The sequence below is a fragment of the Mustela lutreola genome, chromosome 12 (assembly GCF_030435805.1).
Source record: "Mustela lutreola isolate mMusLut2 chromosome 12, mMusLut2.pri, whole genome shotgun sequence".
Classification (NCBI taxonomy): domain Eukaryota; kingdom Metazoa; phylum Chordata; class Mammalia; order Carnivora; family Mustelidae; genus Mustela; species Mustela lutreola.
The window spans coordinates 73233330-73349080 of NC_081301.1; the positions used below are offsets into that span (position 1 = coordinate 73233330).

The window sequence follows — 115751 nt, forward strand, 5'->3', positions numbered from 1 at the left end:
AAAAAAAATAAGCATGATAAATAGAAACAGGAAATAAGATGATAAAAATAAGCCCAATGAACTCATAATCAAAGTGACTCTAAATGCAAAAAATGTGTCTGTTTAAGAGCAGGTTCTCAGATAGGATTTCAAAGAACAGGTGCAGAAAATCCAGCTATATGTTGTTTTCTTTTTTTAAATATATGGCATTTTCCATAAAATGAATCTATAACGGTTCAAAAGGTCAAAAGAAAACTAATGACAAGGATCAAAGAGGATGTACCAGGCAAATACTAAGAAGAGGTGTGGGGAAGAAGGGGAGGAAAGGAGGGGGGAGGAGGGGGACGGGAGAAGGAAAGAGGGAAGATGAAGGGGGGAAATGGGGGTGGGGAGAAGGCAGAAAGAAGCCAGCATAGCAGTGTTAGACAGAGACTTTAAGACTAAAAAATAAATACATAAATAAATAAATAATCATTATTACAGATTAACAGAGCCATTATATAATGATAAAAGGAACAATACATGGGGTATCTGGGTGGCTCAGTGGGTTAAAGCCTCTGCCTTCGGCTCAGGTCATGATCTCAGGGTCCTGGGATCGAGCCCCGCATTGGGCTCTCTGCTCAGCGGGGAGCCTGCTTCCCCCTCTCTCTCTCTGCCTGCCTTTCTGCCTACTTGTGATCTCTGTCTGTCAAATAAATAAATAAAATCTTTGAAGGAAAAAAAAAAAAGGAACAATACACCAGGAAAATATACTAGCTTTAAATCTGTATACCCCTAACCCTAGAGCCACAAAACATATTAAGTAAATAGTTTTGAGGAAATCTTGACTGAAATTCAAACTACATTTGATTCTTCTTTGTTTACTAGAATATCTTCCACTATTAGTTTCTAACTACTAACTTGTTCGTTGAAAAAATTTTGGTAACTATGGTGTCCTAAACTAGGAATTCACATTGCAGAAAAAATGTCCCTGTCCCCTTGGAGCTAACATTCCAGTAGGTAAAATATATTTATTTCTAAATAAGTTTTGAAAACACGTGGCTTATATGGAAGAAATTACACTGAAATCTAAAGTAATATGTAAGACATAAACTACTTATTCAGTCAGATTTCTCAATGCCTAAATGGCTGCCTGATAAGAAATTAGATAGTTAAGAGATTTGTTGATGTCTTAAGTCTCCACTTTGTTCAGTGGGTTTCATGTATCTTTTCACATACTTCTCACTTTTTTTTTAAATAAATTGCACTTGTTTACTTTGTTTAATTTTTATTTTTTTAGAGACAGAGAAGAAGGGGAGAGGGAAAATCTTAAGCAGGCTCCACACCTAGCATGGAGCCTGACATGGGGCTCGATCTCACAACCCTAAGATCATGACCCAAGCTGAAACCAAGTGTCAAGCACTCAACAAACTAAGCCACCCAAGCACCCCTCATTTTTCATTTTTTTAAAAGATTTTACTTATTTTACAGAAAGAGACACAATGAGAGTGGTAACACAAGCAGGGGGAGTGGGAGAGGGAGAAGCAGATTCTGCACTGAACAGGGAGCCCAACATGGGTCTTGATCCCAGGACCCTGGGATCATGACCTGGGCCAAAGGTAAACGCTTAATGACTGAGCCACCCAGGTGTCCCTCGTTTCTCACTTTTATTGAACATAATTTTAGAGCTGACACCCCACAGGATGAAATAATAAATGACAGTAAGGATTACTTAATTTTGTACAAAGTTTTAATAAGATGTTAGTGGCAAAATACACATGTGGCCAATTAATAATGGTTATAAAAATAATGATTTCATAATCATTGGCTTGTTCCATGAGAAATATACTGAAAATGACCACAGTTTCATGATTTAGGAAGTATAAATAGCAGCACAGCAATGTACTCACTTTTTCATCATTTGTTTTATTCTTCCAATGTGAAAAGCATAGGTTCACTTAATGGTTCTTCTTTGGGCAAATGTGTCTCCGTTGAGTCATATATTAAAATGGCATAAGGGTGCAAATACTTAAATCTTCATAAGGAAAATTTCTTTTCATTAACTGCCAGAGTATACATACAATATCCCAAAAGAACAGATTATAACAACATTTTTTTTAGATATGGTCAAAATGTAGTTGGCACAAGCTAGCATAAAATATGTAGTCAAGTGGCAGGTGATAGTTAATTCACATCCCAAAATAATTACATAAACTATTTGTATTGATGGTGATAAGATGGTACTTACAATTTCTGATATGTATCTGTAAATGACATGCAGTTTTAGCCAATACAAACATCATCAATTAGAATGAAAAACGTCTTGAGATGACACTGGTCCCCCCAGAAAGTCAACCTGATACAAAAAGGTTTCCATACATTTAAACAGCTTACCTCACACAGAAATAAAAGTTTCAAATTAACCTCATATCTTGAAGCCCATTTTGTGGTAAGGAAGATGATACATCATTTCTGGACTATCTTTGAACTCATCATGGTCATTGCTAAAAATTTATGGTTTCCTCATCAAAGGAGAGGGTCACAGAATTGTGAGATCCACCTGCGAATCCTATGTCCCCAGAAAGTTCAGCATTTGATTGGACAAAGTTCTCCTCAGGTTTAATTTTCTGATGATCATGCCCTTGAAATAACTCGACCTGCTTTGCTCATTTCAGCCAACCAAATTCACCCAGAACTCTCCATGCATGTGTCATTCAACTTTCCAACAATCCTGAGGGGGAGGGAAATGCCAAACCTGACTTTACCTGGTGCTTGTCCTACCTTCCTAGAAACGTTGAGTTGCCACGGTCTGCAAGGAATCTCTTGTGGGATGGATGGACTGTTGAGCCCAGGGCCTGCCAGAATGTGCCAGAAGATTCCAGCGTAAACGGGAGTCCCCCACAAGCCTGCCCTGAGAGGTGTAAGAGAACCAAACTGCCCCACAGGAAGAAGACCTCACGAAAACCTGCCTATCCCAGTCTCCCATGCTACAAGAAAGGGAAAGGAGAGATCTCCCTGTGAGGATTCATACCCACCTGGCCCTCGCTAGGGTTTCAGGATCAAGTCCTGGTGCTTAGATAGTCCTAAGGCACCTAAGCAGAGAAGTTCGTTTAAAGTACTGGTAGAAAGCATCATTAGAATAAAGAGACTGGGTGGCACAGTGGGTGGAACATGGCACTCTTGGTTTCACCAACCACTCTTGGTTGGTGATCTCGGGATCCTGGGTTCAAGCCTCTGCAGAGGGCTCCATGCTCTGCATGGGGTGGGCTTGAGATCCTCCTTCCCCTTTGCCCGCCCCCCCAATAAATAAATAGAATCTTTTAAAAATAATAATAATATAGAGATACTGAGAGGTTTTTCAGAATTGCTGAAAGATCCCAGTCCTCAGATCATGACGCCTAATGAAACCCAAATATATGGGAGGTACATTATAGTGAAAATAAAGAACGTCAGAGATGAAAAGAATTGTTTAAAACAGCCAGAGAAGGAAGATAGATTATCTACAGAGAAACGGCAGTTAAGTCTGACCTCCCAAATCTTGATATCCATCCGCTGGAGGTCCCGCGACAGCGACCTGGATGACAGAAAATAACCCGCAGGCGGGAACTCTAGCTCCAGCAAGTTCTTTTCAAGCAATGGTGGAGTCCGGGTGGTGAGTATGTGCGTGTTGACTCTAAAATCCTTTGAGCTTTGCACGCGGTGCTCTTGACCTCTACTCATCACGGACTCTCTTTCTTTTTTCCTCCCCTGCACAAACACAACCAATGACGTTGCAGATGCCCTGGGACCCGAGGTTGGAGCTCTGCGGCTAGGGACCCCGACCTTTCGGGCCAGCAACAGCCAAGTGGGGCCGGGGCATGGATCCTGTGAGAGGTGCCCGGGAGAGAAGCAGGGGTGCAGGCGGGAGGGGCCCTGTGCCTGCCACCGAGAAGCCCCCCGGGGAGTCCCCCAGGCCCGCCCGCAGGCACTGCCCAGATCAGGTGAGGCTATCTGGAAAAATTTCCCGCAGCTATGTGGCTTCAAGAAACTCCCATGGTCATGAGAGCGCAGGTCCTCCCGGGACTGGTTGAACGCGGTGTTTAGTACGGTGGTGCGTGGGGAGTGATCGGGGACATAGTCGAGGGCACGGCTGTGTGAGGCCAGCTGGTAAGCCACGGGGCTCTGCTGCACCACCTCGGCCCCTGAGAGGTGGCAGAAGGACTGTAACAACCTCCCTACAGGCTCTCTAGGCAAACACATGATTCAGATGTTTGGGGCCCCCAACTCTTAATATCACCAGCGTTGCATTTGGTCACGGAAACCCTTACAGCATGTTGGAAAAATAACGCTATGAGCGTGTCATTAAATCAAGGCCCAGTGCTTGGAGAGACTTGTTAAACTTGAAAATTTTAAAAAAAAAAAAAAAAAAATGTTGGAAATGGAAACAATTTCATGTGGGAATATCAGAGACAAGGACATCATTGCTTTACATCGCTTAAGAAACCTCAAGTATTTGTTGTTAAGCGATCTTCCTGGAATAAGAGAAAAAGAAAACCTTATCCAAGACTTTAAGACAACACTGCCTTCTCTGGGACCAAAATTGGACTTGAAATAGAATAATAATATTCAATAAGTGTCTTATTTCAATATAAAGAGTCATTTGAAAAAAATTCTTTCAGCTTTGCTATATGTTTGGAAATCTTCATAATAAGTTACTGGAAGACCGCTTTTCTTTTCTTTTCTTTTTTTTAGGAGTTAATTTATTTATTTGAGGAAACAGAGAGAGAGCTATTTATTTGTTTATTTATTTGAGAGATAGAGCAAGAGTGAACAAGCAGGGGGAGCAGCAGAGAGAGAGGGGGAGAAGCAGGCTCCCCACTGAGCAGGAAGCCCCAGGTGGGGCTCCATCCAAGGACTCTAAGATCATAACCTGAGCACAAGGCAGAGGTTTAACCCACTGATCCACCCAGCCGCCCTCGGAAGACTGCTTTTCAAGACAGAAAGGCAATAAGGAGATTTTTAGATAAACTAAAACATTGCAAAGAACAAACCTAAGATAGAAAAAATTCGATGTTAAAAAAAAAAAAGGTGAGCAAAGATACTGGAGTAGAAAATAGGTAGGCAAATCTAAACAAATTCACTGTTTAAAACAATGATAATCTAGTTCATGGCAGAGAACATTCTGGAGATAAAATACAACTGTAATAGTGTTCATGGGGAAGGGAGTATAAGCTTCCCAAGGTCCTTCTATTTTATGAGAGAACAATAAGACACTTAAAGATAGAACACCACTCCCAAACAAAAAGAGAATCAGAAAAAAAGTTTAAAGACAAGCCACCAGACTAAACCCAAAGGATGTCAAGAAAGAAACTTTTAAATTTTTTTTTGTTAAGGTTAATCTATTTTTTAGTAATATTTACACCCAGCATGGGGCTTGAACTCCCAACCCTCAGATCAAAAGTCACACTTTCTTCTGAATAAGCCACCAGTCACACCAAGAAAGAAGAATTTTTTTTTTTAAGATTTTATTTATTTATTTGACAGACAGAGATCACAAGTAGGCAGAGAGGCAGGCAGAGAGAGGAGGAAGCAGGCTCCCTGCTGAGCAGAGAGCCTGATGCTGTGGGGGCTCGATCCTAGGACGCTGAGATCATGACCTGAGCCAAAGCAGAGGCTTTAACCCACTGAGCCACCCAGGTGCCCCGAAAGAAGAATTTTTTTTAAAGGAAAGGGAGGACAAAAAAAAAAGGAGAGAGACAAAAATAAAGTCTATAATAAAGCTACGTGAACTAAGCAAAATCAATGAAAGCAAAACTCAATTTTTTAAAAAAAGCAGAAGCCAAGGTATATAGTTTTGTAAGTTACACATAACTAAATCAAAATATAACATAATAAAAAAGGGAAAATATATAAGTATATACCAACAAAACAAAAGCTCAAGTAGCTATAAGAACAGAAAAATGGTCACTAAGGCAGTATAATTTCTCTAGCTGAGAGTAAATGAGGAATTGAACATCTTCCCCAAACTTTGAAGCTCCCAGGTCAACAGTAACAGCTCTTCACACATGGTAACCTCATTTTCCAGGCTCACTCTCCATAACCCCTCAGCTTTCTGTCTCCATTTCCGGTCCGTGGAAGCCACACCTGGAATGCTCTCAAACTCTGATCCTGCATTCTGAATTCTCTCAGTTTTTCCATCTCTAACCACAACAACCTTACTCTCTGGCTTCCTCCCTTTCTCCAAAAACACCAGCACAAACCTACTCTACTGCTCCAAACCCTCAAAACTCAACCTTTCTCATCTCATCTTGGCGATGGGGATGTCTGATGCGCCCGTCTCAACCTCTGAACCAATTGCAAAATAAGAGTAAAGCAGAATGGAAGTGCTTCACCTTTATAAAGGACAAAGTCACCTTTCTCAAATTCTTACATTTAAGATCTTTTCTGAATACAATTGTCAAAGACGTATGACATGATTTTGCCTCTGTAACTCTCTTTTAAGAATGGCCAACAGTTTGTCTATCTCCCAGTGCAGTTCACATGATTAGTGATTACCTGAACGTTGGACTGGACTTTTTGCTCCAAATACACTGACCTGAAACAAAGGGCAGATTCTGACCTGTTAGAACAAAGGAAAAAAGAAGGCTAAAGGAAAAAGTAAGAAAGAGCCAAAGAGAGTAAGAACAAAACAGAAATCACTGACTTTTTTTTTTCTTATAAATATATAATATATTTTTATTCCCAGGGGGTACAGGTCTGTGAATCGCCAGGTTTACACTTATCAGCACTCACCATACCACATACCCTCCCCAGTGTCCATAATCCCACCCCCTTCGCCCAACCCCCCTCCGCCCAGCAACCCTCAGTTTGTTTTGTGAGATTAAGAGTCACTTATGGTTTGTCTCCCTCCCAATCCCATCTTGTTTCATTGATTCTTCTCCTACCCACTTAAGCCCCCATGTTGCATCACCACTTCCTCATATCAGGGAGATCATATGATAGTTGTCTTTCTCTGCTTGACTTATTTCACTAAGCATGGGCCTGGTTAATACTTGGATGGGAGAACTCACTGACTTTTTAACCCACATTGACCCTGGAAATGTTAACATATTATTGGAGTGGGACGTTTACTAAAACCTGTCAGAGGAAAGGAAAAAATCAACGAATCCAAAATAACACAAATTCCTTTCTATTTTATTCCAGAGGTGGAGGGCAGAATTACTGATTTATACTGAATTTCTATTTTTTTCCCCTCAGAAACACTTCAGCCAAATGAAAAAGGTCTTGACTCTTTCCTAGAAGTCCAGGATCCTAGGTCCAAAGAGCTTTTTTTCAACCACAGGTGCTAATTAGCTTTCTAGCTGGAAAGAGAAGGCATAAACAAGAAAAATGCTAAGTGAAAGGAGAGATTAAAACACTGGCTCAAGAAATACAAGAGATATCACCAGACCAAGAGTGAATATCCCAGGAATTGTGGCCAAGAGAAAAGTTAAACAAGATGGGCTGATAATATTACCGAAGCGTTCACTTCAATGCCGAAAGATAAGCGAAGGCAAAGAAACAACCAGCTCCCACTTAAGCCAATCTGAACTGTTAACCAGAAACACAAGGAGAATCTGATGAAAGATGAGCAAAATGTTGCACAAAACCTACATTGGCAGAAGGGGCTGGAGGAGGCCATGGGGAGGCTCTCCGTGACCTTGTTGCAAAGGAAGAATGATGCTGTGAGAGTGAGTCAGGTGCCAGTAGGAGAGAACAGGAGCAGTCCTATCTCTGCTAAGTCAGCTGTGGAGATAGCACAGGAGACTCCTGGAATGCAAGCTGGTGAGTCAAGGGGAATAGAATGCATACTGTCTCCACTCTGCAGCCGCATCAAAGGCTCCAAGGATTAGAAACACTGCCCAACCCATTGCGCAAGCCATCCTGGAAACCCAGAATCTAATCCAGTTGGTGAGTTTATTCAAGCCAGTGTGTGTGTGTGTGTGTGTGTGTGGTGTTGGTACCAAAAAATCTTAAATGACTTTTTGCCTGGGATGCAAAACAGAAGAAGGGTCTTTATGCAACACCCTCATCAACATTCACCAATGGTAATAAAGCAATTCTATAACTCTAATTCCTTAACATAGAATTACGATTGCCAAAAATCAAATCATACTCCCAGACTCCCTTCTATTTAGATAAAACGAAGTCTTGGTTATCTAGACTATTTGAGAAGTGGCCGGTTTGTGCACTTCGGTTTCCAGCCCAGAAATGGAAAGGTAGGTACACTGCTCCCTCTACTGGCTTTGCCCCTGCAGTTAAAGGTGAACTTAATAATTCAGTCTTAACAGCTAGAGTCCTCTCCCCAAAGACCAAGAAATAGAAGAACGGTACAAGTTTCTTAGACCTTAATCAAAGGTTTACAGAACCTTTAGCAATTATCATATTAAAGAGTTAATAGAAACAGGATTTAAACCCTTAATAATAATTTCTGTTCATTTATTTTTCCTGATATTTGCCGAAACTACTGAAATTTTCTGATGACTCTGTCCCGGAGAGTTAAAGACTAGAAAGGGAAATTGAGGAAGATGTTTAAGAAAGATGTTTCTTTAGAAAGAAAGAAAGAAAGATGTTTCTTAAACATCTAAATGTTTTGAAGTCACCCTCCCATGTATTTATTTCCTGTTCTCTCCTATCAATATATGTGAAGTCTTTGCCATCCCATTCTTCCATCCCTGAAATATGCAGACACATTTAGTGTCCTTATATCTGTTTTCTCTGAACTTCCGGAAAAGAATCTAGAGGTGTAGAAGTTTTTTAAGTGTAAGTTTAAACCCTGGGGTATTCCCTAGTTCTTGAAAAGGAATGGGAATAATGGCAGTGGTCTATACCAGCAACTGAACACCCCTTTCAAGAGCCAATTGTTATTCAGTTGGCTTAATGGCTCTGTTTCCTCCTCATCTATTACCAAGCAGATGATCCGAAGTTGACATTGGAGAGTTTATCTTCTCTCTTCCAAGGTCCCAGTTGTACCCTGAACCTATCTATTCAACAAAACTCACTCATTAGGTCATCTGGTATATATTTACTGAGCACCTACAATCTGTCAGGCAATGTCCTAGGTACTGCAGATTTAGCTGTAAACATACAGTCTCTGACAATTTCACGGAAAAGAGAGAAGTTAATTTACTGAGTTCCCATTCATTCTCCTTGCATCTCAATGAGTTTCTTCGTGTCCATACATACTAGGCCAAATTCCAACTCCACAAAATCTTCTCTGACCAACTTGACTGATGGGTCTCATACCAACTCTGATTTTCTGAAATATTCTGTCATTAACCACTCTACATATTTCCCATTGAGACATGTGTTGCTCATTGTCTGTTATTGCCTCGAGTTCACATTTAAAGATTTCACTTTCATCTGACTGTTCACAATTGTCTCTATTTTCTTTTCAACTAAATTAAAAGTTCTCTGAAGCAAGAAACAAGTAGGCTGATATTATAGAATTATAGAAATCTTAAAAGGTATAAACTTAAGTCAATTTAACAAGTCGCCTTTCTTGAAAAGAATATTAGATTAAATACGGTTTATCAGCAAAGTTTTACAAACTCCAGAAATTGAGTAAGTCATTAATCCTAACTAGATTGTCTTACATTAAGATGTTAATTGTAATCCCCAGGGCAACTTATAAGGAAATAACAAAAAATAGAGGAAAAGAAAGAAGAGTAAGAGAATTTAAATAGTATCTATTTAACACAAAAGAAGGTAGTGATGGAGACATAGAGGATCAAAAAGGACACAAGACATATAGGAAACAAATAATAAAATGACAGGCATAAATTCTCCCTTACCAGTAACTGTATTAAATGCAAATGGATTAAACACTCCAAACAAAAGGCAGACATTGGGCAGAATAGATTTTTTAAATGATCCAACCCTATAATATCTACATCGCATATACTTTAAATTCCAAAAACACAATAGGTGAAAAGTTTTCAAAAGTGTAAAATAATATACCATGCGAACAGTAATCAAAAGAGCTGGAGTCCTATACTATACGTAATATATATAATATATCTGATATATTATATATCTGATATTATAATATCAGATAAAACTAATTTTAAGACAAAGAAGATTTTATGTTGATAAAAGGGTCAATCCATCAGGAAGACATAACATTTATATGCTTCTAATAACAGAATCCCCAAATATATGAAGCAAAAATTTATAGAATTGAGGAAATAGATAATTCAGCAATAATAATTGTAGATTTCAATAACCCCTTTTCAATAATGGACAGAACAATTAGACAAAAGATCAAAAAGGAAATTAAAGACTTGGAAAAAACACTGTAAACCAACTAGACCTAACAAACACTGATAGAACACTCCATCCAACAGCAGCACAGAAAGTGAGGAATAAAGGGAAGATCTTCATCAACCTAATAAAGGCTATGTACTAAAATCCCACAGCTCACCATCATACTTAATAAAGAAAGGCTGAATACTTTTCTCCTATGATCAAAAACAAGACAAGAATGTCTGCTCTAGTCACATCTAGTCATGTTGTTGGAGGTTCTAACCAGAGAGAATAGTGAAGAAAATTAAATAAAAGCATCCAGATTGGAAAGGAAGTAAAACTATCTCTATTCACAGATGACATAATCTTATATATATAAAATCTTAAATCATCCTTTAACAAAAATATTGAACTAATAATTGAGTCAGCAAGTTTGCAGAATAAAAGATCAATTTGAAAAAAAAATCAATTGTATTTCTATACACTATCCATAAACCACACAAAAATGAAATTTTTAAAAATTCAATTTATAATAGCATCAGGGGGAATAAAATACTTGGGAATTAATTTAATAAAAGAAAGGAAAGAATATACAATGAAAACTACAAAATATCATTTAAAGAATTAAAGACCTAAATTAATTGAAACACATCCTAGGCACCTGCCTGCCTGCCTCTGAGTGAGCTATTTTTAAGAAGCACCCACTCTCCAGGAGAAGAGTCAAGATGGCAGAGGAGTAGCAGACTGAGATGACATCAGGTTGCAGGAATTCGTCTAGATAGTTATCAAACCATTCCAAACACCTACAAATCCAACAGGAGATTGAAGAGAAGAAGAACAGCAATTCTAGAAACAGAAAACTGACCACTTTCTGGAAGGTAAGATGTGCAGAGAAGTAAATCCAAAGTGACAGGAAGATAGACCATGGGGGAGGGGCAGCTCCTAGCACATGGCAGAGCAACGGAGCACAAAATCAGAACTTTTAGAGTCTGCTCCACTGAGGGATGTCTCTCCAGGGGTTAAGTGGGGGTGGAGCTCTTGAGGGGACAGTGTGGTCTCAGGTCCCATGGAGTCACAAAAGGATCGGGGGTATCTGAGTGTGGCAGAGGTCGCAGGTATCAGGGCAGGGAAGCTGGCTACAGAGATGGAGCCGAGGAATGAGCTCTCAGCTTGGAGTTACCTTAAATTGGCACAATCAGGCCACTGCTCTTTGAGCAAGGACTCCACAAATGGCAGATCCGGGGAGACCAACCTTCATCCACCAGAAGAGCAGAGTGGCAGGATCTGCTGTGTTTGGAGACTCCAAATGGGGCTGTGTGCCAGAGACAGAAATGCTTGGTCACAGGCCAGGTGAGCTCAGAGCACGGCCAGAGGCCAGGGAAATGGGAGTGATTGAGCACTTTTCTCCAAGGGCACACTGAGGAGGTGTGGGCCTGAGCTCATGGCTCCTCTGGGCTGGATATTGGGAGGCCATCATTTTCATTCCCATTCTCCAGAGCCTTATGGAAAGCATTCAGGGAACAAAAGCTATCAAGAGCAAACCTGAGCAGATTACTTAGCCTGGCCCCCGGCAAGGGTGGTGCAATTCCGCATTGGGCAAAGACATTTGAGACAACAGGCCCCTCCCCCCAGAAGATCAGCAAGAACATCCCACTAAGACCAAGCTCAATGATCAAAGAAAACAGTGGAATTTCAGAGAAGGGAAAAGCGAAGCATGGAATTCATGGCTTTCTCCCCATGATTCCTTAGTCTTGCAAAGTTAATTAAATTTTTTTTTATTTTATTTTTTTCTTATTCTAATTTTTTTAACTTCTTTCCTCTTTTAATGTTTTTTAACTAGTTTATCTTAACAATAACTTTCTATTTTAAAAAATCTTTTTAAACTTTCATTATTATAGTCATACTCTATCCTCCATTGCATCTAACTTTATTTTTTGAATACATATACAGTTTTTTTTTTCCCTAAAAAATTTTGGGATACAGTTTCTTCTAATCAAAATATACCCTAAATCTAGCACAGGGCTTTGTTCTAATCTCCAGCCTGAGCAAATTCTCTCCACATTTTTTTTTCTTTCTTTTTCCAACCAACTTATCTTATCGATTCCTTTTTTAGAATTTTTTAAAATTTTCATCTTTACAATCATATTCCATCCCTTCATTGTGTTTACCCTTATTTTTATCTATATATGTTTTCTTTCTCTAAAATTTTGGGAGGTAGTTTTTCTTCTAAGAGACCAAAATACACCCAAAATCAAGTGGGTGGCTCTGTTCTAATGTCTTTTTACCCCCCTTTTTTCTCCCCCCAATTTGGGGTCTCTTTTGATTTGGTTAGCATACATTTTTCTGGGATCTTTGCCATGCTTTTAGTATGTTATTCTCTCATTCATATATTCTTTTTTTTTTAACATTTTATTTATTCACCAGAGAGAGAGTAGCAGAGAGGCAGGCAGAGAGAGGAGGAAGCAGGCTCCCCACTGAGCAGAGAGCCAGATGCAGGGCTCGATCCCAGGACCCTGAGATCATGACCTGAACTGAAGGCAGAGGCTTAGCCCGCCGAGTCTCCCAAGCGACCCTCATTCATATATTCTTATCTGGATAATTTGACAAGGTGGAAAAACTCACCACAAAACAAAGAACAAGAGGCAGTACTGAAGGCTAGGGACTTAATCAATACAGACATTGGTAATATGTTAGAACCAGAGTTAAGAATGACGATTTTCAAGGTGCTAGCTGGGCTTGAAAAAGGAATGGAAGATATTTGAGGAAATCTGTCTGGAGAAATATAAACTCTTTCTAGAGAAATAAAAGAACTAAAATCTAACCAAGCTAAAATTTAAAAAGCTATTAATGAGGTGCAATCAAAAAGGGAGGCTCTTGCGGCTAGAATGAATGAGGCAGAAGAGAGAATTAGTGATATAGCAGACCAAATGATGGAGAATAAAGAAGCTGAGCAAAAGAGAGACAAACAACTACTGGACCATGAGAGGAAAATTTGAGAGATAAGTGATACCATAAGATGAAACAATATTAGAATAATTGGAATTCTAGAAGAAGAAGAAAGAGGGAGGGGGCAGAAGGTATATTGGAGTGAATTATAGTAGAGAATTTCCCTAATATGGCAAAGGGAACAAACATCAAAATCCAGGAGGCACAGAGAATCTCCCTCAAAATCAATAAGAATAGTTCCACACCCTGTCATCTAATAGTAAAACTTACAAGTCTTCGTGACAAAGAGAAAATCCTGAAAGCAGCCCAGGACAAGAAGTCTGTAACATAGAATGGTAAAAATATTAGATTGGCAGCAGACTTATCCAGAGAGACTTGGCAGGCCAGAAAGAACTGGCATGATATATCCAAAGCACTAAATGGATAATATATGCACCCAAAAATATTATATCCAGCTAGGCTATTATTGAAAATAGAAGGAGAGATAAAAAGCTTCCAGGACAAACAAAAACTAAAAGAATTTGCAAACACCAAACCAGCCCTAGAGGAAATATTGAAAGGGAGCCTCTAAGCAAAGAGACAGCCTAATAGTAGTAGACCAGAAAGGAACAGAGTCAATATACAGTAACAGGCACCTTACAGGCAATACAGTGGCACTAAATTCATCTCTCTCAATAGTTGCCCTGAATGTCAATGGGCTAAATGCTCCAATCAAAAGACACAGGGTATCAGAATGGATAAAAAACAAAACCCACGAGCACCTGGGTGGCTCAGTGTGTTGAGGCCTTTGCCTTCGGCTTAGGTCATGATCCCAGGGTCCTTGGATAGAGCCCCGTGTTGGGCTCTCTGTTCGGGTGGGGAGCCTGCTTCCCTTCCTCTCTCTCTGTCTGCCTCTCTGCCTACTTGTGATCTCTGTCTGTCAAATAAATAAATAAAATCTTTTTAAAAAAACCATCAATATGCTGTCTACAAGAAACTCATTTTAGACCCAAAGACACCCCAGATTCAAAATGAGGGGCTGGAAAACAATTTGCCATGCTAATGGACATCAAAAGAAAGCTGGGATGGCAATTCTTATGTCAGACAAATTAGATTTTAAGCCAAAGACTATAATAAGAGATGAGAAAGGACACTATATCATACTCAAAGGGTCTGTCCAACAAGAAGAGCTAACAATTTTAATTATCTATGCCCCTAACATGGGAGCAGCCAACTATATAAGCCAATTAATAATAAAATCCAAGAAACATACTGACAGTAATACAATAATAGTAGAGGACTTTAACACCCCCCTCACTGAAATGGAAAGATCATCCAAGCAAATGATCAACAAGGAAATAAAGGCCTTAAACGACACACTGGACCAGATGGACATCACAGATATATTCAGAACATTCCCTCCCAGAGCAACAGAATACACATTCTTCTCTAGGGCACATGGAACATTCTCCAGAATAGATCGCATCCTTGGTCAAAATTGGGTCTCAACCAGTACCAAAATATGGGATCATTCCTTGCATATTTTCAGACCACAATGCTCTGAAGCTAGAACCCAATCACAAAGGAAAGTTGGAAAGAATTCAAATACATGGAACCTAAAGAGCATCCTACTGAAACACATCCTATTTTTATGGGTTGGAAGACTTAATATTGCCAAGATGGCAATCCTTCCCTAACAGATCTACAGACTCAACATAATCTCTTTCATAATCCCAGCTACCATGTTTTGCAGACACTAACAACCTGATGATACTTAGACTCATATGGAAATGCAAAGGACACAAAACAGTCAAAATAATCTTGAGAAGGAACAAATGCTTTTCAATTTCAAAACTTCCTACAAGACCATAGCAATCAAAACAACGTGGTATTGGCATAAAGCTAAATATATAGATTGATAGAATAAATAAACCTATAAGTCTGGCTTATACATTAGAAATAAACCTATATACCTATGGCCAAGTGATTTTTGACAAGAGTGCCAATACAATTCACTAGGGAAAGAATAGTTTCATTAGGATCCTGGACACCTGGATATTCACACACACAAAAATAAAACTGGACCTCCTACCACACAATATACAGAAATCAACTGAAAATGGACAATAACCTGAAGAGCTAAATCCATAAAACTCTTAGAAGAAAATCTAAGGGTAACTCTTCATGACCTCAGATTTGGCAACGGATTCTTAGATATGACTCCAAGGACATGAACAAAAAAAGAAAAGATTTATAAATTGGACGTCACCAAAATTAAAATCTTTTGTCCATCAAAGACAATATCAGGAAAGTGAAAGACAACCTACAGAATGGGATAAAATATGTGTAAATCATATATCAAATAAAAGTCTAGAATGTGCAATAAAGTAACTCCTACAACTCAACAATAAAAGGACAAACAACCTAAGTTAATAATGGGCAAAGGGCTTGAACAGATATGGTCCCAAAGGAGATAGACAATTAACCAACATGCACATGAAAAGATGCCAACATCATTAGGAAATGAGGAAATGCAAATTGAAATCACAACGAGATACCACTTCACTCCCACTAGGATGGCTGTAATCAGAAAGATAGAGGATAACAAGTGTTGGCAATGATGTGGAGAAATTGGGAGCAGCATGCATTGCTAGTGGGTAAATAACATGGTGCTGCCACTTTGAAAAGTGCCAAAGCAGTTCCCCAAAAGGTAAAAATGGAGTTGCCATGTGACCCAGCATTCCACTCCTAGGTATGTACTTACAAAAAAATCAAAACATAAGTCCACACAAAAACTATACACAAATGCTTATAGGAGCATTATTTATAACAGCTAAAAAGTAGAAATAATCCAGAAGTCCATCAACAGATAAATTGATCAACAAAACATACAATGAAATAAATATGTTTGGAATAAGAAGGAATGAGCTATTGATATATGCCACAGCATGAAGGAACCTTGAAAACAGTATGCTACGTAAAAGAAGCCAGATATTATAGGTCACATGTTTTATGATGACATGTCTATGAAATCTTTTCTTTTTGCAGAAACAGACAAAGTTCCAACTTTGTTCTTTTTCAAGATTATTTTGGCTATCTTGGGGTCCTTTACATTTCCATGTGAGTTTTAGGATCATCAGCTTGTCCATTCTGCAAATTGAATAGGTTTTATAGAAATGAATGCCATTTTGCTAACAGGCAAATCTATAGAGACAGAAAGTAGATTTATGGCTATCAGGGACTCAGAGAATTGTCAGAGGGGAATAGAAAATGACTGCTAATGGGCATAGGATTTCCTGTTGGGGTGGTGAAAATATTCTCAAATTAGATAATGGTAATGGTAATGGTTGCACGACTCTGTAAGTGTGCTTAAAAACCACTAAATTGTAGACTTTAAATGGGTGAATTTTATGGTATATGAATTATATTTCAATAAAGCTGTCATTTTTAAAATCCCATTCTGGAAAATTGGGATGGTATAGTTATATTCATTTTTCTTTTTAGCTCACCCAATCTATAGGAACATGCTTTGAACACAGAGGTATATATATATGTACGTTTACATTGAGCCTGGTGATAATCCCATCCATGCCGGGTAGGGGAGGGCGGTAAGAAATGCTCCATACCTTGATGACCTATGACATGACATGACATGATTGTTCAGAAGGCAACACTTGTGCACAGTGGGTAAAAGGAATTCTGAAGTCAGAAATATCTAGGTGTAAATCCAACTTCTATGGCTTAATATTATGATCCTGAGGGAATGACTTAACCTCTGTGAGCTTTGGTTTCCTCATCTGCAAAGACAGCATTAATAATTGTAACCATCTTTGTAGGCTGAGATGCTGAGATGCAGCACGATGTATAAAACACCTCCATGGCCAGTAAAAAGTGCTTATTATTCATTCATTCATTGAGCTGCTTAGCATCCAACACACACTGATTTTAATTCTCTGCCTCCGAAGGACAGAAGTAGAAGGAAGCCCTGTAAACGAAGCAATACAGTGGAGTCCTCTGGTGTTCTAAAGACATCCAAAAGGCACAAGAGGGATTCCCTGGGGCTGAAAGACACTACAGGGGCAGGGGGCAGGGGCGCGGGCAGGAAGGGGAGGCAGGGCAGGGATACAGGGCATCAGGGAAAGTTTTATGGAAGAAGTTCCACTAGAACACAGTGCTTATGTAACTTTAAAAAAAAAAAGAAATACATTCCTGGGATTGACGGAAATAAGATACTCCAAATGGAGGGAGTGATGAGGGGAAACCATCATTTGTTTAGGGAGCTGTGATCAGCTCAGCACAATAGGAACACACCTGAGGTGATGCACAGAAAAGTCTAGAGGAACAGGAGCCAAATCACAGAAAGCATTGTTTTCCCCTTTCCCTGGGCCAGACTGAATCACCTGGCATATGGGAATCTTCCACCCCACTCCAGCAAAGGCATTTTCTTTGGTTGGTTTTGTTTCTAAAGGCCACAGAGCAAAACTGGGGAAGGACTGAACCTTTGAGACCTTTTGAATAGTTCCAAAGTATCCTAGTAATTTTAATGTTGACAAGGCCAATCATTCATTGGTGAGCTATAACTGAGCACCCAGAGGCTACAGGACAGTAACTAGGAGTGACCCGTGTTCTTAATAAATGCAGTTACTCTTTGCATGAGCCCAGTTTCCCTGGCATGCTCCCAGCATGCACTGTTCTCACACTGGGCACCAGAAGGGCTAAACCAAGATGGCAGCTCCCAGAGGAATACCCTCAATTACCCACAAGTATCTGAGCATAAACTCTCATCATAGGTGATTATGGCCACGGGTTAATCTAGTGGTTCCTCCTAATTAATAGCCTGGAGTGTTGAAGAAGCCAGCAGTGACCACAACACTCTGAGTTTTTGGAATAGCCCAGCTGGCTGAGTGTCAGCCTTCCGTTAGACCAAACCTTGGTGTGTTGTTTAACCACATCACCCTTTCCTGGAATCTAGCCCTTTGGCTGACACTCTTCTGTGGAGACAGAGTGTCCCTTTTGTGGCTCCGAAATACCATTTAGGCTTTTTTTCCTGCCTCAGCATTCCCATTTCTCATTCTTTCAGCTTCTTCCAACCCATTCTTCTCTTCTCTTGGACATATGCTCAGGCTTTCCTCACTCGTTTCTTCAGATTATATTCTCCCAAGTTCTCTTATTTTTTTCTTCTCCTTCAAAAGACCTGACGTCCATTTCTTTTCCCTGTTCCTTGATTTCTCAATTTCTCTCTCTTCCCCTTGGCCCTCCTCCCTCTTCTCCCACTCCCTTTCTTTTGCTTTTTAATTGGCCTCAGATGAAAACAAAAACATTAATCATATTGTGTGTTTCATGACTTGCTCAGGAGGTTCTTTTGTTTGGCTCATTTTTTTTCTAATTACTTGTTTTTATGTAATAAGCACCAAAGAATCTACTAATCATTGAAACAAAAAGGGGAATCACAACAATATCCTACAGGAAACGATTTTGTAACCCACTACCCCACCCCCTGGCTACCCCAACCAAGGTAGCTACCATGCAGAATCCAGGGCATTGTTTCTTCCTTTCTTTTTATACTGATGCATTGTATCTATGTGTAGTGTTAAAAAAAAAAATTCATTCTAGGTTTTTAAGTTTATGAAAGATTAGTTTTTCTACTTTTTTAAGTTGATGAAAAGATGAGTGCTTTTTCTTTGTTTTAGTTTATTTTAAAGACATTTTTATCTTGAAATAAGTTTGAACTTACAGAATTGCTTCAAGGAGCATACACAAATTTCATATAGACTTGCTAATATATAGTTTATATCTCTCCATGGAGAGAGGGTTAAAATTTTTTAAATCATTTGAAAATAGGTTTCCTATATCTTGCCTCTTTACCCCCTTAATACATTACTGTATATTTCCTAAGTACAGGATATTCTCTTACATAACCACAAATGAGGAAAGTCAACATTGATACCACACTTATACACTTGTATCTTACCAACATTTTAAAGTTTTGTCCATTGTCCCAATATTAACATTTATAGCAATTTTTTCAGTACGGAGTCTGGTTCAGAATCACACCTTGTGTTCAGTTATTGTTTCTCTTTAGTCCTCTTGAATCGGAAAGTTTCTTGGGCTTCTCGTGACATTAATGTACACCTGGGATTTTATTAATGTCCCTCAATTTGGATTCTTCTAATGTTCCCTTTTGATTGCATTCAGGTTATTCATTTTTGGTAGATGCCATCGAAGTGATGCTATGTGTCATGTCTTAGTAAATCAGAGCCAGAGGCCCCCCCATTGGTGATATTTGCTTTGATCCCTTGGTTACATTCCTGCCTGGCATCTCCAGACAGTATGTTTATATATGTTTGAGGGAAATTATTTTTCACTTAATGTTACATTGCTAAGATTTATCTGGACTGTTGCATGTGACCCCCATCTTGTCTCTTTCCCACACCCACCCACAGACACACACACACACACCTATCTACACGCACACACACAACACACACATACACATACATTTTCTTCCTGTCTTTCATTTTCCAGCCACATTCTTGCTCAGAATCAGTTTGGGAGTTATACAACTCCTAGCTGAAGTCATAACCTTCTTTTGTTCAGTTACTTATAGACTAAATCTCTAAAGATTGGCATAAAGGTGCCAAAAATATGTGTCATTATGAAAATAGGTGGCTTAGCAAAGAAGCAGACACCAAAAAGAGCAAAAACGGATCCTTCAAAGAAAAGGGGGAGGAGGGTGCTGGATACCTTCACCTTTCACTCATCGACCAACCAATCTATTGACATTTATTAAATGAGTAACTATTGTTTCCCCAGCCCCATTCCTGAGTAGATGGGAGCATATAAAACCGGAAGGGGCCTAGAAACCCAATGCTCCCCTCTATCAGCAATGCACCTGGGGACACCTCTCTCGTGCTTTCAAGGCACAGCTCAAATATGACCTCCTTATGCTACCCTACTTAGGTACCCAATTGACACTTCCTATTTTGCAAGCAGTGTTAACATGCTTTCCTCACAGTAGCTCTGGAAGGTAGGTTTCATTTCTCCAATGAGTACTGAGACTCAATGTTTACAATGACTTGGAAACTCTCACACAGCTGTATCAGAGTCAGAATATGTGCCCAAACCTGACTTCAAAGTTGATTCGTCTTTTCACTGTTCCACAGTGAGTCCTAGGAGAGTCAGTACTTTTTCCATAAAATTCTGGTAACATCTTCCTTAAGCTCAAATACCATGGTTATTACTCTGTATCACAGTTATCTTCACACCCCCCCCATGTGATGGATTTTTGAGCTACTCAAGCATAAGAATAAAGTCATGCTTATTTTTGAGTCCCCAGAATTCAGCAGAGTAACTGCAAATACAGTCTTCATTATTCAGATTCCATATTTGAGAATTTGCTGACATTCACTCGTCATCCCAAAATCAATATTAAGTGCATTTTTGTGGACATGCGCATGCGCAGAGGATGAAAATCTGTGGGATTCGCCCCATGTGCCCATTCCAAGCTGAGGTCCAAAGGCACTTCCTTGCCTTCTTGTTGCAGCTCTCAGATTGTAAATGAGCGTCCTTCTATGGTCTAAATAGTGCCACTTTTTTTTTTTTTAACAATTTTGTACCTTTTTTTAGTGGCTTCACTGTTTAAAATGATCCACAAGCATAGAACTGAAGTGCTGCCCAATATTCCTAACCCCGAGAAGGTTGGGATGGGTCTTCCAGAGAAAATATGTGTGTTAGATAAGCTTCCTTCAGGCATGAGTTATAGTACTGTTGGCTGTGAGTTCATTGTTATTACGTCAATGGTATGTATTAAATAAGGTGTCCTTACACAAAAACATATATAAAACAAGTTATGTATTGATTGGTTTACAAAAACATTGTGCCCAAAGACTGGTAGGAGCCTGACCCTGTATTTTCCCCTAGAAGCAATGGTTTGGTACTGCTAGTTCATTCTTTGTGGTGACTTTGTAGAACATGATGACTGTGACTAATAAGAATCAACTGTAGTAGGTTGTAAATAAGTGTATTTTTAAAAGGAAGTAAAGGAGACATCCATTGGAGAAATGACACGAACAGATGAAAAGCTGCTTCGTGAACCCACCTGAAACCAAAATGATATAATGAGAGAATTTTGTATTGATATAGTAAAGAAGTGTCAGATTGTGTAGTATAGGCAAAAAATTGATTATTATATAATAAGGAGAACACACAAAAGGGAAGGGGTAATACATGTAAATTTCCAGTGAATGAGAAGAAAATGTTCTGTGACCATTTCTTTTCCAAAAGCGTTTCTGGTTGCCCTGAATTTAACACTCCATAGTTAATAGCTTTTCCCTTTGTACCTCATTGAGCACATTAAAAATCTGTATGTTTTATATCTGCAAAAATATAATGGCATCACATTTTTTAAAACACAAAAGTTTTTAATAGCTCACTATAATTCTTCCAATTTTTTTATTATTAAATATTTTCTTACTAAATAACACAGCATGATTGGGTCCACTTTTAAAGAAAAGTGCACTGCAATATTTATCTTGAAACTCTTTATAAAGCAAAGGAAGAAGAATTCGTTTGATCTTTATACTGACTTTATAGAGCAGATTCTACACTGTGGAATGATGGGAAAGGGCCTGACCTGCCAATTTCTTATCCATATGATTGTGGTAAAAGCAGACATAACATTATGGCTCAAACAGAACAAAGATGAGCTTACAAAATACATGGTATAAATAATTCCAAAGCTTTGGGACACAGATCTCTTTTTTCAAGACACGAATCTCATGTAACCATAATCATGATTGGTCGTGGGGAATTTTAAAAACAGAGTCTTCCCTAAGCCCTCCAGACTTAGTTATACCACAGCTAAATCAGGTGATTCCAACACATGATTCACATCCCACAAAAAATGAAATGTTTACAAAAATAAGACTCCCAAAGGACAAAGTAGCCTTTTCTCAAATCCATTCAAATTTTTAAGCCAATCTTCCTATGTTTTGTTTGACATAACTACCATGTTTCCTATTCTAAAATAAGAGGTTGATACACATACAGGGGTCTGACACAGTTTAAATACAACTTTGTCTTAGTACATGGAGGTCAGGAACCAAGTCTATTGGTATAGTGATCTATACATACATGTATTTTTTTTAAGATTTTATTTATTTATTTGACGGAGAGAGATCACAAGTAGGCAGACAGGCAGGCAGAGAGAGAGAGGAGGAAGCAGGCTCCCTGCTGAGCAGAGAGCCCGATGCGGGGCTCGATCCCAGGACCCTGAGATCATGACCTGAGCCGAAGGCAGCGACTTAACCCATTGAGCCACCCAGGCGCCCCCGCATGTATTTTTTATTATCGAAATCTTCAACCACATAAAAACGGTAGGAGGAATAGTATAACCAACTGCCATGTTCATGGGCCGTCCCATGTATCATGCAACTCTATTCTTAAACACAAAGAAAAAATTATAGAGCATCCTACTTTGTTCCGTCTGCACCTGCAGCAAACAATAACAGCACCACCAACACTGAATGCTTTGCAGAATATGAGCTGTTTCACTTGCAAACACATTGAGTTTCAACCTGAAATGCCCAGTGGAGTGGCTGCATAGACTAGTTTTCCTAAATCCCTTGTATAATAAAAATTTATGAATATAAAAATCTGATTTCCAAAATAGAAATTTTTTATTTTTATAAAATTATGCATTTTCATGTTATAAAATTGGCAAATACAATCACATAAATGAACATGTGGTTGGATATTTTATGATAGTATTAAATAATTATTCATTCTTTGGTGTGATAATTGTGTTATGATTAAGTCAGATTATTTATTTTTAGGCACTCATAATAAGGCATTTAAGGGAGAAATGTTATAATATCTATAACTTGCTTTCAAGTGGTTCAGCTTGTGTGTGTGTGTGTGTGTGTGTGTGTGTGTGAGTAGATCCAGAACTGACCAACTTTTTCTGTAAAGGACAAGGTAATAAATGTTTTAGACTTTGCAGACCAAGAAACAAAATCAAGGACATTTTGTAGATTAACTCTGTAGCCAGTTAATATGTTGCTACTTTTAAAAAAAAAAAAATGTTATTTATTTATTTGAGAAAGAGAGAACACAAGTGGGGGAGGTGGGAGGGGGAAGACAGAAGGAGAAGCAGACTCCCCACTGAGCAGGGAGCCTGATGCGGGCCTCTATCCCAGGACCCTGGGATCGTGACCTGAGCAGAAGGCATTCACATAACTGACTAAGCCACCCAGGTGCCCCCAAAATGTTGCTACTTAAAAACATAAAAAACTGGGGCGCCCTTCAGTGGGTTAAGCCTCTGTCTTCAGCTCAGGTCATGATCTCAGGGTCGTGGAATCGAGCCCCGCATCTGGTTCTCTGCTCAGCAGGGAGCCTGCTTCCCCCTCTCTCCCTGCCTTTCTGCCTACTTGTGATCTCTCTCTGTCTGTCAAATAAATAAATAAAATCTTTCAAAAATAAATAAATAAAAATAAAAAACTTTAACTCAGGATTGTACAAAACAGGTGATGAATCGGATTTGACCATGGCCATAGTTCACCAGCTCAGTATAACAGAGAGATACATTGATAAGAGAGGATAAATAGGTAGGTAGGTAGGTAGATAGATATTAGGCAAATGTAGGAATCGATTAACATTTGTTGACTTTTAGTAGAGAGTACATGGATATTCACTGTGTTAGTCTTTCAAGTTTCCTTTATGTTTGAGTATTTTTATACTAAAAAGTTGGGGGAAATGCAAATACATAAAAATATAACGAAAATAAATACCAGCCATCATACAAACACCTAGATATCAACACCATCAATAATATCTTGGTCAAGTGGCTTTTATTTTTAATTCCTGGAGTGTGTAGAGAATTTTTTCCCAAAAATAATGAGATCTTATATAGTGTTTTATAGCTTGCCATTTCATTTCACATTTTTTCATGAGCATCTTCATGTGTTGTCATCGTATTAATGGATTCATAATATCCTAATGAACTAGTTTTTTAGACATCTTAATTATTTTCCAATTTTTGAACATCTATTTCCAACTCTTCATCCACATAAGGAAGAATTTCTTAATGTGGTTTTAATCTACTAATGTATTTCTTCCTTAAGAAAAGACTTTCAGTTGGGGTGCCTGGGTGGCTCAGTGGGTTAAAGCCTCTGCCTTCGGCTTGGGTCATGATCCCAAGGTCCTGGGATCGAGCCCCGCATCGGGCTCTCTGCTCAGCAGGAAGCCTGCTTCCTCCTCTCTCTCTCTGCCAGCTTCTCTGCCTACTTGTGATCTCTGTCTGTCAAATAAATGAATAAAGTCTTTAAAAGAAAAAACAAAAAAAGAAAAGACTTTTGGTAATCATGAATGCAAATAAAGCAATGTTATTGTGCATGTGTGTTTCTTTTGTGGGGGAGAAGAAGAGGAAGTGATTAAAAACTGACAGTTAATATTGCTGGGGAAAAAAACATCTCTTCAAATCCTTGTAAATTCGTCACCATAAGAGGATAAATTGGTAGGTGCCTGGCTGGCCTAGTTGGCAGAACACAAGACTCTTGATCTCAGAGTCATGAGTTTGAGCCCCACGTTGGGAGTGGAGCCTACTTATTTTAAAAAGAAAAAAAAAAAAAGGATAAATTGAGTAAGGTGAATAAGAAAAATGGGGATTTTTTTTTATTTTGGTAAAATATACATAACATAAACTTTACCATTTAACCATTTCTAAGTATACAATTCAATTGGTATAAGTCCACCAGGGGTTGTGCAACCATCACCACCATCTATCTCCAGAATCTTATCATCTTCCCAAACAGAAATTGTCCCCATTAAGGAATGCCCAACCCCCCCCCCGTTACCCCTCTCTCCAGCCTCACTCAACCTCGATTTTACTTACTGTCTATATGAACTTGCCTATTTTAGGTACCTCATTATAAGTGGAATTACATTTGTCCTTTTGTATTTTGCTTATCTCATTGGTATAATGTTTTTGAGCTGCATCCACAGTGTAGCCTCAGAATTTCATGCCTTCTAAGGCTCCCTATCCTTCATTCCACTGTATGGATATACCACACTATGCTTATCCATTCATATCTCGGTGAACACTTGAGCTGTTTCATCTATTGCAAGCAGTGCTGCTATGAACATGGGTGTAGACCTCTCTGTTTCTATCTCTGCTCTCAGCTATTTTAGGTACGTACCTAGGAGTGGAATGACGGGATCATATACAGCAAGTGAATGTTCGTCTAACTTCACAAGTAACCACCAAATGGTTTTTCAAACACAAGATTTGACCATAGACGTTGGGAACTAAGGATTATTTTTCTTCTCACGGTTTCTTTGATGACTGGCTGGCCCACAAGGTCAATCCTGATCTGGCCCTGGTACCTGTCACCCTCAGCTCCTACCTGATGCCTCCCCTCACTTTATTCAAGACTCACAGACTGCTTGTTGATCTCTGATTCCTCGGGCACCCTCCCTGTGCCCAGAACATTTTCCGCAGATACACGCAGGGTCCATGCCTCCCTTCCTCTGGCGTCTCCTCCAGTGTCAGCTCCTTGGAGAGGCCTCCTACCCTGAGCACCCTACGTAAAGTAACTGTGCCCCGTCACTCTCTATCCTAACTTCCTACTGCTCATCATTACTTAACCTAGAGAATGTTTCTATGCCTTTGTTGGTCTCCCCAGTAGAATGCAAGCTTCAGGAGGGCAGGAAATGTGTCTACAATATTCACCGCTGTGACCCCTGTGTTATATACTTAGTTAACCATTCTATTAAATATGTGTTGAATGATGGAATGAGTGAATACCAGACTGGAGCCCATGAATGAATACTTGAGACTTGGCCTTGATCTGCCAGAAAGACAGAGATCTTTTTTTTTTTTTTTAAGATTTTATTTTATTGATTTATTTGACAGAGAGAGAGAGAGATCATAAGCATGCAGAGAGGCAGGAAGAGAGAGAGGGAAAAACAGGCTCCCTGCCAAGCAGAAAGGCCAATGTGGGGCTCAATCCCAGGACCCTGAGATCATAACCTGAGCCAAAGGCAGAGGCTTAACCCACTGAGCCATCCCGGGGCCCAAGACAGAGATCTTATCTAAGACTTCTTCAATCCACATACTTGGTATATATGCTATAGTTTTGATTATGCTACATGGTAATTCCTCCTGCACACCTACTATGTGTGTGAGTTAAACCACACATTTTGTGATGACGTCTTTTATCCTTTGGTTTTTGTTTCGAAAAATTATAAAGGCGTGGACAAGTTACACAGAGTAATATAATGACCACCATATTCCTTCCACTGAGGTTCACCAGTTGCCAACAGTTCAACACATTTGCTTTACTGCTCCCCCATATATTTATTATTTTTATTGTCATTCTGAGACTCTTGATGACATGCCTCTTAAATTTCTTACTCAAACATTTGAAAACCACTACAGAGCTGGCTTCCTTAGGGTTTCTAATTTTCACATTAAATGTCCTCTGAAGGACGCCTGGGTGGCTCGGTTGGTTCCGGTCTGCCCTCAGCTCAGGTCATGATCCCAGAAGCCTGGGATCAAGTCCCACACCAGGTTCCTTGCTCTGTAGGGAGCCTGCTTCTCCTTCTGCCTGCGGTTCCCACTGCTTGCGCTCTCTCTCTCTCTCTCTCTGACAAATAAATAAATAAAGTCTTCTAAGTTTTTTTTTTATTAAATGTTCTCTGAGATCTAACTGATCTTGGTGGCAGGAGAAAATGCAAAAAGTACACATGTACAAATCCGGGATCTATTTTTAAAGATAACTTCTTCACCTTGCCAACCAAAAGTTACATCATGTATTAGGAGCTAGATTTAATCGGTCTCTAAAGCTCCACTTACCCTGTGAAGACACGACATGGAGATAGAAAGAGATCCCCAAATACATTTTACCGAAAGAGGCATGTGACACGCTGGATTGTCACTGTCGCCGCTGGATCGCGTGGGGCTCCATCTGACACAGGGAGCACTGCCTCCGTGCTCATCCCAGCACACCAAAGCCGCTTTGGACTTTTTTTTTTCTCTTTAACTCTACTGCCATCTAGTGTGGAGAAAAAAGAATTCTGGGCTCTGTGAAAAAGGGAAGGTGGGTGTGTCCTATTTGTTTACTCATCTGGATTCAAAGCCGGTCCTACTGCAGAATAAACTGTTTTATTGAAAAATAAGCTACCGTGCTCTTTTTGCTTTGCTTTGGATTAAGAACTTCTAAGAAAACAAAAATACACTTTAAAAATTAGACTGTATTTCACACTATCCTGAAAACAAGCTAAGCCACAAGGCTTGCTTTCCCCAGTGAAAACCTCCATTTGGCCTCATGAATGTTCCTACATCTTCCCTTCTCACTCTGAGCACACACTCAGGTCTTCAGTCGGGCCTTTTCCTTCTTCCTAGTGGGATAGGGAGGAGAAAAGAGGCGTGCACACGCTGGCTCCCCACCTTTCCCGGACCTCGCTGCCTGCATCCCCAGGAACCGCTGGCCTACTTGTTACACTCGGTGTCCACTCTGCTGGGATGGAAGCTTCAGGAGCGCAGAGGTTTTTACTGCCCCCTGCCCCCCTTTTGGTTCACGGATGCATCCCAAGTGTCTAGAGCAACGCCTGGCAGGCGCTGACACACATTTGATAAATGAACATTGAATGAGTGAAGGAATGGCTGGAGGCACTCAAGAAATGGATGTGACGATGCATCTGCAACATCTGTTGCAACATCTGTGTTGCTTGGTGACTGTGATCCCTTTTCTCCTGGGCAGACCACGTTGCCACCTGGTTTTGAATATATATTTCTTGCTATAGACCAAATGTTTGTCCCCCCACAATTCATATACTGAAACCAATGTGATCCATGGTATTAGGAGTCCTCATGAGTGGGATTAGCACCCCTGGAAGAGAAGCCTGACGGAGTTCCCTCACCCCTTCTTCCCTGTGAGAAACCTGTGACCTGGAACAGGGTCCTCACCCAAACATGCTGTCCCCCTGACTTCAGACTTCCAGCCTCAAGGACTGTGAGAAACAAATCTCTATTGTGTTTCAGTCACCCAAAGGAAATGATATGTGGTTACAGTGGCCTAAAAGGACGAAAACACTTCCCTCCTGAGGAGACAAACATTTCTTACAAGTCACTGACTCTACTTCCACTCAAGCCAACATGGCTCCTGAGAGTTAAGTTCTGACATCCAAAACAGGGTTATCGATAGGAATTGTATAATGCTGGAATCAAATCACTTAAAAAAAAAAAAAAAACCAAAAAGCATATGTTAACTCTACTAGAACTTAAATTTTAATTTAATTTAAAAGAACAGAAAAGAAGAATGCAAACTAGAGAAGATAGAGATGCTCACATCGGGCTAAATCTTAGAATGTCCTGGAGCTAGTAAAACAAGTTATAAAAGATGTTTTGCTTTCTTTCTATTTAATAATCTCCATTTAAAATCTCTCCTTTCCCTATGTTTTTCTCCTTGTAAATTATACTACATGTTTTCATATCTTTCCAATCTCTGGCTCAGACAGGGTGGTAAGTAAATGTTTGAACCCTGATTATTGGTATTCTGAAGACCATCAGAACCCTGAAAAGCTTATTTTAAAAGTTATTTGGGAGTTAGAAGATGGCATGAAAAGATATCAAAATCTTTAAGAAAGGGACGGATAAAGGAAATGCTTAAGGAACATGGTTTCCCCCCCAAATTGAGAAAGTCTCTGTGCTGCTGTTATACTCAGTTACACGTAGGGGAAGCATTAGAAAAAGCTCAACTCACTACTCAAAAATCAACAAGAAAGGGCTTTTTCAAGTATCTCATGGACCGTCAGTTTGCTCTGGATGAGATTCAAAGACTGATTTGGAAACCCAGCCCTGAGACACACTTGTAAAAGGGACTCTCTGGGGGTTCACGCAAATCTTCTCAGCAGCCTGACAGGAGCGTGGCTTTCAGGTCGCACAGCATAATCTTGCCAGCGCTCACACCTCTGTTACCGGAGTGTGTCCTTCCAGGCTGTCAGTGGTGTAGAGGGGACCAGGTGTTATCTTTGACTGTACTGTTTTGTGGCTTTTAAGTAGGGAAACTGAATTCATCTTATGTTCCCTCTCTCCACCTGAGCCTCCCCCCGTTCATGGATATGACTGCCAGGCCCGCACACGGCCAGGGGACTCTCCCGCCTTCCACCAGACCATTCTGTGTCCTGGAGTGAATTTTATGCCTCCGCAAATGGTAGCCGGTAAATGCAGCAGGAGCCCTAGATCTCAAATGAGGGCTTCTAAATGGTTTGGTGGAAACAGCCTGTGGCAATGATCACAGCTGGATCCTCATCTGTGTGACCATGAGCGGGTTAACTCGGCTCTCTGGGCTTTAGATTCCATATTGGTGAACCGATCCTGTAGGTCTGTGTGGTCTTTAAGGCAGTGGATTCCAGACGATGAGTCCATGGGTCAGTATGAAAAAAAAAAAAATTGTTTTAGTTTTAAGAATTAACGAGGGGTTTAATTTTAAGCATTAATAAGGACTAGGGATTAACTCTTTATTATATGAAATGAATTTAAGATACCAACAGGTACAACCACCTACTCATCCCTCCTCTCATCCTGGCTCCAACCAGAATTGACAGAGAGATACACATGAAGACCCAAAAAACAACTTTATTAGGGGATTGGACAAGTGCCACATGCCCCACAGAGTAAGAGGGAATCTCATAAAACCCAACAAGGGAACGCCAGCTGGCATCTCTCGAGTTGGATTTGACAACTATGCCCGATGCCAGTCACACAGAGGGCAGCCTATGGGGTAGCACCTCTTCTAGCTGGAGGAGGCGGGGCCTGTGCTCCCTGTCCCCGCCCCTGGTGACTGCTTCGGGGGAGGTGCTGTGAAGTGGACCGCTCAGCGATTGCTCCAGAAAGCCCCAAAGCAGGTCCAAACAGAGTAGTTACATACTTGAAGGCCATACACACTGTAGGTCAAAATTCGTTGCATTTTCTATTTTCATCTCAAATAATGTTGCCCTCAATGCTCTGTATTACTCACTGGAGATCTTACCATGAAAGCTAGTCAAAAGTCTAACTAATCCAAATACTGCAAAGCCAGGAACACCAAAAAAGCCCAAATCTTAACACGAACCCATAACAATGATTACGTTCCCAGCAAAAGGCTGAATGGCAACCATGAAATCCTTTGACTCTGGAGGATTGAGGTCTGAAGACATTAGGTTTGAACATTTCTCTCACTTGGGTTTGCAGGTAGGAGGAATTTTCTTCTCAAGTACATAATCCTGAGATCGAAACTGTCTCCTTCACAAGTGTTACAGACAGAAGATCGTGGATCTCGGTGGGACAAAAAGTGCTTTCAGGAGCAAGTCAGAGGTACCTCTAATCACACACAGACATCTTCCCGTAGGATGGATCCTGAGAGAAGAGTCATTGAGATGGTTCTAGGAATCGACAGGCACTCCTGTGTCTCTCTCTTCATTGCTCTAACTCTGCTTCTCAGCTGAGGTAAAGAATTTATCCTACATCTTCCACTCCACAGGCTGTGTGCTCCAGAAGATACTAGGACTGTCCAGGCATTTTTAAACCATTCCCAGAACTATTTGTGCAATGAGTAGCAGCTGCATTGCGGGTCTGGTCCAAGTTCCTGTAGACAGTGATGGGTTAAAACATATAATCAATGTTAGTCCCTTTCCTTTAAAAGGGAAAGAAATTGTCACATCTTACATGGATCAGCTTTGAGATATTATGCTAAGTGAAAGAAGGTGGGCGCACACACACACAGTAAGTAAATAAATACTGTGTGATTCCATCTATATGTGATACCTGGAAGACTGAAATGCATGGAGACAGAAAGTAGAATGATGGTTGCCAGGAGCCGAAAGAAAGATTAGGAATCACTGTTCCGTAGGTACAGTTTCAGCTTGAGAAGATGAAAAATTGTAGAGATGGACAGTGGTGAGCAGAGCCCAACAATGTAAATGTACTTAATACCCACTAAAGTGTACACTTAAAATTATGATGAAGATTGTCAATTTTGTGTTATGTGTATTTTATCACAACATTTAAATTTTTTTTTATTAAAAAATCTCCATTTGCCTGATTGCAGAACTAAGAACACCTGTCTAGGATTCTCTCCAACCCTTAGCTATCCAGCAATGGGAGATATAATCAAAACACCAGGACATCTTGAGGTTTTCTTAGTAAATTCCATAGCCTACTCAGTCCTCCTGCACTCCCCACTTTGGTCCAGGGAAGAAAGCTCTTCCTCCAACATGTCCATCTCTAGGCCAAGTGGGAAGGAGAGCTTCCACTCCACGTTCTTGCAATCTAAAAAGAAGAGAAGCACCAAATCTGATTGGTGAGAGCTGACGTTCACAAGCCTGGTCCATTGGCAGACGAGTCCCAGGTTAGAGTTCACAGCACCTGTCCTTCTCTTTGTGTGGTTAAGCCAGCTACAGCTGGCCCAATCTAGCAGTCAAGAGCAATCTATAATCTCTCTGTTCCACCTCCTCTGCCTGGGATCAGCTATGAGGTAATCAGCCTTGTGGAGTGGCCTGGGTGAATTCAGTTGTCGGGGAAGGAGGAGGAGGCTGCCCTCTGGACTGCACTTAGAGTGTTTTGTGCCTTTGCCTGGCCTGGGACCAAAGTGACACTTTGCTCACCATTTCGGTCTCAGTGTCTTGAAACTCTTTACCTCCAACCATCTTAGGTTTTCACAGGGGACCCCTTAACTGGAGAGAAATGAAAGAAAGTGGGAGGGAGGGAGGGAGAAAGAAAGGAAAGAGAAAGGAAGAGAAAGAAAGAAAGTAAGAAAGAAAGGGAGATGAAAGGAAAGAAAAGAGAAGAGAAGAAAAAAGAAAACATGAATAAGAAAAACAAAGCATGCAACACACATCACTTGGGAGAAAGCTAAATGAAGAGCATCTCAAAGCAGTGGCTTAGAACTCCAGCTCATGCAACATCTTCAAACAAGAACAATAAATTTCTAGAGAAATGACAGGACAGAGAAAAGTAGTTTCCAACTCCAAGGATGGCCAACTGTGGAAAGGTAAATACATGAGAGGAAACTAATGAAGGTTTGTTTGCAGATGCCTTTCATATCTTTGGGCTGATAAGATTCTATCTCCGGTAGAAAGAGAATTTATACCCTGCCTTTAGGCCGAGAAGGGGGAGCCTTTTCTGGGTTTGCTCTCTCTTAATTGCTTTTAGCTCAAAATAATTTTTGTCAAAGAGGCATATTTTGGAGAGACATATTCTGGTTTCCTTCACAGAAAAGGAGGCAGCAAAGAAATGGTAGATGATAAAAGACTTCATTCCCCCAAAATTTTCATCAAATGTCTTTTAGGACAGGCTTTTTTTTTTTTTTTTTGAGCACCTGGGTTGCTCAATCGGTTAAGAGTCTACTTTGAGCTCAGGTCATGATCCCGGAGTCCAAGGATTGAGTCCCCCATCAGCTCCTTGATCAGCAGGGAGACTGCTTTTCCCTCTGGCCTTCCCCACTCTCATGCTTTCTCTCTCACACTCTCAAATAAATAAATAAAATATATTTTTTAAAAGACTTATTTATCTACTTGAGAGATACACCAGTGCAGGTGTTGGGGCTGAGGGAGAGAGAGAGAATCCTCAAGCAGACACCCCACTGAACAGGAAGCCCAACCCCGGGCTCAATCCCAGGAGCCCAAGGTGAGCTCACCTGAGCTGAAGTCAGATACCACCCAGGTGCCCCGAGACAGGCATTCTTTTTAAACATTTCCTTTCAAATTAAATGTATTTCACTTTATCCAAACTCAGTTTCTTATTTCTTTTTCATTTTGTCTAAACTGATGAAAATTTCCTAATTGTCAGAGCACCTAGGTGGCTAAGATGATTAAACCTCCAACCCCTGATTCCCGCTCAAGTCATGATCTCACTATCATGAGGTAGAGACTAAAGGGAGCCCCGCTAGGAGCCTCTCCAGGGCTCCGGTGCTCTAGGGGCAGAATCTGCTTGAGATTCTCTCTCTCCTTCTCCCCCCACTCCCCCCCCCCCACCTAGCACCAGCACATGTGCACATGCTCTTTCTCTAAAATAAACAAAATCTGGGGTGCTTGGGTGGCTCAGGGGGTTAAGCCTCTGCCTTTGGCTCCAGTCATGATCTCAGCGTCCTGGGATCGAGCCCCACATTGGGCTCTCCTCTGCGGGGAGCCTGCTTCCCTCTCTCTCTGCCTGCCTCTGCCTACTTGTGATTTCTATCAAATAAATAAATAAAATCTTTAAAAAAAATTTTTAAAGAAAGAAAATTTCCTACTTGTCACCTGTCCACAAACCTCTACTTGAGGAACATTTGAGGAGTATTCCTCTGAAGTACTTTTTTGCTCTAAAATTCTGTGATGTTAATACTGGTGCTTCTGCTTGCTATACTCCTCCCCAAATCCCAGGAAAGAAAGGGATTAGGAGGCTGACATGAAAACCAGGATTTAGTGCCTAATAGAATGCCTTGTATGGATAAATACTTGACAAGTAAAATAATAATAATAATAATAATAATGATAAGGTCCTTTCTCCTGTGTCAGCAAACCCATGAGCTTGTCCGACCTGAAGTTCCGTCTGCTTATCTGAATCCAACAACTGCCTGGACTGGCAGAAAGACTGCCTGGACTGTCACTGCAGAAAGACAAAAATACCAGGAGTGACACAGACCTAAGGCACATCACACCAAAAATGATTTTGCAAAAGGGACCCGGTTTATTTTTTACTTCATGAAGCTGCACGCAAATTCAGGTTTCTCTGGTTTATCGCCTTCGTGTTAGTATGTATTTATTTATTAAAGTGAAATGATTATGTCTTCCTCATTTATACACACCAGGACTAAAGTTCAAAGGTACATGAAACTGCCTCCACTTCGTGATGTTCTCCAGCTATCTGGGTTCATCAGAACTCATATACCTCCCTGAGAATCATTAGCTCATTCTCCCTACCATGGTACCAAGCAGAGAGGGAGAAGGAGAACTGTGTTCCCACCCAACCCCCCATAAAAAGCCGTTCTCTCTTTGCAAGCAACTAGTGCACTTTTCAGCTGACATGTCCTAGATTGTTCTAAAAAGAGCAGCAGCATCAGAAACTATAAGAACAGATGATTCAAAGACTCCCCGTGAACTGCCTCATCCAGCTCGTAATTACACATGCAGGGCTAGGTAGGTGGAACATCTGGATTCTGAGTCACTCTATTTTTCTAGAAGGGACGATGTCACTAGCCCTCCTGCTGCGTAAAACCCTTGTGGTCTATAAGCAGCCTCCAGAGCTGGTTTACACTGAGCTAGATCTTGAGACTGTGACTGACTCTGTCCCTGCTTTCACACAAACTCAACGTAATTTTTTTTAAAGATTCATTTATATATTTAAGTATTTGAGAGAAAGAGATGAGAGAGAGCATGAGAGGGAGGAGGGAGAGGGCCAGAGGAAGAGGGAGAAGCAGACTCTCTGCGGAGCAAGGAGCCCACCACCCAGGACCCTGAAATCATGACCCAAGTCAAAGGCAGGCACTTAAACAACTGGGCCATCCAGGTGCCCCCACTCAACATATTTTTAAGTCACCTTAGTTAATTATTGACTGCCAGTAGCTGAGGGAGTACTTAAGTCCATATATATGTATATGTATATTTTTAAGCCTTTGTTTTTATTTATTTTTTTATTTATTTGACAGAGAGAAAGAAAGCACAAGCCAGAGGAATGGCAGAGGGAGAAGCAGGCTCTCCGCTGAGCAAGGAGCCCAATACAGGGCTGAAGTCTGATGTGGGGTTAGACCCCAGGACCCCGGAATCATGACCTGAGCTGAAGGCAGATGCTCAACCCAGTGAGCCACCCAGGAGCCCCTACATTTTTTAAAGTAATCTCTACACCAATTGTGGGACTGGAACTCGTGACCCTGAGATCAAGAGTCACATGCTCTATAACAGAGCCAGCCAAGTACCCCTGTTTATAAATAAGTAAATATATATTTTTTAAGTAGGCTCCAAATCCAGCAGAGAGCCCAACCTGGGTCTTGAACTCACAACCCTCAGATCAAGCCCTGACCTGAAATCAAATGTCAGATGCTTAACTGAATGAACCACCCAGATGCCCCACTAAATCTATATTATTTATTTATTTATTTTCAGTGTAACAGAACACATTGTTTATGCACCACACCCACTGTTCCATGCAATATGTGCCCTCCATAATGCCCACCACCTGGCTCCCCCAACCTCCCACCCCCAACCCCTTCAAAACCCTCAGATTGTTTTTCAGAGTCCATAGTCTCTCATGGTTCATCTCCCCTTCCAATTTCCCTCAAATCCCTTCTCCTCTCCATCTCCCCATGTCCTCCATGTTATTTGTTATGCTCCACAAATAAGTGAAACCATATGATAATTGACTTTCTCTGCTTGACTTATTTCACTTAGCATAATCTCTTCCATAATCTCTTCGATGTTGATACAAAAGTTGGGTATTTATCCTTTCTGATGGAGACATAATACTCCATAGTGTATATAGACCACATCTTCCTTATCCCTTCGTCCGTTGAAGGGCATCTTGGTTCCTTCCACAGTTTGGCGACCGTGGTCATTGCTGCTATAAACATTGGGATACAGATGGCCCTTCTTTTCACCACATCTCTGTCTTTGGGGTAAATATCCAGGAGTGCAATTGCAGGGTCATAGGGAAGCTCTATTTTTAATTTCTTAATGAATCTCCACACTGTTTTCCAAAGTGGCTACACCAACTTGCATTCCCACCAACAGTGTAAGAGGGTTCCCCTTTCTCCACATCCTCTCCAACACGTGTTGTATCCTGTCTTGCTAATTTTGGCCATTCTAACTGGTGTAAGGTGGTATCTCAATGTGGTTTTAATTTGAATTTCCCTGATGGCTAGTGATGATGAACATTTTTTCATGTGTCTGTTACCCATTTGTATGTCTTCATTGGAAAAGTGTCTGTTCATGTCTTCTGCCCATTTTTTGACATGATTATCTGTTTTGTGTGTGTTGAGTTTAAGAAGTTCTTTATAGATCCTGGATATCAACCTTTTGTCTGTACTGTCATTTGTGAATATCTTCTGCCATTCTGTGGGTTACCTCTTTGTTTTGTTGACTGTTTCCTTTGCTGTGCAGAAACTTCTGATCTTGATGAAGTCCCAAAAGTTCATTTTCGCTTTTGTTTCCTTTGCCTTTGGAGACATATCTTGAAAGAAGTTGCTGTGGTTGATATTGAAAAGGTTACTGCCTGTGTTCTCCTCTAGGATTCTGATGGATTCCTGTCTCATGTTGAGGTCTTTTATCTATTTCGAGTTTATCTTTGTGTATGGTGTAAGAGAATGATTGAATTTCATTCTTCTACATATAGCTGTCCAATTTTCCCAGCACCATTTATTGAAGGGTAAATCTATATTTTGAATAATGACTTTGCAAAATCAGTGTGTGTTGCGTACGCCTGTGTGTGTGTGTTGGGGGCAAAAGGAATTAAATAACCTTAAAATCCTATGAAAGGGGCACCTGGATGGCCCAGTTGGTTAAGCAACTGCCTTCAGCTCAGGTCATGATCCTGGAGTCCTGGGATGGAGTATCACATCAGGCTCCCTGCTCGGCAGGGAGTCTGCTTCTCCCGCTGACCTCTCTCCTCTCTCTCATTCTATCTCTCTCAAATAAATAAATAATATCTTTTTTAAAAATTCTATAAAGGATTGACACTCATTCTCTAATAGCTGGAATGATGCAAACTTAGGTTTGCTGACTTTTGTGGGAAGAAGTCCTAGGAAAAAGCAAAATGGGAAATGGCTTTTTTTTTTTTAACCAGAAAACCAGTTATTCCAAAAGAGAGTTTATTGAGGTTTTTTGGCTCATGGGTAACAAAAAAAAAAAAAAAAAAAGTAAGACTTTAATAAGAGAAAACGAGAACCAATAACAGTTCAAGCAGAGCCAAGTTCACCAATGTGTTTTTAGGAATTACTGCCTCTTCTTGTGTGACTCCTATGCTTATGCAGAGACATGTAAACATATCTGTTGACTTAAGAAAACACTGACTTTCATTCCTCACCATCCCTCCCCTCCAACCGTAGTTAATAACCTGACATTCAGGCTCACTGGTATGAGTCAGAGGTTCGTATCCTGGCTCTGCTCTGGCTACCTGTGTGTCTTAGGACCAGCTTATTAACCTGCCCAAGTCCCAGTTTGCACACCTCTATGACTGAGGGTGATGGTCTGTGGATCTGTCTCAGAGGGCGGTTGTCAGGATACAAAGAGCTGTTGCAGGTTATCACTGCCGGGCAGCTCCTGGCAAGCCCACGGGATGACAGCAGGAGTGGAAGTTTGTTGTCATAGATTTATCTAAACAAAGGTTCACACCTATGAATACCTCATCTGAAATATAACGAAAGCTCTCCAGGGTAGGCGTTAGAACCTCCACCTCCAAAGTGAGAGCAGCTGTCACATGAAATGCTCCTACAAGATAGCTTTGGGGGAAGAAATGGATGCAATGAAATCTGACAGAAGAACCCAGGGTGGCAGAAATACCCACACTGAGATACACTCAAGTGTTTGCCAAGGGAAGAGGGCACATCACAATCAGGGCTCCTAGAACTGGCTGCAGGTCCTCACTGACAATTCCAGAAATTAAAAGGACCTGTCCTGAATCTGGTTTTGCCCAGGGCCTCAGAGGAACTCTTGATTGTGTAATCTTGTCACTGTTCTGTCTGAGGGTAGAAACGGGAAGAGAGGGGGGTAGTTAGAAGGTATGGAGGGCCTATGACGGGACTGCGGCAGGAAGGATGTGTATTGGGATGTTAGAGGAAATTGACTCATGATTCTCGCTTCCTCTCAACCTCCCTTCCGCCTATCTCTCCCCAAATGGCAAGGGCTGGGGCCCTGGACATCCTTCAAACTTGACCAGAACTGATTATCACTTTAAGAAATGGTATTACTTTATTATGACTTACTTTTAGTAGTTGCATGAGATCCATGTTTTGGGGAGGAAAGTCAAGGTCAGTCCACCTGGGCAAGAAGAATACCTGTAGGGTCATGGAAGATGGCCAGAACCACGGCTTCTGCAAAACCACCCTGCTCAGGGTGGGGGTTCTGTGACACTCCAGAAGTGGAAGAGGAAGAAGAGTCCAGAGGGAATGGAAAGTTAGGACAAAGAGAGAAGAGTCAGTGAAATGATGAGTAGCGATGGAACACACCTCCACAGATTCTCACCCAAACCACTAAACCCATGAAGGCTTAGGAGTGGTTATGAGCTCATGTAGTGTTTGTGTCTGAGTTGATAGGTTACAAAACAGAGAACAGCAGAAGCAGGGGCTTAAAAAAAAATGTGATTAAACATATATGCTTCAGCTAAAGGCTTAAAGTGTCCTGAGCAGATATGCAAAGGTTAAAAAAAGACATAGAGAAGATGAGATGGTATAGAAGTGTCTGCCGAGCCAAGGGAGCTCCCTGTGCTCACACTTTCGTGCAACCGGGGACACCATCATTCATCTGTCAGTACTGGCGGAACTCTCCCTGTGTGCCAGGCACTGTGCTGGGCTGTGAGCAAAGCCAGAGTTCTCACTCTCCCAGTGCTTGCACACTAATGGGTGAGACAGACAGTGATCAAGTCATTGCAGAGCATTTATAAAATTGCAGTTGTGAGGAGTGCTCGGAAGATGGGCTACATGGTGCTATAGCGAATAACAGAGATTAATCCAGTCAGGGAGATCTGAGAAGCTTCCCAGAATAAGCCCTTCTTGACCTGAGATCTGAGTGTTGAGAAGATGTTAAGTGGGTGAAGAAAGGAGAGAAAAGCAGCTTGGGAAGAAGAATGTGTGTAAAGGCCCTGGGATGCAGGGGACAGGTTTGAGGACAGAGAGGAGGCAAAGTGTGGGTAGGGCCAATAGTCTGGGAAGAACGGGCAGGGTGATGTTGAAAGGCAGGCAAGAACCTGGCCTCTTGGGGACCGAGGACCATGGGATGGAGTCAGTCTTTATCTCAAGAGCAGTGGGAGGTCATTGAAAGGAAAGTGACAGAAAGCCTCAGGAAAGTCTGAAAATGGCAAGACGCCCTGTTTATATGTTATCCCCACATTCCTTGGCACCTCCACTGACTATCAGTCTGACTTTGCCTGAACAACTGAACATGCCCAAAATCAGAAAAGAAAATATTTAACATTGTCATCTTTGTAATTTTTCTTAAATAACCAATTTTTTTTCATAAACAAAAATTTTTAAATGCATTTCCAGGGTGCCTGGGAGACTCAGTTGGTTAAGCATCTGCCTTCAGCTGAGGTCATGATGTCAAGGTTTTGGAATCGAGCTCTGCATTGGGCTTCCTGCTCAGTGAGGAACCTGCTTCTCCCTCTCCCTCTGCCCTCCCCCTGCTTATGCTCTGTCTCTCACTCTCTCACTCAAATACATAAATAAAATCTTTGAAAGAAAACAGAAACACAGAAAAGATAAACAAATGAATTTGATTATCTATGGTGTTGGGGGAACGGGATGGAAGAGGAAAAGAGGGTGCCTCTGAATAACTTTTTATATAGTTTCAGATTTTGAACAAGGTTAACATTTTACATATTCAGAAAATAGAAGTAAATCAACAAGAATGGGGGTGGGGAGGAGGTTGGGGAGGAGAACCTGAAAGTGAAAGAAATGAATGTACTTGATTATAACCAAGCTGATAACCCAACTGTAAAGAAAAACAGTGTATCTGAAAAGCTTTTGAGCATAATAACAAGGTGTTCTGACGCTTTCAGTGGGATATATATTCTAAGGACAAAAGAAATCTTGAACTTTACTTGGCAGGCTTGTTTGAGCAGTGATGTTGGTGAGGCAATTCAGAAAGTGCTTTGTGTATATTGCAGGATTGAGCAAATGAGTAAATATTTTGATGTTTTAAGAAAGCAGGAGTTCAGGGCACCTGGGTGGCTGAGTGGGTTGGGCATCTGCCTTCAGCCCAGGTCATGATCCCAGGATCCTGGGATCGAGCCCCACATTGGGGTGCCTGCTCACCCAAGAGTCTGCTTCTCCCTCTCCCTCTGCTGTTCCCTCTGCCTGTGCTTTCTCACGCATGCCCACGTTCTCTTTCTCTCTCTCAAATGAATAGATAAAATCTTTCCAAAAGAACGAAAGAAAAAAAAAAGAAAGAAAGAAAGCAAGCAGGAGTTCACTGTGGGAGAACAAAGATACCAATATGGAACTGAGGAGGGAAAAGAAGAATCATGTATAATTGGCTTGGGTATCAGTCAGAGGTGTCATGATGAACTCATGATTTTTCAAAAGCATTTCCTAGTTCTGTCCACCGAGAAGAACTAAAAGCCCCTTCACTTCAGTGATAAGAAACTATGGGTCTTGCTTTCTGAACACCATTCTTAAAACCCTTTGGGAAAATGCCTAATTTCAAGGTGAGCCCCAAACACCTTATTCCAGACATTAAGGAAACTGAGGAAGATATGTTGAAGAGATACAAGAACCAGCGTAAGGTGCTGTCACTTGCCAGATTAAGGACAATTTGAGCATTAAAATGGATAATGACAGGAACGGATTATAACCGTATGCCTTTGGCTCAGGTCATGATCCCAGAGTCCTGGAATTGAGTCCCACGTCAGGCTGCTTGCTCAGCAGGGAGCCTGCTTCTCTCTCTCCCTCTGCTGCTCCCCTTGCTCATGCTCTCTCTCTCTCTCTCTCTCTCTCTGTGTGTGTGTCTGTGTCAAATAAATAAATAAAATCTTTAAAAATAATAATAAATATTTAAAAATTTTAAAAATAAATAAATAAATGAAAAACACCACCACTACAGAGATGTGAAAATAAATGCAGTGTGTGATTCTTGCTCAGATAGGGAAAAGAAAAAAGTAAAACAGCTTTGGGGCACCTGGAAGGCTCAGTGGGTTAAAGCCTCTGCCTTCGGTTCAGGTCATGATCCCAGGGTCCTGGGATCGAGCCCCGTATCAGGCTCTCTGCTCAGCGGGGAGCCTGCTTTCTCCTCTTTCTCTCTGCCTGCCTCTCTGCCTCCTTGTGATCTTTGTTTGTCAAATAAATAAATAAAATCTTAAAAAAAAAAAAAGTAAAACAGCTTTAAATGACAAATGTCCCATTATTGGGACGGTAGCAGAATTGAGATATGAACTTCATGTTAGAAAATAGTGTCATGTCAATATTAATGTCCTGAGTGTGAGAATTGCATCGTGGTTATAATGGAAAATATCCTCATTTTTGGAAGATCTGTACTGAGGGTCTGGGAGCTTAGGTGTCCAGATGTCTGCATCTAACCCTCAAATGGTTCAGCTAAATACATATATGTACACAAAGGGAAGAGAAGAGGGAGGGAGAGAAAGAATGAGATAAACTGCTAAAATTGGTGAGTTACATACATAGCAAACGGATGTTCATTGTACATTTCTGGCAAATTTTCTATAGGTTTGACATTTTTCAAAATACAACATGGGGTGGGGACTTTTTATATGGGCACTATGAGAAGACAGCAGAATGGGAAAATCTGAGGAGTGAGCAATTCACCAGCTGAATGAATCCTTATCAAGAATGCAAGCCCCTTGGGGTTCCTGGATGGCTCAGTGGCTTAAAGCCTCTGCCTTCAGCTCAGGTCATGGTCCCAGGGTCCTGGGATCCAGACCCACATTGGGCTCTCTGCTCAGCAGGGAGCCTGCTTCCCCTCCTCTCTCTTGGCCCCACTTCTCTGCCTACCTGTGATCTCTGTCTGTCAAATAAATTAAAAAAAAAAAAAAAAAAAAAAAAAAGAATGCAAGCCCCATGCCTGGGTGGCTCAGTGGGTTAAACCTCTGCCTTCAGCTCAGGTCATGATCTCAGGTGCTAGGATCGAGTCCCACATCGGGCTCTCTGCTCAACGGAGAAACTGCTTCCCTCCTCCCTCTCTGCCTACTTGTGATCTCTGTCTGTCAAATAAACAAATCAAATCTTAAAAAAAGAGAGAGAGAGAGAGAGAACGCAAGCCCCAGTAGAAAGCCCTGGGGATGTTGAGATGAAGATGAATTTAGCAACAACAAAATTATTTAATCAAATAATTAAATACAGGACGCCCTATTATATTTGAATTTCAGATAAACAATCAACAATTTTTGAGTATAAGTATGCCCCAAATATTGCCTGGGTCACGCTATATTTTATCTGGCAGCCCCGCCCTGAGAGGCACTTTGACCTCTTCTGTGCCCAGGGGATAAAGCTTGCCAGTTTCAGGAAGACTAGGACAGTTCAAAGTTAGGAACTTATTATATTTGTTATTACTACTTTTCTTTAATCAAACTCAGCTCTTCTTTAATGAAGAACTCCTCAAGTCATATTTTCTTCTTACATATTATTGGTACAACCCTCATGTAGACTCAATTTTCTCTCACTGCCTTTCAAAGTTTTCTCCTAGCAACACCTAGCTTTGATTTCTAAATACTTCACTTTTCCCACCCCTTAGTCTACCATTTTCCCATCTCAACTTCCAGCTCTTTGGCCCAGGCATGAATAGCGCCAAAGCAACAGATACAGTTCGCAAGAATTGCTTCTGGGAATTTGAGTCACAGTGTAACCCCACCCAATGCCATTAGTTAAATGCCTTGACCTAAGCCAGTTAGGGGACTCTCCCCTCCCAAAGTAATCCCTGGATGTCTTTTTCTGCATTTTTGGTACATTTGGCCTCCATGAGGCCAGAGTAACTAAGACAAAATATTTATATACTATACTTTCTTAAATTCAGTGAAGCCCCCCCTTTTTTTTTGGTCTTCTATATCAGATTCTCTTATTTTTCTTAGTTCTAAAGGTTAGTCAGCCTCAGTTTTTAATCCTGAATATATTCTTTTCTCTCCCTTAGGTCTAGTGCTTACCAAAGTTCAGTCATGAATAGATCATCTTTATGATTTTGGACACCTCTGCATAATTATCAGTATTTTTTCTTCAAATGGATTTGATCATTTTAATTTAGATGTTTAAAAGAAAATTTTATTTCACAACTCTAAATGGAAATTTAGTATGTCAGAAGATAAATCTAAAAATTTAAAAATCCCAACTACATAAAATTTAATTTTTTTTAAAGATTTTATTTATTTACTTGACAGAAAGAGATCACAGTAGACAGAGAGGCAGGCAGAGAGAGAGAGAGAGGGACGCAGGCTCCCCGCTGAGCAGAGAGCCCGATGCGGGACTCGATCCCACGACCCTGAGATCATGACCTGAGCCGAAGGCAGCGGCTTAACCCACTGAGCCACCCAGATGCCCCCATAAAATTTAATTTTTAACTTGGGTTTAAAATAACCAATAAAGGCAAGTCTTTAAAAATTTATAAACTTATAAAATGCACACCCCAAAATAAGTTCCAGAGAAGAATTGAACAATTTGTGGTCAGACAGGAATGGTGGTGATTTGGCTTCATGTTGCTTGTCTCTGGCTTACAGTTAGGGAAACTGAGGCTCAGGAAGGACGATAAGTTAGTTGCCCAAGATCAAAGCAAAAAAGAGGGCACCTGGGTGGCTCAGTGGGTTAAGCCGCTGCCTTCAGCTCAGGTCATGATCTCAGGGTCGTTGGATTGAGTCCCGCATCAGGCTCTCTGCTCAGCAGGGAGCCTGCTTCCTCCTCTCTCTCTCTGCCTCTCTTCCTACTTGTGATCTCTCGCTGTCAAATAAATAATTAGAAAAAAAAAAGAGAGAGAGAGCTGAATTGATAGCCAGAGTCTGGTGAGTCCCAGCTTCAGAGTGTGATCTCAGAATGGGAGCATTCAGAAAGGAACAGTGCTTCTCTGGGGTGTGAAGGCTTCATCAGAGGACAGGAGCTTGGTGCGTGATAGAGTAAGAATAACAAAAACAATGGAGTCAGAAAGACTCTGGTCAGGTCTTGGCTAGACTAGGCCACTCAAACTATGTTGTCATTTCTTACCCACCCATCCACCCACATTATTTCACTCTGAGCCTCTGGGGGTTTTTTGGGTTTGTTTTTTGTTTCTTTGAGAAAATGAGAGAGAGAGAGCACACACGTGTGAGCGGGGAGAGGTAGAGGGACGGAGAGAATCATAAGCAGTCTCCACACCCAACTGGGGGCTTGATCTCAAGACCCTGAGAAATCATGATGTGAGGCAAGAGTTGGTCACTTAACCGACTGAGCCACCCAGGCGCCCCCGAGCCTCTGTTTTATACCATAACACTTTGAATTGTAAAATTCCAAGAGGACAATCAGACCCATGTCCCGAGTCCTCAGCTCAGTGCTCATTCCATCAGGAGACTTTTCCTTCCTTCTGCACAGACCCAGCCACCACCAGCTATGTCTCCTCTTGAAAGGAAGTTTTGTTTGGGTTTGTTTTTTTCTGAGTAATCCAGCCCTGATTTCTCTCCATCACTGCCCAAAGGGATGCCTTCTGGGCAGAGTGGATTGATGAGAAGAAAGGCAGCAATGTCCAGGGGGGCTGGGTCTTGAAAGCCAAAGATGGCCTAGTGATGAGTTCTGATGGGCTCAGATAGTCCCATCTCTGGGGAGCCAAAGGAGGGCTGCAGGCTCTGGGGTAGAGCCTGTGAGCCCAGAAATATTCTCAGGCTCCAGATCCAGTGAATGTTCAGAAACCTATTGGGAAGTCTGACCCCAGGAAAGGCCTGGGCATGGAAGGCCTGTGGGAGCCTAGAGAAGTCGAGAGTAAAGCATTTGATGTGTATGGAGATGAGAGGTTCTTCCTCTACTGTGACAGTTGGAGAGGCATGCAGTGGGATCTAAGAAACCGCCCCGAGTTGGATATTCAGTTTCCATGGGAAAAAGAGACAGCTGTGACTTGGAAGTGGGGGAGGAGAGAAAGATAAGGTGGCTGGTCTCCATGGCAACAGGAAGGGGAAGCAGAACTTTCCATCAAGCAGAGGGTGAGATTACTTGAGAGAAAAGTTTCAAGCATGTGACCCATCCCCAGCTTGGAACCAGAGGGAAGTAGACCACCCCACTCAGGAGAAACATGGGATGATTTCAGAAGTATGAAACTAACAGCAGGGCACAGCCAAGCAGAGGAAGCTGAAATTGGCACTTCAGGCATCCTTGAGATTCTATGTGTCCTTTGAAAGTATCCAGGTGTTTCTGGATTCTTGGTGCCAAAGAAGACAGATGGCAAAGTAGCCTAGAGATTGCTAGAACTGGGGGAAAAGGGGAGGGGGGTGTGTGTCAGTGGAGTAGCCATGATGAAAATCACCTGGGAGTTGTAGCTGGAAGTCAAGAGTGACACGCGACACCGTCAAATACAGGGCAAGTCCAGGTCAGCAATGGCAAACCACTGGAATGGACTGGCCTCAGAGAACCAATCGTGAGTCCCTGAACTTGAGACTCAGCATTAGATGTCCAGCAACAAGGCAAAGAAGAGAGACTGTAAAGATACCAGAGAAGCAACAGGTCTGCTTATAGAGCCTGTGGTTGTGTATCCAGAGGGCACTTCTTTCCAGTTCTATGATTACAGAGCATCACTTCCCCAGACGACATCCAAGGAAAGTGGAGAAGGAAATCTGAACAATGGGGGACATATCCAAGAGGCCAACCCATCAAAGATACTATTTAAATGCAAAGACTGAGATACATTTACTGGCAAGTTTAACTTTTTTCCTCCATCATTCCTAGGAGAGTAGAGGCCCAGAGTAAGATTAGACCAATCTGGGGCGGGTGAGGAGTACTTTCAAAGTCAAGCCTTAACTTTTCCATTTCAGGGCATTTGTCACCATTACCATATATTTTAACACAACAAGATCTGGGACTATGTTTGTTTTCCTTCACTCATCAGACACATATCAGGTACTCGACATTTCTTGAAAAAATGTAATGAAGGAAGGACCATAAATATATGGCTAATTCTGGAACAACAAGGTCTAGGTTTTAATTAGAGTTCACTGGCTTCCTGATTTTCCTGAGATTTGAAAACATGCACTGGAAATAAACTTCTTTTACTTTACACAACACATCTTAGGTTGTAAATATAAGGTCCTGGAGTAATTTCAACTAAGACTCTTTGACAGGCAGAAGCAGGAGATTCTGTTAGCCCTTGGCAATTCCTCAAGCCGCAGAAATTAGAAATGTCCAGTCTAAGCTAGACTTAGAGGAAGGTCTTCGAAAAGACACACAGCCCCCCAGAGACCCCCTGAATGTGTCCCCTGTAATTCTCCTCTGTCCTCTGCCTTCCATGGAGCAGTGGAAGGAGTATCTGTCTCCTCTGAAATTCCAAAAAGGTCTATATTGGACTGGAAGCTCTTCTCTGATCAAACATCAAAATTCTAAACACATTTTTTAAATTTCCCCCTTCATACTGAAATTTTCAGGAAAGCCAAAGTTTCTTGCAAAGTCTGGAGGTGAATCTGTTTAATAGAGGTGATATAAACATTGTTGGCTGCCATCCATACTCACCTTTCTCCTTCCTAACAGATGCTCCCTGGTGGTCTAGTGGTTAGGATTCAGTGCTCTCTCTCCTTCCTAACAGGACCCAGATTTTATCCATTATCCCAGCCTCCCCCAAAGCAAGTGGGCCCCTCCCCCTCACTCTAAGGTGGAGCCGGAAGCTCTATAACGTGGTTCTTAACTGAAGGTAATATTGCACCCCAAGGATGTCTGGCAATGCTTGGGGATAATTTTGGCTTGTCACCAAAAGGGGGAAGTCATCTACTAGGTTGAGGTCAAGAACGTTGCAAAACAGCCTGCCACACCCAGGACAGCCTTCCACAACAGAGAACTGTTCAACCCCAAATGCCAATAGTCCACTGGTAGAGAAACCTTGGTCTAAGGGTCATGGCATCCTCCTTACCAGCAATTGATTTAAGTTGGCAAGTTTCTTGGTAGGTTGGTCCTGGCTTCCGGAGGCTGCCTTCTCTCCTGCTGGATACAGTGGTGGACAGATGTGATGTCAGGATCTGCCAACGCCATTGTTACAGGTCCAAACACACAGGAGGGCACAACTGCTTCATTAAGGCTAACATTGAAGCTTACGCCACCCCTCTGAACTCCCAGTTTTGTGAGCCAATAAGTATCTTCATTGTGTATGCCAGGTTTTTTTTTTTTTCTTAAGATTTTATTTATTTGACAGACAGAGATCACAAGTAGGTAAAAAGGCAGGCAGAGAGAGGGGGAAGCAGTTTCCCCACTCCTGATGCAGGGCTCGATCCCAGGACTCTGAGATCACCATCTGGGCCAAAAGAAGAGAATTAACCCACTGAGCCACCCAGGAGCCCATGAGTAAGCCAGTTTTGAGAAAAGACATTGCCTACCTCCATTTTTACCTCTCTCTGTACTTCCCAATTAAATTCTTTCTGTTTTATCTCTTAACTCAGACAAAAGACCCTATAGGGCAAAGCATCCCATGACGAACCAAAACTATCCTCTCAAGCAGTAACTAGTGCCCTGAGCCAGCAAGGCTTGTGTGATTGACCCCAAGACAATGATCTACCTGACCTTTACTGCCTACCTGCACGTACCCACTCACCTTTGTCCCACATTCTCCTTATATAAACTTAGAAGTATTTTCAGCACTTTGGAGACAGTCTTTGAGACACTAGCCTGCCTTCTACCCAGTGCTGGCCTCACAGAAATAAATTCCTTTCCTGTTTCACCACGACTTATCTCTCTGCCTTCAGATTTGGTCAGTGGCCAGTGGCCAAACCTGGTCTGCTTGGGACCCTGGAGCCAGGTGCTCTCACTCTTCTGTGTCCCATTTATAGTTTAAATTCCATTTTACACCAAACTCAAAGCTGCCTGCATCCTAACTGATTCAAGAAGTATTCTAACATAATTTTCTGAGAAATCCGGGGAAAAAAAGAAAGAAAAGGAAAAGAAAGAAAGCCATTATGAGGATATTAAAGACTTCAGACAGACAGTGAGGGAGGGATAGAATATTTTAAAGTTTCTGAGTTCATTGTCAATCCCACTGTAATATGAGACCTTTGTAAGAGAATTGATAAAACTCAAGAAGAGAGGGGAATCGAATGTTCATGAAGAAGCATTGTTGTAGAGCTTGGCTGGTCCTGTACCTTTCATTCATTCCACAGATAGTTTTGGAGAGTGTGCTGTGAGTCAGGCAATGGTCTAAGCTCTAGAGGACATACTGGTAGACAGAATAGTCGGGAGCAGTCAGGTCCTTGCCTTTGTCGAATTTACAGTCTAGTAGAGGGAGACAGACAAGAAACAAATAACCATGATAAATAACTAAAAGACAAGGCAGGTGACAAGGTGTATGTAGTGTTACAAGAAAAAACAATAAAGAAGCCCCTGGGTGGCTCCCTGGTTAAGCATCGGACGCTTTTTTTTTTTTTTTTTAGATTTTATTTATTTGTTTGGGGAGAGAAGAGAGCACAAGAAGGGTGAGCTGCAGGTAGAGGATAAGCAAGCTTCCCGCTGAGCAAGGAGCCTGATCCAGAACTTGATCCCAAGGCCCTGGGAGACCCTGGGATCCTGACCTGAGTGGAGAGCAGATGCTTAAGCATTGGAGCCACCCGTGTGTTCCTCTTTCTTTCTTTCTTTCTTTCTTTCTTTCTTTCTTTCTTTCTTTCTTTCTTTCTTTCTTTCTTTCTTCTTCCTTCCTTCCTTCCTTCCTTCCTTCCTTCCTCCCTTCCTTTCTTTTTTTAAGGCATCTGACTCTTGATTTCAGCTCAGGTATTGATCTCAGGGTGGTGAGTTCAGGCCCCACACTGGGCATGGAGCCTACCTAAAAATAAAAAATAAATTTAAAAATTTTTAAAAAGTACTAGATGAGGTGAGGGGAATTGGGAAGGCAGAGGAGAGGGTGGTGAATAGCAACTTAATAGGCAGTCCGAGTAGGCCTCATTGAGAAATGATCTTTGAGAGAAGATATTAGAGGGTGTTAGCAATACAGACACCAAAGAGAAGAAAAGCATTCTAGACAGAGGGAACAGCCAGTGCAAAGTCCTGAGGTAAGAGCTTTCCTGGTATGATGCAGGAACGGCAAGAAGGTAGTGTGGCTAGGGTGGAATGAATGAAAGGGTAAGAGGAATTAGGAGTGAGATCAGAAGTAAAGGGAAGGGCTTTGTAGTCATTTTATGGACTTTGGCTTTTACTTCCACAGGAATGGGGAGTCACTGAGGGATCTTGAGGGGGGAATCATAATCTGGCTCAGATTTTACCATGACTTTCCTGGCTATCATATACAGATAAAGGAGAACATAAATGAAAGCTGATGATCACAGCAATACAGTGAAGCAGTGGTGGTAACTAGCAAGTTGGAAGTAGTGGAGATGGTGAGATAACCTTGGATTCCAGATGTATTTAAAGGACCCAACACAATTCCCTTAACCAAGTAGATAAAACACATGAGGAAAAAACATGTGCTGACAAAGCTGTGAATACAACTCCTCAGCTTCTGACTCCATGGCCCTAACAAAGAACAAGAACAGTGGCACTGGGTTTGTGAAAAGTTGACTTGTCAAGATGTATCACATTGTCAAAGTGTGGTTGAAGATAGAAGATACAGTATAACACATGGAGCAGGGTTAATGTTCCTGGAAGCAGACCCCGGCCAAATTTCTGCTTCCTGTTGTTAAGAAATATGTCCAGGGGCACCTGGGTGGCTCAGTGTGTTAAGCCTCTGCCTTCGGCTCAGATCATGATCTCAGGGTCCTGGGATTGAGTCCCATATTGGGCCTCTCTGCTCAGCGTGGAGCCTGCTTCCTCTACAGTCTCTCTTTGCCAGCCTCTCTGCCTACTTATGATCTGTCGAATAAATAAATAAAATCTTAAAAAAAAAAAAAAAGAAAGAAAGAAATATGTCTAGACCATGAAACAATCATCACAAAGGTTCTGAGAAACTCAGCATTCCCTCCTGAGAAACTCAGCATTCCCTCCAGTGACAACCAAAACAAAACAAAACAAACAAACAAACAAACAAACAAAAACTTTTACAACCAGATTGTAAGGATCAATTTTAATTCCCATTGTATTATATAGACAAAAAGAGCTGTACTATCTGTCAGTATCTTTGATTAGTATTGCATCTCGTTTGAGAGAGCGTCATCTACCCACAACGTGAATCTTAAAGGCAAATTTAGAATGGAATAGACATTGGGGAACAAATACATTGAAAAAAATGCAAATAAAAAATATTTTAAACTCAAAAAGGTGTATCCTCCACTGATCCTATAGAACTCCGGATATTTGAGGCAGACTTTTCCTCAACCAGTTCTTCTGTATAAGGATTACTCAGCTGGGTGTGGTGAAGCTCCTGTCCCATAATAAATGTATTCATGTATCACCACACTCCCTTTGGAGCCTGTTTAAAAGCCATTCTCTGCCTGTCAGACAGATTATTGGCTTGATTCTCATGTCTGTTCAGAACCAAATCATCTAGATGAGGCATTATACAAAAGTTGTACCAATGTGTTTTAAATCACCTAAGTATAGATAGTAGTTAATAATGGACTCTGCCCCATTGAAGTTTGGTTTCCAGCAGTGCCATTTACTTTACTGTAAATGCTACTTCCCCACCTTTAAAACAGGCATAATGATATTTTGAGAGGATTTGTTGTGAGGTTTAGAGTTAATATTTGTAAAGCCCTCTGCACAGTGCCTGGCAATACCCTGTGTGTATGTGTCCATTATTAAGGAGCAGTGCTCCCCGGCATCTCACGGATTTAAATTTAATGCTCTTAAAAAGCAGAGAAACCAAAACTGCCACACTTTTTCAAGGCTCTCTGATTTTATTCGCTTCAAAGCATTTAAAACATGACGGACAGCAAAGAAGGTCAAAAGAAGAAAAGATAGGGAACCCCGAGTTGTTTGTTCGCGAGTTCCAGGCGTGTCTTCTTCGTTCAAAAACTCGACCGTGACTCCCAGATCATCTTTGTGATTACACACATTCTTGAATACACGGATTTGTTTCGTTAAGTAAAACCAATCCGTAGACAACCTAAGAAAAAAGCGGAGTATCTCTCCCGACCACACTGAGCCCTTCCATCACTCGGACTTGTCGGAAAAACAGCAAGAGCGCCACGAGGCCTCAGCGTCCGGCTGCACTTGCCCTGGACGCCAACGAGAGCATCCAGGGGCAAAGCAGAGCCGCCGGGCGTCCGAGCCGAGCGAGCCCCGCGCCTCCCGCGGAGAACCAGAGGTCTGCTCCCCGCGCTTCCGCGGTGCTTTCAAGGCCTGTTAGAGACCTGCGGCCCGGGTGAAGCCGGCCCCGGCGAGGAGAGGAGGGACGGAGCCGGAACACTGCTGCCTGGCCCGGGTCTGGAGCCCAGGAGCCCGCGCCGAACGGCGGCGGCGGAAGCAGGCGGGAGGGGGCGGGGCGGGGGCGGGGCGGGGCGGGGCTAGGCGGCGGGCGCCTCCGGGCGCGGCGCGCGTTTCCGGCGTGAGCGGCGGAGCGCTGGGGCGGGGGCACCGCCTGCTCCGAACAGCGCACAATGAGACAGCGCTGAGCGCCGGAAGTGGGGCCGAAGGAAAACACGGAGAGGGAGCCCGGCCGGGACAGGAAGAGGCGGGGGACCACGGCGGAGGTGGTGAGTGCTTCGGGGAGCCTTCTCCCCGCGTCCCTCCCAGACCAGCCTCCGGGGTGGGTCTCCGGTGGGTTCCTTGGTCTCCGGAGTAGAGGGTGGGCCCGGCCGGAGAGAAACGTTGGCTCTATCCCCCGCCGGCCTCCTCGCCCCAGTTGCGAGGACCTGGGAGCCCTCAGGCCGGCGGGGACTGAGCTCCTCGGATTCGAGTCCGCATCTTCACTTTGTGTCAGACCCTGCCGGCGCCGGAGAAGCAGGGACTTGGGTGGAGGCACTCGGCCCCGGCCCCCTGGCCGGCCGGGGGGACCCCGGAACCCCATTGAGGAGGCAGGTCACTTCCTGCTTCCTGGTCCCCGAGGTGGCTTCGTGGCCGGGAGTGCGGGGACGCCTCCTTTTTCTCTGCCTTCTGCCCCGAAGGGTGTAAACTGAGGCAGATCGGGGGTGGGGCGATCAGACGGGGTCGAAGAGGGAGAACTGCTATCCGTGACAAAACCAAACTTGTTGGGGTTAGAGAATGAAGACTGGGGAGGTTAGCTGGAGTTGTCTCTTAATCTGAAATCCAGCCCCCTTGACGAGGGAAGCCTTGGTGGGGAGCGAGCCCCTCCGCGAGGCCCTCCCCAGGCCAAGCGTTCGAAGCCCCTGGTTCTGGATAGTGGTGGCGAGGAGGAGCCGAGGCCCTTCCCTAAAGGACGGAGAAGTGACAGGAAAGTGGAGATGAGCTACATTCACAGAAAGTTTCGGTTACTTTGTATAACACTTAAAAGTAATTGCCAACTTTTTTTTTTTTTTTTTTGAAGTCCGTTTCCGGAGTTTTTTAACAACACAAGTTTGGGAGTGAGGGTTTTGTTTGGTTTTGTGGAGAACTTTTGTTTTATTGGTAAAGCCACCCAACTTGATATGAGTAACATTTTTTTAATACTCCAGTTTTCGAGACTGTAAGGAGCGTCCCTCAGTCACGTATATAATCTTCATGTTAAATAGTAAGTACTAATTTTCGTGAAGAATATTACAGGATTCAAGCCTCCCGACTTTCAGTGTAATGCGCTGATTATTAGAATGAGATGGAAATTAGGAAAACAAGAGTTTGTATAGGCTTTTGAGCATCTGTGCAATAAACGTGTTGTATTTCAATATCTTGTTATAGTTTGATGATTTCCCAAAATGCCTAATTTCAGGTGCAGAGTAAGAAAATTGAAGTCAAAGACCATGGGAGATGCAGCAAAACCGTATTTTGTGAAACGTGCTAAGGACCGAGGGACAATAGATGATGAGGATTTCAGAAGGGGTCACCCCCAGCAAGATTATTTGATAATGGATGATTATGCTAAAGGCCATAGCAGTAAAATGGAAAAAGGCCTTCCAAAAAAAAAAATAACACCAGGGAACTATGGGAGTACCCCCAGAAAAGGACCATATGCTGTTTCCAGCAATCCCTATGCATTTAAAAACCCAATTTACAGTCAACCTGCTTGGATAAATGACAACCACAAAGATCAGAGTAAGAGGTGGCTCTCTGATGAACTTGCTGGTAATTCAGACAGTCGGAGGGAATATAAACCTGGACCTAGAATTCCTGTTATAAACCGACCAAGAAAAGACTCCTTTCAAGAAAGTGAGGATGGATATAGGTGGCAAGACACAAGAGGCTGCAGAACTGTAAGACGACTACTTCATAAAGACTTGACAAGCCTAGAAACCATGTCAGAAATGGAAGCGGGAAGCCCTGGTAATGTGTTCCAACTTGTCAAGTTACAACTCCAAAGTCGCAATGTCTTTTTCATCCAAATGAGGTTTATTATTTTCAGCAATGTAGTTCTGATTTTTCATAGTTCCTGCTTATTTAATGTGAATACTTTAAAAATTGTAATCATGGTATTTGGGCAACTTAAAAACATTGCGTGTACTGATCACTTCAAAAATTCACTTGGCTATGAGGCCCATTTTACTTTAGTAAACATATTTCCCATTGGTGCCTTTTACTCTTTCGCCCTGGGTACTATATCATATTTTCTAAGTGGTGTATAATGTATTTTCTAAAATTATGTATTGTAATTTTGTATTTGAATAGCGAATGCGTCCATAATATAAATGACAGAATATAAAGCTAAAAAAAATCGTATTCAATGTAAGTACACAATATAGACTGTATTTCCTATCACAGAAGGTTATCTGTCTTTTGGATGGAGTATCGATCTCCACAGGAGGGTAGTCCACGATTTTTTTTTTCCTCAAAAGTGACCATGGCAAACAGGCTGGGACACATTAAGTTTTGAAAGTCAGGAAAAATAGATGAAAGTTTTGCCTTTTAGTTTCTGTAGCACCAAAACCCATTTCTGAGTGCCCTCTGTGTTTGATAATAATTGCCTCAAAGTGAGTATAAGTTTTTCTAAAAGGTGAATAGATTTTGTCCATGTAGCAGTGATTTTTATAAACAGGAAAATTAGCTAATGGACAGTAGTTACTGAAATGAAAGAAACTAATAAATCTGAAGGAAAAAGTAAAATAGTATTTAGTCTGAAAATATAAATTATGCTTGGGAAAATGGGCTTCTAAATATATTGGCTGTAGGCCTTTTTTTTTTAAGATTTTATTTATTGAGAGAGTGAGAGTGAGAAAGAGAGAGCATGCCTGAGCACACAAAGACAGAGAGGGAGAGACAGAAGTAGGCTCCCTGCTGAGCAAGAAGCTCTATGCAGGACTTGATCCCAGGGTCCTGGGATCATGACCTGAGCCAAAGGCAGACTCCTAACAGAGCCCCCCAGCTGCCGGGCTGTAAGCTTTTTTTTAGTGACCATATGGAATGGGTGGCAAATTGGCCGGCATTTTAAAGTTTTTGTTTTGTTTTGTTGTTTTTTTTTTTTTAATTTAAGTAAATCTAGGCAATGTTGGCATTCTCTCCTCAGTATCCACAAGTCCTTTTCTTACGTGTTATCTCACAGTGGCCAGTTACATTTATGCATGTTACTGGTAAGGCATTTGAATTTGTGATCTGGACATTTAGAATACTTAACAGAAAACGTCATTTGTTATCTTTAGGGAGTCTTATGATAGTCTTAAATGAGAGAATAGTTGCCATTTTAGGTTTCTTAAGGTAGGAAAAGCAAGAGAATATGTCTTGTATAGTAGAAATAGAATGAGGTGTTATAAAGGAATCCCGGGAGAGAAAAAGCTTGGCTGCATGAATCTTTAAGCTAGAACGAAATTGAAAGAATTGTCTGATCTAGTGCTCTGTTGTGATACATCAGGGTACAGTCACAACTTTTCAAAAAAGCAGGCTGCTGTGGTCTGGCGTGGTTAAATGTATTTACTGGGGTAGTGGCTGAGGAAGTGGAACTGAAATTGAGTGCTGTGCTGCATTGGCCGTTAACTCAGCCTCACTGGACCTTGAATCTGACAGAGGGAAACCGAACACATTGATAATTTCTTGGCCTTTGATTGGTGTTTATCTTTTTTAAAGTCTTCATATATTTAAGTATTTCTATATTATTGTGTCCAGGCAGGACATGGATATCTTAACGCAGTTACCAATAGTCTTTTACAAGAAAAAGTTGGTCTTGAGTAGCATTATAAAAACAAAGATTTATAGAATAAAAGTTTGCAACCAGATAGACATTAATAGGGACTGTTAACAGACTAAAAACTTCTTGAATATGTATTCTTGTTTAGTCTGAAAAGCAGCTAAGAAAGTTACTTTTAAGTGGTTTTGAACAGGAAGTACATACATTTTTACTGTCCTTTTAATTGAAGACAGTGCCCAAACGCCCATGTTCTCTGTAAATGAAAAATATGTATGTGCTGTCCCAACTGCGAGATGAAGAACTGTTCAGCTTCTAGCCCTTGAACATCTTCATAAGGGAAATACTAAGCTTTAGTATAAAATAACTTACTGTAGAGAGAAATTCAATTTGAAGTATAAACTTTGCACTGCACTCAGGATCCCAAAAAGGATCTCATTAAAGGGACTGAAATTTTCCTTGAATCAGAATTCTCTCTTAAGGAAGGGTCTCATTAAATGATGTGAGAAGCCAGTGAAAATTATCTTAGAGTTGCTTTGGTTTTTAATACTTATTTTCTATTTTCCAGTTCTGTGTTACCGCCCTGTACTTCATCCCTCAAATATCCTAGGTTGCCAATTTAATGTATTTGGGACAATTCCATTAGTGATCTTAGCTGGAAAATATCCACTCATATACACATGTCCTTTGAGAATGGTATCATGGGCCATATGCAAATAAAATATGGGAAACTCGGAATACTATATACAGAGAATTCATGTTATAAGACACCTGCAAGAGCCAGGTAGTCTTCCTCTTTGTAATTGTGGGAACTTCTTAGCAACATCCAGTTTTGTCTTTCAAGATTCCCTTCAATGAGACTTTATTTGACCGTTTTTACCATGCAGTCCTGTGAATCTCAGTTCAGAAGGTGATCCTGTCTTGTCAGTCATGGTCTACTCTAGATGTGAATGGATATAAGGGGGGATTTCAGTAAGTTCTTTCCAGTTCTTACATTGTTAGATAAAAGGTTGAATTTCAGAATTCCATCCATGCTTTAATCTTTATTTTAAATCCCATTACTTTCACTTAGTCATTAGTCCCTGAGTTATTTTCTTGGGCCAGCATTTTCCCCATCTGGATGATGGGGGCAGTATCAGCATCTATGACAGGATCACTACGGGGATGTAACAAGGCAGTGCACATCAAGTACTTGCATTGCATCTGTCGCATAAAAAATACTCCATAATGACAGCTGCCATCGTCATCGTCATCAGACAGAATTTCTGCAGCCATCCCTTATCTGTATAAAGACAGTAAGGAGTGGGGCACCTGGCTGGCTCGATTGGAGAATGCAACCCTTGATATTGGGGTTGTGACTTTGAGCCCCATGTTGGATGTAGAGATTACCTAAAAATAAAATATTTAAAAGGAAAAAAGGAGTTAATCGTGCTCTTTGAAGGGAAATTGTCATCCCAGAAGATGACAGCAAATATAGTTACATGAAAAGCCTTTGTGATTCGAGAGAGGAGGAGTTAAAAATGGAATTTGGTTCCATATCAATTACTGTAGTATAACTAATACGGACTTTTTCTTTTTTTTTTAAGTAGGGATTCATCTGTATTTTTTTTTAAGATTTTATTTATTTATTTGATAGGCGATAGAGCAGGTGCACAAACAGGGAATGGCAGAACGAGAGGAAGAAGCAGGCTCCCCACTGAGCAGGGAGCCTGATGAGGGACTTGATCCCACAACCCTGGGATCACGACCTGAGCCAATGGCAGACATTTAACTGATTGAGCTACCCAGGTGCCTCTAATATGGACTTTTCTAATGGTATTGCACATATTTGTGTAAATCTCTAATGAGTGTTTGCCAAAGTAGGAAACTTGTGAACACTGAAATCAGATATAATTATTTAGAGTAGAGCTTGGAAGATACACAAATTAAATGAGAACAGACACGCCTCTAAGTTTAAAGAAGTGCTTATCTCAGAAGTTGATGCAGATGGAGAGGACAGTCCTTAAAAGACGGTGATAATTTATTTAATTGGGAGTAGAGGAGCGTTAAAAAGCTGGTATTAAAAGTAGACTGGTTTTTCTCCGCAAACAACTACTTACCTTGTGTATTATTTGTTTGGCCCGTTTTGATGGCTTAAAAAAAAAGAAACTATTTGTCCTAATACTTTAATTTCTTTCAATTGCCACTTAGAGAAGCTATTTATGGAATTTCATTGTATATTCATCTTATGGTACTTTGAGCACAGTGCTTGCTACTTTTCCTTTAGAGTTATTGGCAACAGCTTTTTGCAAATTAGAGATCCTATATTTCCCTTTTCTGACTCACAAGTTTTTTCAGACAACTGGTTTATTGTAACTGCTGTACAAGAAATACATTCCACTGAAAACTTGACATAGGAATTGCCTCATGCAGGGCTTTTCAGTAGGTTTATATTTTGAAAGAGTAATTTTTGATCAGCCATTTAAACATTATTCAAAACATTTATCACAATTTTAATTGGAGAAATGAATTTTATTTTAATTGTATGTAATACTGATTTATTTTCAGAGCTTGGGCTATTTAAAACAATTTTTTAATAGATTAATCCCACAGTCATCTTCAGTTCCACAGGTAGAAAAGTTGTAAATTTTTTAAAAAGGCAACAAATTGACTTACTAGTTACAAAGATTGTAGAAGTAACAACAGAGTTTAAATGAATTAGTCCATACTTGTAGAAAGCTTATTTCAACTAACGCCTTTTTTTCTTTGAAATGTGCTTATTGTACAGGCTGTCCAAAGAAGCTAAAATGAAAGTAAATATAAGATGGGAACTAGTTGTCCTCTGTAAATAAAATTTTGGCTTGAACTGCTTATATCCGTGTAGGGAGAGGGCCCAATTACATGAAAGCTGAATTTACAACTAAATGATGGATTTTCATTGCACGTGATAATGTAGTTAATTTCTGAGTTCTTTGGAGATCATATTGTCAGTCTTTGCTCTGTTGAGGTTGTTTACCAAAAAAAAAAAAAAAAAAAAAATGAAAGCAAATGTGGATAGTTTTCAGTAGAATAACAGGTATACCAGAATATATTTCATACATTTATATTGTATATCATAATGTATTAGGTGTATTAGAATTACAAGTATACTTACCTTCAGAGGACAATTTTTACTATTGCTGAATATGTTCAGGAGTATACTTGGAAGAAATGATAAAATCACATTGTATGGTTGAAGCGAATTCTTTTCCAGTGTTTCCGAAAGAGGATTTCTGTGGGTTGGTGTATCTAGATGAGGTGGCCAATGAGTATTCACGCATTTTATCCATGGAAGAGCTTTCCTTTTGCTGTGTTCAGATAACCACATTACTTAGTTAATAAATATGTATGAATAAATATGCACGGTCTGCTTTTTTGTCATAGTGGTATTACTCAAGATTACCAATAATATTTTCCCCCTAACTTAAGAAAACAAGAAGCAGAGGTCCAGACCTCGGAAGCCACGTAGGACTAGAAATGAGGAAAATGAGCAGGACGGAGACTTGGAAGGCCCCGTGATTGACGAGTCTGTGCTTTCAACGAAGGAGCTCCTGGGCTTACAGCAGGCAGAGGAGCGATTAAAAAGAGACTTCATTGACAGACTAAAAAGGGTAATGTCTTTTATTTGTTACTTAAAGTCCTTGTCTTTAAAGGACTTGTGTTTAAGCTGTGCTAGTAATTGGAACGTATGCTTTGATGAGTTAGGCATCCTACTACAGTTATTAGTATTTAAGCGCTGTGAGTTAAAAGTGGTACTCAATTTGATTTAATAGAATCACTTCCCAAAAATGGCCATTAGGATAGTGGTTAAGAGTGACAATAATATATTAACAGTTTTTAAAGTGATGGGGAAGTAATTTCTGGCTAACTTTTGTTTGCCTCTGTTTTAGAAGATACTGTGTGTGTGTATGTATATATATATATATCTCTCTAAATCTCTCCAAATTATAGCGACCAAGAAACTACCCTACAGCTAAGTACACCTGCAAACTTTGTGATGTTTTAATTGAATCCATTGCATTTGCCCATAAGCACATCAAAGAGAAGAGGCACAAGAAAAACATTAAGGTAAGTTTAATGTAACCCAAACAAATGTTTATTTGTTAGTTGTTTTTACTTGTCATCTTTGTGACATTTCTGTCTTTAAGGGTATGATATTAATAACTTCACTACTTATATTACTGAATTTATTTTAGACAAAATACATTGGTCAGATATGTTTTGCTGGGCAGTCTTATGAATTTCATTAAGAACAGTATCAAGATGAGTGAAGTCATTGATAGGACCTTGGTATATGCCCTTATGCCCGTAATAATAAAGCAAATAATTTGTCATTGCTGCTTTTAATGTTTTTTCCCTGCACTTTTTCCTTATTTTTGCCTGCCTTCTATTATCACTTTATGTGCATAAAGAAGTATATGTGTTTGATGAACTGAAGACTAACACAGCTAAGGTGAGAGGGAGAGCTAAGAAAAATATTCCAGAATATTCTACAGGGTGTTATCTCAGTGAATGGTAGAAGGTAAAAACTGTGTGAGTCATTTTTAATCTCAATATTGATCTTAAAAGGAGAAACAAGAGGAAGAGTTGCTCACTACGTTACCCCCGCCTACACCCTCCCAGATAAATGCAATTGGTATTGCCATTGACAAAGTGGTACAGGAGTTTGGCTTACACAATGAGAACTTGGAACAGAGACTAGAAATTAAACGTATCATGGGAAATGTGTTCCAACACAAGTTACCAGGTATTTTCTAGATTTGTTTTTCTATTTAGCTACCTAAAAGTGCCTCATGCATTTTTCCAACCCATAGTAATTTTCATTTAATAGAAATTGAATTACCATGTCCTGAAGCTCTTAATTTTTGTTTGTTTTTGTTTCTTCTGGCTTTCCCCAAGGTAACAAAGACTTCTATGTGCACTGTCATTAAACCTGTCTTCATTATGAATTTCCTTGTACACATGTACTTTAAGTTAAATGCTCCCAATTAGGAGGGCACTGTGGGACTCTGTGTATCTACCTGTTTACCTTCCTACCTATTCAAATTGACACAACATTTTAAGTTAAAATAAAAGTATATTTGAGTCATTCTCAGGTTGTGTCCCAAAAAGGTTCTGTTTAACCACTTTTAAAAAGAATTGCAACATCTAAAATGAGCTCTGAACCTATTTTGTAATAGATTTTGTGTACTGTTGATTAAATTTTCCAGGATATGTCTGTGGAGCCACAGAAAACTATTGTTTAGAAAGCTCCACAAGTGATTCTAACCCACAGTTAGGATTGGAATCACTATTCAGAGGTTATCACCATATCCCCCATAGAACCATTTGTTCTACTGAAAAAGCATTCATATGGACTATCATTCATTCTTGTGTATACCTTCATAAAAATAAAGGGCAAGGATCTGCTCATTTCATTATATCTGTATGTCATCCTTTGTGTTATAGACAAGTTCCGAGAAAGGGATTTGTAATGTCAGTGATTTGTGCTGTAGATTTCCATTATAAAATTTAATGTACTTTGTCATGGAAAACTGTTAAAACTCAAAGAAACCACTTGACTTAACAAACCTAGAAAACCCCACAAAAACCCCTGGTGGAAAGGAGATGATTTTTTGGCACAGTGATGTTAAACATTGGGAGAAAATGCCATAAATAAATATAGGCAGCAAATACACACACACACACACACACACACACACACACACACACACCTGTCTTCCTCTTAAGAGTGAATTGCTTGTTGCCTAACATTTTAAGTTATATCAGTGATTTTATAATTATTTTTCAAAAGTTTTCCCTAAGAGAGCATATTGTATTAAGCGTCTTTTTGTTCATAATTATACTGAAAAGTAACTTTATGCTGATTTTTATGAGTATTCTGTTGAAACATGATCTTTACAGTAAATTATACCTGTATGTGTATTTTCGAAAAGATTAAATGTTTGTACTAACTCTTGAGTATACTATCAGGTTTATAAATATAAGACAAAGTTAAGCATCGTTTTTAGCTTTCCGATTGTAAAAATCCTGGCAAATAATATTTTCTGCACAAAATATAAAATAAGTTAGAATTTTTTAAACATGTTTTACAATTGGCATAAAAGAGTAGCTGTTAACCTAAACTGCAGACCATGCAGCCATCCCCCGTTACATAAAACAAAATGAATACAAGCAAAGAGCCAGCTGTTCCTTTTTGTTTATTTATACTAGATTTGAATACTGTCTTACATTCATGCATAGTCTTAATTGATGGTTCCATGTCTTAAACAGCAGTGTTTTGTTATGACTTCTGAGAAATTTCACCTTATATATGACTTTTTTTTTTTCCAGATTGTTCTCTGAGATTATATGGGTCATCCTGTAGCAGATTGGGTTTCAAAAATTCAGATGTAAATATTGACATTCAATTTCCAGCCATTGTAAGTACAAAATAAAATGTTGAAATTTTCACAGAGTGGTCTGGAAATTCTTTTTTTTTTCAAATGTGAGCTATATAAGAGTATATTTAGATACTTGAAGATAATATAAGTGGCAGCTTTCCCCCCAAAACTTCCAGTTCCATGCTCTTCTGCCAACCTTCAATTTTAGTGCATTTCTTTTAATACTGTACAGATTTCTGTACTTCTTTATAGATCTTTCATGTATACTTCAAATGCTGGTTTTCTAACTATGTAACTCTAATGGGGCTTTTTTAGGTTCTGTTAACTTGAGAAGATTAAATTATCTTGGTAAAGTCAACTTTCCAATGTCAGAGAAGAATTTCAGATTTTAAACAGTGTGGATGTGGCAACATTTGTGACCTGAAAACTCCATTCGCTCCTAAGTTGCTACTTCTATATACCTACTTGGTTAAAATAATTGGGCTTTTGAAGACTCACACCTAGCCTGGATTTCTGGTTCAAATATGATTGAAAAAGATATGAGTCAGAATTTTGAATCTGGAAGGCACTCTAATAGATCATCTGTTCATCCACTGCTGGTTCCCCAGGCCAGTTTGCAGATGGTTTATGCCATTTACCTGGTTTGCTAGTTAAAAATAATGAAGAAGGGCGCCTGGGTGGCTCAGTGGGTTACGCCTCTGCCTTCAGCTCAGGTCATGATCCCAGGGTCCTGGGATCGAGTCCTGCATCGGGCTCTCTGCTCTGCGGGGAGCCTGCTTCCTCCTCTCTCTCTGCCTGCCTCTCTGCCTAATTGTGATCTCTGTCTGTCAAATAAATAAAATCTTTAAAAAATAATAATAATAATAATGAAGAAGATTCCTGGGCATCATCCCAGGAATGTTCTGTCATACAGCTTCTCATTCGTTGCCATCCCTGACGGCTATAGCTACATGGTCAGCTGACCAATAGATTTTACTCTTCTTTTAGCCTTCAGTCAAAATTGAATTAAATTTATTTTTTTTTTATATTTTATTTATTTATTTGACAGAGAGAAATCATAAGTAGATGGAGAGGCAGGCAGAGGGAGAGGGAAGCCGGCTCTCTGCTGAGCAGAGAGCCCGATGCGGGACTCGATCCCAGGACTCTGAGATCATGACCTGAGCTGAAGGCAGCAGCTTAACCCACTGAGCCATCCAGGCGCCCATAATTGAATTAAATTTAAACTTGAATTAAAATTCAATCAAAGTTAGTAATTTACCAGCATAGCAGTTATTTTGGTGTCATCATTCATTTAGCAAATCCTCACTGAGTCCGTGTTGTATGCCAGGCACTGTCCTAAATCCCAGAGAACAAAACAGTTAGGATTCCTCCCTCGTGGAACTCATGCCTAGTGGAGGAAATAAGTAATTACAATATATGATTAATTAAAATGAGAGCTATGTTGGGAAACCAGGTTCTGTGACAGAAAAGAACAGGAGATGTGTAGATCCAGCCATCAAAATCCCCTTTGAAGCAATGGCTTTGACTCTAGGCTCTAAACAATGAAAAGGAATAAGGAAGTCAAAGGGTGAGTGTTTCAGGCAGAGAGAGCGGTGTTTGCAAGTACCCTAAATCCCTACAGAGCTTAGCCTAGTCAGGGAGCTGAATGGAAGGTAGAATGGAAGCCATGGTGGAAGGACCAAGAGAAAGAAGCATCCATAATATTAGGACCGAGGGCCCAACATGCAGGATCTGTGGGCCTTGATAAAGAGTTTCACTATGACCTAAGGGCAGTAGGAAGCTATTGGGAGTTTTAAGGAGGGGCAGGACTAGGTCTGATTTATGACGTTAAGTGGTTGTGGTTCCTACATGGAGCAAGGACTGGAGAGGGCAAGGCTGAAGTGGAGACCAGCAAGCAATCTGTTGACGTAATCTTACAGTGATCAGCGACTTGAACAGCTTGACGTCTTGGAGGTTTGCGGAGAGGCTAATTATGTCAGGAATTCGTTATGCAGGAGTTGACTGTGCAACAGATCACTTGCCCTCATTTGGCGTTTGTCTCTGTCTCTGACTGATGTGTACACGGAGCATAATGATTAATTTATTTCCTGGGGTAGCAGCGTGCTTTCTAATTTGGAAAGGAGTTTGGATAACTTCCAATGACTGTGTATTATCTCAGTGAAACAACAGTACTTATGGATTATTGTATTCATTGATTTGTTTCCTACATGTGGATTAGTAATGTTTTCATTGATTTGTTTCCTAGATGTCTCAGCCAGATGTTCTCTTACTTGTTCAAGAATGTTTAAAGAACAGTGGTAAGGCCAAATTCTTTCCACGTTTTGCTCTAAATTTTCTTTCTTTTGTCATAATTTGAATATATCTTGTTTGTCAAACGTTGAAAATAGGAAGGAAGTCATGCATCTTTTAATTATTTCTGTGGGTAATATCCAAACAAAACTATTCTGTGATTTAAATTAATACCTCACAGATGATAAATAGGTGTGACCCAACCCTGATTAATCAGTCATCAAATACTTGCTCCTGGTTAGGGCTATCAGTGTCCAAAGTAATGTCTGGCTTAGGACTTGAGGACTCATTTACCTGTCTCATCCCATGAATTAGTCTTTCCCATCCTTCTTGTTTGGGTTGGATGAAACATTGAAACATTTCTTCTTACTTCAGTCAATATGTATTTTGAGCCCAGATATTTTACAGTAGCTTTTGCAGCAGTTTTGTTTTTGCATATATCCTATCCATATTTCTAATTAACCTTATCCACATAACAACACTTAAATATTCTGATTCAGTAGTGAGTCAGCTCTAATCAAATGTGAGTCTTACAAAATAAGGGTTTTAAATTAACGTGATTACTTGACTGTTATACATAATACTGTTTCCCTTTTCAAGGCATCTCAGAGCTTTATTTCATAATCCTCTTTCAGAAGGCCAAACGGATTAAGTCACAACTTGTACTTCATCTAGTTCTGCTTTTAAACAGAGGTTTAATTAACCTACTTAATATTTTTTCTTCTTTCCTCAGACTCTTTTATTGATGTTGATGCAGACTTCCACGCTAGGGTGCCAGTGGTGGTGTGCAGAGAAAAGCAAAGGTCTCCATTTCTTTAAGCTGTTTATATATTAAATAGAAACTTGCCAGGAGCACGTGTACTTTATTATATCTTAATGTCCAATTTCTAGAATAACAAGCTCCTTATGTAGTTAATTTCACAGACTCACTATTAGCATTCTTTCTGTATGTTGGCATTTGATGCAAGAGGAGAAGGTGTTTTATTTTAAAAAGAATAAAATTATTTGAAAGGCAGCAGCAGAGGAAGGAACTATTTTGACCCATTTCATTTCAGTAAAAAACAACTTTATCGAAGGGCTACTTTCTGTAGCCACCTTACTTTGTCATCCTTTTTAGCAGCATTTTTAGCAGTGCTGAATAACAATTAGCATGACTTCCCCCATGTGTCTCTTCCTCCATCTGGAAGCATTACCATCACCACAGTACATGGGTGGTTTGTAGGCTGTAATGATTCTTCATTAGGCAGATTCCCCCAGCTCTTGGGAAAACACTCTTTTACAAAGATGAATTCCTACTCCCATTTGAACCAGCTTACCATATTTTCCTGATTTTTATTTCCCTCCAGAAATAGTTTTAATGTATGAAAATACAGAGTTTTACTTCTGAAAAATAAAGTTCACTCAGAGAATAGCTGCCCTGTCTTCTGCTTAATGCAGTGACCTAAATGACCCATAAAGATTTTGTGAGTTTTTTATTTTCATTTTGAAGATATTTATTATCATTGCAAATTAGTTATTGTCAGTGTAAATAATACCTGATACCTGTGTAATGCTTTTTATCTTTCTTTTTCTTTCCCCCTACCCTCAGTGGTCTTCTTTGTAAAGTGAGTGCAGGAAATGAAAATGCTTGTTTGACAACAAACCATTTAACTGCCCTTGGAAAACTTGAATCGAAGCTGGTTCCTTTGGTGATTGCCTTTCGGCACTGGGCAAAGGTAGGTTTGAGTTCTTTAAATGTGTGAGCACTTTCTATGTATGCATAAACAGTCTGCTTTGATTTTTGCTTGGTTAATTTTATGTTTGGATGCATATTTATAGACATGAAGAGAGTAAGCATCTGAGCATTGGAACAAATTTTAATGTCTGCAGAAAGGAAAATTTATTGTGTCTATTTCACTGTAACATATTGCTGAAAAGATCAAAATGACTTATAGTGCTTATTAAAAATCAGATTTATGGGTCAAATATAGAATATGACCCAAGAATTTACATTCTATCTAGTTTCCCAACACTATTCTTAGGCACAGGAAGGTTTGAGTGATACCATTTATAATCGTGTACGCAGAAACTCCAAAAAATTGAGGTCATTCTCTGCTCATGCTTATATTTCTATAATGTTTTAAGTGTGATATCTCGATATTTATTAGAGCTTTTAGTATTTCCTTAAAATTGAAGGCCCCATGATGATTATAAAATTGAGATTCTGTGTAGGTACTTTATAGAGAAAAGCTAGAGCTTTACTGATTAAGATTTGGCTGTAACAGGGACACCTAGGTGGCTCAGTAGGTAAAGCGTCCACCTTTGGCTCAGGTCATGATCCCAGGGTTCTGGGATCAAGCCTGCATCGGAATCCTTGCTCAGTGGGGAACCTGCTTCTCTCTCTGCCTGCCACTCCCCCTGCCTGAGCACTTTAATGCGTTCTCTCTCTCTTTCTCTCTGACAAATAAATAAAATCTTAAAAAAAAAAAAAAAAAAAAAGATATAGCAGTAACAATATATAGTACCTATTGCTCTGGTGCAGGATAAGCCAAGCATTGCACCAGTCTTAACCGGGTGAATTGGTAATTACAACATGCCATCCTTTGAAAGCTGCTTCCCACCTCGTCACTGAGTAGTCTGTGCTTTTTAAACGGTTATTCCTGTTGGTGCTAATGAGTTTGCCTACATTCTCTCCCCAGTCACCTTTCTGAGCAAAGCATGAATTTTCAAGGCATTAGGTTCAGAGGAGGGGACCATTAAACTGAGCAGAGCCAGTTGGCCTGCACTTAGGATTGAACCATTTCACTAACAAGTGTGTTAACCAAGTCGAGTGGATTTGCTGTGGGTGTCCAAAAAAAAAAAATTAGATTAAAAATTTGAAATGGGGGGCGCCTGAGTGGCTCAGTGGGTCAAGCCGCTGCCTTCGGCTCAGGTCATGATCTCAGGGTCCTGGGATCGAGTTCCGCATCGGGCTCTCTGCTCAGCAGGGACCTGCTTCCTTCCCTTCCCCTCTCTCTGCCTGCCTCTCTGCCTGCTGTGACCTCTCTCTGTCAAATAAATAAATAAAATCTTTAAAAAAAAAAAAAATTTGAAATGGAAGTTGCCCCTCAACATCACAACATGTGGTTGCTCAAAAAGTTTCAGGAAGTTTTATTTTTTGTCACTGTGGTGTTTTGGGTTTTAGACCAAATTATATAAATCATAGACTGGTACAAAAGAGTGCTTATCTTTTTTTCCTCTTATTTGTAGCTTTGCAGTATAGATCGCCCTGAAGAAGGAGGCTTGCCACCTTATGTGTTTGCCTTGATGGCCATTTTCTTTCTTCAACAGAGGAAAGAACCTCTTCTGCCTGTTTATCTAGGATCATGGGTATAAAACTTTTTTTGCTTATATATCTGATACTGATTTTATTACGGGGCCAGAATTGCTTACACGTAATTTCAAAATCTAAACTTAACCAGAACGGACATGAATTTATTTATCATGCTAGTATGAATATTCATGCCTCTCACTGCTGAAATCTTAGTGTATTTGACTATAAGATGCTGGTGTTTTAATTTGCGAAACACGTAGGGTCCTGAGGACTTTAAACAAGACATTGTGAACCCGAATTAAATTTATCCTTTGGTACATACTTCCTTTGGGTATAACTAGATACTTAAATTTACAAGTCACCTCCAGACAAACTGTACAAAGCATTCAATTGCTGTAACTTACTTTCTGTTCTAGTCTAAATAGCTCTCTGCATTCCCCATTCTCTGGGAAATGAAAGAAAATAGAAGTATGGAGACTGCAAGATGCAGAATGTTGTCGTCACCTCTTGAATAGTATTTTGTTGTTCAAGATGAGTTAAAATTCAGTAATGTGACCACTCTTTTTACATACATTAAAGTTGATTTATTCAAATAGGATTGAAGAAGTTTCCATCTCAAAGTCAAAATAATACTCTTCTCATCATTTTGGGAACTTTTCTTTTAAATCTTAGGTGCTTATCTTGATAAAATCTTATATGTATACTTACTATATAAAAAGTCTAACTTGGTAAAAAGCTTATTTCGGCACATATGGTACCGTAACCACCTTTCTTCTTAAAGTACACAGGATTCTCATCATTTAAGGAGGATTTGTTCTGTAAGAGTAGCTTAACTATGAATACATATGAAAAATATATGATTATAGGGAAGAGCTTTTTCTTTGTACTTATATAGTGAGTATTGAGCAAGGACCATTATCTGCTGGGTCCTAGGAACAAAGACCAAAGCAGAATGAGCCCCTCGTAAACTCTGTCATGGAGAAGGGATCACAGACCACTGTGTGTCCCACTGGCCTGAAGAGTACTTTCTTTGTGCTTTTGGTACTGAAACGAGAGAATGCATGGGACCAGTGGGTGTCTGCCAGATAGCTGTGCTGATGGAAAGAAGAGAGAACAGTCAACCCTTAGCTGAGAAGTAACTATTTCTATCACCCAAAAGGGCCTGTGAAGGTCTTTAAGGTTTTTCTTTCACTTTAATCCATAGAGACAGGAGTTTAGAATAAAACCAAACCAGTTAGATTCCTGTGCCCGAGAGGGCCTTTAGAACACATCGTATGTGTTCCCATGCTTACTTTTTCTGGTGTCCTGGTCACCTCTGAGTAGTCATCTGTCACTGATGTGAGGATGCAAGAAAAGGGATGTGTCTGTTCTGGTGATGTGATTCTCCTCAGGATTTGCTTAAGAATACAGTAGTATGAGTACCTTGTTCAATGGCTAGTGTATTCTAGGCAGTGGTACTGGACATCCTCTAAAGTGACATTGAATTTGCTTTTGATTATACCATTTCTTTATGTAAGATTTAATCACAGAAACAGGTATGTGGTGGCCAAAAATGGATTGAATTCTGTGATCAAATAAGGCACACTCTACTGCCTAAACCGAAATGATCTACAGTTTTCAGTATTTTTTTTTTTTAAGATTTTATTTATTTTATTTGACAGACAGAGATCACAAGTAGGCAGAGAGGCAGGCAGAGAGAGAGAGAGAGAGGAGGAAGCAGGCTCCCCACTGAACAGAGAGCCCGATGCGGGACTCGATCCCAGGACCCTGAGATCATGACCTGAGCCGAAGGCAGCAGCTTAACCCACTGAGCCACCCAGGCGCCCCAGTTTTCAGTATTTTAAGCTCATCAGGCATCAATGCTAAAGTCTTAACCAATACTAGAAGCTTCTGCTAGGGTCATAGAAATATAAAGCAAGTACAGGAGAGAAATTAAATTCAGCTCCTTATTGATGCCAGAAATTTTACATTGTTATTCCTGTACAAAATGCTTTGAAGATTTCAGTTATGTTTATAAAAGTTTCTAAACTGTTAATTCCTTAAAATCTTTAAAGCTCTATGTACGTTTGTCATTTTACTTGGCCCCAAAGGGAATATACAGATAACTAAGATGAAATTCCCAGTCAAGAAGTTCAGGTATCGTGCCTCTGTGCCTTCATCTATCTCTTCAGAGATTGTTGAACCATTCCCTCCCAACCTACGCCGACCTCTTCCATGTCGGAGGCTGTCCTTGCAGACCTGTTACTCCCATGTATCGTTATTAGACTTTGATTTGACTAAAATTAATCATAGTGAATTGTGACTGATGAGCAGGTTTAACCCTGTCTTCTCAGCATCTTTTATCCCCAGCAACTAGTCTTCTAGTAGTTGTTCTTTGGAATCTACCTAAATCTGTATAGATTTAGCTTTTAGCAGTTATTTACCCATGAAAGATGGCAGGTAATATAATAGAAAAAAGAGTAGTCTAAAGTTTGCTAGCCCTACGATTCCTCCAGATCTTGTCACTTACACATGTCCTTAGGACCTTCAGCAAGTTATTTTCTTGGAGCCTCGGAGTCCTCACCTGAGAAATTCTGAAATGAGATCATGAATGTAAAGCTCCTGAACCAAGGCAGGAGAACAAATGTAGTTCTTTTCCCCCTCAACAGAAAGTCAAGTTTTACTGATGATAGTGGGGCACAACCTCCTGTCCAAATGTCAGTTATAAATAACTGCTATAAATTCTCAGCAAAACACAAAAATCAACAATGTGAAGGCTCTAGAGACTGAACAAGCATAAGCAGACTTCGGACAGAGTCAAACTTTGGAGCAAGTGGCCAACACATAGTGAGTTTCTGTTCTTCTTTTGTGGCTTTACCCTGAAGGCACGCACTCTGACAGCAAAACCAGCCCTCTCTCTGGCCAGAGGAACTAGGGCCACCAGATAGAGGGGAAAAATACAGAGGGAAAGATACTGAAAATGGAACCCTTAATTCCCTGTGTAAACTCAGCATGTCTCTGACCAACTCCTGAACCAATCTAATCTGTCCTGTAAGGAGCTTGGAAGTCATCACTCTGTCTTCAGAAAAAGGAAAAAAAAAAAAAACTGAATAAACTAAAAATCAACAGCTCTTAGAGATCTATCAGAGATTTGAGGTCAAGGAAAGCCAATGCCCCTAGAACTGGAGAGACAGAGAAATACAGCAAATTATAACTTGTTAGAGCAGAACCCCAGGAGCAGAGCCAATACCAGGGTAAGAGGGCTTAGACTGTGGTTCTGGAGGCTCAGTCTGCACAAGCCTGAGAGTGAAAAATAGCAGGGGCCCCAGTCTTAGGGAACCTCCCAGTGATTTCACAGGTTCTACTCCAAGAACCCCCACCAGATTCTCAGGGTGGAGATCCAAGAACAATCCCCTTGTGCTTTTGGCAGGATGAGAAAAGAAGTCACCATTTTGAAGTATGCCCAGAGCACGCTATTCTCCTAAACAAAAGCCTGCCTTCAAGTGAAACTTTTTTTTTAACCAGGGCCTAACCGGCCTAGGGAAAAGAAAAATACCCAATTCCAGCCCCTTTCCTGTGCCTTCCTGTCTTACTTCAGGTGGGGAGGATTGAAAAGCACTTTGTCAAGGTCACAGTCCAGGAGCACAGGCTCTGCTAAAAGACTGACACCTGATCATAGGACTGTAGAATGCTTCCCCTCCCACAGACCTTACCACATTGTTAGGGCTTCTGCATAAAATAGGATTATAATGGCAAGACCTCAGTTCAGAAGAAATCTCTTGAGAAACCCGAAAACCACAGGGAAGACAAAAACAAGAACACCAGAGAAACTTTGAGCCTCTTGACATCTACAGCTAAAACAATCAGTAAACATAGCCTAATTCCTAGCAAAATTAAACTTTACACTAAAGTTCCTTAAAAAAATGAACTGAGATCAGAATTGCTGTCCACCAGAGAAGAGACAGTCTGCAGTTGGTGTAGCCAAGTTAATTACCTATAAAAGTAGCTACATGTTCTAGAGCAACATAAAGAATCCATAATTTTCACAATATAGTATAGCATTATAGTATCCAGAATGCAGTCTAAAATTACTCAATATACAAAGAGCAAGGAAAATGGGACCTAGGGGGAGCCTGAGGCAGGGCTCACATCTCACAACCTTGAGATATGTATGACCTGAGCTGAAATCAAGAGTGGGATGCTCAACTGACCGAGCCATCCAGGTGTTGCAGCCCATAATAAGTTTCTAAAGAAAGGAAATAACAAATAAAGATACGGACAAAATCAAGAGAAAATAGAGTAACAGTAGAGAAAACAAGGCCAACTGTTCAATCAGTAATACTGATAAGCCCCCCATAGATTCATGAGAAAGGAAGAGTATCAGTATCAGGAATGAAGGGGGGTTATCGCTCCAGATCTTACAGACATAAATGGATAAAAGAAAATTCTAAACAATTTTTAAAGATTTTATTTATTTATTTGACAGACAGGAGATCACAAGTAGGCAGAGAAGCAGGCAGAGAGAGGGAAGGGGAACCAGGCTCCCCGCTGAGTGGTTAGCCCAACGAGGGGCTCGATCCCAGGACCCTGAAACCATGACCTGAGCCAAAGGCAGAGGCCCAACCCACTGAGCCACCCAGGCGCCCCTATAAACAATTTTATACCAAAAAAATTAGAAAACTTAGATCAAGGAGACCTGTCCTTGTAAGACTCACAAAAAGAGCATTCAAGAAAAAAAAATAGCCTGTGTAAACTCAGCATGTCTCTGACTTTATTTTTTTTTTTATTTACTCCCTTTATTTTTATTTACTCCCTTTATTCACTGAAGAAAATGAATTTGTAATTAAAGACCTTCCCATGAAGAAAACTCCAGGCTCAAATGGCTTTACTTGTGAATTCTGCCAAACGTTTAAGGAAGAAATAATATCAACTACATAAGCTCTTTCAGAAGATAGGAGAAAGAAGCCAGCATTACCCTGATATCAAAACCAGACACACAAAAGAAAGCTGTTATATACCAGTATCCCTCATGAGCATGGACACTGAAACCCTAAGCAAAATATTAACAAATCAACTGAGAAATACACAAAAATAATAAAGGAGAAAAACTCATGTGATCCTCAAGAGATGCAGGAAAAAAAAATAAAATTCAACATTCATTTATGATTAAAAGAAAACAAAAACAAAACCTCTCTTCAAACTGGGAACAGAAGGGAACTTTCTCAGCCTGAAAATGGGCATTTATGAAAAACACCTGTCAGTAACATCCTACCTGATATTGGAATCCGGATGTTTGACCTGTACCACTGTGAACAAAAAAGGATGTGTCTTTCCCCATCCCACCACCCCCCACACACTATTTCTATCTAAATACTTAAAGGAAGTTCTCGTCATTACAATAAGGAAAGAAAATAAAATAAAAAACCTGAAAGGAAGAAGTAGAAGTTTCTCTATTTGAGGTAACGTGATGGTTTACATAGAAAATCCTAGAAAACTACAAAACCACCTCTAGAGCTTACTAGTATATTTAGTTTGAACATAGAATACAAAGATGATATAAAAAAAATTGTACTTTTATATATTAGCAACATTTAAAAAGGTTTTGAACAATTCCATTACCAATGCTTCTTGATAACACAATAATGAAGAATAAATTTAACAAAAGATCCATAAGACTTCCAACTCGAAAACTAGAATATTACTGTGAAAGTTAAATAAGAACATACATAAATGTAGAGACACACCAAGTCTGTGGACTGGAAGCATTGATACTGTTTTCAACAAAAATGCCTACGCATTTCATTGGGGGAAAGTCTTTAAAGCAGTTGATCATGGAAAAACTAGACAATAAGGGAAAAAAATATAAACATCAACCCTTTACCTCCCAAATTACCCCCAAATTAACTCAAAATAGATCAAAGAATTAAAGGTGGAAGTTAAAGTTATCAAATTCCTTGGGCACCTGGATGACTCAGTCTGCTAAGCCTGTGCGTTCGGCTCAGGTCATGATCCCAGGCTCCTGGGACGGGGCCCTGCACCAGGTTCCCTGGTTGGTGGAGAGTTTAAAGCTCCTACATCTGCCTCTCCCTCAACTCATGCTCTCGCTCACTTGTTTTGAAATAATCAAATACCTAGAAGAAAACAGGAAAAAAATCTTTGCAGCCTGAGGGTGGGCAAGAATTTCTTAGCTAGAGCCCTAAAAGCACAGCCCCCCTCCCCCACAGCGTGGCTTAGTGATTGTTACGCGAAGAGCCTTCAAAGCGGAGTAGTGCTGTCAGCCAGGTGGTGGCGGGGTGGTGGGGGGGAGCATATGGGGAAAATGGGACTGAGCAGTGGCAAAGGGACAGATTACCTAAATTCTTTCTAAGCCCTGAATTTTATTCTGAGTTCTAAGGAAACCACTGTGAGCAGGACAGCTTATGGTTTGGGATTACTCTGTGTAGTAAACCAAAAACATAGTCCCACTTGTTGTAGAAATATATTTGAGAAACAGGGTACCACATCCGTACCATGACTCGTGTACCTTAACCTGTTTAAAGCCTGTGATCAATCCCACCACACAGTCAAAACAAAACAAAACAAAAAACACCTGTTCAATTTTGTTCCACATTTCTTACACCTTTTGAGCCCAGGCTGTGTTCTTTAGCAATTGACATCTCAGGAACATCAGTAGAAAACAGTTTCTTACATTAAGCATTCACTGTGTGCCTTTTGCTGTGTCGGTGGATTTTGTACATTATTTCATGTCACAAGTATCACGGAGGAGGTTCTAGTGTAGCCCATTTCTACAGAAACCTGAGATCTCACAGTTCCTCCAGGGAGCCGAGGTTGGGACCTGTGCAGTTTGACTCCAGAGCCTGTGGCCTTGAGCCCAGGCTGTGTTACCTTCTCATAAACTGTTTACTAAAGAAGTATTTCACAAAATCACCATTTCTTTTGCAAGTGAAAACTTGTTTTTTATTTCAAAGAATATTTTTAAATGAACAGATGTCTCGGTTCATAAACTTATATGATAACCTTTTCTATTTTCAGTGAGTTATGTTTCCATTTCTTCCAAATAAATAAACTGTGGTTGATATAAAATCCTTTCTATCTCATTGTAATAGGATATGTCTAATTTTTCCTAGATTGAAGGATTCTCATTAAACAAACTAGGGAACTTCAACCTTAAAGATGTTCAAAATGACGCCGTGTTCTGGGAATACACTGAGAGTGCCGCCGGCGATGCAGACACAGCAAAAGAAGGGGCCCCAAAAGAAATGCCTGTTAAAAGGGGACAGGTCTGTTCTCTCTCATTTTTAATTTTGCCATTTATATTTGATTTCACTGTTAATTGTGGAGTCTGTGAGTTATCGGTCCTCCTCTCATCTGTCAGCTATCTTAACTCTTCCATGGATGTTCTCATTTCCTAGTCTGTTCAGTCCTTGCAATAGATAAATAATGAGAAAAGGTAAAATTCAGATCACTGAATCCACAGTGAAGAAGTACTTGGTATAATGCATTTCAGTGTCCTCATCCATACCATTAGGGGTAGGCAGGGAAATTTATGCACAAGGAAAGAATTGCTGTTGAAATTTAAACAAATCTGAGCAATGTCATTGTACTAGAAATAAGAATAGGAATCTGTCCCAAATTGGTATATGGGCCCTGACCCCACGACCTTCCCTGTAACTCTCTGGTTTGCAGTGGCAGCAATAGCCACAAAGGACTTCTGAGACCAGGATCCTAGTCCTCGCTCTACTCAAGCTCTGGTCCGTGCCTAAAATGGGGAAGTGGCGGCGAGTCATAGATTCTCCAGTTGTGTTTTCTTGAGTCCTTGAGAGCTGGAGAGAGAAGGGAGGTGGTGCCACTCAACCCGTTGCCACCAGAACACCACCACTTTTTTCTGTTTTCTTCTTGGGGTTCCAGTAGTGGAGAAGAGTACAGGCTGTGGAGCCAGAATCTTTGAATTTATATCCAGCTGTCCCACTTCCTGGCTGTGTGTCCTTGGGCAAGTGACTTAATCTTCCTGGGCCCAAGTTTCCTCATCTAAAAATGGAGATGATACTGGTACCCTCTGATAGAGTCATTGACTTCTAGAATGCTTAACTCAGTGCCAAGCAAGTGGTAAGCACTCAGTAAATGTTACTTGTCGTTTTGGGGTGGGGGCTTGTTTTTGTCTTTTGGAAAAAAAAGTGTTTCCTACTTTAAAAGAAGAAAAACAATAACGAGAAACAGCTTAAGTACCACTAGTGTAGATAAGTCCACGTTTTTGTAAGTTCCACGTGGTGGTATTATCAAGTCATCTCGGTGAAATGCTTACAAGCCCCTGGCGATAAGGGTTATGGATAAAGAGGTGAAATTTAATGAGGCTTTCAACTTCTGGGGGTTTACTTTGTGTCCTCAACTACAGTGTTTGGGACCTAGATAACTTCGGATTTCAGGCAGTTCTGCTTTGTAAATCTACCTAATGGCATTATCATACTTGACAAGAATATTTGTGGTCAGGATTTAGTGGTTAATAAAATACTATACCACCACTTGTTTTGAAGTTCAGTATAATAAAGTGTGATGGGCAACAGATTTGTATCCCTGAGAAGGAAAAGCTGTTGCTGTAAGCCCAAGCAAATACTTGAAGTTTACATTTTTGTGTTATTTGGAGAGATTATTAGTCCTGCTACCGCATCAGAAATGAAGACCTAGGCAGGGTCGAGAGTGATTGCGTTGTCTGGTGAGAGAGCACTGTACCAGGATGGAGACCGATTGTTCTCGTTCTGCCGCTGACAAGCAGTGGGACCTTTGACAAGTCACGTCAACTCTTCGGGCTTTAGTTTTCTCTTGTAACTTAATGGGAGTTGAACTGGATTACCTCACAAGAGCCATCTTACGGTTGTGACATTATGTTTCAATGATAAATGGATTTCTTGTACTTAAAGACTATGAATGAAAGAATACAGAGAGCAACCAAATCTGCCAGATGCTTTCCCTTGTTTCTCATTTAATCCTCATAACTATCCTGTGTTATAGGTGGTACCGTCCCTACTCTGCAGATAATGATAGCGACCATTTTTTGAACATGTGTGCCAGGCACTGTGCTAAGCTCTTTACAGACATTCTCTCACTCAGTCCTCCCAACAACCCTCTGAGGTGGGTACTGTAATCCCCATTGTTCAGATGAGGAAACTGAGCCGTAGACAGCATAGAGCTTGGCCAGGATCATACATGGCTAGTACATGGCAGAGTTGGATTTCAAGCCTCAAGTGTCCCATTGCAAAGCCAGTTCCATTAGCCACTATGCTGTCATGCTGACTGAGAGTGAAGAGGCTAAGGCCAAGAGCAGTTAAGAGCTATGAAGTGGCAGAGTCAGTATTTGGACTTTTTTGTTTCTATTCTACGTCCTATGCACCTTCCGGTATATTCTGTCACTGTATGTTCCAGTTTGTTGAGAGTCAGTGAATGTAAAACTGGCATCAATTTCTGATATCAAGAGTTACTTGACTTTGGAGCACCTGGCTGGCTCAGTTTTAACAGCATGAGACTCTTGATCTCGGGGTCATGAGCTCAAGCCCCATGTTGGGCATAGAGATTATTACTTAAATAAATAAACCTCTTAAAAAAAAAAAAAAGTTGACTTTAAAATCAGTTGTCCCTGGCAGATTCAGTGAGCTTATGAAACTTCTCAGAACAAATGAAAGGAGTGTTTTGCCTTTTGCTCTCTGCCTGTAGAAGCCGCCCATTTTTGAGTGTGTGAGCGTAGAGGTGCCCTCCAGCAGCAATTTGGCAACTCCAGGGAGAGCTCTGTGCTGAGTAGCAATCCGGGCACGTTTCTCTCCACCTGTCATTAAGGCTTCTAAATAAGGAGTGCCCCCTGGTTGCCTAAAATTGCCCCTCTGCTCCTATGGTGATGGTTAGATTTTAACATGCTCTCATCCCAGGAGTGCAGGGTAGAAATGCCGTTTTCCCACAAACAGAATATAACCCAGATGTGATTTACCTAGAAGGATTGTCAAATTCTTATCTTTGCTAAGGTTTTTCAGGTTTTTTGTAATTTGCTTGAATGATCTCTAGTTTTTCAGATTGTGCTGACACCTGGACTCACCTGTGTGTTTTCTCTTTGCTGTTAATAGGTATCATTAATATTTGATTTCAAGCACCTGCCGTCAGTACCAGTTGGGCAGCTCTGGGTGGAAATGCTTCGATTCTATGCTTTAGAATTCAATTTGGCTGACTTAGTGATCAGTATTCGTGTTAAAGAATCTGTATCTCGGGAGTCAAAGGATTGGCCCAAAAAGCGCATTGCCATTGAAGGTATCTCAGAACATTTATTTTTAATTCCTTGTCTTTTTAAGGTACCAGTCTAACCGCATGCTTTTTACTTCATTCTCCTTTCAGCCTCCACGTGTAATGTAGGCCTAATCCCAAAAGTGAAATAGTTAGAATCTTGCATGTGTTACTGTGGTCATTCTAAGGGATCAAGCTGTTTGTTCATCCTGGGTTTTTTAAGCACTGCAGTAAAATGTCTTAGTTAAAAAACAGCTAAAACAGTGGCTGGCCAAGTCCTTGCTTTCTTTGTAAATTGCTTAACAACTTAACTGCTCCCTCCCCGCAGCCCACCCTGATGTGTGAATCCCCCTTTCCTCTTTACTGTTCTCATTGTTGGATTTTTTTTGATTCAGTCCTTTCCTGGATTGTTGTGTTCATTTAGTTTTATGAAGGTGAGAAAATACTTTTTCTCATGAAAAATAATTGTTCATTGGATTCCTTTTCATAGAGAGAGGGGCTTGTTATTTTTGGAATATCTACAGTAGCATTTGGAACTGATTCATGAAAACATTTTTTCTAGCAAAGGCTCATTTAACTAAAACCATTGTATGAAAGACTCGCTGATGTGCCCTGTGGACTACATTAAATGGACTAGCTCTTCTCAGCTTTGCAGGGTCAGGAGGTTGAAACCCCTCTAGAAATCTTAATTCTCCTCCTTCAGACAACTTAAAGAACCTCCTAAATGGAATTCTCATATTTTTGCTTGATTTTTTTCAAGCTTTATATTGCATAAGAGGGTTTTTGGTTTTTTGGTGGTTTTTTTTTTTTTTTGCATTTTGCATTTTGCATAAATTCTGTGTGCAGTCATGGGGATCTCACATTTTTAAACCCTCCCCTGCAGTTTCTCTGGCTCAGCTCTTCTGGCCAATTGCCTAACCTGCTGGAGTTCTAGGGGAGGAGAAAAGATTGAGAGAAGTGGTGTCTCCTCCTGGTGCCTCCCTCTCGCCCCTGAATTCAGTCCAGCCAGTTCAGTGATGGGGCTTCCCAGGGCAGAAGAGTGGAGGTAAGCTCTACACACCACAGGGCCTGGCTGAGTGGGGAGGCAGAGCCCTCAGCAGAGCCTGGCGGGAAGCCCTCTCTTCCCCAAGGCACAAGAGCCGCACAGATGACACCTTTTTTACCTCCAGAGTCACAGAACAAAATAGGGAAGGGGTATTGGTTCGGAACAGAACGGGTACTCTTCATAGAACAGACGTTTAAGGAAACATTTTTTTTTGTTCTTAAACTGCCTCTTTTTTATTCCCCATCCCCAGTTTTTAAAAAAGCATACAAGATTCATGCTAAACTTTAGTATCGTTTGTTGTCTGTTTTTATCTACAGCAGGCTAATTTTTAAAACATGAGATAGAAATGTATGAAGTGGTGGATTTTTCTTCCTTTTTTTTTCGTTACAGATCCCTACTCTGTTAAAAGAAATGTGGCAAGGACTCTAAATAATCAACCAGTGTTTGAATATATACTTCATTGTTTAAGGACAACGTATAAGTATTTTGCCCTTCCACACAAAATTACAAAATCCAGCCTTCCAAAGCCTCTGAGTACTGTCACATGTCTTTCTGAACATTCTAAAGAAGTAGCCGAGCATGACCCGGGTACACAAGCAAAAGAGGATAAACTGAAAAACTCAGTTTTGGCTCAAGAGCCAGGTGCTGCCATTTCAACTACAGACACCTGCACGGTGCAGCCACTGACTCTTGTTAAAGAGACCGCTGAAAGCTTTGGAAGCCCCCCATCGGAGGAACTGGGAAATGGGCATGTCAGTGTCCGCCTGGAAAACCGAGACGGTATCAAGGCAGGGGCCAGTTGTGATGAGCATGGGGATATTAAAGGACACCATCAAGAAACAGGAAGTGAAGCTGGGAGAGAGGGCAGGCATCCTTTGACTGCCGATGATCAAGGTCTAAGGAGTAGCAGACGTGGAGAGTTTGTCACCTGTGGTGGCACGCAGAATAATGAGACAGAGAGCACTTTGCATTTAGAAGGCTTCCAAAATCCCGCAGCCAAAGCGTGTGATGGATTCACTACTTCAGAAGACAAGGCTGATGTTGATGAAGAAGGCATAGAAGGTACCGATGATCTCGAAGATGCTCTAAGCCACTTCGCCCCCTCAAGACAGGGCCATACATCAGGAATCATTCATTCCGATGAAGAGGAGGAGGAAGAAGAGGAAGAGGATGACGATGAAGAGCCCAGGCTGTCCATTACCCAAAGGGAAGATGAGGATGACTTGGCTAATGAAGATGAGTTAGAAAATACATACACGGGATCAGGGGATGAGGATGCCCTGTCTGAGGAGGAGGATGAATTAGGGGAGTCTGCTAAGGGTAAAGACTCGGAAGAAGGTGGAAAACTTGCGGCTGGGGCTCTACTAACGGAATTCAACAAGATCTGTCTTAAAGAAGAAAATACATGTGAGGAAGGCTCAGCTGTGTCTGATTTCTTCTATGAATTTAGTAAACTCACCTTCACTAAAGGCAAGGTAATCAGTGCCACTTAGTGCCACAGAACTAAGAGACATTAAGCAGGTGTTTTTTTTTTTAAGTATTTTATTTATTTATTTCACAGAGATCACAAGTAGGCCGAGAGAGAGGAGGAAGCAGGCTCCCTGCTGAGCAGAGAGCCTGATGTGGGGCTCGATCCCAGGAACCTGGGATCATGACCTGGCCAAATGCAGAGGCTTTAACCCACTGAGCCACCCAGGCGCCCCAAGACATTGAACAGTTTTAATGCATGTAATTTTAATTTTCATGTACTAGAACAGAGCTTTCCCATGTCTCGTGGTAGTGAGGAGTTGGTGCAGTCCAATACAACCACTCGATCACCTTCCCTCCTTAGACCCTTGTGAATTTGCATTGGAGAAAGGGAATGCTCTTGGTAGTGGAAATTACTACCTTTTTCTCCTGAGTATCCCATAAGATGTCCCCGTTTGGCTGCACATTTTTTTTATTCCTTTGGCGAGTGAGAGTAGACTGTGGACTTCTCAAAAAATGATTCAGGGCCCCTTTATTTGGCAGAGTTGTATCTTACGTCTTGTTTTGCTTTGCCACCTTCCTGCAGTCTCCTATGGTCGTGTGCAGCTTATGCAAACGAGAAGGTCATCTCAAGAAGGACTGTCCCGAAGACTTCAAAAGAATTCAGCTGGAACCTTTGCCACCACTGACTCCCAAATTTTCAAATATCTTAGATCAAGTTTGCACCCAATGTTATAGTAAGTTATTAATATTTCTTTTCATTTATCAAAATATTGCATTGTCTCAAGAGTCCGTAGAATCACTGACCTGTTAGCTCCGTCACTGAGACCAGGTCTGTTCCATTCTCCACTGTGTCCATGGAGCTCTCTGTTAATGCCTGTGCCAGTTGAGACTCACAGTAAACAATTGTTGAAGGAAAGACAGGGAGGGAGGGAGGATCTTTTAATTCTAACTGTTGGAATACTAGCATTCCCAGCTGGTTTTCCTTGAACTGTTTTCCTAAGTGCAGTTAATAGTATCTCTTGGCAAGGAGTACTGCACAGGTCAAGTAGGGAAGGAGTGTGCTTGCTGCTCCCCCTTGGGAGAGTTGTGGGTTAAATTAGCATAATAATGGCTTCTGAGAAATGTTCCCTGTGAAGAACTTACTTAACTCTTCATCCCAGCATTTCCAAAATCTGAGCATAAAATACTTTAATTAAGACTTATTAATGACCCCCTAACAGCCCTTTGAGGAATACCAATTTGGGGAAGCGGAGGGTTAGAGTTAAAGGAAAAACACTGAAAGGAAGAAGCGGGCCTCTCTTCAGATGAACTTGATGCATCACTGTGCTACCTCCTGAGGGAGCTGTGCTGGAAGGCACTTACTTATTAACCAGTGACTGAGTCGTTTTTAAACCTTTTTGGAGTTTATAAGCTATAAAAGGAAACTAGAGTCCCCTTAGAAAACTATATATATACATACTTCTGTGCCCTGAGGGCCACCTTTATAGAACCCTGGGTTTCTGAAACCTCATAGCAGAACCACTGTTCAGATTCCTGGGAACAGATTCATTCATTCTTTCTTTCTTTCAATTATTTTTTATTTTGGGGGGTATAATACATTATTAATTTTTTTAATTTTTTCCTTTTAATTTTAAAAAGTCAGTTAACATATAATGTTTTATTAGTTTCAGAGGTAGAAATCAGTGATTAATAGTTGCATATGTACTCAGTGCTTGTTATGTTACATCATGTGCCCTCCCTAATGTCCATCACCCAGTTACCCCATCCCTCCCATACCTTTCCCCTCCAGCAAGCCTCAGTTTGTTTCCTATGATTTAGAGTCTCCTATGGTTTGTCTCCCTCTCTGATTTTGTCTTTGATTTTTTTCCTTCCTTCCCCTCTGATCCTGTTTTGTTTCTTAAATTTCACATATGAGTGAGATCATATGATAATTATCTTTCTCTGATTGACTTACTTCATTTAGCTTAATAGCCTCTAGTTCCATCCACGTCATTGCACATGGCAAAATTTCTTTTTTTTTTTTTTAAGATTTTATTTGTTTATTTGACAGAGATCACAAGTAGACAGAGAGGCAGGCAGAGAGAGAGAGAAAGAGATGGAAGCAGGCTTCCTGCCGAGCAGAGATCCCGATGCAGGACTTGATCCTAGGACCTCGAGATCATGACCTGAGCCTAAGACAGCAGCTTAACCCACTGAGCCACCCAGGCGCCCAAAATTTCATTTTTTGAAACTACATAGTATTCCATCATGTATATGTACCACAGCTTCTTGATCCATTCATCTGTTGATAGACATCTGGGTTCTTTCCATAGTTTGGCTATTGTAGACATTGCTGCTATAAACATTCAGGTGCACATGCCCATTTGGATCACTACATTTGTATCTTTGGGGTAAATACCCAGTAGTGCGATTACTGGGTCATACAGTAGCTCTATTTTCCGTGTTTTGAGGACCCTCCATACTGTTTTCCAGAGTGGCTGCACCACTCTGCGTTCTCACCAACAATGTAAATGGTGGGGACAGACTATTTTCAAAGAAAGACGTTCTCTATTTTATATTACTAATGCTATCTACCAGGAAGACACATGGAATTTAGTTTTCTTTTTAAGTTGTTAGATTTGTTTTATAAAATGATTTTTTTTTCTCCAAAGCACATGAACAATCTTTGTTTCTAAAATTTATTTTTATTTTAAACAGAGGATTTTTCTCCAACTATTTTAGAAGATCAAGCTCGTGAACATATTCGGCAAAACCTAGAAAGTTTCATAAGACAGGAGTTTCCAGGTAAATAACTTTTTACATTTAAGAAAAGTAGCATGACCTTCCTTCAAAATGAGTACATGTGTTACAAGCACATTAACTTGGAGAATGAGAAAGAATGATGGTGATGGGGACAGGGCTTCAGTTACTTTATGATCTGCTGAGGATGGTATTTGGTCTGCCCGATCCTACTTTACCAACAGTGAAGACAGTAGCAGTATGGGATTTCTGTTAACAGACCCCACAACTGAAATTTCATTTTGTGTTCTTTTTATTTATTTTTAAAGATTTTATTGATTTATTTGATAGAGAGATCACAAGTAGGCAGAGAGGCAGGCAGAGAAAGGGTGGGGGGAAGCAGGCTCCCTGCTGAGCAGAGAGCCGGTTGCGGGGCTCGATCCTAGGACTCTGAGATCGAGACCTGAGCTGAAGGCAGAGTCTTAACCCACTGAGCCACCCAGGCGGCCCATTTTTCGCGTTCTTTTTAAGTCAAAGTTCACATCTCTAAAAAATGAATATTTAGAAAGCAGTAAAATTGCATTATTAAATATACTGATGTGATCCACATTTTCCTTGAACTGTCCTTTCATTTAAGAATAAAGTTTGGCGGACGCCTGGATGGCTCAGTTGGTTAAGCAGCTGCCTTCAGTTCAGGTCATGATCCCAGTGTGGGATCGAGTCCCACATCGGGCTCCTTGCTCGGTAGGGAGCCTGCTTCTCCCTCTGACTCTGCTTGCCACTCTGTCTGCCTGTGCTCGCTCTCTCTCTCTCTCTGACAAATAAATAAAATCTTTAAAAAAAAAAAAAAAGAATAAAGTTTGGCACTTGGTAATCTTTCACACTATATGTAGATTGTATTTAAAGTAAATTTTGAAAAAAAAAGAAATTTTGAGGGACGCCTGGGTGGCTCAGTTGGTTAAGCAGCTGCCTTCGGCTCAGGTCATGATCCCAGCGTCCTGGGATCGAGTCCCACATCAGGCTACTTGCTCTGCAGGGAGCCTGCTTCTCCCTCTAACTCTGCCTTCCACTCTGTCTGCCTGTGCTCGCTCTCACTCTCTCTCTCTCTTACAAATAAATAAATAAAATCTTTTAAAAAAATAAATAAATAAATTTTGAGAGGAAAAAGTTTGTAATAAGTGAACTGGTTAATAAAAGAACATAATTATAATGAGATTCATATAAGATAGTTAACAACTGGGTATTTTATGATTCATCAGAGGGCCATTTTGATCAGTTGATTAAATGTATTCAGGCAATTAGTTACTACTTTTCGTATATCCCTAACAGGAACTAAACTGAGCTTGTTTGGCTCCTCCAAAAATGGATTTGGGTTCAAACAGAGTGACCTTGACGTCTGTATGACGATTAATGGACTTGAAACTGCAGAGGTACAGTGACCACCTAAAACTTGAATTTGCCGTGGCGGTGTGATTTGATAATATTGAGTGGCAGTACAGCTTGGTGTTTTCCAAATTTATCAGCAATACCATATGAAGTATGCCATTTGACACAGTCTATCTGCTCAGATACTTACGGAGCTTAGAGGTAACCGTGAGGAGGTACCAGGGTGTGTATTTTCAACATATAGTACAGAGAGGATTTGAAAGCAGCCTGTGGGAACACTACCAGGCCAATCCAGCCCCTCTGGTGTCCCATTGGCATGGCCAGTGGGCAGACATTGATGCACACACCCACAGGAGCCTTTTTGAAAAATGTTTTAGGAAGCAGACAGTGTGGTCTTCTGAGACTTGTTTAGCAGGCAGGCAAATATACCATGATAAGAACACTAAACTTACAGTTCAGAGACCCAGATTCAAGACAGGCTTGCTTCATATGTTCCTTACCACGTGGTCTTTGGTTGGTAATCTGTAAAAGGAAAGCATGCCCTCTGCTCCTCGTGCCTCAGGAGATTTGCTCTGCACCTCAGCTTGGATCATGTATGTCAGGAGTCAGCGGACTAGAGCCCACAGGCTAAAGCCAGCCTACTGCTTGTTCTGTCAGAAACAGAGCACAGTCACATGCCTCCATTTGTGAAGTGTTGACGGCCTCTGCGTTCGTTCGATAATGACAGAGTTGAGTAGTTACAACAGGGTCATACGACCTACAGAGGAGAAAAGGTTTGCTAGCCCCTAACAAATTTAAGGCCTTTATAAAATATAAAATACTGCATAAAGACAGAAAGTCTGAGAAGTGTGAAGTCCCTTTTTTTATTTTTAACCACAGCCCAGACACTGTATAGCCAAAAATGAGTAATGTTGCTGTCACTCAGGGCCTTTTTATGACTTTGCTTACTTTCCAGTCTTTGTCTTTTGAGGATGTATGTGTTTTGGGAGAATAGGCAAAAGTTAGCTACCTGAGTTTGGTGAGTAAAGAGGATAAGTAGGATTGGGTCCAATAGATGGAATTACCTCATTGTACATCATCAATATTGAATTTTTACATAGCTTAGAAACAAGCTTTATGGGCATTTCTGAAGGAAAATTTCCAGTACATCTGGGATGTGTGTAGCCATCAAAAGGGTTTATGTTGTAAAAGGTAAGCCCAATGTTTTTAAGTATGATTTATTTGAAACATTTGGATTTGCTGTATGACTTTCATTTGTGCATTATACACAGTCCTATGGAGGGATTCTCTGAACTTAATCACTTTACATAGCTGTTCGTCAGCTCTTAACTGAAATATAATGAAAGTCCACCCAGAATGAACAAAACAGGGCACAGAAGCTCCACCTTCTTTATTCTGGCACAGAGGGCACTTCTGAGTAGCAGAGTTACATAGAGGGGACAAATGAAGGTCCTCATTTGGACAATGGTTCAGACTTTTCTGGGACATCTGATTTCAGTCTCTCTTATACCTCCAAAAACAATTTTAGTAAATAGGGTCTATGGGAGTTTTTGTATCCTTAGGCTTTTTCCTATGAATACTGACCAAGGCTTGCCTAGGAGGGAAAAATGTATATAGAATGAGTTGAAATTAATATCATTATTTCTGAAACAAGATGGGATTGGGAGGGAGACAAACCATAAGTGACTCTTAATCTCACAAAACAAACTGAGGGTTGCTGGGGGGAGGGAGGTTGGGAGAAGGGGGTGGGATTATGGACATTGGGGAGGGTATGTGCTTTAGTGAGTGCTGTGAAGTGTGTAAACCTGGTGATTCACAGACCTGTACCCCTGGGGATAAAAATATATGTTTATAAAAAATAAAAAATTAAAAAAATATATATATCATTATTTCTGAAGGTAATGGGAACTCTCTGTAACCAGGTTAGGAACCTGTCTTCCCTTTGTGATTCAGCACATGCACTTTTTGTTGCAGGGGTTGGACTGTGTAAGAACTATTGAAGAACTGGCAAGAGTCCTCAAAAAGCATTCAGGTACCTCAGCAAACTTTGTCTAAAAATATTTTTGTCTTTTTTATCAGTGTTTTGCATACTTAAAATTTATTCATGCCAATGCAACAAGTAAAGTGGCGCACGTAGAGTACATTTGGAGAGTTGGTGTCTTTCAACAATTTTGTGTGATGAAGTAGGAAAGAATCGGTAATCATTTGTGTGCGTTTTGTTGCCTAGCTGAGTTTTATTTCAGAACAAAGCATATACCATACAGGCAAGAAATTTTGGAAATCCATTTTGCCATATTGACATTGTGTAAGTCCAAGTGTTGCTGGCAGTGGTGTGAAGCGTAGTGGAAAGCACTGGGGGGTTCTGGACTGTCTTTGTGCTGCTTGACAATTACATGCGACCCTGAACAAGTCATTTAACTTTATGCTCTCTTTTTTTCTCTCACCAATATACTGAGAAAACTGAACTGGGTCACTACTAAATTTTTATAGCTATAAAATGTACAGCTGCTGTAAATCGTGCCCACTGCTGCCATGCCGTTAATGTATTCTTTTGCTGTCAGGGACAGCTATGGATGCTGTTAACAGTGGGTATTTTCTTTTTAAATGCGGTTCAGCAAATTTCTGTGCTAGGAGCTGGGAATGAAGGTGATCACAATATGGTCTGTAACCCCACAAAAGTAGAACTCCATGGTCTGTCCATGAGATGCTTTCTTTTAGAGGAAAGTAGCAAACATTGTATAACGAACTGTGTGTGTCCTTCATTCAGAGCCACTAGCTGTTAACATTTTACTGCCTTCAATTTATCATCATCTTCTTGCTTGATCACAATTTTTTTCTGTATCATGTGAGATTCAACTACAGACATGTTCCTTTCCCCTAAATACAGCAGTGTATCTATCTTAAGCATGAACTATGTTAAAAACAGGTCATTTTTAGACTGAAACGACTTATACACACAGATGGTAATGGAACACAGATTACATGGAACAAGAATTGTAAATAATAGCTAAAGGGCTATGATTGAAACCTAATATCGTTAAAACAGTCCCCAGCTATCTTATTGGGTGCCTACTATGTGCTCAGCACTGTATTGGGCACTTGGGGATGGTGGAAAAATAAAAAGTCTATACTATACAAGCCTTTTCCTTGGGCAACTTTCAGATTTAAAACAAGGGAAGGTAACCTCATAGACCATGTAATGATGTAAGGCAGTGTTCATTTTTCAGAACAGGTCAGAAGATACTGTAAGTATTCAGTAAGTTCTGAGGAGAGAGAGGTTCTGGGAAGGAGTTACATAGGGGAGATGGGTTTATGCTGCTCTCAGGTGATGCTGAATATGATTTGAGAAGGATCTTCTCCCGGAAGAGAAGTCATTCCTGAGAGGGCACACGTGTGAGCAGGAGAGTGACTGCGGTGTATCTGGGAGGACCGTGGGGGAAGAGCAGGGCATCGAGAGAGGAGTTTCAGGTGGTTCTTATTACTCGTTAAGGTAAAGTCTGCAGATGCTTGGAAACCAGTGAAGTTTCTTCCAAGAGAGGAGCAACCCGATAAAAGTAAAACTGAAGCCTTTTCGTCAGCTGGTAGAGTCTCTCAGAGAAGGTATCCTCTAAGTGAATTCAGGGCCAAAGGACCTTAACCAGGTGCTAATGATCCTAAAAGGGAAAAGGATAGGAGAGATTCCCAAGGGGACGTGGTACCTGCAAGAAAGAAAGAAGGGTTCGGACTGATGTTAGGTACTTGAAAAACAAGTGTTTGTAAGAGGACACCACGTAGAGGTGTGTAGTTTTCCATGAAGGTATAATCTCCAGGAGTTAAAAGTCCAGCAAGCAATTAGAAATACAGAGTTGTTGGTCAGGATTAAAGAACAAAAGAAAACAATTTTTCATTGAAATCCTTGAAGAGAAAGAGAGAGAGACCAAGAATAAAACAGTTCTTAGGGGTTCTTTGAGAGAAGTTAAGGACAATTCCTGTGAGTCGAAGTTAAGAAAGGACACTGAAAAAGGCACCATTGGAACAACAAGAACCGGAATGATGTGCTGGGAATAGACCATAGCGGACAGGCTGGTGATGGGCAACCATGTCAAATTCTAGAATGGGATGGAGATGGAGTATAGAGCTCTCTAATTTAGTTGCGGTATAGCAGAGTAGTTAGTGGGGGTTCTGGAGTCAGACTCTCTGTTTTTAAATTTTGGCTCTCCTCTTGTGTGGAGATATCTATAATCTCTATATTGGATACAGTCTGGTTGTGTGTTCCCAGAAAGACACTCAACCGCGTTTTAACTACTTGGTTCCTCATCTACAAAGTAGAATAACAATAATAACGTTCAAGGTTAAGAAAGGTGGTACATTAAAGTACAGGGTCTAGCATATGCCAGGGATTCAGTAAATACGACCTACCTTGCCCCACTTCCCCATCAGGAAAAGTTAGACCTCCTCTGTCTCCCTCACAGACTGTTTGTGTTGTAATTTCTATCATCTACATACTTTACACCTGAACTTCGGATCACTATGTATCTGCCCTTCGGATACCACCACTTACCTGTTTGAGAAAAAACTCCAGCTCCATCTCAGAATGAACTCCTCTTTCTCTTTACTGCCTTCCTGCTGCTGCAGCTTCCACTACCTGCCCTTTCCTCGGAATCTACTTTCTCCATCATGGACACTGACATTCTTGGAATCACCAAAATGGGTGAAGCAATGACTAATTCATCCTAGAATAGGTTCAGTAGAAATTTGGAGTTGGTCACACCTACATGCAAATTTCAGCTCTGCAACTTACTAGCTCCATGTTTCTAAGCAAATTAATATTTCTAGGGCTTTGTCCTCTCATCTGTTGGATGAGGGTGAACATTCTTAGGAGGTGGTGCTTGTGAAGGATTGTGGGTCTGTAGGAACTGGTGGTGCTTACTGTTACAGCCCTCCTTCCTCTTCCTTATCCCCCCTACTTCCATGTCCGCTCCCCTATCTCCACTTCCCTGGCTAGTCCAGGTGTATATTCTACGAAGCATGTCTTGCTGCTTCTCCACACCACATGCCACCAAGATAGTTGAGCCCCAGATAGATCATTTTTCATAATGGTCACCGTGCCCCTCTGGGTGGTGTCTCCAGTCTTCATTGCCAGGGTGTTGTGCAGATAGATGAGGTCAGTGTTTCTCCCCAACTTACACAGTTCATTGGTGTCTCCTTGTCAGGATATATATGTTCTCTATAGGCTCTTCCTGGTTTCTGCTCCACCTCCTATCACTCATTGTTTCTTTCCCTAAAGTCTACTCTCTAGCCTTCACAATTCCATGGAAGGAACATGTCCTTCTGCTTTAGGCGTCTGCCTTGTGCCTGTGTATATTTCCTTGTAAATCCCCTCAGTTGCCTCTATCTTTACCTGTCCCTCTCCTTTTTCAAAACCTAGTTCAGGCAATTTCCTCTCCTATTGAAGTTGATTCCTTTCTTTTATCGTCTTAACTTCTAACTCTGTGATGAGTAATTTTTGTTTTGAGGATTCGGATGATTGCCCCAAAGGCTTTTCTCTATATTAGGATGTAGTCAGGTGAGAAGAATAGGGAGGGTCCAAGTAGCCAAGACTCTGTAGTAGCCTCTTCTGTTCTGTGTTTATGTGACTGACTGCCCTATACGCATGCTCGTGACCCAGTGAGTTCCTGGAGGGCACTGGCTGCCTTGTTCATCCTTGTACTTCAGATATCGATATGTTTCACTAATAGACTTTGCCAGAAAAGTCTTCCCAGATGTTGAATAACAGAATTGAGTAGCTCCAGTGACTGCAGTGAAACAGACCAGTTAGGTTTACATCTATTTTACGTTCGGACATTAACAAGAGTAGCTTATGGCCCAGCTGCTGTATTTCACAATACTATCTTATTCCCAACCTAGGTCTGAGAAACATCTTGCCTATTACAACAGCAAAGGTGCCAATTGTAAAGTTCTTCCATTTGAGAAGTGGTCTGGAAGTGGACATTAGTTTGTATAACACACTGGTAAGATTTTCTCTAAGCTTTTTCTTTAGGGAGATCAAGGGGAACAAATCTCTCTTAATTTACAAAATCTCAAGTAAAATTAAGCCATTTTTTTATCTTATTCATTTTTTTTTAAGATTTTATTTATTTATTTGACAGACAGATCACAAGTAGGCAGAGAGGGAAGCAGAGAGAGAGGAGGAAGCAGGCTCCCTGCTGAGCAGAGAGCCCGATTTGGGGCTCAATCCCAAGATCCTGGGATCATGACCTAAGCCGAAGGCAGATGCTTTAACCCACTGAGCCACCCAGGCGCCCCTCATTCTTTTAATCATTATTTAGGAGTGCTTGCTGTGTGCCTAGCAGTGTTGTAGAGATGGGATGTAACAGTTACTCGTATTTATTTAAAGTGAGGTCAGAGTGGCAGGTGCTTTAGTTTGGCTTGAAGTTTGTTTAATTTTATAGTGTATGTATGTCTTTGGTCCCATAGTTGCTTTGCTTTGGAGCTTTATGGACCTTCTCTGGATCCTAGGGGCATTCAGTTTAAATAATGCCAGGTTGAGGTGGGGGACTCCTAACATCTACTTAGACAGAATTACCTTAATAGCCCTTATTTCTAGGAATGTTCAGAATAAGGACATATTAACATAATGGAAGTCGTGAGTTCAGATACCATTTATAATTCTTATTATTAGTAAGTTAATGAAGCTCTGTTTGGGGGGAAAATATATTGGTTTCAGTCTGAAGTGAATTACAGTGTAAACCTTTTCAGAATATTCCAGCCTAAAATTTTTTCTTCTAATTAATCCCTTATGGTATAATTTTCCTTTTAACAGGCCCTTCATAACACAAGGCTCTTATCTGCTTATTCAGCCATTGATCCCAGAGTTAAATATTTATGCTACACCATGAAAGTCTTTACAAAGGTGAGTATCCTTCCTGTTGGGATTCATCAGGAAATTTCACTGCATCTTCAAACCTAGGTGAAAACATAAGTCTATATTTTTTAAGGACCCATGGCTGTATTAAATGTTTCCTTTAACTACTTTGGGAAGCCTGCCACAGCAAGCTACAGTTTTATCATCTTAAATTTCATATATGATAACCTGATCTTGCTTGTGGCTGTTGGTTGGGGTTTTTCTTTTGTTTGTTTTTGACGTCCTTTTCGCTGGTATTGTTTGGTTTTGGTGACATTTTAGCATTTGAAGATGTAATTTTCATATTACTGCCCTGTAGAAGCACCTTACTTTTAGTGATAACAGGATAGCTGCAAATTTAGCAGAAAACACTGGTGATGTTTTCTTTGTCCCTCACTTTCCTTCCCTCCAGATGTGTGATATTGGTGACGCATCTAGAGGCAGCTTATCGTCATATGCATACACGCTTATGGTGCTATATTTTCTCCAGCAGAGGAATCCACCAGTCATTCCTGTCCTTCAAGAGGTATTAGTAAAAGAAATTGTGTTTCTCACCTAAAGCTGGGTTGTCTTTGAGCCCTCTTCCTTCTCTAGTATTCTGTGGTTCTGTAGTTAAATATTTAATTATTTTCCTACAAGTTTTTGTATCAATGCATTAAATTTATAATCCATACTAATAGTTTAAAAATTAATTTCAGATATACAAAGGTGAAAAGAAACCTGAAATATTTGTTGATGGCTGGAATATTTATTTTTTTGATCAAATAGATGAACTGGTACGTATTTTAAGAGTAAAGATTTTTTTTACATCCTTGACTAAAAGTTAGCTATACTATGCTGTGGTGTCATGGTCAACAACTATATTATCACTTGTTATATTTATCTATATTATGATAGTGAAAAACTAGCATATACAGTTGTTTCCTTTGAAGTTGAAAACATTTTTATTAAGCCAGGTGAGTTTCAAGGGACTGTATTTCAGATTCCTTTAATGCCTGTCAATTCCAAATGGTTATGTAACTTTATTCCAAGTGAACATTTGCCAAGGAGTTTGAAAAGACTTTCTTTGAGTTCGAAGGTCTAATAACCCAGGCATCATCAAGGCTCTTAAAATTTATTTCCAGATGCTTCCACAAACATGCATTCTGGGGTTTGACATTTAAAACCCTGAGCTCTCCCTGTCTCTGAGTCACAGGGTAGAGATAAATAAACTCATAAATGATATTTAAAAACGTGAAAGAAAGTTATGTAATTATGTTTTTATGTATTTAAATTCCAGTTAATTAAAGTAAATCCAAACTTACTCCCTAAGATTCAAATGAAGATAGATATTAAAACTTTACTATAGAGCATGATATCTCTTGTTCCCTTCTATTTCTAGCCCACCTATTGGCCAGAATATGGGAAAAATACAGAATCTGTTGGGCAACTATGGTTGGGACTTCTTCGATTCTACACAGAGGAATTTGATTTTAAAGAACATGTTATTAGCATCAGGAGAAAAAGTCTGCTTACAACTTTTAAGAAACAGTGGACCTCAAAATACATTGTTATTGAAGGTACAAATAAAATGAAACTTAAAATGGTTTAGAATATAGAGTTGGAACTGTGAGGGTGTTATTTTTCATCCCTGCAGAGCTCTTCCAGAACAGCCCGGAGCCACTGGTTGGGATGGGCAGCACAACCTTCCTGTTACTGTCCACATCAGCACACTTGACTCTTTTCAGTATAAAGATTTATTTTTAAGTGACCCAGGTCCTCCTATGGGCCTTCTCACCAATTCAGAACTCTTTTGACCAGGACACATCTTTGATTTTTGTTGAACATCTTCTGGAGAATAAGTTTGCAATAAAGATAAGGCAGCTTCAAAAGAGTAGGACTTTTAACACCTTCTGAATTGAAGACGGGGCACTAAGAATGAATTTTCAGGATCCTCACTTTCTCTTTATTCATTAAGGAGTTTACATATAAGTAATTATATATAAATATTAACATTTCTTTTGCCCACGCCGAAGCCTTTTCTTCCCACTGAATGCAAGGATCCCTGGGCCATATATGTTTGTAGTTGATTATTTATTTGCAGTTTGTATGATTTTAAATTTAGGGACAAAATGAAGTTTAAATGCTTAAAACGGAACTGAGAAATGGCTAAGAAATATTTTATTTATTTAATCTTTTTAATTTTTTTAAATGTACAGATTAGCTAAATAACATGTTACTCTACGTTCTGTCTCCATCATTACTTCTGCCTGTTGGCAGTATGATAATACTGTGAACATTTATAAAGTTAAATTCAGATCACTGTGACTTTAGATAGGGTTTTAACGTTTTAGGATCTCATGTGTCAAAAACATAGAACTTTGTCTTAAACCTTTCCATTATCACAGTGGATTCTTATGGTCTCCAGTTGTTCATATTTTGTTTTTAATTTTTGAAGTCTCTTAATCTTTTACTTCTCATTTTTACATTACTTTCAGATGAACCATTAATAATAGGCTAAGTGAGAAAGAAGCCTTTTAACCAGCTATTCTAGAATGGAGGAATTTCAGGGGTGGTGACAACAGCAATGATTATTACTGTCCCGTAGCTTAATATCATAGTGTCCCTGCTGCATTAAGCAAACAACCAAAAATACTTCCACATACACACATGTGAAAGTCACCAGAAGGAAGCATGATCAAATCTACTTGGAAGGAAGGGGCAGCTGGGTGGCTCAGTGGGTTAAAGCCTCTGCCTTCGGCTTAGGTCATGGTCCTGGGGTCCTGGGGTCCCGGGATTGAGCCCCTCATTGGACTCTCCATTCAGCGGGGAGCCTGATTCCTCCTTTCTCTCTCCTCCTACTTGAGATCTCCGTCTGTCAAATAAATAAATAAAATCTTCAAAAAAAAAAAAAAAACCCTACTAGGAAGTAACGTTCTAATAGCGGTTATTTGTGTAGGATCAAATTGAGTGAAAGCTCCTCTACTCCAGGAACCTGTTAGTGAGTCTGAATCCAGAATGGTGTGCCCCAGTTATTGTTCATTAGAAGCATAACAGACAACTTTAGGATGCCCCTTTTCATTTCTGTATTCTTTTTGTATCTACTGTATACAAAGTGGTCTTCAATTCTTGATTCCTAAAAAGGGTTTTGAGGGTTTTTTTCCTTTGCTTTTCTTCAGTGTTTTTAGGCATTTATTGGAAATAAATATCTACACATAATATTCAAAGTATGAATTATTACATATGTATATTATATATAAAATATTTTAATTTAGAAAGTACTTTATCTCCGTTTATTTCATGAATAAGTTTTATTCAGATCTTGAATAAATCTTACATCAGCATTTTTTTCATCATTCCTACCACTTTCTGGGTCATCTAATAGATAATATTCCAGAGCACAACATATACATACCTATCTAAGACTTTGTGATGCAGACCTTTAACATCATAGAGGAGTCCTTTATGAAGATTTCACTAAAAACTGAGGTCCAGGTAGCCATTGTTATGCCGTTGGGACAGGTGCATATGTCTTTTTGTCTTAACTGTGTTTTATGATCCTCAAGATGACTAACATGATCCTTAAAACACTTGTTAGTTAGCAGGAACATTCAGCACTAAAATGTTCTAAATAAATTTGTGACCTCTTTATGCTTCCCAGACTAGCACCATTAGATCATACACAACTAATAGGTCTCCAAACAATATTATGTTGTTCAAAATGAAACAGCTCCTCATAATAGGAACGAGTCTATACAGATTCAAATATAAAGCAACACCCTCTCTTCTGATGGACACTTTGGAAAAAACACTTGACTTATGTTTAGGAATTGATATTACTTAGCTGTATTGCATATTGGAAACTCATTAAAAAGGCAATCATTCAATAAAGTTAACCCTTGAACAGCAAGAGGTCGAACTGCACAGGTTCACTTACATGTGAATTTTTTTCAATAAATACGGTACAGTAAATGTACTTTCTCTTGTGATTTTCTTAACATTTTCATTAGCCGACTTTATTGTAAAAATGCAGTATATAATACATATACAAATATGTATTAATCACCTATGTTATAGGTAAGGCTTCTGGTCAAAGTAGGCTGTTAGTAGTTAAGTTTCGGGGGACTCAAAAGATATGCGTGGATTTTTTACTATGTGGGGGATTGTTGCCTCTATCCCCTACATTTTTCAAAGGACAACTGTACTTTTACAAATAATAAAGTATGTAACACTTCCTTCTTATATAGTCACTTAATGTATGAACGATGGCATTTCCTATTTCATTATATTTTTGTTCTCATTAATTTTCTTTGCTTAGATCCCTTTGATTTGAATCATAATCTTGGAGCTGGATTATCAAGGAAAAGTAAGTTGCTTTGTTTATAAATGTTATTGTGATCCCTTTTCCTTTTACTCCATCTAATTGAGCACTTACTCTTTCTTCTTAGTGACAAATTTTATCATGAAAGCATTCATTAATGGTAGAAGAGTATTTGGTATTCCAGTCAAAGGATTCCCAAAGGACTGCCCCTCAAAAATGGTAAGTGTCTGTTAGAAATACCAAAAATACTGGAATGCCTGGGTGGCTCAGTCGGCTCAGGTCATGATCCCAGAGTCCTGGGATCGAGTCCCACATCGGGCTCCTAGCTCAGCGGGTAGCCTGCTACTTCCCCTGCTTGTGCTTTTTCTCTCTCTCTCTCTCTCTGACAAAAAATAATTAAAATCTTTAAAAAAAAAAAAAAAGGAAAGAAAAGAAATACCTAAAAACCAAAAAAGGTGCTTTATTAATTTTTACATATTACACCAGCAATAAATACTCTAAAAGTCTGGTGAATCTAGCCAATATAAACAATGGCAATACAAAGCAATTCCAAAAACGTTTTTTTAACATCCTCAGTTCTGAGGCGATTTTTATCAGGAGAAAAGGGAGAAACAGCCAGAAGTGGAGTTTGGGTGGGAAGATTAGTCATTGTGGTGCTGTTGCTTTGCCTTGGCAACAAATGTAGATGGAATCGCTGTTCCATGGGCATTTGGCTCCATGCCAGCTTCTGCCAAGGCCAGCCTCCATGTGGCTAGGGGTCCTCCACTTACCTCATAGGAAGTCTGGATTTTTCACTTGGAAAGGAGAATAATACATCTCTTAATGGGCCTAAGAAAGAGACCAAGCTCTCTGTGCTAGCAAGCTTACTGGTATCCCATAACCTAATACTCAAGATTTGTATGGAACTGGACTCATTAAAAACAAAGCACAGTCGCATTGTAGAAATTCCCTTCAGTGAGAGAAAAAGGGAGTTAGGAACTAGAGGATTTTCTGTTCAAGTTATTTTTTTCCAACATTAATTTTTTTTTTTTTTTTTAATTTGCGAAAGAGAGAGGGAGAGCAAGCACAAGCTGGGGGAAGGGGTAGAGGGAGAAGCAGACTCCCTGCTGAGTGGGGAGCCCGATGTGGGACTCGATCCCAAGACCCTGGGATCATGACCTGTGCCGAAGGCAGACCCCCAACAGACTGAGGGGGTCTAATTTTTTTTTTTAAATAAAGACTTTTTAAACTAACCTTAAGTGCATTTGTGTATATTCAGCACTGGATCCCATCTGTGCGTCTCCTTTTTGCTGGATATGCTATGGTTGTCTTCTACACCAAGGCTTCTGAAACTTATTCCTACAGAGCACCTTGGGGATTTTGTTAAAATGCAGATTCTGATTCAGGAGATCGGGGTGGGGACCAAAATTTGCATTTCTTACAGACTCCTAGGTGATCCTGATACTTCTGGTCCTCACCTAAATTTCACTGGCAAGGAGGATTCAGTTCAAACATTCTCTTTCCTTTCTTCTGATATTTTTCTCCAGAAGCCACAACAAACAAAGAACAGCACATAGCTTCTTTCTTTTTCTCTGTATGTGTAATGCAAATCGTATTCCTCAGTTTATTGGATTTTAGCCTTTCCATTTTATGATTAAGCGAAACGTTTGTACCTGACCTCGGCCTCCTCCACGTCCTGGCGAAGCTGACTCATGGGTATGTGCTCTTGTGTAGAAATGTCCTGGAAAAACAGGCTGTCTTTGTGGTTAGGGTTAAACCATGGTCTGCATGTTGAAAAGGAATAAAGCAAAATGAATTTGGGTAAAATTATCCTGAAGTAAACCTCTTAATGGTCTTCAATTTTGGAATTAAACAGTATAATAATCACTAAAAAGAGCGTCTCTGATTGATATCTGGTTAGTTTTCATGTTTTGATCTCACTTTAGTAGTTCATACTTTTCTATATTTATGTTCTGTTAGGAGTACTTTTTTGATCCAGAAGTGCTAACTGAAGGAGAGCTGGCCCCAAATGATAGATGTTGCCGAATTTGTGGGAAAATTGGACACTTCATGAAGGACTGTCCAATGAGGAGAAAGTAAGTCAGTGTTCAAAAGGGGTGGTTTCATTTTTACTTTCCTATTGTACCAGTTTTTAAATGAGGTTCTATTGTAACAGAAAATAAACTTGTATTAAATCCAGCAGTTCTCAGATAAATGATTTTTCACAGTGAAAATGAACTGATTTAAAACGTGCATTTAAGCACAGATGACCAGATGTCCCTTGGGTGTACAGATACCAGTCTTCCAGGCCTGCTCCCCTTCCCTCATTTTGGTCACTGCCCCAGTCGCTACTCAGCCATTTGGTCGGCAGCCTCTCTAACAGGGATGGCAGAAGAAACAAGGAAAGTAAAATGGGCTCTTCGGGACATCAGTTACACTTCCAGTGTACAGTAACAGGGCTGTTCCAGACTCATGTACAGCTTTTTGCCATTTAGGACCCTTCACGTGTATGTGGTTCAACCCTTAATGATTGCTGTGCTGACCCACTCACGTGGGTCAGGATACTTCTGGTGACGTTTGCAGGAGGTGGGGTAGTGTTGATTGCTTGCATGGGCCATACTATGGTTTTGGATGGTGTGTTGGTCTTAATTGGACCATAATACTCTCATTTAAAGACATGCTCTTAAGGCACCATCTGGAATTCGAGGCTCTTATTTAGTACTTTGGTTTTATATTCAAATAATAGTCACTGCTCATGTAGAGCAAGAAAGAAATATTTTTAACATTTTAAGAACATAAATCACCTTACAACCCTTGTTCCTTGTGAACTGAAAGTTCCACATCTCGAATTTCTAGTGCCTACTAAAAGAATGGGCCTCAGAGTCACAAGAAATCACCCCAAAGATCACTGGAGTTTCTTTACATCCATATCTTAGCAGATACTGGACCAAGGAGTTCTGCTAACTGCAAATACTGTTTTTATGGCACTAGAGTAGTTGTGAAAATCAAAAAGAAAAACTATACCATCGCCCTGAGGTTGCTTCCCGAAAGAGGAGACGGACTAAAATGTGTACATTCTTGTTTTTCCCCCTGATACCTTCTGTCTCTGGTTATCTCCCAAACCTGGAGCACCCTTAATATCTTGTCAGGTTTCTGTTTAGATTTTTCCTACCGGTGTTATATCATCTTCTAGAGTGAGACGACGGCGTGATCAGGAAGATACCCTGAACCAAAGATACCCTGAGAACAAAGAGAAGAGAAGCAAAGAGGACAAAGAAATTCAGAACAAGTACACAGAGAGGGAGGTGTCGACAAAAGAAGATAAGCCCATGCAGTGCACACCTCAGAAAGCCAAGCCAGTGAGGGCGGCTGTCGACCTGGGCAGAGAGAAAATACTCAGGCCTCCAGTGGAAAAATGGAAGAGACAGGATGACAAAGACTTAAGAGAAAAACGTTGTTTTATTTGTGGAAGAGAAGGGCACATTAAAAAGGAATGCCCACAATTTAAAGGCTCTCCAGGTATGGATCCCGGTCATACCTCAATGTTTGCACTCGCATCTCAAGGGAAATCTCTTTTTTAGAGTTTAGAACTCTTTATTATTTTAGTTATATTTATTTCTTTAACAAATCAACTTAAAAAGATTTTTAAGAAAGTGAACCCACCCCATTTAAATTCAGACCCTCTTATATGGCAATTTCATTGAGAGGCTTATAGAAGTCATTTGTTTGACTTTTCTAAGATTATCCATGAATGGAAAATCCGGTCATCCCCAGTGCCTATAAAATGTAGCCTGTGTGACCAGAAAACAAGCTGCCACTTAAGCTTCGCTTCTCAGTACGTGCACTTTGGAAACTAAAGCACTGACTGGCCATGGGGGAGGCATAGCTAAGTTAATCTCAGGACACCAGGCTGTGTATAGTGAGCCACTTGTGCTTTCGTTTAAATATGTACATGCACATGCCTAGAAGAGGGACCAGAAGGAACTCCATGACACAGCTGTTATGGTGGTTCCAACTGCAGAAGAGAATTACGGAGTACATATATAGGACATTATTAGTTTCCCGCAGTGAACGTGATTATTCTTACGATAAGGAAAAACACACTCTCAGTCCATAGTTGCATGTCATCCGTACATCCCATCCCTTTGGGTTCTTGGATCTTCATTGACCCTTTCTGTTAAATGGGTGAAGTGTCCACTGCGGGCACCTTTTTAACAGACTGTTAAGCATGAAGGTACCTTCTGTGTGTATAAGTTAGAATTTACAAAGCAGTTTATACACTCCCACTTTCTTTCTCCGAATAAACCCGTGAGAGTGGGTGGACTTTGATAGAGGAGAGAGCATGGAGAAGCATAAAGAAGAAACCCGGGGAGTCATTTTTTAGATTAAAGTAGTAAGCTCTCCTGTTCCTGTCCTCAGTTGTTACATGTGTATGGGTGGTGTAAGAGAGTCAGCACTGATGATAATTCCCTTAAAATTCTCTACTGTTTGTCGTTCCTGGAACACTAATACCTCTCTTCCATTCTATTATATCATAACAGCAATATAATGTGTCTCTTTTTTTAAAGACAAAATTTTTAGAGCACTTATTCTTATTTTTTTTTTTAATGGAGCTTTATATGGAATGAAGTATATTTTTAAATTATTTAATTATTGGTTTTAAAATAGGACTTTGGTGTTTATGGAAGATACAGCTTGTCCTGCTTCTAAGGAGCTCGGACAAATGTAAACTCTAACTTTTTTTTACCCTGACATGGGACATAGACCAGATCTTTAATGATTATAAGAGGAATATCTATTTAAGAGAAATTAAAATAATAGAGCTAACATTCACGGAGTGCTTCCTATGAGTCAGGCACTATTTTAAGTACTTTACGTGGGCAGTCTCATCTCATTTTCTCCCCAACCCCATGAGATGGTGGTATCGATAATCCCAGTTGACAGATGAGGAAACTGGAAATAGTATAGATCAGATATAATGAAATTCTACCGAAGTTATTTTTGTAGACCTTTCTGAAACTGGTCTGTGTTTACTAAGTAGCACAAAGCACGTTACCATCGTGTTCCTCTTGGCTACAGCACAGCGGTAAAGGGAAGCCCCAGCATTCCCCCAGCTTTGATGGATTTCTTCCTCCTAGCTGGTAGCAAGGTTTAAGGTGTTTAGTGAAGCTATCAAAACAGAGCAGTATTCCTGAAAGCCTGCAGGGCAGCAGCGAATCAAGGGGAATCCAGGGTATCATGGGGTGAGAGGCTAGTTATTATCAATCCGAAGGAAAAGCGCCAGAATCTTGGATTCCTCAGAATGTAGCATTTACACACTAAATCAGGTAGTCACTGTATTTTTTAAAAGTAAAATAGGAAAGGAGGAGTGGGGCTAGGGTATGGGGCGTTTCCTTCGGAGTTACTCAAAGTACTAAGTTGCTTCTTCCTATTGGAAAATTATGCTGCCCCCTCTCATGTCTTCAAATATGTTATTGTTCACATAAGATGCTGAGTGGACCTTCTGTCCTGTCCACAGAAAATCGTTCTGTGGAAGTTTGAAAACAGGGATGCTGCTTTCATTTTAAAGTGAGAACAAAATGCTAACTTTTTTCTCAGGTGTGTCTAAATCAGATTGTGTATTCGGATCCCCTTCTTCACCTAGCCCCTTGAGACCAACTGGCACATTTGCTCAGGTAAACCTAGCTCACGCCTGAGCAGGAAGCCCCTGGGTCTCCTGTCTGTTGAGCGAACACTTAACTGAGTGCAAGCAGCTCTGTGCCAGGCCCTCAGTGAGGTGCCGGGCAGCCGCTGGCCCTGCCCTCCTTCCGCTGGCTAACCCTCCTGGCTCCTGTCTCTGGCCCTGGTGCAGCGTGGGGTGCGGCTTGCTGAGCTCTGGATGGCTCCGGATGGCTCCGGATGGCTCCGACAGGGCGTGCTTTGAGGATTCCCTAGTCTCTGTCTTGCTTTTCAATTAACTTGCAAAGTTGTGCCTTCCACGTGCCTAATTTCAGCCCTCCTTGGAAATGGTTACGGTTTTAAGGCTGTTTTCAGATGCTCTTCCTTGCGACTTTGTAAACCAGTCTATTTCATTTTTTAGGCAGTGCTTTTACATGAAGACAAAAAGAAACAAAAAACAACTATATTTTTGAGTCCCCAGTCAGGTATGTGGGTTTTAAAAAAACAAATGTGTGTTCTTTTATTTACTGCATAGCTTACCACATGCCTTTTGAGATGCTTCCTTTGAGTAAGTGGTTTTAACAGGGACTAAACATCAGAATCACTCAGGGAACTCTTAAAAATACGGTTGCCCTGTCCCCACCTTTACCTCCTAAATCCGATTCTGAGTGGGTAGGCTTAGACCTGCATAGCTTTTAAGTGTTCTAAGGTGATTCCTATACCACCCCTGAGCAGGAACCATAGTCTTTAATTCTTTGTCCCTCTCTCACACTTTTTTGCCCCTGCCTTGTCAGCAGTGTACTCTCCTCATGAGGCTATGTGCTGTGCACCAGAGGAAGGGAAGGAAGTAATTGTTGGCCTGAACTCCACTCTCTTGCTCTCTCACTATGTCTTGAATCCTTCCTTCAATACTTCCTTCAAGTACTCACTAAGCCATTTTCCCCCTCCCCCTCCCCCTCCCCTGCCCGGCCCCAAGTGCAGGGTACGAGCCTTAACAGGGGCGATACAGCAGGGAACCAGCAAAGTCCTTGCTCTCGTTCACTCTGTATTCTTGTCAGAAGAGATACGTGTTTCTTATGGCAACAGGTGCTGAGAAATACAAAGCAGGAAAAGGGAATGCTGGATAGGGAGGTGGCCATTCTGTTAAGTAACATCTATGCAAAGAATCAAATGAAGGAAGGGGCCAGGCAGGGGAAGTTGGAGGTAGACCGTTCCAATAGAACTGAAAACCACCGTTGTCCCTCGGTGTCGCTGAGTGGCAAGTGCAGGGAGGAGGTGGTAGGAGGTCAGGTCAGGGTAGATGGGTGTGGATCATGAGGCGCCTTGAGCCCTGGCCAGATTGGATTTCTTTCTGTCTGTGAGATGGACAGCTGTTGGAGGGCTTGGAACAAAGAAAGTTTAATCTGCATTCTGTTGCGGAAGGTTCCTTATGGCTGCTGTGAGGAGGTGAGGGTGACAGCCGGTCCACGAGGAGGCTTCTGCTAGAGCTCAGGGGAGAAATGGTGCCAGCTTATTCTCGGATGGGAGCAGAAGGCAATGTGAGGACTGGTCGTGTTCTGGATATTTGGCATCAACGTGGGTTGTCACTGGATTAGATGGTGACATAGGACAAAAAGTGGACCCGAGATGACACTACAAGTTTAGGCCTGAGCAACTGGAAGAATGGAAGTGGAGTTTTCTGTGCTGAGAAGGACTCAGGAAGAGCAGATTTCAGGGAGAAAGAGAGTCCAGTTGTAGCCATGTCGATTTAAGAGACTGCTAGATGTCTGAGTACAGATGCCAGGTCACCAGTGGGATGGACGAGGAAGGTGTTCCGAGCAGAGGGCCAGGCTGAAGACCGAGACTTGAGTATTTTCAGTGCAGAGATAGCGTTTGAAGGCCTGGGTAGGAATGAGATCACCTAGAAAATAATGCAGAAAGAAAAGAGAACATTTAAAGGCTCAAAATAAAGAAGACAGACAGAAGATGGTCAGTGAGGGAGCCGAGCAGCAAGAGAGCTGGCTCCTGGATTAGGAGCTGGCTCGGAGGACAAGGGGCCTCAGAGAGGGCTTGACCATTCTTGGGCCTCACCGCTGCAAATTCGGGTGCTGTGTGGATGGCGCTGTAAGGATTGCATTGGCCAGTGCTCACGTCATGAGTGACTCTGGAAAGAGCCATCCCTGTGGTGTGAAGAGGACAGAAACCTGACTGCAGGGGTTTCTGGTGAGAAGTGCTGGAAGAGGAACTGTGGGCAACCGAGCCTCACACTGTCCCTGCCTGGCCCAAAGGCCTGTGGACAGATGCCCAGAGGGAGGCAAAACCGGGAGGCTCTCCCTTTCTCCGGTGTTTCAAGAATGTGAGTCGGGAAGGGGAAGGGAAACTTGAGAGGGAAGAGGAAAAACAAAGTAACTGAGCAACTTTTTCAGCTTTTTTTAGTAAGAAAGGATGAAACTATAAACTCTATAACAAATATTCTGAGTTCTGGCCTGTAAACACCCTTAGTAACTTTGCTTATTTTCTCTTTCTCTCTCTCTCTCTCTGTCTCTCTGTCTCTCTTATCTTATTCAATAAAGTAGGGTTAAAGAAAGGAAATTATATAAGCAAATAGAGCATGTGTAGTCTTTTTAACTTGATTGTACAGTTTATGAGAAAAGTTTCTGAAATTTTAAAACTCCATTGACAGAACTTGACATTTTTGTATGTAGTGTAAAACAACCCACATATTTTATGATCAGCTTTTACCTGTTGTATGTTATTTCTGATATGCAAACACATTTGTTTTTAGCTTGGAAAGATGGTGTGTTCGTTAGAATGTGAAGAGACGAAGCTGTCTCTGCCATCAGTTACCGGGAGATAGCACTCCCCGCCCCTGGGCAGCCTTGTAGACCCCGCAGGAGAGAGAGGCTTCCCTACTTTCACCAGCACAGTCTGAGAGAAACCAGGGCGCAGTGGTCTCACCCTGGGAAAGCTTTGAGAGCTCCCAGCAAGGGATGTTTGGTTGTCTCTACTCTGAATGTCGTTCACAAGAGAAAAATAAATGGATTTGTTAAATTATGTAGCTACTTCTCTTTCTGCCTGTCTGGGGATGAAGTATCTCAAGTATATACAGTAATCTAAACAGGAATAGGCACTTATTTTTAAGCTATGTGAATTCCAGGGATTTTTTTTTTTCTTTAATGATTGGAGAAAACATTTAAAGTGGCATCAGATCGCGTAACAATTCCAATTTATGAAGCATGGGCACTGGGTTGGTATAGAGTGAGGTCAGATGGTTCAAGGAGAAAGAGCCAGAAATCCTCAGAAAAGTAGGATTTACCTACTTTACCGCCTTTACCTAAATAGGGAACAGTGGATATAAAGGTAAAGACAGAGGCAGCTCTGTGAGAAAATGCAGGAGCAGCTGTTTCCTGGGAAGATTTTGCCATTGTTTTCAGTAGAATACATGGACGGATGTAAAAACAAGAAATGTTCTAGTGGGAAAACACCCCAAATCAAATAGAAGTGAAGTGGGCCCGGGGCCCTGTTGTGAGATGAGAGGAGGAGGCTGACACCCTCTGCCTCTGAAAGCCAAGTGCGGGAAACAGACTCTCCATGGCAGTGTGTGCGGTTGCTTCCCACAGATCCTCTGAGAGTTTCAGGGTCACAGAGTTACCATATGTAAACAAGCCAAAAGAGTGTTGTTTTTACAAGCCTCAGCCTTGAACAGATATTTCCAGAGCATTACACAGGGAAAATAGGGATCCTTTCTTGGTCGAGATGTTGCTTTTGCCGAGGGTAGGGTGTGGAAGAACATGGCCTCTGCCCTCAGATTGCAGGATATGATTTCTAGCTTTGTGATCTTGAAAAACCTGCTTACACTCCGCTTGACTCAGTTTCCTCATCTGTTACAAAGGGATGATAATAGCTGGCTTACAGGGATGTTGAGAAATCTATGTAAAAGCACTTAAAACAGCACCTGCATGTAGCCGCAGCACAGAGGTTTATAGGAGTGTGACACACTGATGCTCCCGCACAGTGACCGTCGGTGTGGCTCCTGCTAAAGGCCTTACACGTCTTGGAAGTAGAAGTTTATTATAATTTTCTGAATTTATTTGTCAGTGGGAAAACAATACAGATGTTGGACATCTGGACATAATACCTGGGCATGGCATGACCAATTGGCTGTAAAGATTTCTGTAATTGTCTTCCACATCAGAGACTTACATATTTATAAATATTTTCGGCAACTGTAAAACTTAAAGGTTGAATTGACTACAGAAGAAAAATTATTACAATAAACATACCTACTTTATACCAGAAAAAAAAAATTTATGGGTGGTTAAAAGCTATCTTAATTAAACTTTTCAGTCAGCAACTGTTAAGACTTGTCAGATTTATCCACAATAAACTCAACCCATTGTCTATATTATAAATCTGAAATACGTCTCAACTGTAAGTAGTGTTAAATTTCCCAGAGTTCTTTTTTCCCCACAGTACTATATATGTGACACACAGGTGGTTTCCTGTTGATAGGATGGCCCCTGTTCTCTCCAGTAGCCATATTGACCTCAGGCAAGAGATCTGCTTTCTCTGAGCTCCAGATGTCTCATCTAGAGAAGGGCTGTAGCCCCATTTATCTTACCAGATCCTGAGGTTAAAGCACTGAGCCCCTAAAAAGCCAAGTTCTCTTTCCTGATACTTCTTGCTCCATTCCTTTCTACTGGGCTGCACATAGTCCTTAACTGCCAGATGGGAGAGTAATGAATAGAAGATTCCATGAATTTCCTTGTTTTCCATTGGGACTCCGCTCCCCCTTATATACACTGCTGATGCAGTGCCTTAGATGTTCAGTGAGTTTTACTGATAGAGATGTATTCATTTTGAAAGAATAAAGAGACTGAGCAGTAGAAGGGCCAAGAATAAGAGCTTTCAAGTCAGACATAGGTGAGTTTGAAATACAGCCCAAATATCTGCTGGCTTTTCAGCCTCTGTCAAGTTACTGGACATCTTTGTACCTTAGTTTTCTTATCAGTAAATTGGGGCTGACACCTCACAGGACAGTTGTAAGGATTAATTTTCTATACGTAAAGCTCTTTTCACAGCATCTGGCAAATGTTATCCCTCAGCAAGTAATTACTGCCTTGTTACGGGTGTGAACAGTTTCCTGCCTTGCTGTTACTTCCCTCTTCTAATAGGACACATATACCATGGACATTAGAACCATAGTCAGCTGGGTTTCCTGCATAAGTGAATTACTCTGGTTTACATAATAACAATTTATTCAGAATGAGAATCTCAAAAAAACTAACATTTCTCTATTCCTTACAACTTCCCCTTTTTGCAAAGAAGGTTATATTTCCAAAAGAACTATGTCTGACTCTTCATTTATTCCATTTTAACCTCACGTTTGAAATCCTAAAAACTGAAGATGTTAGAAGAGATTGATGGTATTTTTACTCCCTCATGATGATGTGTATATACTATTACAGTTTTTTTCTTCGACCAGAATTTAAAAGCCTAATTTTTTAAAAAAGTGATCTTTATGATAGTAAATTTAAAATAACAGAAACAGGGATGCCTGGTTGGCTCAGTTGGTAGAACATGCAGCTCTTGATCTCAGGGTTGTGAGTTCAAGCCTCATGTTGAGTGTAGAGATTACTTAAAATCTGGAGTAAAATAAAATAACAGAAGTACTTTTGTAAAATATAGGGACACCTTGTTATCAGTGAGTAGAGATCATTCTTGTTGATACCCTTCTTGATATTCTAGTATATGAACATGCCATTATTTATTTAATTATTCCTTATTAATGGACTAGCTGCTTTCAAATATTTGGTACATCAGTGTCCTCCAAAACTTTTTTTGCTCTCATATTCTTCCCTCAAAATGTAGAAAGCCCATATATCTTAAATATTTTTAAGTTGATACCTAAGATTTTCATCACAATTGCAAAGCATATAATTCCTGAGGTTTTTTAAAAAATGTTGAAATTTTAAAATAAACCTTATCAATTAGCCTTAAATGTATCAAATGAAATTAATATATCACTGCTTTTTCATACACGCTACTCTTCATTTACAGCTCCTTAATGGGCAGAAATTTTACTTTCCTCCTTGAATTCTTTGTTTTACTTCCATCTTAAGGTAGTATATTTTTTAGCATATATATTTCAGGCATTTTAGGGGTACCTGGGTGGCTCAGTGGGTAGAGTGTGCAACTCTTGATATCAAGGTTGTAAGTTCAAGACCCACTTTGGGTGTAGAGATTACTTAAAAACAAAATCTTAAAGAAAAAGAAGTTTCAAATTCAAGTGTATTATTGATCAGCCTATCCTCCTTATCTGCAATAATAATATTTATAGAAATTGGATTTTTTAAGCCTTTTATCAAAATGTAAAAATTTCTTCTAAATTGAGTTTTTGCATTAGAATATATAATTGATCAAAACAAATGTTATAATTTTTGATTAAAAATTAGTGAAAAAAGATTTTTCTATTTATGTTTACATACTGAAAGTAACTGCCACTTAATGAGATAGATGGGATTTTTCTCCATACAATCAAGTATTTTTGGATCAATACTACAGGAATGAAACAGTGTTCCTCATCATTTCTATCCCAAATCTTTTTTGTTTTTATAGTTGGTAAACATCAAGAAACCCCAGTAGTCTTTATGATAGGGTATTAAAAGTAAGAGATATGCTTTATTTGGAAATGGAAGATGTATTACAGCAGTGTCATTCAGTTACTGCTATTCCTTTTTAAACGAAATGACCAAAAATTTCATAGTAATGTATCATTAAGAATTATTTGCGATGAACATCACCTATCAGTGTAATTTCACAAAAGCTAAAAATTTGGAATTTTTGTTAGAGGCCTTCACACTTACCACAGATAACCAGCGTTTCTTTTCCTTCCTGCCTCCTTGGGTTTTTTCCCAAGGCCATGTACCACATTAAGATTTGGATGAGGAGGAGACATGCCTCTCTTCTATAAAGTAGGAGGACTGTGAAAGGAAGACTGGTGTGCCTTCTGAGAACCAGCCCAAAACCTTGGCCACAGAGGCATTTTTCAGAAAGAATCCAGTAGACATGAGGCACCCCAGTCAAGTCCCGTAAAGCCCCCTGCCCACCCATCCTGTTCAGTTGGCTCAGGGATTACATGTATCCAAGTGTGAAGACCACTGCTTACATCAAACACCATCAGGCAATATTTGCCTAGTTACTGCCTCAGGATAAATTCCTAGTCAGTAGAATGATAGATTAAAAAAGGGCACACCTTCTCACAGTGAGGCCAGCAATGCCAAAAGGGAATTGTCAGCCACCAGAGAGTCTCTGACTGCCTGTTTCCCAGACCCTCACTTTATGGGAGTAGTCTTTTGCCCATCGGCTTGTATTCTCCGTTGAAGTCTCCTGCTTTTCACATGTTTTCATCTGTGTTTCTTCATATTTCTATCTTTGTATTTTTTAACTAGGGCAGTCATCTCTGTTTTTAGCTTTAGTTTCCACATAGAAATCCATTTGTCCTTTAACAAACGTGTTCTGTCCTTCCATGTTCTGCCACCATGCCAATTTATTAACCTTTCTGTCTTGTTTAGGATTTGTTTTGCCATATAGTTTGTTACTTGCTTGTTTTAGTCGTTTCATCTAGCCAATTTTTAGGTGATTTCAAGTCATGCTTCAGAGTTTTATAAATTTCTTGTTATTCCCTCAGAGTACATAACAGTTCATGTTTTATTTCTAGTGGGTTTACTTTTCTACATGCACATTTTTATATGAAATTTCTTCAGGTATGATTTTTTTTTATACAGGCTATGTAGTAATCAGACTATTAGCACTATTCTTAGAAAAGAGTGGTTTCCTAACATGTTGGGAAAAATACGAAGATACAAATAAAATTCATCTACTAGAGAACTGAACTTATTTTTTTTCCCTATCTTCTTCTCAATCTTTTTTTCAATAAAAGATCATTAAGATGGTCGAAGTCCGCTTTGACCACCATCCCAGACCCATTCCATCCTTTGTGGCCTCTCCACCCCAGAGGCATCTATTATTAGGAGTTCAGATGTTCTTCTAGTTCCTTTTTTTAAACTGACATATGAACCCTTTTACATACATATCATTGGTGAATTTTTTAATTTAAATGATGCATCATACTGTATAATAAGAATGTTTTACACCCTGGTTTTTCGTATTTATTTAATGAAGTGATTTTGAAATTTATATAGATCACTATAGATAGACTTACTGTGCTTCTTTCCAGTATTCTGTCTATGAATACAGAACATACTATCCATTATGTAGCGCATTAGCATTTAGATTGCATTTGGTTTTTTGCTCTTATAAATGGTGCTGTACTGAACATTCTCATCTGAAGCTCCTTGAGCACGTATGAGAGGTTTTGTCATTTGTGTATCTTGAAGTCAAACTCTGTTGAGTCATAGTGTATGTGCATTTTCAACTTAGGTTATCAAGTGATTCGTTGAAATAATTGCCACTCCCAACAGCAGTGTTTATTTTTGCAAATTTGATGGGTGAAAAATACCCTGGTGTTATTCTAATGTATATTTTCTTGACTCTGGTGATACTGTTATATATTTATTAGCCAATTGGAATTGCTCTTCCATGAATTCCCTGTTCATATCATTTGCCCCTTTTGTGCTTGTTACCAGGTAGAATTCTGTAAAATCCCTATACCTATCGTTTGCCTATTTTTCTGTTGCATTATCATTTCCTTATTAATTTGTAAGTATTCTTCATTTATTCTTACTACTCCTTTATTATATACATTCCAGATATCTTCCTCCAGCATATCTTGTCTTTCAGCTTGTGTCTGTTGCCACTCCGAAGTTCTAAATTTTGAGGTAATCGTTGATGGATTTTCCATGGTTAGTTTTCATGGTCATGTCACTCAGTGATTTTAGGGTCATCGTTAAGAAATTCTTCCCTGAGTTCATAAAGATATCCATCTATAGTTTCTTCTATCATCTTTAAAACTTTTATTTTTTTCTGGTTAGATCCTGAACCTCTATGAGTTGTGTGTGTAATACAAGGTGTAGTGATCTAAACTTTTGTCCCTGGAATGATAAATCTATCCTCAATACTTCGGGCAGTTCAGAATATCAAAGATTTGTTGCCTAGAGACCATTCGAGGCTCTAGAGTATAAATACCACGGGAGAGTGCTGTGCTCCTTCCTGGTATCACTCATTTTTCACTGTACATTGACTATCTGGATGCTCTGCTTTGAGAAGTTTGCTTCTTGGGGGGCATAAGTTTCTATTTGCATACTTAATATGTTTGCTTTAGTAAATGTAGATAGTTAAAGCAAAAATGAATAAAATAAAAGCCATTTATACTTCATTCTAGAGCATAACTACAACTTGGGTTTGGGAAATAAAGTCTTCCCATCTTTTCACATCCATGTACTAATAATGGCTAACATGTATTGAGTACTTTTCTATGTACCAGCTACTGTTCAGTTGCTTTACCTGTATCAGTTTATTTAATCTTTAGAATAATTCCAAGGGGGTAGGTATAATAGCCCACATTTTTTCAGATAAGGACAATGAGGTACCAAACATTGGATTGATAGGATTTTTCATTTGTTTTTAATTTGTAGTGGGTTTTTTAAAAAACTGTTTGTCAACACAGGGCTTGAACTCACAACCCTGAGGTCAAGGCCTAAGCTGAAATCAAGAGTTAGATGCTTAACCAACTGAGCCACCCAGGCGCCCCTTTAATTTTTAGTTTCTATGAAAATACTATTCATGTGGTTTTATAACCTACTTTTTGTATTAGTAATTATTCTTCTATGCAAATCTAGTATTCTGTTGTGTCTATTATATACTTAGTCATTCATATCACAAATTTTGAACATTTAAGTTATTTGCATACCTCAGTTATGGTAAGATTTCTATGACTATTCATTTAGCAAAATTCCAACCCACCTCTCTGTCCTTCTGACTTTCCTTCAACTTGATGATCAAAAATTGTTTTAAGTTGCATTTCTTTGATCACTCATTAATACTAAATGTTTTTTATATATACTCATATGCCCTTTTTTTTCCCTTTCGTATGTCAGTTTTTCTTTCCCCAGCTGTATGTCGGTGTTCATCTTTTCTCTATTGACTTGCTTTAGTACTAAGCTCAGTTAATCTTTCTCATAGGGCAAGGTGGTGTGCTTAGGAAATTTCCCCACCCCAAGATTATATAAATAATCATACTTCTTATACTCTGGCGCTTTTATGTTTAATTCTGTAATTAATTTGGAATTGAGTGGAGAGGAAGGGTATGTTGAAAGGAAAGAAAAGAAAACTAACGCTCTCTCCCTCCCAAAATGACTTATTTGACACAGTACCAGCTATTTAACAATCCACTTTACCTCATTGGTTAGAAATGCAACCTTTGTCATATACTACTTTCTGAAACATAAGAATTTATCAGTTTTCTTTTCAGTGATCTATTTGTTTATACTCCAGAACAAAACTTATTAAGTCTTCTGTAGTGTGGCTTTAATTAGTAATCCACATTTCTGTCCTTTACCTGTAAATGTAATAAATTTCTTTTTTTCTTTGGTATCAGTAAGGTATTGCTAGAATGTCACCATTCACAGGTTCATATCTGCAAAGTAATGATGCAAGATACTTATTTTTAGCCAAAGAATTTGTTGCAATCTGTCCTGTGTGGTTGTAAGTGAAGACACTGATGTATGCAAAGCAGAGGTTTCAAAAAGTCCACCTGGCCCTCTGTACCAACATGGAAACAGTGATGAGAATGATGTCACTCTAGCAACCTGCCTGCATTTAGAAAGAATTTTGACTAGGTTTGTGTTTAATAGATCATGTTCCTTACATACCTTTTTTATATCTAGCCTTGCTTACTCAATTCAAAATAAGTGACCAGTACCAGTGTGAAAAGTTTCTGTAAATAAGTAATAATAAGTAATTTTATGGCTTTTGTGATAAAGTGAGGCTTGTTTTATTTATGTTGGGTTTTGTTTTTTCCCCCCCTCTAGGTAGCCTTTCCAGTAAATATATGACTCAGGGAAAAGCCTCAGCGAAGAGGACCCAGCAGGAATCATGAGGGAAGGAAAAAATGCAGCACTCTAAATGGCCACTCAGGCGTTCCCATTCACTTTGAAATTAGGTTCATTTCACAGGACATAGCAGCATAGATCAGGCTTCAACTTAACATTTAAGGGAAATGTCAGATTTTTTTTAACTTAATGAAATTGTTAATGAGGGAAAAAATTTTAGTACAGTCCTACGTACCACGAATCCCCATAGATGTAAGGATTTTAAGAGAAAGCCATGATGTATGTATTTAAACCAGGTTTGTTTTTTTTGTTTTGGTTTGGTTTTTTAGGCCAGGTTTTAAAAAAAAAAAAAAAAAAAGTATAACTGTGGGCCAGTATTCAGTGAATACAATTTCATGGTTTTTAATTCTTTCAAAGCACACTGAAAGTGGTGTGTTGATACACCCAGAGTAAATTAACCCTTTTTTTCACCTACAAATCCCTTTTTTGTTTTGAAGAAGGGAAATTATATTTATTGTTTACTGAATCTTTGTGTGAAAGCATATCAAATATGTGTGAACTGCTACTACTGTATTTACAATTTACAAACCATATTTTATTGATATTTGTAGAAATGACAACATGAACATGAGCACCTATTCATGCGAGTCTTCCGTGGGTCAAGCAGCACCACCGAGGGGCTCTGGGGTTTTTTCCCTAATTTTAAGTAAGTTGACATAGAATTACTGTGCTCATAAAAAAAAAAAAAAAGAAAAAGAAATAAGGAAAAGAAGGAGTCCTGTTTGCTGCTAAAATACATTTTCAAAGGAAAAATGACAAAACAGAAAAGCTTTTTACTTTTTATGATACTTGGAAATTAGGGTGGAGAACTTTTAAAAATCCCTGAGGATTAAAGAGGCCATCTCTGCCAATCACAAGTTTGGTTGGTGTCATTCTGGGTCTGACTGGAGCCCCCCCCCGGAACTGTTTCTCTAACTCCACAAGCCCTCCAGAAGTAGAATGTGGTCAGAACAATGCCTCGGTTTATTTATCATTTTGAAATAAAACCAGAATTTCAACCTGTAATTTTATCCACATTACTTTCTAGCAAGAGTCCTAAATTTCATGAGGAAACCAGAGGAAGGAGTGAGGGCAGTATAAATCTGCTCCTCTTTATCTCGTGCTCCCTCTACTTTATCTCGTGCTCGAGCTATCTGCTGTTCATTGACCCCACTGTGTGCCAAGCACTGTGCCCACAGGAGAGGCACAGGCTTGGTGGGATGAAGACAGAGAAGGACGGGGAGAGTGTTTGTTGGGCGAGCGTCCCGGCTAGCAGAGGGCTCAGAAAATAGCACCTGTGAGCCCTTCTTTTCACCTACTTGAAGACATACTCCAGTTAAAGAAGAATCCTATCAAAATTACCTACAGAATTTGGGAAGTTGTGGTAGAAGGGTTTAGTGATTGTTCCTTACTCAGTTTGGACAAACCCAAACACCTGAATTAACCGCATGAATTAGGTACCCAGGGCAGAAGCTGCTCTTCTGATTTCTCTTGCCTTCAGCATGAAAATGAGCTTGACTGGGCACACAATTCTTGTCACACTTTCTTTGAAAAGCTATTAATGCTGTCTTCTGGCATGATAGCAGAAATCGGAGGCCAGCCTAATTTTTGTTCCCTTGTAGATTTTATTTTTTCTGCTTGGATACCTCAGCAGAGGTTTCCCTGTAAGTTTTTTGTCTGTGACTTTTCTCTAAAACAGAAGCAAATCCCATGCATCTCCCTAGCCCAGTTTGGTTTTTGGTTTTTTTTCAACTTGGAAAAGTATGTTAATTTTTTTTTTTTACCTCAAAAATACTTTTGTCTTTTTTCATTATTTCTCCATCATCTTTTTCCTTCATCCTAGGAGAACTCAAATTTAATCTCCACATGACTGGCTGGATTTTTTATGTCATTTTGCTGTTTTCTGTCTCACATGAATTTCATCATTTCACTTCTAATCGTCCTCAGCATATCTCAGCCACCTTCCCTTTTCCTCTCATTCAAGTTTATTCTCATTATTTTCCTTTTCATGGAAACCATGTTTCCTTATATGCTTTTAAGAATGTTAAAAAGTTTCCTACATTTTATTCTAGTTCCTGGGTAAATTTCAGTCCCTCACACTGATCAATGGGACAGTGACCAGTGTTTGCCAGACCTGAAGAATGGATGACCCTTGACTTGGGCGCTGGTCACAGCCCCTTCTCAGTGCCCCAACCGGGACAGGTGCATCTGCTCCATGCTGAGGCCAGCTCCTTGTTATCGTTCAGATGCAGCTGGCCTGTCCTTCCGCAAGCTCCACAAATGCTTCACTAGCACAATTTCCTCTTTCTCCCAGGAACACATAAAATGAAATCTATTCTTAACAGCCCCGTCTACTCTAATCCCTTGCTCAGTGTGTACAGTAATCAGCAGAGTGCACACTTAGAGATGTCACTAAAATGTTCTGACCTAACTTCAGTTTACTTTTCATTTTCAAATGTGTTTCACAAATGATTCTACGGGAAAAAAATCCTGGGTAAATAGGGTTTATGGTGTTACAGGCAAAAAAAGAAAGAAAAAAAGTTCAGATTCAGATGTTCACAGAATTCAACAAACTCCCGTAAAATTGTAAAGATGTACTTAGTACTTTTTTCTTTGAAAGTAGGCATGTTTAGACAACAGCAGTCAAGAATTTAGCACGCTTCCCTGGGTGGAATTCTAGGCTTACTTAGGGTCTCTGGCTCTGCCAGTTTTCCAGCCGAGAGTGTGGCAATCCTCCTAACCTCATAGCAGTTCAGTTTCCGTGCCTATAAAATGGAAGTCACACCTGCCCTTTCATAGAGTAGCGAGGATCAAGTGAGGTCTTGACTAGGAAAAACACTTTTAAATATCTAAAACCCTGAAACTAAGGCCCGAAGGACAATGTTGAACATTTCCCTATTTTAAGTTTTTAACCTATTGGTGGAAATCTAAATGTCACAGCTTGTCAACTCCCTCAACAGTTACCACACCCACCTCATGACGCCCTAGGACAGCTGCTGCCCTGAGATAAGGGAGCCCACATATTTCTTATATAGTCACAAAAATCCCCTAAGGCCAGTTTATCTCCGGGGCCTGCACCAGTTTCAAATAACATTAGGTATGCCTGACCCACCACTAAGTAGATTATGTGACTTACCACTCACACGCAAAACAGCCAACCAAGTTAAAATCTGAGTAGTGTGTATGAAATAGATGAAAGAATTAAGCATACATGGGGAGATCCTGAACCAGAAAATTTAGGATTAGATTTTTTACTTTTCTAATTCACTATACTAAAAGGCCAGAGTTTATGCATCACTTTTAAACTAGTCGTCCCAATGTTCCTGCCCTACCGATTCTAAAACTGTGAGGCTATGAGAAAGTGTGCCCAAGGGTGCTCTTCAAATCTATAAAGTGCTACACAATTACATAACAGTATTTCAACAATTAAGAATCATACATGGCATCTTTTTTTTTTTTTTTTTTACATTTTATTAACACTATTAGAACAGTTCCAGGTTCACACAGAACTGAATGGAAAGTGCAGAGTTTCTGTATACTCTGGTCCCAACACAAGTCCAAATCCTCCACTATCCACATCCTGCACCAGCGTGGGGTATTTATTTTTTTCAACTGATGAACCTATGTGGACACAACATTATCCCCAAAGTCCACTGTTTACATTAGGATTCCTTCTTGGTGTGATAGGTTCTGAACAACTAGCAACAGTTTATTGAGTTGCTGGTACTTAGCTATGTGCCATACAGTCCTCCAAGGGCCTTTCATTTAATCTTCACAGTGTCTGTAGGAGAAGAGCATCGGAAGTAAGACACCTTGTACCAAATCACCCAGCTAGTCCGATGAAGCCAAGACAAACCCACCATACTACCATCATCTAATCTCACCGTGTCTTTTGTGTTAAGCCGCGTTTAGAGGCAAAAACAACCCTTATCTTACTGTCATCACTTAAGTGAATTTTGAACTCTCCAATCCTGTAGC

At 40.3% G+C, this 115751-nt stretch overlaps 1 protein-coding gene across 9 annotated transcripts; it reads left to right on the forward strand.

Moving 5' to 3' along the window:
• Positions 1–51418: 51418 nt before the first annotated feature.
• Positions 51419–112799, forward strand: TUT7 (terminal uridylyl transferase 7). 9 transcript variants are annotated; one of them, XM_059142744.1, is made up of 29 exons: positions 51419–51574; positions 52744–53294; positions 58531–58712; positions 59053–59169; positions 59671–59848; positions 61435–61523; positions 63730–63781; positions 64507–64576; positions 65362–65488; positions 67002–67121; positions 74172–74324; positions 77151–77331; positions 78740–79824; positions 80403–80553; positions 82517–82603; positions 83867–83967; positions 85898–85955; positions 89810–89913; positions 90726–90815; positions 91219–91332; positions 91505–91582; positions 92188–92365; positions 95104–95151; positions 95234–95325; positions 97066–97181; positions 98279–98604; positions 100684–100760; positions 101165–101228; positions 111714–112799. In XM_059142744.1, the coding sequence occupies exons 2-29, from the start codon at positions 52775–52777 to the stop codon at positions 111779–111781; spliced, it is 4626 nt and encodes a 1541-aa protein (XP_058998727.1). In that variant the 5' UTR covers positions 51419–51574; positions 52744–52774; the 3' UTR covers positions 111782–112799. The 9 variants fall into 9 exon arrangements, with proteins under 9 accessions (XP_058998727.1, XP_058998731.1, XP_058998733.1 ...); XM_059142748.1 differs by lacking the exon at positions 111714–112799 and adding an exon at positions 103508–103903; XM_059142746.1 differs by having other exon boundaries at positions 51424–51638.
• Positions 112800–115751: the final 2952 nt, after the last annotated feature.

Excerpts from the sequence above, each read along its gene's own strand:
- TUT7 (XM_059142744.1), top strand. The coding sequence starts at position 52,775 with ATGGGAGATGCAGCAAAACCGTATTTTGTGAAACGTGCTAAGGACCGA. Across the intron at positions 67,122-74,171 it reads CTGTTTATCTAGGATCATGG|ATTGAAGGATTCTCATTAAA; the intron begins GTATAAAACTTT and ends AATTTTTCCTAG. Across the intron at positions 100,761-101,164 it reads CAACTGGCACATTTGCTCAG|GCAGTGCTTTTACATGAAGA; the intron begins GTAAACCTAGCT and ends TTCATTTTTTAG.